Below are 113,024 nucleotides of genomic sequence, written 5' to 3' on the forward strand. Positions count from 1 at the left end.
CCCTGTCACCTTGTATCACCACTCCCCCCAGGCAGGCAGAGCTACAAAGAGGTGAGTGAAGCTTGCGCCGAGAAGCAGTCCTAGCCAGGTCTAATAGCAACAGGCTTGTGCCTCCATGGCTGTTAATACAACACTCTTCCACTAACTGCAGCCAACCAATTTCCTTCTTCAGGCTACGACCCACTGGGGGTGTGAGACGCTGAATTTGCAGGTCTGAGCCCTGGTGGCAAAGAGACATGCTAAGTGATGGCAGATGCCTGCTCTGAGTGTACATGTGCAGTGTGTGCAAAGGCTTATGAGGAGGGGGGGGAAAAAGAGCAGAAGAAACAGGCTCGGGTGCAGCGCCACAGCCTGCCCTTACTTTTGGTTCAAAGTTGGGAAAGCTATAGACCAAAACAGGTGGAAAACTTCAGGAGAATGGTGATTGAAGTATCAGACAGTCAGCAGCTATTTCTGGATCAGATGACTTGTAGGGGGACTGTAATTTGGGTTGAATTAGATTATACCTTACAGCCGAAAGAAGCTGATGGAGGACTTTTTTCTTCAATGTAAACACATTTCCCTTTGACAGCTTTTTAAATGCAATGTTTCCCCTTGGAAGCAGCAAAAATATGTTGATGTTTTCCAAATGAAAATTCCCCTTTTGAAAAGGAATATTTGGGTGAAATTGCATTTCAAATGAAATGTCTCTGGGGAAATAAAAAAAGAGCATTAAATTAACTGTGATACTGAACATGTAGGGCTGAAAGAGGAATGAAGCACAGAATGTTCATGTCCCTGGAACTTTCCTGTTTCATTTTGTCCATAATTAAACCTTTTTCTTTTTAGATTTGGGATGCAATGGGTGAAACCCCCTGATTTTTTATTTTTTTCACAGAGTACAGCACATAAGTATAGCAATACAGAATGTGGATCTCTACAGAGGTATGAAGGAAGAGTAGAGTAGAGTAGAGTAGAGTAGAATAGAATAGAATAGAATAGAATAGAATAGAATAGAATAGAATAGACCAAGTTGGAAGAGACCTTCAAGATCATCATGTCCAACCCATCATCCAACACCACCTAATCAACTAAACCATGGCACCAAGCACCCTATCAAGTCTCCTCCTGAACACCTCCAGTGATGGTGACTCCACCACCTCCTCAGGCAGCCCATTCCCATGGGCAATCACTCTCTCTGTGTACAACTTCCTCCTAACCTCCAGCCTAAACCTCCCCTGGTGCTGCTTGAGACTGTGTCCTCTTGTTCTGGTGCTTGTTGCCTAGGAGAAGAGACCAAACTCTGCCTGTCCACAACCTCCCTTCAGGTAGTTGTAGAGAGCAATAAGGTCAATCCTGAGTCTCCTCTTCTCCAGGCTAAGCAACCCCAGCTCCCTCAGCCTCTCCTCACAGGGCTGTGCTCCAAGCCCCTCACCAACTTTGTTGCCCTTCTCTGGACACCTTCCAGCATCTCAACATCCTTCCTAAACTGAGGGGCCCAGAACTGGACACAGTACTCAAGGGGTGGCCTAACCAGTGCAGAGTACAGGAGCAGAATGATCTCCCTGCTCCTGCTGGCCACACTGTTCCTGATGCAGGCCAGGATGCCATTGGCCCTCCTGGCTGCCTGGGCACACTGTAGGCTCATGTTCAGCCTACCATCGACCAGCACCCCCAGGTCCCTCTCTGCCTGGTTGCTCTCCAGCCACTCTGACCCCAGCCTGTAGCACTGCATGGGGTTGCTGTGGCCAATGTGCACGTTGCAGAACATGAGTGGAGGTTCAGCTCTGCAAAGGTTAGGCAGAGAGAGATGGCAGCAATAAACCCTTCCAGCAACTAATGCAAAAAACACATCCTTGGCACTCTTAGATCACTTTGTTTGAGGAAACCAAAGTAAAATGGCTTGGAGACATGGCCTCAGACTGCAGCACAGTAGGTTTAGACTGGACATTAGGAAGAAAATCTTCACAGCAAGAGTGGTCAGGCTTTGGAATGTGCTGCCCAGGGAGGTGGTTGAGTCACCAAGCCTGCATGTGTTTAAAGGTTGTTTAGATGTGCTGCTTGGGGATATGGTTTAGGGGTGAACTTTGTAGAGTAAGATTAGCTGTTGGCCTTGATGATCCTAAGGGTCTGAATGATTCTGTGGGATGATATCCTGTGTGCTCCTGGTGGTAGGAGCACACAGGAGGACATCAGCAATGGAAAATGCTCCTGCAGAAGATACTGTATCTGCTAAGGCCCTTTTCTCCTCACAAGCCAAGTCTTAATCAACACAAACAGCAGGAAAGGCTTGACTTCTGGGGTTTCACACAGCTGAAAAATTCACTGTAGTTAGTACCCGGGGAGAAGGGGGATGCAAAAACTTGCATGTTTGCAGCACTGGTTAGGCCACACCTTGAGTACTGTGTCCAGTTCTGGGACCCTCAATGCAAGAAAGATGTTGAGATGCTGGAGCTCCAGAGAAGGGCAACAAAGTTGGGGACGGGTCTGGAGCACAAGCCCTATGAGGAGAGGCTGAGGGAGCTGGGGTTGTTTAGCCTGGAGAAGAGGAGGCTCAGGGGATTGTTTAGCCTGGAGAAGAGGAGGCTCAGGGGAGACCTTATTGCTGTCTACAACTACCTGAAGGGAGGTTGTAGCCAGGTGGGGGTTGGTCTCTTCTCCCAGGCAAGCAGCACCAGAACAAGAGGACACAGTCTCAAGCTGCACCAGGGGAGGTTTAGGCTGGATGTTAGGAAGAAATCTTCACAGAAAGAGAGATTGGCCATTGGAATGTGCTGCCCAGGGAGGTGGTGGAGTCACCATCCCTGGAAGTATTTAAAAAGAGTTTGGATGAGACACTTGGTGCCATGGTTTAGTTGATTAGATGGTGTTGGGTGATGGGTTGGACTCAAAGATCTCAAAGGTCTTTTTCAATCTGTTTGATTCTGTATTCTGGTTTTAGACTTGTTAACAAAACACAAGCCTTCTCCAAGACTCAACTGTGTGCACAGATGGGTGGACCTAAGTAGACTCTGTCTTTTAATTAACCCTTGGTGGCAATAAAAAATATGAACAGAAAGCTGCTGGTGCTACTATATTATAGTATACTGCTTGCAAACTCACTGCACTAAGTACACACTAACTTACTACCTTTCATGTGGCCTTTCAGTATCTGAAAGGGGTCAACATGAATGCTAGGGAGGGACTTTTTAGGGTGCCAGGTACTGATAGGACTGAGGGGAATGGAACAAAACTAGAAATGGGTAGATTCAGATTGGATGTCAGGAAGAAATTCTTCTCCATGAGGGTGGTGAGACACTGGAACAGGTTGCCCAGGGAGGTGGTAGAAGCCTCATCCCTGGAGGTTATTAAGGCCAGGCTGGATGTGGCTGTGAACAACCTACTCTAGTGTGAGGTGTCCCTGCCCATGGCAGGGGTGTTGGAACTGGATGATCCTTGAGGTCCCTTCCAACCCTAACAATTCTGTGATTCTGTGTGAGTTCCCACACTGCAAATACTGAAAGCAAGTATGGGGCATGGTGTCTTTTTTGAGATCACTGAAGAAAGTAGAGGGACAGTTCTGGGCTGCCACATTGACACTTTCTGCATCTTAGCATATATACAATTGCACAAATACATTGCATTAGGCTACCATCTCCTATATCTCTCTGCATCCTTAGCACAACTGTAGGCCATGTTGCCACTATATAAAGCAGGCAGTTGATCCAAAACCCTTCATTCAAACACCAGGAGGAGTTTGTAGTGTCACTGAATGTGCCTCTCTCTGCATCACCTAGTGGCAAACATAACAGTTTACATCTCTTACCTAGACAAGCTCTTACACCTCTCAGAAGGCTCTCCCAGTCTCACAGAGCTCTCTTGTGATATCAGCTGAGGTACCTACACCACATCTGGCTGTGGAGTACAGCTGTGCTGAGACCTTTACGGACAAAGTGATCTACTTACTAGTTCTAAGGACTCAGAGAGCTATTTATCAATGCTAAATGGAGACCAGAAAGTCCCTTTCCTCCTTCATGGTTTTGACATCATTTTTGATGTGCTTGGCTTGTATTTTAGAACATAAAACACAGGGTGGTTTCTTCACACCCCAATTACTCAGCAGCTAAAAGGCCACACCACAACAGCATCTGGAAAACCAGTATCTCTTCTTCTACCTGTTATGAGGCAAAAAAGTCTCCTGTATGTACTGGATAACAATACTTTGGCATAGTAATTTTTAATGCAGCTGAGAAACACAATGCACAAGGAAGCCACAACAGCTCACTCAGCAAATCAGCCAGTATGGTGTTTTGAATACAAATAGAGGGGAATCATCCTGTGTCTGGAATGCACTGCATTTCTTTTCTGTGCAGCAATGTGAAAACAATTCTAGGACACCATGAAAACATCTCAGTTAGACGTCTGAAGGAATAGTGAAATGTGTCAGGACAGTGGTGGTTTTAATGGCAACCTGATAGAGCATTTTATAGGTTTGTAAGTGAAGAGACTGCATATATTGCTTGTGTGTCTGTGGACACTCACCTCTTTGACATATACCTAGTAGACAAGCAGTGCAGTAGGCTTTAATTTCTAACATCACTGCTGGCCTGGCAGGTTGATTTTGATTCATTTTCTTTCAATGCACATCCCTCAAGTACTTTTGATTAAGGCTGAACTTGATTGGGATTTAGATTACTGGCAGTGTTGTGGAGTTGTTGTGAATGCCTGATCTAACCAGTTCAGCATAAAACCTGGAGGATGTTTATGTCTATTTTTCTTTTGTTCCAGTAGAGGTCAGGTAGGGCCAGTTTTGTCATTTGACCCTCAATCAGCCTGATGTCCCAGACTCGGCTGTTTTCTGACGTGCAGCTTTGAGCTGGAGCACAAACCAGTTCAAGGCAGTGGAGAGGACCTGAGCATGGCCAGAGAAAGCACAGGATCACAGGATGTTAGGGGTTGGAAGGGACCTCTGGAGATCAAGTCTAACCCCCCTGCCAGAGCAGGACCATATAACCATATCATAGAATTGTAAGGTTTGGAAGGGACCTCAAGGATCATCTAGTTCCAACCCCCTTGCCATGGACAGGGACACTTCACACAAGAGGACACAGTCTCAAGCTATGCCAGGGGAGGTTTAGACTGGATGTTAGGAAGAAATTCTTCATAGAGAGAGTGATTGCCCATTGGAATGTGCTGCCCAGGGAGGTGGTGGAGTCGCCATCATTGGGGGTGTTTAGGAGGAGACTTGATGGGGTGCTTGGTGCCATGGGTTAGTTGATTAGATGGTGTTGGGTGATGGGTTGGACACGATGATCTGGAAGGTCTCTTCCAACCTGGTCTATTCTATTCTATTCTATGCTATGCTATGCTATGCTATGCTATGCCATGCCATGCCATGCCATGCTATGCTATGCTATGCTATGCTATTCTACTTTATCAGGTTGCTCAGAGCCACATCCAGCCTGGCCTTAAAACCCTCCAGGGATAAGGTTTCCACCACCACCTCCCTGGGCAACCTGTTCCAGTGTCTCACCACCTTCATGGGGAAGAACTTCCTAACATCCAATGTGAATCTACCCATTTCTAGTTTTTCCCTAGTCCTGTCATTACCTGACACCCTAAAAAGTCCCTCCCCAGCATTCTTGTAGGCGTCTTTCAGATACTGGAATGCCACAATTAGGTCTCCTGGAAGCCTTCTCTTCTCCAGTCTGGACCCAGCTCCCTCAGCCTGTCCTCACAGGAGAGGTGCTCCTAGTGCAGGTCACAGAAATCCATCTGAAGTCCATCAGCCTGGCCGTGCCCTAGCAGCTGGCTTGCTATACATGTCACATTTTGGGGAGAACAGAAGTAACAGGAAACCTGAGATGGGCCTATAATTAGTAGCTCGTGCTTAAAATGAAGCATTCAGCATGGCCAGTGTCTGTTATTCTAGGAATACAGGAGGTTCCAAATTCTTTTTTCTAAGCAAAGGAACTAAATCACAACGAGTTGAACAGTTTGTGGTTGCTTGACAGTGTGGCTTTCTCCAGCAGAAACCAAAGAACTCTCTTTTATGTCTTCCTTACAGGGAAGAGTGTGCTCTCTCCTGCCACTTGGATCACAGACAGGCCTGAACCAGACCACCAAGCAGCACAAAGTCTGGCTGGTGGCTGATGTAAAAGCAGACTCCAGTCCAGAGCTATAAATCCAGGAGTTGGTCCCACCTCTGTCATTTGTCAGATTCTAGCAATTTGGGAGTGCACAAGCTCCAAAGCTTGTCAAATCACATGATTTTCTCTGAAAGGCTTAATAGGAACCCAAGTTTAAACGTTGCTCCATCTACACTGATGATTGCAGGAACAAAACCTGGGTTTCAGAAAGGTTCCTTGGATTGATCTGTATTTCTCAACCCTTATGTTGATCTTCTTTGCAACTTATGTTCTGTAAGGGAGGAGAAAAAGAGGGAAAACCTGCCTTTTGTGACCTGAGAACCAGTTTGGAACATAAATGGGGATTAAAATGGGGAGATGGGCACAGGTCCATCCTAGCCTGGCTTCTGATATAAATAGTCTGTTCTGCAGATGCCCATCATCACACTCACTCTTCTGAAACACAATGTCTTCTTTACACCCCAAATTTCTATTTGGCAGTGGAAATGCAAGGCATTGTATTAGCAGTGGTAGCTCATGGTCACTGGATGGTACAGACAGTCCTTTCCAGCTCTCTCTGAATATGTGGCAAGCAGCTAGCAGTTTGAGCATAGCCACTGTCCCTGCAGATTTCCAGCTGTTTCATGAAATAGGCTATCAAAAGGCTGTGAAAAGGAGACTTCTGTCTGGGGTTCCTAAGTCACTGCTGGAAACCAACAGTTCCCAGACTTACTTTACAACCTGCCTCCAGCTTGAAAATGAGGGAAAAAACCCAGCTTTTTCTTCTTCATATACATATTCCCAGGATATTGCCTGGTTTAGAACAACACTGTATTACATTAGATGTTTAATATTAGCACAGCATTAAATCATAGATACTGAGCCGAACCCACAGAAAACATTTTCCAGCCTGGACAGTCAGGCCAGAGCTTCGCTGAGCCTGCAGCTTGCTCTGCAGCTCTCAGCAGTTCCCTGGCACGGAGGCAGCCACAGGAGGTGGGTGGGACTGGAAGGGAGCACCACGAATTCCATCAGCAGAGAGTGAAGGATAGGATAAAGGCAGCAGCAGAGGCAGCACAGAAGCAGCCCTTCAGAAATCAGGTCAATATCCTATGGGAAGTCGAATATTACTTGCTTTCAGCCTCTTGCTTAGGAATGTTATTGCCTTAGACAATTCTTCCCACAGCCCCCTCCCCCAACAAAAAAGGTAAATGAAACAGATCAGATGAGCTCTTCAGCTTTGATAACACAAACTCCCACCCTGAAGAGACCACATGGGAGCAGAACAATCCATGCAACTGTGGCCAGCACAGCACCCATGCACAAGCTGAATTTAGTTAGGCATTGGAATACGTGGCTGACTGAGATGGAGATGGATAAGTCATGCTTCTCAAGCTCTGTTTCTTCCTGGCAATGCTGGAGAAACACCCTATCAAGCACTCACTCGCTTCAGTGTTTCTACCTAGCTAGGGCTTGGAAGAGGGAACCCTCTCCATTATATTCAGGTTTTCTTTACAACACAAAAGGATGTGAATAATTACTTAGCCCAGACTCTTTGGAAGCTGATCAAGTCACTGGAGAACTGTTGGTAGGGCAGCATCACTTCAATGCAACATGCACACACTGTGAATGCAAATTGCCAGGCAAAAGTTTAAGCTCTATTTTAAGGGAATGCTCAGAGGAGAACATGAGAGGTATCAGCTTCAGAGCAGCTTTCACCAACCAGGCTGAATGGAATCGTCCTGCAACAAAGTTCTTCCTAATACCCTTCAACACCCAGAACCCAGGTGCTGTGTGCGCTTCCTATTCCACCTGCTCACCACTTATTCTCTTCCCTTTATTTAAAAACAATAGATCTTTTTCGAGTCCATTACCTCTTAGCTGTAGTTGCTTTTGTTCAGGCTTGGGGCCTCTTCTTAATTGGCCATGGTGATGTTCACTTTGAAGGAGGTGTGAACAGGTTGGTCCTCTGGGACACTCCTTGGCTGGGCTTTTTTTCCCCTCAAAACAAAGAAGGCAGAAAGTAATTGCCCAACACGTGCCTAATTAACACAAATATGTGTGGCTTATCAGGGTGTTTAGATGTAAGGAACAGTAAAGAGGAATAAGACCTGGCTTTTCAAAAGGATTTGAGTCAGCCTGTAATGATTCACAGACATAACCAGCAAATCTCCAGATAATTAGGCCTGTTCCTGGCATACCAAAGCAAATTGTTTACATCTTTCTCTCTTTAAAATCACATTATCCACATTGCCTTTATTGATAGCAGAGGGATGAAGCTCAGAGGCACAGAATATTTTATGCAAGAGAACATAGCTGTGATGGTCTTTTCCATTAATTTCCTTCAACTTCATTCTTGGACAGACTGCCACAAGACAATTGAGGAGAGGCTGAGGGACCTGGGGCTTTTTAGTCTGGAAAAGAGAAGGCTTAGAGGGGATTTAATACATGTTTATAAATATCTGAGGGATGGGGGTCAGGAGGGAGAGGACAGGCTCTTCTCACACGCTCCCTGTGATAGGACAAGGAGCAATGGATGGAAGCTGCAGCACAGGAGGTTCCACCTCAACACAAGGGGGAACTTCTTTACTGTAAGGGTCACAGACCACTGGAACAGGCTCCCCAGAGAGGTTGTGGAGTCTCCTTCCCTGGAGACTTTCAAAGCCTGTCTGGATGCATTCCTGTGTGACCTGAGCTAGATTCTATGGTCCTGCTTTGACAGGGGGGTTGGACTTGATGTCTTTGGGTCCCTTCCAACCCCTGACATCCTGTGAGCCTGTGATCCTGTAATCAAGCAGCTTTCAGAGCATGTACATTACATACTACTGCTGTACCTGAAACCTAGAGTAAGAAGGGGCAGCAGCATCTGAGCTGGGCACACAAATTGCAGCTGACAGATCTCCACTCTCTCCTTCTGCCTTCTCAAAGCCCTGCAATGTGTTGTCACTTCCATTACTACTGGAATAAAACTACAGAGGGCTTTCCTGCTTATGGAAAGTTAATGCACTCATCCACTGCATGCATGTGAAGCCAAGGCAAAATTACTAAGAACTTCCTTTAATACCACGCTGAGAGGGTTTTATTCACTGAATTTCCTTGCCTCAAGACATGCTTCTGCCCTAGAGTGGAACTCACACACATTCTGGTTTGTTACCAAAGCTCCAAGTTTATAGGCAGCTCTTAATCCTCATGTTACTTTGTTACTGGGACAAATGTATCTAAATCTATCTGCAAATGTTTGCAAATACAGACTGTGGTGTTTGAGGGTGAAGGAGTCTGGAACCAGCTGCATAAGGGTATACAAACATTGTGAATTTCAAGTGCTTAGAAGTTGCAAGCCAGGAAGCTCCTCCGGCCATTTGAAAACTCCCCTTCGCTGCGCTCACAGAGGCGAAGGATGGCAAACAAGGCTTAAGGACCCCACCCCAGCCTAATTCTTATGGCAGGGAATGTTCTAAACTTATAAAAAAGGACTCCTGGCCTCTCTCCCCAGCTGCCACTTTTTAATTCTACTGTGGGGAGGGGAAACCCTGCAAATTCTTTACAATTTGATTATATTATCTATAAAATGATCCCCAAGCATCTTTACCCTGTACACTGACCTCCTCAGGTAGAACACCACAGTGTATGACTTAGGTGTGTCCCTTTGATGTCAATAGAATAGAATAGAATAGAATAGAATAGAATAGAATAGAATAGAATTAACCAGGTTGGAAAAGACCTTTGAGATCATCAAGTCCAACCTATCATCCAACACCATCTAATCAACTAAACCATGGCACTAAGTGCTGCATCCAGTCTCTTTTTAAACACTTCCAGTGATGGTGACTCCACCACCTCCCTGGGCAGCACATTCCAAAGGGATATCACTCTATGAAGAATTTCATCCTAACATCCAGCCTAAACCTCCCTTGCTGCAGCTTGAGACTGTGTCCTCTTGTTCTGGTGCTGGTTGCCTGGAAGAAGAGACCAACCCCCTCCTGGCTACAGCCTTCCTTCAGGTAGTTGTAGACAGCAATAAGGTCTCCCCTGAGCTTCCTCTTCTCCAGGCTAAACACCCCCAGCTCCCTCAGCCTCTCCTCATAGGGCTTGTGATCCAAAGCCCTCAGCAGCTTTGCTGCTCTTCTCTGGACACCTTCCAGTACTGAATTCTAGCTGATTTTCTTAGTTTCCCACAGCAGAGGATCTGTCCCAATAGGTGTCAAAGTCTTTTCATAACAGCCTTTCCTTCACTAGCAATGCATAATTTCAGTCTGTCCCTCTGTGGTCCCTTTAAAAGGTGAAAAATCCTATGCTTCTTTGATTCATAAGGATGCAGGAAGGGGGGTTTTAAGAGATTTCTTAATGTGCATTTTAAAGCTACCTGGAATTTCTTTGGGGTCTATCAGAAAGGTTGAAAACTCTGTCAGAGCCTATATGAATACTTAAAGTGAAAGACTTCCCAACCTACAGCTAAACAAAACAAAATAGGCAGTGGGGAAAAGAGAACTAAGCTATTTTCTCTCTTTTTATTCCTTTCTCTTTTCTATTTGTAAAATGTTTGTTGGTTTTTTTTTTTTTCCAGTGGATGCACAGCTCCATTTATTTCAAATTGCAACAGACCCACATTAGGTCTGCCTTCAAAGAGCCCCACATGATGTTCCACCAAACAACAGGGATCCATGGGTCATTAGGTGGAAACAATTGATGTAGATGTCGAAATAGTTTGTTATATTGCTCACAGATATATGAATCAATTCCCCACACATCCTGTTGCAACATAAAGACATGGACCTGTTACATACCATGTTTCACACAGTGTGCATGCTATAATTCAGCATGGTAGAGAAGAGGGTGATTGGTAGGACAACTCAAGGCCTTGGGTATGTGCTAGTTGCCAGGAACACTGAGAAACAACCAGCTCCCCAGCCAAGTTCTGATCTCAGTCACTTCAATGTCAGCCTGAAGCAGCTGCTCTGAAATTAATGGATTTGCACCTGCGTGGTTGAGAACAGAATCTGATTCTCAATCTATAATTTAGAGGGAGATCACCCTGGTATCTTGCTATTTTCCACATTTTGGATTGCTCTAAAGTGCATTCTGAATCTTTAATGAGCATCATTGATTCATGGAAAAGGCATCATCATTAAACTAATTCGCTTTAGACAATTCTGTTCAACTTGAAGTTTCTCTTCTTTCTTCTGAAAGTGAAATGATTCTCCTGGTTTTGAGCCACAAGCTGCCCAGGGCAGCAGGACAGAAAAGATATTTCACCCCTTTCCCAAGGAGGAAAATAAAAATGCTCCACGGTGGATTAGAAGTTTCAATGGAAAATCTATTGACAAATACAGACAAAAAAGGTATTCAGGTAAAAGGATTACATTCACAGATTAGATAAGCAGCAGCTACAGTGAGAATTTGGCTCTCTATTGCAGATGCTGTCTTGTAAAGATGTTAAAAACCAGTGAAGTTGTGGGTTTGTGTATAAACCATTAAAAACTGCATGGGAGAATCTCAGTGCTAAGTAATTGACAGTGCTCTGGGCTCCCAAATGTCCTGGGAGGTATTGTTAGGCTTACATGAAAGTAAACTTCATTATCATTAATTTCCAAATGTGAGACACAGAGGTTAATCAAATGAGGCAGCTTTTAATTTCCCCCTTTTAAATCTCTGCACAGCACTTGTGATTTGATATTTCATCTCTAACAGCCTGCCAGCTGGGAATGCTGATGTATAACAGGAGGTTGCTTTCTCATTTTCAAACTTTGGAGTAACCAAACATGCACACAGTTTAGAGGGGGAAAAAAAAGCTGTAAAAGGAGAAATAGATCCATTTGGTGCTTCTGAAAGTTTTCCATTGAAAACCCTCCAGAGATGCAGCAAGAATAAAAATAGCATGTAATAAGTAGTCTGGACTTTTTAGTGGAAGAAAGGAGAAAAGTCATATGAGTGTTTGCACTTTTAAAGCCTTAGGCTGGATTGTGATAAACTAGGAGCATGCAACTTAACCAGCTTTAGCTGAAGTGTGATGGAGAGAGAGGCTGCTCTCCCTCTCCCTGTCTAGCTCTACTTGCTAGCTTGGCCATTTTGCTGTCATCTTTACAGATGCAATCACCACCTATGAATGCCACAAAAGGTAGTGTTTTCCTCAAGTAAATTTGTACATTTCTGTTAGGAAGAGTGATGTAGCAAAACCACAGAGGTTTAGGCTGGAGGTTAGGAGGAAGTTCTACACAGAGAGAGTGATTGCCCATGGGAATGGGCTGCCCGAGGACGTGGTGGAGTCACCATCCCTGGAGGTGTTCAGGAGGAGACTTGATGGGGTGTTTGGTTGCATGGTTTAGTTGATTAGGTGGTGTTGGATGATAGGTTGGACACAATGATCTCAAAGGTCTCTTCCAGTGTGGTCTATTCTATTCTACTCTACTCTACTCTACTCTACTCTACTCTACTCTACTCTACTCTTCCTTCATACCTCTGTAGAGATCCACATTCTGTATTGCTATACTTATGTGCTGTACTCCCTGGAGGTGTTCAGGAGGAGACTTGATAGGGTGCTTGGTTGCATGGTTTAGTTGATTAGGTGATGTTGGATGATAAGTTGGACACGATGATCTTGAAGGTCTCTTCCAACCTGGTTTATTGTATTCTATTCATCTAAGAGGTTGTTCCTTAATACTAGATTGTCCTGAAGTCTTTAATTTACTGCCCATTATTCATGACAACAACAGAGGGACTGGTCCTCTAGATGAGGTCTACCATCCACTAAAACACGTGGATGAAGAGCCAGGGAGCCCTGTTGTGGGCATGTGTTGGTTGCTCTGCCAAGAAAATGTAAGCTAATGCTGGAAAGTTACAGATGGCTTTAAGACAGAAAACCCATGGAGTGGGTCTGTCCCACTTCCAAAATGAATCTCAGTGTTAGCTCTTTTAACTGCTAATATTTTCAAATGCCACTCTAACATCCCACCTACATGGACCATCTGCCTGTTCTTGTCAGAGCCTTAGTGAGTGCTGGACAACCACCAGTGGCTGGGTACTACCCCACTGTCAGCTTTCAGCAATGGAGAGATAGGGGGAGAAAGTATTTTTATTAACAGGCAATAACAACCATAGTGAAGGATGCAGCTCTACAAATGAGCAGATCAGAAGAGCAAAGAAGCCTGGCACTGGTAATGAGTCATTCCCACTGTGTAAAGGACAGTGATTTCGTGGAGCAGCTATTTCACAGCTACTCTCCTGAAGATAAAATCTGCATTAGTTGTGTTTCTTTAGTTCCATGATTCAGGTGAAAAAGAGAAGGTGCAATGATAAAAGCAGGGGCTGGAAAGAAGATAAGAACTCCATTCTGAATTCTGTTAATTCTTTCTTTTTGGGATCCTTATTTTCTCTCTCTCTATCTCTCTACCTGATGAGTGTCCTCCTGAGACAGCTATAGCCATGATACAGCTGAAGTTTGATACAGTCAAAGCTTGAAGAGATATTTAAACACATATGAAAGATAGATCTGCATCTAAACTAAGATAAACCATCACTACTGCACTGGTTACTATTTGTATACAAGCCATTGGAATGGGCTGCCCAGGGAGGTGGTGGAGCCACCATCTCTGGAGGTGTTCAAGAGGGGATTGGATGTGGCACTTGGTGCCATGGTTTAGTCATGAGGTCTGTGGTGACAGGTTGGACTTGATGATCTTTGAGGTCTCCTCTAACCTCGGTGATTCTATGATTCTAACAATGCCATTGTGCTTAGTGAGGCAATTCAGGATCCTGATTATCCATGAAAGAGTTGGGCAGTCTAATTTTTGTTCACTTAGATGAGAGGTATAAAGATATGACTAGAGATTATGTATCACTTGCAGGAAACCTTTCAAATTCATGCTGCTGGGAGATTCAATCTCCCTTTGTAGTGCATGGTCTCATGCATGAAAGGTCCATAGAAACATTGCTGGTACTCTTGAGACTTGTAGGACTTAAGGTCAAGCCTTAAAGCTGGATTTAAGAAAGCCAACTTTCTCCAGTTCAGTTTCTATTCCTTTAGAAAGCTACCTTAGCTTATTTTTTCCTCCCAAGAAAAGTTTTTCAAGTTGAGATTTTTTGCTTGCCTGTTTGTTTCTTTTCTGCTTACCTCACTGATGTCAATAGAAATTTGAGAAGAAGTCATGACAAGTTCAGGAAAAGAGGTTAAATGTGTCTCTGGGGGCTGGAGAAGCACAGCTTCTTTAGAACTGCTAGGAAGAAGCCAGGGGAAGGGCAGTGATTTTAACTTTTCTAAGCGGCTCTGACTATTCCTGATAATCAGCACTGCCCTCAATCAGCTCGGGACAGAGAAGAGAGTGACAATTAAAGCTACCTTTTCCCATTCCATCCCAGGCGCCTCTCGAGTGGTAATGACCTGCAAATAAAGCGAGGATGTGATATTTCAAATGCTATGGGCAAGCAGCAAATAGGGCTTTGTAAAGTGCTGATATCATCAGATGAGAAAGAAAAGGGAACAAACTGACTGCATAAAAATGTCCCTGGTAATTCTAAACAATGCACTCTTAACTTGGATGTGAAGTGACTCTTCAAAAGGTGCATTGATAAATCTTCAAAACACACCATGCTGTTCAGTGCTTCAACTAAGATCTACCTGGAGGAAAACTACTTTAGTCTGTGGTAGATTTATAGAATCATAGAATTGTTAGGGTTGGAAGGGACCTCAAGGATCATCCAGTTCCAACCCCCCTGCCATGGGCAGGGACACCTCACACTACAGCAGGTTGCTCAGAGCCACATCCAGCCTGGCCTTAATAACCTCCAGGGATGAGGCTTCTACCACCTCCCTGGGCAACCTGTTCCAGTGTCTCACCACCCTCATGGAGAAGAATTTCTTCCTGACATCCAATCTGAATCTACCCATTTCTAATTTTGTGCCATTATCCCCAGTCCTATCCCTACCTGACACCCTAAAAAGTCCCTCCCCAGCTTTCTTGTAGGCCCCCTTAAGATACTGGAAGGCCACAATTAGATCTCCTTGGAGTCATCCTTTTTCCAGACCGAGCAGCCCCAGCTCTCTGTCCTCACAGGAGAGGAGCTCCAGCCCTCTGATCATCTTCATGGTCCTCCTCTGGATACATTCCAGCACCTCCAGATCCTTCTTGTAAGAAGGATTCCTATAGAACCAAGAAATGGAAATTCAGTAGATGCACTGTACAGGACTGTATGCTCTTGTAGCTTTCAAAATGCTTTCTTTAGCCTCATTTGAGCAAAGTGAATTTCCACATTACATTCGTTTCCATACACCTCAGAGACGAAATAATTTACATTTAGAAGTCTGCTCTGAGAGGCAAGGAGTGGAGGGGAAAGGATCTAGAAGTTTAATAGAAAATTGCCCCAGTCTCTAGAATATTTAAGTAAAATGGCTTAGAGAAGTCAGCTTTCCCTTGCTCCTCTATTGTAATGGAAAGTACACTTTAAGGCAGTAAAGAAGGAGGAGATTAAAGGCCCAGAGTGAAATAAAAAGCCAAGTAGTTATAAAAAAGAAATAAAATAATAAAAATAATCTATAACTGAGCTGGCAAAGCTGCATGCCAAGTTTCAGCTAAGGACACTGAATTTCAGCTGACAGGTTCATCTAATTTACTGCTTTGTTTTGGACATCAGGTTAAAACTCTTGAAAGAAAAGCTGGACCAACACAGCTATGTCCCGAGTTCTCCAAGCGTGATGAGCTCAGCTTGGAGAAGGAACTGAGTATTTGACCTCACAGTGCAGAACTTGGGTTCTCAGTTTTCTTTCTTTCTTTCTTATTACTTTTTAAAAGGTTATTAAATCATGTAGCTTATCAAGAGAGTATGTTTTCGGGGCAAGATTTAAAAGCTCCAGGAGGAGTTCAGGCAACACTGGAATAAGAGTTGTGCTTAAGGGTGAAATTCAGGCTGCTTACTCAGGTGGTGTCTAAGTCTAGTCTTGGAGAGTGATCAGATTGCTGGCACTACACCAGTGCCCAACCCCTGAAGAACCTAACCACAACCTCCATATTTGACTGCTGAAGTATCTGCATCTATGTTCTGAGAATCATAGAATCAACAAGGTTGGAAAAGACCTCAAAGATCATCATGTGTTTGGGAGGGCCACAGCAACCGAGGTGTCAGTGCTTCCCTTTCCCCTGGGACAGCAGCAGTGGCCCAGCAGCCACCTGCTTGAACACTCCTGCTCCATGGCAGGGCTCATGCTTGAGTCACAGCGAGCTGCAGAACCTTGCAGCTTCCACTGACTTCACAACAGGCATGCATCTAGCAGTGGTTTGTCATTGCATCCTAGGTGCAACTACAGGAGCAGACCTCTGAGTCAAGTGAAGTTACTCATGCAATCATATTTTTCATGGTCATGCATCCTTTTCTTTGAAAGTGACAAACAAGGAAGCAGATGAAACATTTTGGAATACTGCAGCATGACTGAAGCTCTCAACCCCAAGGATGTCTGGTAACCAAACAGCCAGAGATGCTGTGGATGATGGCTTAGATGAGCTGGCAGAACAGCCTAAGGTCTGGGCACTCTGTTGCCTAGCCACCTTTTTAAATCATTCTCTTTACCAAAATAGTCTAGAAAGTCTGCTCTGTCTTTCACATTCCCAACATAAATAAAGTCATGAGCATGCTGGCTGGATTGAACTTGTGTATCTTTGCTTTCTGCACATTCCTTCTGGTTTGGGCTAGAGAGGTATAGTCCTCTCATTCACAGAACAGGCCCAGTCCTGGCAGCAGTTATTCCAGATTAACCACATCTGGGGATGAAATGTGCTGCATAAAAATGGCTGTTGTTGTCTCTCTAGTATTGTGCCTTAGCTCAGTTCTGGAAGGACCTGACTCAAGGCATTTCTCTTTCCCACTTTTCTCAGTATTCTACTTTTCTGCAGCCAGCCTAATGCCAGTAAACTCTGATGATATATTCTCAGAGGCTGACTGCTTGACCACTGACATAATAGGTATTAAATAGGTATGAAATAGGCAATGCTTGTTTGCTTCCTACTTGGAAGTCTTCTAGCCAACAAAAGTTCCAGTTTCTCGCATGAATGACTGGGGTTTTTGTAGATGGATTGAAAATAAATGAACAAAGCCCACAATATTATAAGTCACTTGCACCTCCAGATATTCCATAATTCTAATATTCTAGGAGTGCTTTTGTCTTCCTTAACACTAGAATCACAGAATATTGAGGCTGGAAAAGACATCATCAAGTCCAGCCTATGACCTAACACCACCACATCAGCTAAACCATGCCACCCAGTGCCACATCCAATCTTTTCTTAAAGACCTCCAGTGATGGTGACTCCACCACCACTCTGGGCAGTCCACTTAAGTGCCTAATCAGTCTTCCTGTGAGGAAGTGCTTCCTGACATAAAACCTAAACCTCCCCCAGTGCAGCTTCATCCCCTGCCCTCTTATCCTGTCAACAGTTGCCTGGCAGAAGAGCCTGAACCCCACCTGACTACAACTTCCCTTTAAGTAGCTGGAGAGAGTGATAAGGTCCTCTCTAAGTCTCCTCTTCTCCAGGCTGAACACAAAATACAGAATTAACCAGGTTGGAAAAGACCTTTGAGATCATCAAGTCCAACCTGTCACCCAACACCATCTCATCAACTAAACCATGGCACCAAGTGCCTCATCCAGTGTCTCTTTAAACACCTCCAGTGATGGTGACTCCACCACCTCCCTGGGCAGCACATTCCAATGGCCAATCTCTCTTTCTGGGAAGAATTTCTTCCTACCATCCAGCCTAAACTTCCCCTGGTGCAGCTTGAGACTGTGTCCTCTTGTTCTGGTGCTGGTTGTCTGGGAGAAGAGACCAACACCCTCAGCTCCCTCTGTCTTTCCTCATACAACTTTCCCTCCAGCCCCCTCACCTGTCTGGTTGCTCTCCGCTGGACCTGCTCCAGCATTACAATATCCTTTCTGAATTGAGTGGCCCAGAACTGCACATAGTGCCAAGTAGAGCCTTCAGAAATCTTGGTGCTACTGTTCAATGATGTTGTTGCACACCTACTGCGTGCTCTTCTTCAAACTTTGCTTTACTTGGTCCTCCTCTCTGACTTTTAAAGCAACTTTACCAGGGAGCTGCAGCCTATGGAATTTGCAAACGCGGTGATTTAATCGACTCCAGAACCTCGCGCCCAGCTCCATACTTCATACAGTTTCAAAATAAGTCTTTCAGAGCTGGATGATTCATTTGCTTTCTTGTCTGATGTATAATTTTAGCAGTGTTATTTGGTGAGGAAGAAAAGCAGCAAAGGTCAAGCATTAGCTGGAAAGCAATACACACTTCTGCGGCGCTTGTCAACGTGAGCGGAAATAATGCGAGAAGAGGGAAGTGAAAATCATTTTGGGATTCCAAGGTTGTGGAAGCATTTAATAAGTATTTGCATTGTGCAAGGTTCTTAAAAGTGGCATTCTTCTAGCACTTCTTCTTCTTCTTCTTCCTTTTTTTTTTTTTTCTTGGAAAAAAGTCAAGCTGCTTAAAAATTCTTAGTAAGTTTGTATTGAATTTTCAATACCATTGAGGTGACTTTTCTTCCATTATTTGCTGCCACTCTGAAGGTGTAGTCTTCTAGTCCTCAGCAGCTGCAAAGTAATCAAAGTTATTGTGGCCTTCACCAGTGTGTAGAATAGAACAGAACAGAATAGAATAGAATAGAATTAACCAGGTTGGAAAAGACCTTCGAGATCATAGAGTCCAACCTATCACTCAACACCATCTAATCAACTAAACCATGGCACCAAGCGCCCCATCCAGTCTCCTCCTAAACACCTCCAGTGATGGGAGGGCTGGAGCACCTCTCCTGTGAGGACAGATTGAAAGAGTTGGGGCTGTTCAGTCTGGAGAAGAGAAGGCTCTGAGGTGACCTAATTGTGGCCTTCCAGTATCTGAAGGGGACCTACAAGAAGGCTGGGGAGGGACTTCTCAGGATATCAGGTAGTGATAGGACTAGGGGGAATGGAATGAAGCTGGAGGTGGGGAGATTCAGGCTGGATGTGAGGAGGAAGTTCTTCACCATGAGAGTGTTGAAGCCCTGGAATGGGTTGTCCAGGGAGGTGGTTGGGGCACCATCCCTGGAAGTGTTTAAGCCCAGGTCCCCCTCTACCTGGCCACTCTCCAGCCACTCTGACCCCAGCCTGCAGCACTGCATGGGGTTGTTGTGGCTGATGTGCAGAACCCGGCACCTGGATGCCGTTGGATTCTGCCCATCTGTCCAGCCTGTCGAGGTCCCTCTGCAAAATACAGAAGACCTCATGATGTGCAGCTGTTACAAATGGTTTGTGGTCAAACTAAACATATCAAAAATATCTTCCCCAGCTTGTTGTTGCCTCAGTTTATAGACACGAGAAGAAAACCAGGCTGCTGCTCAGAAAGAGTTGAACAGCCATCCTTTGAAAATGAAATCCTTTTGAGGAACATTAAGTGGGGAGTCTTAGAATTGAGTGCTTAAGTGCTTAAGGCACTTAAAACTACTCAGAACAGAGAGCTCATCTGAGAATCTGGGAACATTAAAGTGCTCCCAGGATTTGCAGAGTTGAAAAACTTTTAGGTTAGACCAGCACTGTGTTGCCAGATTCCTGCTTGGCACACAATTTAATTTTGAACTTAAAGCTGCTTAGATAATTTGATCTTTAATTTTGTTTAACTGTGTTTCTTGAAGTGAAAGTTTTTGTAGATGTTAAAAGCAAAAGAGAAGAGTTCTGAGAGATCACAGAGGAGAGCATGCTAACCCCTCGGATTAAGGAGGACAGAGCACTGCACTGTGAACAGCATCTTGCTTAAAGGATGGAGAATGTGTACCACTGAACTGGCACCCATAAACATTCTGACAAAGGATATTAACCACCTGGCCACAGCACTGAAGGAATCTGGTTTAAGAAGTTGTGTAAACACACTCTGAGAGTTTGTACAACAACATGTTCTTATCATCTCTGAGGCTGATGAATTCAAACAGCAGGACATGGGAGATTAGCACCATCAGCCATTCTTTGGAAGGGAGATTCAAATTCATCTGTACTTTGAACAGGCTGGAACATTTCATCTAAGTGCCAGGTTCTACACATTGGCCACAACAACCCCATGCAGTGCTACAGGCAAGGGTCAGAGTGGCTGGAGAGCAGCCAGGCAGAAAGGGACCTGGGGGTACTGGTTGATAGCAAGCTGAACATGAGCCTGCAGTGTGCCCAGGTGGCCAAGAAGGCCAATGGCATCCTGGCCTGTGTCAGGAGCAGTGTGGCCAGCAGGAGCAGGGAGGTAATTTTTCCCCCTCTACTCAGCACTGCTTAGGCCACACCTTGAGTCCTGTGTCCAGTTCTGGGTCCCTCAGTTTAGGAAAGATGTTGAGTTGCTGGAAGGTGTCCAGAGAAGGGCAACAAAGCTGGGGAGGGGTTTGCATTATAAGCCCTATGAGGAGAGGCTGAGGGAGCTGGGGTTGCTTAGCCTGGAGAAGAGGAGGCTCAGGGGAGAACTTCTTGCTCTCTACAACTACCTGAAGGGAGGCTGTAGCCAGGTGGGGGTTGGTCTCTTCTCCCAGGCAACCAGCACCAGAACAAGAGGACACAGTCTCAAGCTGTGCCAGGGGAGGCTTAGGCTGGAGGTGAGGAAGAAGTTCTTCCGAGAAAGAGAGATTGGCCATTGGAATGTGCTGCCCAGGGGGGTGGTGGAGTCACCATCACTGGAGGTGTTCAGGAAGACACTGGGTGGGGTGCTTGGTTTAGTTGATTAGATAGTGTTGGGTGATAGGTTGGACTCGATGATCTCGAAGGTCTTTCCCAGCCTGGTTAATTCTATTCTATTCTATTCTATTCTATTCTATTCTATTCTATTCTATTCTATTCTATTCTACTCTACTCTACTCTACTCTACTCTACTCTACTCTACTCTATTCTACTCTATTCTATTCTACTTTTTATCACCATGAGAAACTCTCACAGACATATTACAGATTTTATTTTTTCCTTCATTTTACATACTTATTTTGTATGGTAAATGTTGCCTCCAGGTTTAATTCTAGGCTTTTACCTCCTTTTCTCACACTGCAGAAAGATTTCATCAGGAATGCAGAAACTGTAATGTAACCTTTCAAATACCAGGCTAAGGGGTGGGGGTGGGGGGAGGGGAAGGTAAGGAAAGAAAACCAAACAATATAGGAAATGCTTTTTATGACAGGGCTATTTAAATATAATCACATATCTGTTGTCATACAGGCCTGCTTAGAAGAGGTTGTCAGCTCTGCTGGAGAGGGGGTGAGTTGCAGTCAAAGTCTTGAAATAAGTAAGAGTGTAGGATTTTATGAAGCCTATAATGGGCATCTAAGAAAGAAGCTCCATTTTTTAATCATTCACAGCTATTAAAGCAGCAGCTTTAATAGAAATGAGAAATCCCAAGCTAGGCCTACAGCCCCATGGTGCTAAGAACATGAAGAAATCAGTATGTGCTCATGTAGCTGAGGGTTTATTTACAGGCAAGTCTCTACTACAGTGAGTAAACTCTTTGCCATCAGCAGCAATGTGCCTGGATAATGAAGCATGGACATAGCTCTGAAAAACTAGGGGCCAACAAATAGATTCTACAGAGATCATAGTCTTCCAAAACAGCTAGGAGAAGGCTGAAAGAGTTAAAAAGGCAGCCTTTAGAGAAAAGCTAAGCTCAGGATCCCTTGCAGACTGGAATGAGGCTTTGTAAGTTAGTTCTAATAAAATATGAGAAAACAAGGTTAGAATATCAGACAGAAATTCTTCAGGATTAAAGGGAAAAATAAACCAGACCAGGACAAAAGATTTATACACAATGACAGAAGTTTCCCAGGAAAAGACTTCCTGGCCATCTATTGGTCTGGTTATGCACATTGCACCTGGAGCACTCAGGGATTCCTCACTGACACTGAGGTCTCATACAATTCATCTCAGAGCAAGACCTTCCCCCTTCTGTTGTTGACCAGGGGACATTGATCCTGGCAGAACACTTGCCTCAAATGGAGTTGCCTTTTATTACCTGTTGCCTGGACTGTAGCTGTGCAGATGAAATCATCACTGTTTCATGAACTACAGCAGCCACAGCACAGCAGTATGTCCCAACAGTAAATGAGAGAGAGAATGGAATGGAATGGAACAGAATGGAATGGAATGGAATGGAATAGAATAGAATAGAATAGACCAGGTTGGAAGAGACCTTCAAGGTCATTACATGTCTCTCTTCACTAGTGAGAAGATTGCCATCCTAGTGGCATTAACAGGACTTAGACCACCACCTTTCCTCAGCAGAAATGACATGGTCCAAACAGACAAAAGCCTGCCCCTGGTAGAGGGAACTGATAGCTTCTTAGGAGGATCCATTTCATCCTGTGCCACTCTGTGAAAGCAGCAAAAGATCCAGGAGTGATGGGAAGCAGCTTCTGATGTTGAGTGTGGAGAACTATGAAAAGAACAGCTTACACAGAAGAGTAGACCTGTGGCTGAGAAGATTGAATCCTGCTGCAAATCTCAAGTGAAATCCACAAAACTGTTCATGGTCTTCCCAATGCTCAGTGCCAAACACACAGAAGTCAGGTAGGTGCAAAAGAAATAATGGTGATCAGTCACTCAGTGCTCCATATAAGGGTAACAACCAGCAGTTCAGGAGGCTTCCTTGTGGTTTGTCCAAAGTCATGGAGTGAATTTCTATGGGAGTGAAACCAAGACACAAACCTCACCTCTTACAGATACTCCAAATACATCCTTTGCAACAGGCACACAGGATGTTGGAAGGGACCCAAAGACATCAAGTCCAACCCCCCCACCAGAGCAGGACCATAGAATCTAGCTCAGGTCACAGAGGAATGCATCCAGACAGGCCTTGAAAGTCTCCAGAGAAGGAGACTCCACAACCTCTCTGGGGAGCCTGTTCCAGTGCTCTGTGACCCTTACAGTAAAGAAGTTCCCCCTTGTGTTGAGGTGGAACCTCCTGTGCTGCAGCTTCCGTCCATTGCTCCTTGTCCTATCACAGGGAGCAAGTGAGAAGAGCCTGTCCCCTCTCTCCTGACCCCCAGCCCTCAGAGGCTTATAAACATTTATGAAATCCCCTCTAAGTCTTCTCTTCTCCAGACTAAAACTCCCCAGGTCCCTCAGCCTCTTCTCATAAGGCAGTGCTCCAGTCCCCTAATCATCCTCGTAACAGCTCATGATGGGAAAGCTCATCCCTTCCCCCATGGGTGAGTAGGATCTGTTGTTACTTCAGTGGAAGATAGATGTACCACAGTGCAGGGTCAAACTCTATATCTGATGCTCTCAGGTTCCAATCAATCATCTCTTTATCCCCTAAACAAACTAAAACAGCCAGTAAATATTCTGAAGACAGATGCATCTCTAGCCAGCTCCAACATTTTTGCAGGATGTGATCAAACATCCCTATATAAAAAACCCAACAAAACCAAAACATGATAAAATCTTTGGATCTTTAAGAACCTGGAGAGACATCCAGTTCAGCTGAACTCCACACACCCTTCTGGAATTCCTGCACTAAGGACATAATCCCCCCCAGTTAATTTGTTTGCTTGCAACATTCCTGCAGTGTGCCCAGGTGGCCAAGAGGGCCAAGGGCATCCTGGCCTAGATCAGGAACAGTGTGGCCAGCAGGAGCAGGGAGGTCATTCTGCCCCTGTACACTGCACTGATTAGGCCACACCTTGAGTCCTGTGTCCAGTTCTGGGCCCCTCAGTTTAGGAAAGATGTTGAGTTGCTGGAACGTGTCCAGAGAAGGGCAACAAAGCTGGGGAGTGGTCTGGAGCACAAGCCCTGTGAGGAGAGGCTGAGGGAGCTGGGTTGCTTAGCCTGGAGAAGAGGAGGCTCAGGGGAGACTTCCTTGCCCTCTACAACTACCTGAAGGGAGGTTGTAGCCAGGCAGGGGCTGGTCTCTTCTCCCAGGCACCAACACCAGAAGAAGAGGACACAGTCTCAAGCTGCACCAGGGGAGGTTTAGGCTGGATATTAAGAACAATTTCTTCATAGGAAGAGTGATTGGCCATTGGAATGGGCTGCCTGGGGAAGTGGTAGAGTTGCCATCATTGGAGGTGTTTAGAAGGAAACTTGATGGGGTGCTTGGTGCCATGGTTTAGTTGATTAGATAGTGTTGGATGATAGGTTGGACATGATGATCTTGAAGGTCTCTTCCAACCTGGTCTGGTCTATTCTATTCTATTCTATTCTATTCTATTCTATTCTATTCTATTCTATTCTATTCTATTCTATTCCTTTCCTAGTCTAGTCTAGTCTAGTCTAGTCTAGTCTACTCCTATTCTACTCCTATTCTATTGCTGAAGCTTCAGTGGGACAAGCAATGGGAGATGAGTCTACAAACAGGCAAGAGCAAGCCACTGGTATGACAGAATCAGACATTCAATTTCCATAGAAGTAATTTATTTTGAATTTTTCTGCCTTCTGAATCTGTTTTAAAAACCCTGCTTTGCTAAGATCAAGCACTGCTAGGGAAATAAACCTGTCATACCAACTGTTATTATCATTTATATTACCACAGTGTCTAGGAGTTCTCCTCAGGAACAGCTCGGCGGCATTAGGTGTTGTGTAAACACACAGGGAGAAGTCTCACATGCATGGAGAGGTTGCAACCAATGTACAACACCAGGCAAGAATTTCAGAGGGCAGCCAACAGACAAAGTCTGACAGTGAATAATGACTTATTGTTGGCTTAAGAGTAAGTGAGCTTAGTCCAGGAGAGCCTAAATGTTGGCATTATTTCAGGACTTTGCCAGCGTCGATGAGGGAATCCTTTGTGAAAGAAGTCTCAGAGGTAATTTTTGCAGTGTGTTCAACATTAATAGTGGATAATAATAATAATAATAATAAACCAAGTCAGAGGCAGGAGATGGCATCCTGAAAATTAATAAACCCTCACAGATAGGCTATGACTATGTGTGAATTGCCATGCTGAAACATGCGGAGGTGCAGCATATGCTTGATGCTAGCAAGCAGGCAGAGCTGGCAGTTGAATTCAAGCAACTAATGTTACAGTTGTCACCCCTCAGGCTACAAAACCAACACTTGACAAAGTTGCATGCTGGAGAGGTAAGAGCAGAACAAGACTCTGTTGCCTAACATGTCATGCTGTAGCAATTGAGACAGGAGGGAGAAAAACTTAAGCAAATCCTCAGAGTTGAGAGGGAGAAGGGAAAAGATGGGGGGAAAAAACCTGAACATTCATAGACTGTCATAGAATCACAGAAACAATAAGGGTGCAAAAAGACCTCAAAGATTATCAAGTCCAACCTGACACCACAGACTTTGTGACTATTAAACCATGGCACCAAGTGCCATGACCAATCCCCTCTTGAACACCTCCAGGGATGGTGATTCCACCACCTCCCTGGGCAGCACATTCAAATGGCTAACAACTCTCTCTGTGAAGAACTTTCTCCTCACCTGGAGCCTAAACCTCCCCTGGTGCAGTTTGAGACTTCAGGTAGTTGTAGACAGCAATAAGGTCTCCCCTGAGCCTCCTCTTCTCCAGGCTAAGCAACCCCAGCTCTCTCAGCCTCTCCTCATAGGGCTTGTGCTCCAGACCCCTCCCCAGCTTTGTTGCCCTTCTCTGGACATGTTCAAGAGTCTCAATGTCCTTCTTAAACTGAGGGGCCCAGAAACGGACACAAACTGTCCAAATGCAAGGACCTAGTGAGATGCTGAAATCTGAATGAATGCTGAAGTTCTAAGGCTTCCCTAATCTGCAGGATTGCTTGATAAAGGAGAAATACGAAGGAATAGTGAGATGATTCAGAGTTTTCAGCTATATTAAATTTTACAAAGTCAAAGGAATTAAAGGATGAGATATACTTACATTTGATAGAAAGAGATCATTCTGGAGAAGAGAGGAAGGACTCTCACTCATCAGCATAGGTGGCTGCTGAATTTTGTACCATCTGGAAACAAAGTGTGGGATGGGAAGACAGAAGGAAGAGTGGTAGTCCAGGGGAATCCCCACCAAAGTTGGAGCTGGGGAACACAAGGACTGTTTAGCCAAGGGTGTGATGAAGGAGCAGTTTCCAAAGCAGAGTTGGGACAGAGAAAAGTACAGAAGCACAGAAAGTGAAAATCTCAAAACTAAAAGACTGGTTGTACAGATTGAAGGCAACTGGCAGACCAAGCAGCTTAAAGATAGTTGACTAGAAACAGATCATTAGAAACCTTGCCAAGAGCAATTTCAGTAGCCAGTATGGGGACATCTCAATTAGTGGCATGCAATTCTGATGTGAAACAGAGGAAGCAGGAGCTCTTGTTAACAGCACATTTCATGAGCATAGAAAGAAGAGCAAAAGGAATATAGAAGTTAGGGATGGTTTGGTTTTTTCCAGTATGAGAGAAACTACTCTTCTTTCATGAGTGAAAACACCTACAAGCAGATAGTCAATGGGCTGTAAGCTTTGAGAACTATGATTAGAGAGACGAGGGTAGGATGAAAAGGATTGTGTGATAGTCATAGAGAAGAAACTCAACAGGGATTAAGGAGTGCAGCAATATAGGGATATGCTGGTGAGAGGCCTCAAGCACAAGCCCTATGAGGAGAGGCTGAGGGAGCTGGGGTTGCTTAGCCTGGAGAAGAGGAGGCTCAGGAGAGACCTTATTGCTGTCTACAACTACCTGAAGGGAGGTTGTAGCCAGGAGGGGGGTGGTCTCTTCTCCCAGGCAGCCAGCACCAGAACAAGAGGACACAGTCTCAAGCTGCACCAGGGGAAGTTTAGGCTCAAGGTGAGGAGAAAGTTCCTCACAGAAAGAGTTGTTAGGCATTGGAATGTGCTGCCCAGGGAGGTGGTGGAGTCACCATCCCTGGAGGTGTTCAAAAAGGGACTGTGTGTGGCACTTGGTGCCATGGTTTAGTAGTCACGAGGTCTGTGGTGACAGGTTGGACTGGATGATCTTTGAGGTCTTTTCCAACCCTATTGATTCTGTGATTCTATGATAAATACTTCTACCTGCTGCCTGAGAGAAGTGTATAAACACTGTCCAGCTACAAGCAGGAAAACGTATTCCACCTGAGGGTTCAGCCTCCACATAGCTTGTATCATACAGTCAAACCTACCACTGAATCTGAGACTCTTCCCCAACTGAGGAGAATTCAGAAGCCTTTAATGCTGAGATGTGCTATTGAAGAGCCATGCTGGAAGATAGTCCTAGTGGATTTTCCTTCACAAATTTCCTTGGCTGAGAAAAAAACCCCAACAATAGATAGGATATAGCACTGCTTAGAGTAGTCCTCATACTGTTAGAGCTGGCAGGTCAGGATTGTTTCAGCATAACCTGATCCCTTTTTGTTTCGGAACATTTCTTGCCTGCAAACATTTCTGAGTTAAAAAGAGATAATTCTTCTAGGTTACAACACAAACTTGTTAGGATTTCTTTGCATATAGCAAATTAGCTCTTTCCTGGGGGCATTTTAATTTAAAAATAAAAATGATTTCAAGCCTGTGAGAAGCTTTAGCACAGATTAAATCCAAAGGAATTCTGCTCAGTTCTTACTTGCTGCTGCACAAAGCACTCTGTAAGCTTTCTGCATTAGAGGAGAAGGCGGTAAACAATTTCCATGACAGGTTCATTTGAGGAAGACTGTTCTTGGAAAGCAGCCTGCAGAATACAGAATTAACCAGGTTGGAAAAGACCTTCAAGATCATCAAGTCCAACCTATCACCCAACACCATCTCATCAACTAAACCATGGCACTGAGTGCCTCATCCAGTCTCTTTTTAAACACCTCCAGTGATGGTGACTCCACCACCTCCCTGGGCAGCCCATTCCAATGGCCAATCTCTCTTTCTGGGAAGAATTTCTTCCTACCATCCAGCCTAAACTTCCCCTGGTGCAGCTTGAGACTGTGTCCTCTTGTTCTGGTGCTGGTTGCCTGGGAGAAAAGACCAACCCCCACCTGGCTACAACCTCCCTTCAGGTAATTGTAGCGAGCAATAAGGTCTCCCCTGAGCCTCCTCTTCTCCAGGCTAAGCAACCCCAGCTCCCTCAGCCTTTCATAGGGCTGTGCTCTAGACCCCTCACCAGCTTTGTTGCCCTTCTCTGCACATGTTCAAACAACTCAACATCTTTCTTAAACTGAGGAGCCCAGAACTTGACACAGTACTCAAGGTGTAACCTAATAAGGTAGTCTCTCCTACTGTCAAGACCAAAACTGTGATATGCAGAGTCCCAGAGGGTATCACAGCTTAGGCTTAGCACAGCATGCACAAGCAGGAGAGCCTCTGTACCCTGTAAGCAAAATAGACCATCTCATGATTGGGGGATGTATTCACATAGACCAGAATCAGGTCACAAAGTTGCTCAGACTCTCCATCCACAGACACTCAAAAATACAGATTTCCTAAACCCAACAAGCTTGCTGTAGTCTAGAAAAAAGATGCTTACACTTCTGTGTAAAATCTACCACCCATCCTGCTGCACTTCTCTGGGTAGTTTCATGCACTTCCACGTGATTTAATCCTACTGTGTAGAGCATCCTTCTGTTCAGCATCCTCAAAGAAATAAATTTTAATCCCCTGCTACTTTAAATTCAGAACCAATCCTGTTGAGATCCAGGAAATGTTTCGTTTTACACTTTACCAATGAATTTGTAAGGCAAATGTTGTCATTTTGTCACTCTTTACTAGAGCCTTTGAGTGTCCCAGCACCTCCTTTGCACCTTCCCCATGCAGTCTAAGAAGTTCTGCCACATGCACCTCCTTGATTCCAGCCTGTGATAACAACAGCACTTTATAGTACTTCCACTGCTAAGACCACGGCAGAAAAATGCGAATTCAATCCATCTTCTTCACTCAACTGCATAAAGGAAAGGAAGGTTTAAATGATGGCTTTCTCAGTAGCCCCCAGCAGATTTTCTTTGGATTTAACTGCCACTTAGGCACCGGTGCTCCTACGCACTGCCTGGTGCATTTCAATTTGGTATTCTCTCCTCCAATTCCACTTGCTGAATGCCTTAGGAGTGTGGAAAGCAGTTACACCTCCCATTCCTAGTGACCTCTGTATTTTAACACCAGCCCCAATAACGACCTGAAAGACAGCACAGCTTTATTCAAGCCCCGAGGGTGTGCATCAAGAAAGGGAGGGGAGGTGCAGAAGCCTTGATGCAAAGGCTGCTTATGCTTGATGCCAATGATTAAACTGCTTTGCTCCACCTTAAACACGTCACACTTACCTGCTGCCATCTGACACAGAGCTCAGACCCGTGCTAGGGAAGTGATGTGCTGTATAAGGAAGATAGTAAAGCTCATGTCCTGCCCTCTCTTCAGTAAATAAAAATGGTGTTGGAGCAACTTTCCAATTCTCAGGAACAAAAAAAAAAATGCAATGATAGCTTCAAAGACCAAACCCAGCATCGCAGTTTCAGGAAGGAGGGAATTCCTGAGCAAATGAACAGCACAAGGGTAAATTTGACTAAATACTTGCTTCTACTGAAGCAGCCTCTTCATTAGTATATACCCACTCCTTGACACTGCAGCGTTGTTTAGTGCTTGGAATACCTACTGCTTACAGCCCAAGCACCGCCAAGCCTACAGCCCCTGCTTAAAGGAATGTTTGAGATAGCAAAACTATGGTGAGATTTAACTAAGGGTTGCTAATGCTTTTCAAAAAAGAAAGAAAAAGGAAGGGAGGAAGGAAGGAAGGGAGGAAGGAAGGAAGGAAGGGAGGGAGGAAGGGAGGGAGGAAGGAAGGGAAGGAGGAAGGGAGGGAGGAAGGGAGGAAGGAAGAGAGGAAGGAGGGGAGGAAGGAGGGGAGGAAGGAGAAGGGAAGGAAGGAAGAAAGAAGGAAGGAAGGAAGAAAGAAGGAAGAAATAAGGAAAGAAGGAAAGAAAGGTAGAAGGAAAGGAAGAAAGGAAGAAAGGAAGAAAGGAAAGAAAGAAGGAAAGAAGGAAAGAAAGAAAGGAAAGAAAAAGAAAGAAAGAAAGAAAGAGAAAGAAAGAAAGAAAGAAAGAAAGAAAGAAAGAAAGAAAGAAAGAAAGAAAGAAAGAAAGAAAGAAAGAAAGAAAGAAAGAAAGAAAGAAAGAAAGAAAGAAAGAAAGAAAGAAGGAAGGAAAGAAAGAAAGAAGGAAGGAAGGAAGGAAGGAAGGAATCAATCTGTGCTGTTGTAGCAGTACTTTAAAGAGCTCTTCTTCTACTCCTGAAGGCTGAAATCCTCATCTCTGCTTTGATTGCTGTGCTTAAGGAAGAGGTCAAAGAGAACGAAGTGGCTCTAGAAAGGCTTCTTGCAGCAAGGGTAGAATTTAGCTACATACAGCAGCACATCAGATAGCCATCAGTTTCCAGTTTCTGGTGGGATTGTGTGCACAAAATACCAGGGTGAGAAGCAGGAGAGATAAAATTCACACGGGGCATCAGGGTCATGATTTTGAACAGCCACAGGAAACTACTTTAGATGGGAAGGACAGGGCAGGGAGAGGAGCCTTTTAAAGCTCCACCTACCCAATGTCTCTGGAAGTTCCCCTTGGCAGGATATTGCAGAATCCCCAGCAACAAGAAAATAACTTGGTCTTGTTAGTATCACATGAAAGGCTCCTTTCCCTTGCTTTTAGAAACAAGCTAATGAATTGTTTCCTAGAGCAGAAATCTCTTAACAGGCAGCACCTTCCTCAGCTCTAGCAAAGTGCAGAATCCAGCTCAGGCACACCAAGTGCCATTATATACATCATGGGCATCACAGATTTGCTGGCACATGGAATGTAGGAGACTCTGTAAGTAATCTTACTGCTTTAAGAATACTTAGATAAAAGTAGGGGGTGAAGGTCTCATTTCAGAGATGAGTGAAGCCAAGCAAACATTCAGCATTATGGTCTGAGGCAAACACTCACTAAGGTGCTGAGCGACAACATGAACCTGCCTGAGCAGGACACTGAGATACTTGAACGTGTTCAGAGAAGGGCAATGAGGCTGGTGAGAGGTCTGGAACACAAGCCCTACGAGGAGAGGCTGAGAGAGCTGGGGGTTGTGGCGAAATGTGGCTCAGTTGGTAGCACATAAGACCCTTAATGGGAAGGTTGTGAGTTCAAGCCTGCAGTGGCCAGTAGTGGCCTCCCTACTCTAGTCATGAGGTCTGTGGTGACAGGTTGGACTCGATGATCTTTGAGGTCTCTTCCAACCTTAGTAATACTGAATACTTGTGTTTAGCCTGGAGGAGGCTCAGGGGAGACCTTACTGCTCTCAACAACTTCCTGAAAGGACTTGTAGGCAGGCAGGGGCTGGTCTCTTCTCCCAGAAAACCAGCGGCAGAACAAGAGGACAGTCTCAAGCTGTGCCAGGGGAAGTTGAGGCTTGAGGTGAGGAGAAAGTTCTTCACAGAAAGAAAGATTGGCCATTGGAATGTGCTGCCCAGGGAGGTGGTGGAGTCACAGTCCCTGGAGGTGCTCAAAAAAGGATTGGACATGACACTTGAAGCCATGGTTTAGTTGTCATGAGGTCTTAGGTAATAGGTTGGACTTGATGATCACTGAGGTCTTTTCCAACTAGGTTGATTCTGTGAGCTAGTCAAGGATCATCTAGTTCTAACCCTGCTGCCATGGGCAGGGACCCCTCACACTAGATCAAGTTGCTCAGAGACACATCCAGCCTGGCTGTAAAAACCACCAGGGATGAGGCTTCCACCACCTCCCTGGGCAACCTGTGCCAGTGTCTCACCACCCTCATGGTGCAGAACTTCTTCCTAACATCCAATCTGAATCTATCTATTTTTTTTCCATTGCCCCTAGTCCTATCACTCCCTGACACCCTAAGAAGTCCCTCCCCAGCTTTCTTGTAGCCCCCTTCAGATACTGGAAGGCCACAAGAAGGCTCCTCAGAGCCTTCTCCTCTCCAGGCTGAACAACCTCAACTCTCTCAATCTGTCTCCACAGGAGAGGAATTCCAGCCCTCTGATCATCCTTGTGCCCCTTCTCTGGACATGTTCCAGCACATCCATATCTTTTTGGTAACAGGGGCTCCAGAACTGGACACAGTGCTCTGGGTGGGGGTCTCACAAGAGCATAGCTGCACCACCATTGCAGGGGCACATCTAGAGCAGGTATGTTGGGATCTTTGGCATAGAATGCCTTCATTTACAATAAATCATTGCATCAAGAAAAACCTGAAAAGCAGCATAAATTAGGGATTATCTTTGTAGAACTGTTGGCATCAGTCCTCAGATGCACTGCTGCACAAGAAGCCTCCATTGGCACTCTGTATCCCTATGTTTCTTACTCAAAGCTGCACAATTGTTATCTAAGTAAAACAATTATAACAAAACAACTGCCTTTTTCAGAAGCTGCTGTGCAAAATGATTCAACCACAATGGTTACACAGACACCTACATACTGTGATCTGTGGTAGAGTTTAGCCAGAGTAACAAGGCTGACAAGCAGTGCTTCAAAGTGGAGCACAATGCAGCAAGATCCAGGAGATAAGCTTGCTCTGGGGTCTCTGCAATAAATTGAAGGCTACAAAACTGCCTATGACTCATGCAGTACACCATTGCTCATCTCTCCTATAGGCAGAAACAGAGTAAAAACCAAATCTTGTTTCCAGACCACTGGTGTAACAATGAAAGTGGGGAGTCCTCACCACTGCACATTGTTTGTACCAACCCCCAGGTCACTGCCTGGCCAGCTGACACCCACAACTGCAGAGCCCTGAAGGCAAGGGACTGTAAGATGAATGGTACTTGTTAATTAAAGGAGAATGGAATAGAATGGAATGGAATGGAATGGAATGGAATGGGACTAGAATAGAATAGAATAGAATAGAATAGAATAGAATAGAATAGAATAGAATAGAATAGAATAGAATAAACCAGGTTGGAAAAGACCTTTGAGATCATCAAGTCCAACCTATCATCCACCACCATCTAATCAAATAACCATGGCACCAAGCACCCCATCCAGTCTCCTCCTAAACACCTCCAGTGATGGTGACTCCACCACCCCCCTGGGCAGCACATTCCAATGGGCAATCCCTCTGTGAAGAACTTTTTCCTAACATCCAGCCTAAACTTCCCCTGGTGCAGGTTGAGACTGTGTCCTCTTGTTCTGGTGCTGGGTGCCTGGGAGAAGAGACCAACCCCCACCTGGCTACAACTTCCCTTCAGGTAGTTGTAGAGAGCAAGAAGGTCTCCCTGGAGCCTCCTCTTCTCCAGGTTAAGCAACCCCAGCTCCCTCAGCCTCTCCTCACAGTGCTTGTGCTCCAAACCCCTCCCCAGCTTTGTTGCCCTTCTCTGGACACCTTCCAGAAACTCAACATCTTTCCTAAACTGAGGGGCCCAGAACTGGACACAGTACTCAAGGTGTGAACACAGTACTCAAGGTGTAACCCTGCTGTAATCAACTGTAACCCCATATGGCAGATGCATTTCATAGAACGTTGCTGTAAAGATTGAAAGACAAAGGCAGTCTTGAAAGAAAGGAGAAACTTTTATTTTCTTTTTCCATGAAAAACCTTTACAAGGAGGAGGAGGAGGAGGTTTTACAGGAGAGAGAGTACATTCTTGAATCATTGTTTATTTATTAGATTGCTATCCCAAGGCCGACATTTCTTCTACAGTGTATTTCTTTGTTCCCATAATATTACAGGACATTTACCTTTGAATTAAAAAGGATCATAATCCATTAATACTGTTTAAGAACACTATTAGGCAATGCTGTATGTGAAGAATTTAGAGTCTACATCAGCTGTAGATTAAGTGCCTACTACAGTTTTGACTCTTCACATGTTTTGCAGTAACAAATATAAAAGACATCTTGTGAGTGCTCAGATGTTTGAAAGGCTTTGCATCATGTGTAACAGAAAAACAGAGGTGTAGTATCTCAAAGAGCAGGCAAAAGTGTTCCAGTATCCACAAACAAGACTGAAGCTCTCAAGGAATAAAATCATTCTCCAGCTTTACCCTTAAACCAGGTGGAAACGTTTATTAAGGTGTGAAGTGCTCCAATGTGACTTTCTTCACTAGTATTATACCACTGTGATTTCCAGACATCCCAGCACCAGAATCTAAGTGAAGTTACATGGTTTCACAGTGAGAGAACCTGACCCTTCCCTGCTGCCTCCACACACCACTTTCTGCCATTTAAAGAATCTTTGCTCATCTGTGGAAGAGGGGAAAAGACCAACCCTCAACCCTCCACCCCTCAAATAACAAGAAGGATTAACCTCACCCTTTTAGATCAACGAGTGTTTTCCCTTCCATCTCACTCACACCTCAATGGCAGCAAGATTTTTGAACTTCTCCCTGCCAAGTTTGTTCTGAAGTGTACAAAAAGGTAAAAAGAGTTTCAGAAGATAAGAGGCTTGAGAAATCAAAACCATTTTAAAGTACTTGATAAGAAGAGTAGCTTGAAGAAGCACCTTAATTGAAGCTTAATTAAAAACCACGAGGGAGATGGAAAACTTCACAGTTCCAGAATTAGTGGAATTAGAAACCTCTGACACTTGCAAACCATGAAGGTCAGATACCTTATTTCAATCAGTACTCCAGCATTTCTGCAGGTACACTTTCAAAGTATTTTGATGCAAGGCACTCTTTTTCACCTCTTCAGCCATCACCAAGTAATGAAAGTGCAGAATTTCTGTCACACTAGGCTGAGCTATTGGCCTTAAAGATATCTGCCACTAAGCTCCAAGCACCTGGATTTCCCTCAGTAGCAGCTCTCCAACTACCTGATTTTTCTTCACTCATTGCTTTATAAAAACCACATGGATCCAGCACAGGTTTTAGAGATGCAGTGATTAATGGCACTTTAGTGTCTAAGACTTACAGATTGGGAAGTTCTACACAGAGGGAGTGATTGCCCATTGGAATGGGCTGCCCAAGGAGGTGGTGGAGTCACCATCACTGGAGGTGTTCAGGAGGAGACTTGATAGGGTGCTTGGTTGCATGGTTTAGTTGATTGGGTGGTGTTGGATGATGGGTTGGACACGATGATCTGAAAGGTCTCTTCCAACCTGGTCTGGTCTGGTCTGGTCTATTCTATTCTATTCTATTCTATTCTATTCTATTCTATTCTATTCTATTCTATTCTATATCCTTCTTTTAAAATGAAATCATATAAAGTTAAATATCCACAATATAAACCATTTTGCAATTCTGTTCCTCTATATATTCTGTTTTGTTTTGGTTCTTTACATCTGGAAGCCACTGTCGGACACAGGCAACTCTTTAGGACTCCTTGAATGCATGGTTCAAAAATCAAGTATTTAAGTCTAATCCAAAGTCTGAAAAACAAGCTCTTACACTAAAAAATAACTAAATCATGAATGCAAAATCAAATTTGGAATCATTGCCTTGCTTTCTGTGATGTCTGACGATGGACAGATGAGTTTCTAAACACTTAGTCCAGTGAGGAGATAGAGAGTCTGGAATATTGCTCTTCCAAGGCATGGTGAGTACAAAGCATTGAATGAACATAGACATATTAACAGATTTTTACAAGTGGGATCTCTTTAGCTCAAAATTGTTGATGTTTCAAAGGAACTAGGCAAGGCTGGAAAAAAAAGCTTGCAATTTTTTTGCTTAGACTGGGGCTTCTAGCCAGGTGGGGGTTGGTCTCTTCTCCCAGCCAACCATCAACAGAACAAGAGGATACAGTCTGAAGCTGCACCAGGGGAGGTTTAGGCTGGATGTTAGGAAGAAGTTCTTCACAGGAAGAGTGATTGGCCATTGGAATGTGCTGCCCAGGGAGGTGGTGGAGTCACCATCACTGGAGGTGCTTAGGAAGAGACTGGATGGGGTGCTTGGTGCCATGGTTTAGTTGATTAGATGGTGTTGGGTGATAGGTTGGACTTAGTTATCTCAAAGTTCTCTTCCAACCTGGTCAATTCAATTCAATTCAATTCAATTCAATTCAATTCAATTCTATTCTATTCTATTCTATTCTATTCTAATTGGACAAAAATTTCTCTGGTATACTTGAAAGCAATGGACCAACAAAGAGGTACATGAAGTGGAAAAGTAATTACAGCCATACAAACACTCCTCTGCTTATATCCAAGGTTTCTAGTTCTGCAACAAGAATGTGAAAAATCACTAATCAAACTGGAGTATCTTTCACAGAACCCAATAGCCAAAGTATTTATAGTGTCAAGGTGTACTGAAACAATGAGCCATCAAAATCCTTGCACAGGCTACTCCAGTTTGATGGAACACTCTAGGAGATCTAGAAACAACTGAAGGACCTCACTGGATAGGGCCAGAGGTAAAAATTTTGATGGTAGCTGCATCAGTCTAAAGGTTGATATAAAGTTGTCTGGAGGACATAATCTCATTCTAATGCGACTTAGAAGCATTGGGGAGAGTCCAGAGAAGTCCTAGGATCCAGGAATTATTACCAGGTTGTCTTCATAGTACTAATGAATCAACTGATTGAAGATTTTTGCAGGAGTAATAAGGGCCAAATTCTTCTGTTCTTATGGGGCAAGATTTTATAGGCTGTAAATAGAGGCCAGGAAGGAGGTAACCCCAGAAAGCCAGTACACACTAGCTCTACCCATCTGGAGAATCAGTGCCATGGTGCAACCCATCCTGAATCCCTCACCTCATTTGCAGCCTTTAGGAGTGAACTGCCAGGTATTGTTATTTTGATATGGGACACCCTATTGCACTTGCTCTTTACATCCCCATTCCTAAAGCAGGGGACAGGCAAGACACTGGTAGAGAGAATTACCTTACTTGGAGCCCTCCCTGGTAATAGGATACTGGCTGTATTTCTTTCTGGGGAAGCTACAGGAGGAAAAGATAGACCCAACCCTCCCCTAAAATGACAAAAAAGGCTAAGATAAACTTGGAAGCTCAACCATAGGTGTGTTGAATCCTGAACAGGAATGAATCCCAATCCTTAATGAGAGTACTGATTCTACACATGATAGTACAAAAACTATAAAATACAGACCAGCTGCTTCTGATGGAAGACAGGAGTTGCATTTGGTTCTGTGAGCATAATGGAATGCAAAATATTCAAGGTATCTCTTCTAAATTCATGATCTGTTGTAGACTACAGAGAAAGATGTGGTGCTTTAATTAAAAATCATGAGGCCTCACATTTTCAACAGCTGTCTCCAACTGTCACCTTTCTTATGCTTCCCCTGCCTCAGACAGAGAAGCTTCTCTAATCCATGACAAACTGATTTAAATTAAAATGATAATTATAATTATGACTAAGTCTAAATATTAAATATTTGCCAACATAAATCAGTAATTTTAATTCATTATATGAACAAGTGAGCTGGGAAAGCTGAGTGGAGAGTTACTGGGGGCGGCTGACAAGCTGCTGTGCGTGGTTAAGCTCTCCTCTGGTAGCACAACTGCAGCCCGGAGGACACGTGTACACAACGTGTCATGGCATCTCTCACACATTATGAAAGGAAGAAAACTTACCCTTGAGTTGCAGTACAAAGCTTATGAGCACACTTCTGTGGGAGTTTAGCTGCAGTGTGTCTTTGAGGTAAGTCTTAATGAGCAACAGTGATTTGGGAAAATGACGGATGTTTAGAATGTGCCTAAATCCTTGCTCTTGCCTGCTAAGCTGCAAGCCATTTTAAACTAGACCTATCTCTCCTAACTCTACAAAGTCAGACAGTTGAAAGTGTGTAGTAAACCTTCTTAAGAATCAAGAGCATTTGTGGTCAATAATACAACTCTCTCTGCTAAAATAAATAGTCAATACTTAAAGGAACAGAAGGACGCGTCCCTGCATGAGAAGGAAAGTCACTTCCATCTGACCATCCCCCTCTTCTGAGCAAGAGAGAAGGAATATCCATTTCTTGACACACTCACAAAAAAAAACCAACCTCAAAACAAACCCAAAGTTTCACCCATGATTTGAACTACAAGAACTGCCCACTGGAATCAAAAAAAGTGCATTAAGAATATATACAATGTGCTGGAAGCTGTGTGCGTAATTTCTCAGCCTAAGCAGATAAAGCATTTACATGCTGCTATAGAACTACTTTCCCATCTATTACTCATCTGGTCTGCATTTGCTTTCTATCACATCACCACAGCATTACACAAACATAATGCTCTACAAGTGGGAGACATGAGAAGCAAACCATCAACTATGAAGAAGTTCATCCAGGAGAAAATCCCAAAATGAGATGTGAGGAGCAAGCACAAAAAGGAATTGACTGAAAACTGTATGCATAAAGTATGTGCCCTTCAACAGGTTGAGACAGTCAGCTCCCCTCCCCTTCCTTCAACAGAAGGGAAGAAACTTGCAGAAAGATACTGCACAATTCAATCATGACAAAGCTATTAAAACACATTATGCTCCCTCTTGGAAACCACATTATCCTTTTTTTCCCCTAGTCTAATGAAGAATATTGTACTGTAATTCAATAAAGGTTCCACAAACCATCTCTTTAAACTATTAATATGTTCATTCAACACCAAAAAGCTGTTCCAGAAAAGCAAACACTGCAACTGAAAACTGCACATGCCACTGTACTTGCTTCCATTATACAACACAACCATGACCATGGATTCTTTAGAGGCTTGCTGTAGTAATTTACCACTTTAATAGATTTTGCATCAGGCCTGAATAAAGTCAGCAGAAAGATGTTCTTTGAAAGGGCTTTGAGTGACTACTTTTAATGTTAGGATATAAATCTGGGAGGGCCGAGCCCTATCAGCCTGCTCAACATTTTTGCATCAGAGAGCACTGAGAACCATACAAAGAGACAGCAGCCATCAATGTGTCTGATTTTTCAGTGTTCAGACAGAGCAGCAGCCTTTTCCACCTTTCTGAATTAACTCTGAAGATGCTTTTAAGGAGGATTTTCTGGTTTTCTCAATTATATTCTGCAGATGCCTTTAAAAACCCATTCTCTGGTTTTCTCTTGTTTTGAAGATGCATTTTTAAGATAGTTTCTATTTTTCTCAATTACATTTTGAAGGTCCTTTTTAAAACACATTTTCTGCTTTTTCTGAATTATAATTGAAGATGCTTTCTGGTACTTAGCTGAGACAAATTTCCTGGAGCTTGCCCATGCTATTCTGTTTGCATGTCTGGTTACATTTATGGCACTTGCTACTTCACTGTGAAAGCATCTTGTGAAGCCTGAAGGAAGTAAAGGAAATAGTATTCCCAAACATCTCAAGGTTTTTAGAAAGGCCATGTTTTTCTAATTACAGAACATTCAAGAGTCTCTGCACCAAAAATGAAATAGGAGTGACTCAGAATGTGGAGGCTATTCCTTGTACAAAAAACTCCAGAGCTTTTGGCTGCGTGATGAAAGGCTGACCGCAGTGATCACAGAGAGTGAGTGAGGTGCAGAGCCCCAGGACTGTCATCAGAGAGAACTGGAGCACACTGACAATCAGCTGCTTCTAAGATGACAAAGGAGAATGAATAGAGCAGTGTCCCTGTGTGAAACTCACCAAGATGAGTCAGGAAATCAGCTCTCCCTTGCAAACTGAAAGAGGTTATTGCCTAAAATGGTTTGGGAGCTAATGGATGTGAGGAGAAAGCCCTTTTGGCATATACAACTTTTCTTCCTAAGAGTGGGTTGTGTGTCTTTGAGATGGTATCACATCTTCTGCCTCTCCTTTACCATAAAGCCATGACAGTGCAGCAGCCAGGAGTGCTCTGAGGCTTTGTGGAAAGAGTAATAGTAGCACAGATATAACATACCACTCCCCATTCCTCTAGTTTAGATAAAATTCAGTTACCTGCCACAGGACATGAACTTAAAAGAAAAGCTGTAGGAAAAAATGACTCAAGGAGATATATTTCTGCTCTCCATCAGTAAAGCTGAAGCTGTTTCCCTGTAACCAAATTTTCAACAGTCCTATTTCAACTAAATATTTAAAGATTCTTTACAGTTTGATCCTGGACTTGAGCTTGATGTTTGTGCCACAGTTTTCCTACTACCTGCTATCACCCTTTGCCAATAAGCTTACAGTGGTTCTGAGTGTGTCTACATGCAGTGACTGAAGCAAAAACTTGAAAGCAAAAAGGCTATGCCACTTTAACACACATTTATATAGGCATCTTTAGATAGAAAAACATATCTACAATACTATGTTTAAACATTGCACACGCTAGTTAAATAAACTTAGGAATACACAGTCGTTCCTCCGCAGCAATTACAAAGTGTCAATAAGAAAATAGATTTGTGGACTTTTTGGGGGGGGGAATCCAGGCAGAATTTGAGAATCTCATCCAACTGAAAGAGACAAATCTAAACTCATTCTAGTTTAAAAAGGAGAGGAAAATAATTCCATCTGCTGAATTTTATCTTCAAAATGACCATAAATGTTTGGTTGGTTATTCTGAAGTTGTGAAACTCATGCCTGTTGGTTACCGTAAGCCACAAAAAACATTCCTGCCTACTATCCCAACTTAAACAAACAAACATAAAATTGTGAAGGAGTTGTGCTACTGTGTGAGAAATGATTAAATGCCCAAATCAGTTTCTTTACCTTCATCCTTCCAAAAGAATTTGCAATGTGTGAACAAAGGAGCTGAAGCACTATGGAAGTTGCTTTAAAAACAAACACAAGAAAAATAACACTTCAGCCCTTGCCTTGCTGACAGGTGAGATAAAAGCCATTTCGTCCTACAGAGAAGCTGCAGAGAGAATGGCATTTCAATGGAGGGAAAAACCACCCCACCCCAGATGGTTCCCTTAAAATAAAAGTCTCTCAGGTTCATGACCAAGATTTCAGTCAGCCTTTTAAGAAAGAAAGGGCAGCAACAAACCATACTGGCAATTTACTGACAGGTGTCAGGAACAATGGTGATTTAGAGAAGATTATATATAAATTCTTTCACTACTGTGCTTTGTAATGTATCTGAAAATATCATCTTCAAACTTAACCCAAAATCTCTGGCAGAGCTGATCCTCATGACCAGAGCACAGAGCCTAATTCAATGGAATGAAGCTGGAGGTGGGGAGATTCAGGCTGGATGTGAGAAGGAAGTTCTTCACCATCAGAGTGGTGAAGCCCTGGAATGGGTTGTCCAGGGAGGTGGTTGAGGCCCCATCCCTGGAGGTGTTTAAGACCAGGCTGGATGAGGCTCTGGGCAGCCTGATCTAGTGTGGGGTGTCCCTGCCCACGGCAGGGGGGTTGGAACTAGATGATCCTTGTGGTCCCTTCTACCCCTGACTGATTCTATGATTCTATTCTATGATTCTAATTACCACTTAAGTGCTGTGGAAACTCTTCCACTTCAAATAAAAAACTCACACTCCCTCCTGTATTCCTGCTACTTACTGTAGCCAAACTGAAGGACTTTTACTTGCAAAACACTTCACCACCAAAGGCAAAGTTTTGTAATATGGTTTTAAAGCAACTTACTCACAGATTAGGTTACCAATTTCTTAGTAAAAGCTCAGAGCTTCTAAACATGAATGCAAATAATCCATTATCAAATATACAGTTCTGTTTCAGTGGCCACTATTACAAATAAGGGCACTAACAGTGACTTCAAAAGAGTCTGAATCAGATTTCAGGAGTACAATATTCTTGTTAATATTACATACTTGCAAGACAGAAGCCTTCAGACAACTCTTTACAGAGAAAACAGAAACATAGGGAAATGATTCATGTTGCTTGAAATGGCTGACATTTAAAGTTTTGCAGTTTAGATATTCAACCATAATCTATCATTCAGTAGAAAATGTAAATTGCTATGTATCAGAAAAACTCCAGCATGGTTTTGTGTTTTTACTTTATACACACACACACACACACACACATTAGAGATAGGCACGTTCTTTGTTAGAAATCAGCATGACATTTTTCTGTAGGAACTTGAATACTTCCTTTCACACCAAATTTTCCATCAAACTATGCCCTTCATATAAGGCAGTTGTATGTAGCTAAGCTCAAATTTGCATCAAATTAGAGCTGCACCTAGCTTAAGAAGTATTTGCAAAATACATGTGTCAAAAATGCCATTAAATAAGCAAGGTATCTCTTGTACAGCCTGGAGAAAGAAACTCCTGGGTTTGACATTCTATTAAAATGTAATAAGGGCACAAAAGGAATTTGTAACTGTTAGTCCAAATGATCCAGCTATTCTAACAGCCTGTGCAGTGCAAAGAAGTTCTTACAGTAACATGACAAAGTAGCTCTTTCAAAAGGACTCTTAAGAACTGTTGCTCATTGCTCAGAATGGCATACATCCAAGATATTCACAACTGGCAACAGAGCCCAGAGTATTACAATATTATTGCTGCTACTGTAATAAAAGGAAATGAAGTTGTGATGATAAATGTAAGCTGTAGGGAACTCTGCTTCATTTTACCTAGTGTATTATTCCTTGGCTTTGTCATAAGTTCCATGAAAGTGAAAACCAGAGAAAAGTTATCTATTTGTATTTTCTCCTACAGAAGTGGTGGAGAGTAAAACACAACAGGAAATTAACAGGCTTTGGGTTAGTTGGTTAAAAACGTGTGTGTCAGTTCAACTTGAGTCAAGTTGCCTTGGTTTGTACTAGCAATCTGTAAAGGCTGATGGAATGAGATTCCTTTCATCATGCAGGCACTGCTACCTTTGCTGCAATAGTAGAGGCACACCTTGATAGCCAGGATTGCTTCAGCTGACAGACAGCTCTTAGGTAACTGAAAGGGGATAATATTTTGATGGGAAACATCATTTATTTCTCCAGACAGACACTGTCCTTGAAGCAACCAGGCATTATCTGTAAAAGAAGAACAAGTTTTATCATTAGGATATTTAACATAATGTCTGAAACCTTCAGAGGATACTTTTAGCTACAGGACAGCGTGGACTTCTTCACAGAGAGAGTTGTTAGCTGTTGGAATGTGCTGCCCAGGGAGGTGGTGGAGATGTTCAAGAGGGGACTGGATGTGACACTTGGTGCCATGGTTTAGTAGTCATGAGGTCTTGGGTGACAGGTTGGACTTGATGATCTTTGAGGTCTTTTCCAACCCTATTGATTCTATGATTCTATGACTTTCTTTTCATGTGCAACAGAAGGAGAAATTTCCTTCCTGATCTTTCCAGTCATGGACAAAACAGCTCAGGAAAAGGAATTTATAAATGTTTCTCCAGCAGTCATTTTAAGATGGAGAGATCCATAGCTGTGCTTCAAAACCACAAGTACAGATACAGTACATCTTACTTAAATGCAAAGGATCTGCAATCTGCCCTTTATGCTCTTAAAAGGATACTGAAATTTATTCTGAGAAGTGCAAGCAAAACTCCTTAAATGAATGGGCTGCTATACATCAGAGGTCTAGCACTCCAGGTAAGGTACCTGCCATAAATGCCATCACTTACCTACAGTTTTATGCATTTCCAAACAGAAGTGCTACTTTCACAAGTGGGTTGCTGCAATTTAGCAATGCTCAGGCTAACTGTTACAACAGAAATTGAGCTTCACATTTCAATGTTTAAGAGCATGTGAGCTGAAAAATCAACTGCACAGTAAACTGCATCAAGGGGAGTGTGGCTAGCAGGTCAAGAGAGGTGATTCTTCCTCTTTATTCTGCTCTTGTGAGGCTACAGCTTGAATACTGTGTCCCATTCTAGCATCCCCATCATAAGAAGGACACAGCTGTTGGAGTGAGTCCAGAGGAGGCCAGTCCAGAGGAGGCCACAAAGATGATCCAAGGTCTAGAACACCTCTGCTATGGGGATAGGCTGAGGGAGCTGCAGTTGTTCAACCTAGAGAAGAGAAGACGCTGGGGAGGACCTTATAAGCTGCCTTAAAATACCTGAAAGGATCCTACAGGAAGACTGGAGAGGGACTTTTCATAAGGGTGTCTAGTGATAGGTGAAGCAGGAAAGGTTTTAAGCTGAGGGAGAGTAGGTAAAACTAGATCTTAGGAAGTTCTTCACTACATGGGTGATGGGACTCTGGAATAGGCTGCCCAGGGAGGCTGTGGATGCCTCCTCCCTGGGGATGTTCAAAACCAGGCTAGATGAGGCCTTGCACAGCTGAGTCTAGTTGAGAGGCATTCCTGCCTACGGCAGGAAAGTTGGAGCAGATGATCTCTAAGTAGTCTCTTCCAAGCTAAGCCAATTTTATCATTTGATGATGGCAAACATACCTGGCTCATTGAACTGCATTCAGTAATTTACTGTGAGATGGTACCAAGGGGTTGGCTTTAGAATTCATACACTTGAAATGAGTTGTTGCATTTACATTGCTTACATTCTCCAATTTCACTAATCCCCGAAGCTATCATAGGTATCTTTACAGTATTTGGGGATTATTCAGGCCAAAATGTCTGCTGACTCCCTTGGAAATAGTCTATTTTTACTCCAAAAACACAAACTGCCATGAGAAATGACTTCAAATCGTGAGGTATGTAAACAAATTGCAGTGCCTGTACAGTATTTATTAGAATAGAATTAACCAGGTTGGAAAAGACCTTTGAGATCATCAAGTCCAACCTACCACCCAACACCATCTAATCAACTAGACCATGGCACCAAGCACCCCCTCCAGTCTCTTCCTAAACACCTCCAGTGATGGGGGCTCCACCACCTCCCTGGGCAGCACATTCCAATGGCCAATCTCTCTTCCTGTGAAGAATTTCTTCCTAACATCCAGACTAAACCTCCCCTGGTGCAGCTTGAGACTGTGTCCTCTTGTTCTGGTGCTGGGTGCCTGGGAGAAGAGACCAACCCCCACCTGGCTACAACCTCCCTTCAGGGAGTTGTAGAGAGCAATAAGGTCTCCCCTGAGCCTCCTCTTCTCCAGGATAAGCAACCCCAGCTCCCTCAGCCTCTCCTCACAGGGCTGTGCTCCAAACCCCTCCCCAGCTTTGTTGCCCTTATCTGGACACCTTCCAGCAACTCAACATCTTTCTTAAACCGAGGGGCCCAGAACTGGACACAGGACTCAAGGTGTGGCCTAAGCAGTGCTGAGTCCAGGGGCAGAATGACCTCCCTGCTCCTGCTGGCCACACTGTTCCTGATCCAGGCCAGGATGCTGTTGGTCTTCTTGGCCACCTGGGCACACTGCTGGCTCATGTTCAGCCTACTATCAACCGTTACCCCCAGGTCCCTTTCTGCCTGGTTGCTCTCCAGCCACTCTGACCCCTGCCTGTAGCACTGCTTGGGGTTGTTGTGGCCTATGTGTAGAACCCTGCACTTAGATGTGTTAAATCTCATTTTAAGAGCAGAAACTTGCAAACGTGAATTATAACAAAGTAGGCTGTTAGGTATAAATAAATATACCTCAAATACCTTTTGAAATAGACCGAAGCAAAAGAAAAGCAAAAGAACCAACACAAAAACCCCATCTCTTCCAGAAATATGCTTCAGCTTCACAGTAAGCCTTCTCCCAGAAACAAATGGGATAAGGGGTTGGAATAAGCAGGTCCTGACAGAGTGGAGAGGGCAAGCATCTAAGCAAACCCTGCACTGGCAGCTTGTTCCAAGGAGGTTGAAAAATAAGATAAGATGAAATAAAATAAAATAAAATAAAATAACAACACAAAATAAGATAAGATAAGATAAGGTAAGATATAACACAAAACAAAACAAAATACAATAAACTAAACTAAACTAAACTGCAGCATGTATTAATTCAAGTGAAAAGCAGCTTGTCAGGTGGTTTGGTATTTTCCTTATGCACTCCAGCTGTTAAGTGTATCAACTCCAAATAACATGTACTGCATCACAAGGTCAAATGGGAACACAGGACTGGGAAGGGCGTTTTGATTCATCAAACTGAGACAGATCCCTTGCACTGCAGGCAGGTCATGCCTGCATCTTGCTCACTCCTGTTCCAACTGATTAAACAACACAGGCACTTTACCTTCTGCTGTGATAAACCAGGCATTGGGTGCTTCTTCATTCAGTTTTGAATCTGGAGGTAGAATCAGCTTCAACAAAAACTGAAGTGTCTGGCCGGGAGCTACGGTCAGTGAAGGAAGCTGAACGTTTGGTGCAGATTTAGGCAGTTTTGGAAGGCTTGCTATTTGTTCTTTTTGCACAGGCAGGTTGTCTGGAACATCACATGCTTCTGGATTCAGGATAGGCAGCTATCAGTAGATACAAAAAAAAAAAAAAACCCACAATAATTTCTTTTCATTTGTACTGAAAGCAAATAGGCTTGCACAATACAGCCAAAGCTTCAAAGCTGACATGGACTAGGAAAACTAACATGTGATAATATGGCTGCTGGATGAAACAATTCCTGACAGACTGTAACCATTCTACAGCAGGAAAAAGGAAGGACAAAATCTACAACTAGAGTATCCTTAAATTTCAACTTCTAACCACTGTATTGTATTTTTCACTTCAAATTATGGGCATTTCCTTCAAGTATGGTGGCAAACTGCAGGCTTCAGTAATAAGATCCAAGATTTGAACAATAAGGATTGCACAGTGAAACAAAGGATCATTCCCCAGAAAGGCCACAGACATATGATAGGAAAATGAAAAACACACATGGTGTGTCTGCAAGAGGCATACAAGACAGCTGGACCATTATGTCATATATATGTACACACACATATGGAAACATGAAGACAGTGTCACTGTAAAATGGACAGAAGCATGAATCTGTTTTGTTTTCATGTATTTATTTCTAAGTGAATACAGCAGTGTTCAATTATAACAGTGATTTTGATCTGACAACTTGGATGTCTGCTATGTGTCCTGGAGGTGATTCTGCCCCTCTACTCTGCTCTGCTGAAAGCCCACCTGGACTATTGCATCCAGTTCTGGAGACCCTACTACAGGAAGGATCTGGAGGTGCTGGAATGTGTCCAGAGAAGGGCCAGGAGGATGATTAGAGGGCTGGAGCTCCTCTGCTATGAGGACAGACTGAGAGAGTTTGGGCTGTTCAGTCTGGAGAAGAGAAGGCTCTGAGGAGACCTAATTGTGGCCTTTCAGTATCTGAAGATGGCCTGCAAAAAGCTGGGGAGGGTTAAATTTTTAGGGTGTCAGGTAGTGATAGGACTAGGGGGCATGGAAAAAAAACAACAACCAACTAGAAATGGGTAGATTCAGATTGGATGTCAGAAAGAAATCCTTCCCCATGAGGGTGGTGAGACACTGGAACAGGTTGCCCAGGGAGGCAGTAGAAACCTCATCCATTGAAGACTTTAAGACCAGGCTGGATGGGGCTCTAAGCAACCTGCTCTGGTGTGAGGGGTCCCTGCCCATGGCAGGGGGGTTGGAACTAGATGATCCTTGAGGTCCCTTCCAACCCTAACAATTCTATGATTCTATGACTTCCCCAGACCATCACTTACAACTTAATTACAGAACCTGGAAATCAGTTTCAACTTCCACTTGCTAAAAAGTGCTCAAGAAATGCTTTTCATACTGAAAAATTGAGCTGTATCTTTTCAGTAATTCATGTTTCTGTGTTATTCTTTTCTAGAGGGCCACCACTTTGTGCTTTCATGCAAAAGTTGCCTTTCCAGAGACTAAAGCTTTCAAGAGCTGCACTAACATGCAGTGTTTGTTTGCCAGATCATCATAAATCATTCTGTGAATACAGCTACTGTACCCAAAAAGTTTGCTAGCTATAGGGTTTGTATACCACCTGCCAAAGTCTGTAATAGCAATTTACATCAAGAAACACCACTATGGGCCTGCTTAATTGTATTACTTGCCATGGAAAGAATTTTTGTTTCCAAATCCAGCACTTTAATCTGGTGATTATTTGTGTCTGCAACATACATCAAGCGGCCGTTTTCTTCAACACACAAACCTCCTGGCTCATTCAAAGTTGACTGTGTAAAGCTGGAGCCAATAACATTGCTTGCTTCTCCTGTGCCTGCCAGGGTAGCACAGTTCTTCATCTTAGGATCCACAACCTTAATCTAAGACAAAGACACAAAAAAACCCCTCTGAAAGAGAACCCACCAGGATTCAGAAGGTCTGCATTACCTTCTGCCCCATCTTTTCAGAAGTCAGCACTAATTTTTAGCACTTTAGCTACCAAGTGTGTGTCCTAAAAGCTAAGTTATCATACTCTACCAAATGGCATCTCCCATCTTCTCCTCCCCCAAACCTATGGACTTTATTTCCTTTTGTCTTCATTCAGTGTTCCCTTTCATAAGTTCAAAGCCACCAATGAATGCCTTGTTACTCCAATGCTTGTTATTTTTCTGGAGGCATTTGCAAAACACTTAGAGCACAACAAAACTGGCAGACTAACTTCTGTATCATGAGTCTATGCCATGGGTGTAGGTCTCTTCTCATCTTCCTAGTACCAAGTGATGACAAGAGCAAGCGGCCTCAAGTTGCACCAGGGGATGTTTAGATTAGATATTGGAAGTAACCTTTACACTGAAAGGGTTATCAAACACTGGAATTGGTTCTCCAGGGAAGTGATTGAATCCCCATCCCTGGAGGTGTTTAAAAGACAGAGATGTGGTGCTAAGGGACATGGTTTAGAATTAGAATTAATTAGAATTAATCAGGTTGTAAGATACCTTTGAGATCATCGAGTCCAACCTATCATCCAACACCATCTAATCAACTAAACCATGGCACCAAGCACCCCATCCAGTCTCTTCCTAAACACCTCCAGTGATGGTGACCCCACCACCTCCCTGGGCAGCACACTCCAAAGGCCAATCACTCTTTCTATGAAGAACTTCTTTCTAACATCCAGCCTAAACCTCCCCTGGCACAGTCCTTGTGTCCTCTTGTTCTGGTGCTGGTTTTTCAGGGACTAGACTTGGTAGAGGCAAGTTACAATTGGACTTGATAGTCTCTCCAAGCAAAATGATTCTATGAATCTATCATTTTCTTTCCTAAAAACTGATGGTTTGTGGTTTGTTTTTTTCTTTAACAGTAAAAAAAGTTTGGTTTATACAATACCTGAAACAAAATTTAATTTCCACCATAAATTTCAAGCAGCATTTAGTGTTACTATATCTGACTCAAATCAAAACAAAATGCTTTTCTTTTAATGCCTGTAATAAATGCACAAGAAACAACCTCCTAAACATGAAAGCTTACAGCAAAACAATCTGTCTTATCTCTGAGTTTCATGGAGGCAACCTACAACACTTCTCAAAACTTGTTGTTGTTTTGGTTTTAAGGAAAATGCAAGTCCTCTTGTTCTCCCAGTTTCATCAAACCTGCACTACTCCTGACTAAGCACTCCTACATCTTTTGCTCTAGTTTAGCATCTTTGGAAGATACACGGAAATAAGTCTTTAGTCTGAACTGTAACTTGGCACTTCAAATTTACCTTCCCCAAGGGACAATCCTATCAACACAGCACCATGTGACAGCCAAACAACATCTACATTGATGATCTGGATGAGGAGATTGAGTCAGTCATCAGCAAATTTGCAGAGGACACCAAGTTAGGAGCAGATGTTGGTCAGTTAGAGGGTGCAAAGGCTCTGCAGAGGGACCTTGACCGACTGGACAGATGGGCAGAGTCCAATGGGATGGCATTTAACAAGTCCAAGTGCCGGGTGCTGCACTTTGGCCACGGCAACCCCATGCAGAGCTACAGGCTGGGGTCAGAGTGGCTGGAGAGCTCCCAAACAGAGAGGGACCTGGGGGTGCTGATTGACACCCGCCTAAACATGAGCCAGCAGTGTGCCCAGGTGGCCAAGAGGGCCAATGGCATCCTGGCCTGTATTAGGAATAGTGTGGCCAGCAGGAGCAGGGAGGTCATTGTGCCCCTGTACTCTGCACTGGTTAGGCCACACCTTGAGTCCTGTGTCCGGTTCTGGGCCCCTCAGTTTAAGAAGGACATCGAGACACTTGAACGTGTCCAGAGCAGGGCACCAAGGCTGGGGAGAGGCCTTGAGCACAGCCCTGTGAGGAGAGGCTGAGGGAGCTGGGATTGTTTAGCCTGGAGAAGAGGAGGCTCAGGGGTGACCTCCTTGCCCTCTACAACTACCTGAAAGGTGGTTGTAGACAGGAAGGGGTTGGTCTCTTCTCCCAGACAACCAGCACCAGAACAAGGGGACACAGTCTTAAGCTGCACCAGGGGAGGTTTAGACTCGAGGTGAGGAGAAAGTTCTTCACCAAGTGAGTCATTCATCATTGGAATGGGCTGCCCAGGGAGGTGGTGGAGTCACCATCCCTGGAGGTGTTCAAGAGGGGATTGGACGTGGCACTTGGTGCCATGGTCTAGTTATGAGGTCTGTGGTGACAGGTTGGACTCGATGATCCTCAAAGTCTCTTTCAGTCTTTGTGATACTGTGATACAAAGAACCCACAAAGGAACTTGCATCAGTTTTTTCCTCAGCTTAACAGGAACAGGCACAATATCTGTATGTCCCTAAAATAATCCTCTGTAGCAGTAGAACTGCAAAGCCTGTACATTATAAGCTACTGTATGCTTACCTTGTGGTTATAGGAATCTGCCACATAGAGCAGTTTTCTTTTCTTGTCCCACGCCACTCCTAAAGGATGCTGCAACTTTGCATTTATGCCTGCTCCATCCACATCACCAAAGGCAAACAAATTCTGCAAAAGTATTTCATGAAATGAGTACATCTGATTATTCAATGCTGGCTTGACTTTCAATGATTTTAGTTCAATGGAGATCCACCAACTTAAAAAAACCCTAAGAAAAGAAGTAAAACTCAAGACAACTTCAAAACAAGGATACTGAAAAGTAGGAAGCATGAACACTAACCATGGAAATGGAAATTCTTGCATTTCAGTTATCAGTGGGAATCCAGCTGGCTTTACAGACTACATATTGCTGAATCCAGTTGGCTATTTTAAAAATGAGTTAATTAATTTGTTAGCTTGAGAAGCAACAATCTGCACTACCACTGAGGAGCATCACAACCACCACACATTTGAATTCCAAGTAGTGAAGTTAAGAAATTGATGGCCACGGAAACTGATTTACCCTCTCACCCCAAAAGTGGTTCCTCCAGGTCAGGCTTGAGAAATATTAGTAGGGCAGTGTGGGGAAGTTTGAAGTGATTACCAATGGATCTCTCTCTCCTCCTACAAGGTGTTTCACTGCTCCGTCTTTCAGGGAGATGGTTCGCACAGTGCTGCTCTCGCTGTCCGCCACAAAAAGGCAGTTCCATGGCTCTTCAGAAGCCAGAGAGAGACCTGAAGGCTGCGCAAAGCCTGCCTTATGTGGGTATGCATTGTTTCTGTTCTCTTCATTTCCACTCCCAGCAAAGCGAAGGCAGACTCCCTTCTTTAAATCACTACAGGAAAACAGTACTCAGGTTTCAGAATGAGTTTGAAATACTTCAGACACGAAGCATAAACTTAAGCTACGGGACAAGCACTTCTAAATTACAAACCCAACCGCTGCACAAGGAGTTGCCTGATACCTTTGTGCTAACTTTTATTTCTGCTTAGTATTAGTATCATTCATCACTAGGTAATTCAGCAAAGAAAAGTAACAGTCAATGATACAAATGTACCTTACCAAGCCATAGTTTTAGAGCAAAAGTAGCATCTTTCATTTCATCTAACAGGTGTGGGAAAAAGCAGGCAGACATTAAAAGGACACACACCTTTCAAGTCTGAACAGAAGCAGCAAGATTCAACCCAAGCATGGTTGAGAAAAAATATTTTTAGCTTAATTTGATTCTCTCTCTCTTTGGGATTTGAAAGCTGTTTACCAAGACAAACAGCAATTTCACAGGTCTCTTCTTATAGTTGCTTACCTTCCCTTTGGTAGTTTTCCACCTTCCAACATCAGTGCCCATATCTGATGAGTGCCTGCCATTGCTATCCATAGAACATCATCTTCCTGGTCCCCTGAAACTATTAAAATTAGATATATAAAAAAAGATGGGGAAAAAAAAAATCCCACTTTGGGAATGTTTTACAAAACAAAGAAATCAACAAATCAACTTTACTGCCTCCCCCCCGCCCCCCTTACTCCAGCTCACATTTGGCCTTGGGGAATTAAAATGAAAACTAACCCAAAAATGGAGGGAGAGAAGGGAAGAGGATGTCTTTCTTTCATCTACCAAGAACTCTGCTATTTTTCTGCCATTCTCTTCCCACAGACATACAAAAGCTGTGGTTTTAATATCCTTGCCTGATAAAAGCAACTCTTCGGATGGGATTTGCTTTTTGCAAGATTCTGCTATTTGGTTCATGCTTCACCTGTTATTTTTGCTATCTGCAATGGACAACCAATATGTAGGTACCTTTGTAAGCATGGTTTTGAAGAGGGGAGAAGAATGTGTGGTTTGTTGGGTTCTTTTCTACTATGCTAGTGATAAAAAAGCCCCACTATTGGCAGTTGCTTGGAAGTTTTGAAACCCATGGCAGTAGCACTGTATGTTATATACAGAGTACACAATGTTTTTAAGATAAGAGTAACTGACGTTTGCCTGTTGGAGAGCAACAACTGCTGCTCATTCAAACGTTAGGAGTGATGTGGGCAATTACTAACTTCCTCCCTCTCCACTAATCAAACAGTTTCCAAGTTGTTCTCTCCATGCCCATGCAAATATGCTATCACAAATGCAGGAGGCAGATGTGTGGAACAGTGACCTGGTCAAGGAATGTTCAAGGACGTGCCAAACATTTCGGTTTTTCAACTCCAAGCATAAAACTCCTATTCAACCAATCAAATGCTGTAAGTTCTGCAAAGCTTGCTCAGATAATACTTCACAAATAAAATGATGCAAATGGAAAGTGAAGAATTTTGAGTGCTTTGCAGCTTTAAGCAGATCATATCACAGTGTGAGAAGAACCATGAAGACACGTTGTGAAAGGCTATTAAAAAAAAAATCCCCAAACCAGAAGAAATTTACTCAGCTTTTTCTGAAAATCTTAAGGAATAGAGAAAAAAAATTCAGAAATCAGAAATGCTCTACTGGAACCTGGAGAATTTTACTGATTAAAACCAGCTAAAAATTTAGAATAGAATAGAATTAACCAGGTTGAAAAAGACCTTCGAGATCATTGAGTCCAACCTACCAACCAACACCATCTAATCAACTAAACCATGGCACTAAGTGCCTCATCCAGTCTCTTCCTAAACACCTCCAGTGATGGGGACTCCACCACCTCCCTCGGCAGACCATTCCAAAGGCAAATCACTCTTTCTGTGAAGAATTTCTTCCTAACATCCAACCTAAACCTCCCCTGGTGCAGCTTGAGATTGTGTCCTCCTGTTCTGGTGCTGCTTGCCTGGGAGAAGAGACCATCCCCCACCTGGTTACAGCCTCCCTTCAGGTAGTTGTAAACAGCAAGAAGGTCTCCCCTGAGCCTCCTCTTTTCCAGGCTAAACAATCCCAGCTCCCTCAGCCTCTCCTCACAGGGCTGTGCTCCCCTCCCCAGCTGTGTTGCCCTTCTCTGGACACGTTCCAGCAACTCAACATCTTTCCTAAACTGAGGGGCCCAGAACTGGACACAGGACTCAAGGTGTGGCCTAACCAGTGCTGAGTACAGGGGCACAATGAACTCCCTGCTCCTGCTGGCCACACTGTTCCTGACTGTTCCAGGATGCCATTGGCCTTCTTGGCCACCTGGGCACACCACTGGCTCATGTTCAGCCTACTATCGACCAGTACCCCAGTAAAGTTGATATTTAAAAGCTGCATTAAAATGGGGTCACTGTTATCTTTTTACCACCCTACTAGTCTCTGCACACTGTACAGAACTGCATAAATCTGGTCAGAGGCAACATTAAATTGTTTTTCTAAATGAATGCTACTAGGTATTGGAATAACTACTAGCCACAACAGAAAAATACCTTCAATTGTTTCCCACAGAAACTTTTTATTCACATGAACTTAACCAACATTAAGTATCTCAGAGCCGTTACTACAAACAATATAATGGATACCTCCCTCCCTATTTTGTGGTTTCAGAATAAAAGCAATTATATGTAAAATCCCTGAAAGCATTTTAAACCTGAGAATTTAGCCTAAATCAATCTACCTAAACTTCAATTACCACCCTTCTCCCAGATGAGATCCTGATGGTTTTGTTCTGATCTTAAACATTTCCTACATTACAAGCTGCAAGAAGGAAAGAGAAATGATTCTGAAGTCAGAAGAACTACTTCCTCATACTGTGAGCCCTCTTCAGAGTAGTACTGGTATGATTTTAACAGTTCATCTTCAGCCTTTTGCATTTCTTTGATCAAGACACAAGTTTCCAAAACTGATGAAAGAAAATCTCCTGCCCCTTTCCTGCACCTTCACCTGGGCTCCCTGTTTTTACATAAGATAGAGCTCCAAGAAAAGAAGTCAAACTTCCAAGGCACCTAAAAGGCTTTTTGTTGAGCAGAAAGGTTTTCAAAATGAGTTGGAAAATGCATGTTTTATGAGTCACCAAAGTACTGACAATGCCAAAAACACCCCCCCAAAAGCCCCCAATATAATAACACCCGCACTATGGAATCACCTTTGATTAAAGCTTGCTGCCAAGACATTTAAATGGAGAAAATGTCCTATGAAATCATTTCACTACTTCCTATTTAGCCAAAGTTCTGTTTCAGGGCTTTATCTTTCCATGATGCATATCCTGCGCTTTTCAGATGCTACTATTCTGAGTACCCCAGAATGAATAATGCTAAAATAAGTGTTGAGAAAGTGAGCTTTTTATCTTTCTGTGCTCGTGCAGTTCATTCTGAGGGATCTCCAAGAGTGCTTTGTTGATTTTTAATTTTCACTTCATCCACCAATGAAACTGAGTGAGATTTAGACTGGACCCTTCAAAAAACCTGTTCCATTCATCCCTCTTCAGTTCCATCCACTGAAAACTCCTCTGTGACAGGTGAAAAATTGAAGAGGTTTCTTTGTCTAATGCTGCACACTGCAAGGCTTATCAAATATGAGACACACACAAGAAATTATCAATATTAATTTCAAATGTTACTGAATATGTAAGACAGAAGATCCTTTCTTCAACTAGAGAACAAGACAGGAGAAAAATAAGACCTCCATAACCATCATACATTGTAAATGCAACTTACATGTTTTCTACTAGATGGCAATTAGAGCAAAGAGAATGGATGCAAGCATGGAAACAGCATGAGCACACTGAATCGTGAAAGATATGTCAACTTTGGTAAATAAATGTATACAAACCCAGAAAAGCAACAACAGTGACAATAGCTGCACAGCTAAGGTATTTTATCACTCAAGGGTCCTAATATTTAATGCTTTATGTTCTGAAACAAAAGAGAAAAACCTCTTCATTCAGCACAGAAGAGCTCGAAGACATGTCACTATTGTCATCCTCGCACTGCTCTCTCAGAATGGGCCAGGGAGAACCAGTATGCTAAAATTATGGTAATGCCATCATTATCATAACTCTTTATCATCCTTGGATGGAAAGAATTTATTTTTAAAGAACTTACTATACACCAACATAAAAGAATAAAGCAATTCTGCTACATTTATTCAATTAAGCACCACATTCCAACCTATCTTGAGCTGTTTTAAAAACCCAGTGCAGTTTCTCCTTATTAGGGTATGTGCTTTCTTATCTTTAGTGCTGCCTCTATCAAAGCAAAGTATGGCTTGCAAATGTGATATGTTATAAAGATTTACTAATAATGAACTAGAGCTCTGAATGTACTGCTTTTCCATATTATATGATGCTTCAGTTATTATATATACATTGACTAAGTTCTGGAATCTGCCTCTGCTACATCTCTTGTGTTTTAAGAGCTCACGGCCCCGTTTGTACACAGAGACAACTTTAAACAGTTCAGGAATGCTGCTGACCATTAGCTGTGAGTCAGTCTGAATCCACAGGAAAGCCTTTACTTTGTACCAGTCAACAGTCCTATCTGTTTGAAGAGTTTCCATTCCCAGGACTAGCCACACTTCCAGCTTCCCCGTCTGAAGACTGAATGCTTATTTCCAGCCTGGGAATTAAACGCCTGGGAATCGAAGCTAAATTTTGTGGCTGGCACTGCTGACATTTTCTAAATAGACTGAAGTTCAAAAATATTATTTTCTACTAATTTTATCTGTAAAAAAAAATAACAGGGAAGAGATCTGTTGGTACACTCATCCTCTGCAAAAGCACAAGGCAAAAAGGGCTATACAACACAGACGGGCACACTGCCTACGGACACATGTGAATGCAAGTCTTGCCTTCACTTCAATCAGTCAAAGTCTGTCAAATTTAACCCAAACCTGGCTGTCAGAAATCTAGAGAATTGCTGTTCAGTGACACAGAGATAGCAAAGTCTTAAAGGAATTCTTCAGTACAGCCAATCTGGACTGTTACAAGCACACATCGTCCTTTTTCTCCTTAAAACAGCAGAAGTAAAAACTTTAATGTCTTCCATTTCGCCTCTGTCTTTAATGAAGAAGTCACTTTTCTCTTTCAAATTTCAAACATTATAAATCAAAAATAATTATAATTGATAAGCAAATCTAGTGCATAGTTCAAAAAGAAAAATCAATGTGGTTTCATGTCAATGATGTCTCCAACGTGATTTTCTGTGGAACTGAACTTATACCATGGCAGAGGCATCCCAGAGCTGTACTCTGCACAGGAAGCTGCTAGAGATGAGATGGCTTTTTGCATTCCAAGTAAATCAATGTTGCTACACCATGCAGTATTTTACACATGCAATGCTATGAGTAAATCCAATTTTGAGTTGTCCAGAAAAATAACTCCTTGAGCACCTTGAGCACTGTGTACAGTTCTGGGCTCCTCAGTTTAGGAAAGATGTTGCTAGGAAAGATGTTTAGGAAAGAGTTGCTAGAATGTGTCCAGAGAAGGGCAATGAGGCTGGGGAGAGGCTGAGGGAGCTGGGGTTGCTTAGCCTGGAGGAGGGCTCAGAGGAGACCTTATCGCTCTCTACAACTACCTGAAGGGAGGTTGTAGCCAGGTGGGGGTTGGTCTCTTCTCCCAGGCAACCAGCATCAGAACAAGAGCACACAGTCTCAAGCTGTGCCAGAAGAGATTTAGGTTGGATGTTAGGAAGAAATTCTTCACAGAAGTAGTGATTTGCCATTGGAATGGGCTGCCCAAGGAGGTGATGGAGTCACTGTGTTTACAAAGAGCCTGGATGGGGTGCTTGGTTGCATGGTTTAGTTGATTAGATGGTGTTGGGTGATAGGTTGGACTCGATGATCCTGAAGGTCTTTTCCAACCTGGTTAATTCTATTCTATTCTATTCTATTCTATTCTATTCTATTCTATTCTATTCTATTCTATTCTATTCTATTCTATTCTATTTAATCCCTGATGATCACAAAAGTAGCTCTTTTCTTTTCAGCCAATACCAAGGAAAATTCCTTTTACAGGGCAGTGAAGACTAGAGCCTCAATGCTAGCATGAAGCCAGACTAGAAGGAAAGAGTGATGTGCAGAAAGCATACTTTCAAGATACTAACTTTAGACTTAAACAGTTCATTAAACACTCAGGAAGTGTTTATTGCTGAAGAGATTATTGTTTTATTTTTTAGTAAAATTAGGGAAGAATCACCATGAGTAGTTCAGGAAAAAACCCCAGTTTCCTCTGGAATGCAGTGGTACTAAATAACCCTTTACCAGAAACATGGAGAGGGGAAAAAAAAACCCAACCACAAAAAACTTACATATTTTTGCCTTTTAAGGGCTCTAAAAATGGTACCAGTACGATAAGGTACTGTACTTACATTTAAATAATATCTGTGTAACACCTAAATTGAGGCACACATTTCCAACTGGTTTACTAAAAGCATGGTTAATGCTGTATGTGGGAGTTCTATAAATAGATTACAATCATGCAATTTAAAACCAGATTTTGGAATGTGAAACACACAGTTATGTCACCAAGCACAGGTCATTGTCCTGTTCCTTCCAGCAAGAATGCAGCTATCAAGTACATTTCACGCTCAGATCAACTGTGCATTTAAGCACCACTTGCTTTCGACACCCACTGAGTAAAAATAGAAAGGTACAACACAGAAACACAGAGTAATTGAATATATATTTTTAAGCTGCTGCCCTTCCCCATGTATTTCCTGCACAATCTGTGTCAGTGCAAATTTCAGCACCATCTTCAAGGAAGTCAGAACTTAATCCATGGAGTTCATTCAAGAATTTCCAAGGAGGAGGGTAAAACACAAGCTCACTCACAACTAAAGAAACAAAGAAGATGGACAAGAATACTGTTTGCCTGAATCCTAGTGCATGTTCTGCCTCCATTTACTGCCCTACCTTAAAGAGAGACATTTGTGCCAACTTTTTTAGAATGATATTTCAGTCACTTCATCTCTTTGCCTCAGACTTCAGCATCTATATAAAATGAAAGCCTATTAGCTCACAAAAATACTAAGAGGATGCTTAAAAGCAAGCTACTTAATAGCATCTGTTCTGAATATTAACTTATTAACTCATAAACTTTTTTCCTCAATATTTTTAATTTCACAACAAAAAGTATACATTCAAATTTTAAACCACAATGACAGGTTGGACTTAATGATCTTTGAGGTCTCTTCCAACCTTGGTGATTCTGTGATTCTGTGAATGAAGACTTTTAATTGATGAATACATAATTTAAACTACGTTGGGACTAATGTGAAGGAATATAAATGATGCAGAAATACATTTTTCTCTTCACCTTTCACTGTGAAAAATGTCAGTATGAGTTTTTCAATGCTATATAATGACTACATATCCAGCTTAAAGACTTGTTTTTAATCTCCCTTTTGTGTCCTGGACAGCATAGCTTTGGACACTTCCAGGAAACCCATAGAGGCTTCACTTATTTAAAAATTATAAAATTCATAAATCTTTCTTCTGGAAAATAAAAACTGCCTCTTGTACACAGCCTAAGCTACTCAGATGTAAAGAAAATGGGAAAGGATGTTATTTTCCATATGCCATCCTAGCTAACACAGAAGTCAAACTCAGTTGTTGAAGCATACATTACCTTCTGACTTGCACAGAGATAAATGTAAGCATGCATAAAAAATCGGTACCACTGTGTGCATGTAAATAAAATTAATGCTGGAAACTCATAAATTATTTCACCCATCCAAAAGCTTGCACAGACACTGGCATGATAGTTTTATTATACTGACAATGGGGTATCTAGCAGTTTAGACAGCACAGTAAGGATCACCTACAGAAGGCTGGGTCTCTGCTCAGGACAGTGAAGATTTCCCACAAAACTGCTTCGCGTGCATCTGCTGAGTAACAAATGCATCCTGTGACACGCTGGATAGTGACAGAAGAGCCTACTAGGCTCAAGCAATTTGCAGTTAATAAAACTTTGACAAACTCTGCTGCAGTGTTGGCAACAAAGCTAGAGAAGTCACTGCAGCTCATGACAACATCTATGCTTTAAGACATATGCACTGCAGACTACAAGATACAGTCCTGGCTCCTTGTACTCTTGAGACAGACTCCTGTTAGCATTCTACTCAATATAATCCTCTGTTTTGACTACTCCTTCTGGTTATAGTTTTCTGAAGAGTTTTATATAGCTATTACAATAATTTACATTTTTCTTAGCTTACTCACACAAAAAAATCTTCAGAAGAAACTGAAAGCACACCCTCTCCCCCTCTATTTAATCCATTTGGCCTATTGCCTTCTCAAATAAGGCATTTAAATTGATTTAATCTCTTCTTATCTGACAGGTTATATTATATTTTGTAGAGATCTAAATAGACAACTGACTGGTAGAGTCTAATTGAATATGAAAAAGTCTGCACTGGTCTGAACAGAGTGCATTCAGCAGATCTGATTTTTATGTAAATGCTCATAAAAATTCATAAGTGTTGAGCACTGCAGATGACTAATCCTCTACAGGTGACTAATTCAGTGATTACTATGTTCATGCTGATAACAACCATATCAATTAACATTTAACAAGCAGAGCTCTCCCAAATAAAAAGTATCAACAGATATTCAACTACTGGCAGAAGCAGAGGAAAGAATAATGAAAAACTGAAAGTAAAATTAGAGGATATTTTGAATATTTCTATTAATCAGCTTAGACTTCTGGAGCACTGATGAGTTATTAGTCTCCTCCATCGCTGATCTGCGACACGGCTCTGCAGTAACATCCCATGGAGATCAGCTTTCTGGTTCAAGACACCTTGAAAACTATCTAGTCACACACAGTCTACTGGGTTCACAAAAGTTAAATCAGATGGGATAAAATTCAGCAAAACTCATGCCTTCACTAATAGCAACCCACGTCCAGTGAGAGTCTCTTTCATGCACTCCCCCTTCCTCTTGCAAGTAGGATTGAATATGCTTAGCACAGATTTGAAGGGTCATTGACAAAGCCTTTGAAAAAAGTGCCCTTTTCTTTGTTTCTCAGTAGAAGATATAGTACTACAAGTGTTAAATCTGAAAACTGATGCTGGTATTTAAGTAGTCAAGGCTGCTGCTGGTGATACACTGTCTATACCAACAATGGCTTTGTACCAGAAGACTTCTATACAATCAGCCTTTATGAATTAGCTCCATGCTCCCTTACAACTTAATTTGAATGTGCTTTCCTCCCTCATAACTGACCCAAGATTATAACAAATGCTTCCAGGAGAGTAAAATGTTCTAATTTACTAATCTTACAAACCACCTCTAATTGAAAGTTATTATACTGTGCTAATTCCCCACCTCATTCATCCGTAGATTAAAGCAAGCCTAACACTGGAAGTGAATTTTTATGCCTGAAATACAGATCTAAGAGTTTTACACCACATTAAAGCATTGTTCTGTTATTGCTCAGAAACTGGCATCTGCAACTTCTAAACTGTACTGGAATGGAAACATGAGAAAATAAGAGTATCAACTCACAGTAACAGCTGAAGACATGGCAGTTACGTGATGGTAAGATCAGGTGTGTGAGAAATGTATTAGGAAAGCAAGCTACTTTAATCCTCAGAAGCTGAGTCTTCCAAAGATTTAATTTTTACTCCCTGACACTTGCAAGTTTTTTTCAGAGGTATTCTCCTTCTATCTATCATGACCTTGAATCTAATGATTTTGTGCCACCTAAACAGGAATAAACAGAGGTCCCCCATTAAAATTATTTTTAATTCCTAAATTCAAATATTTACAAGGGGTTGGACATGTCTGTATAGTAAAGGAACTTCTAGACAATGCTTACTTCCTGTAAAATGTAGCTGCTTCTTAAGTGATCCTGGCATAAAGCACTGGCCTAACAAAGCAACAGAAATTCCTTCTGTATTTGGACCCAGTAACTACATGTCGTCCAACAAAAGAATTTGATTCCACTGAGGAACAGTTCACTTTTTTCTCTAGGATCCAAAGCAGACCTGCATTTTTCACTTGTGAGTAAAACCACTGTTTTTCAGAAAAGTAGATCCTGACTTTTTCACATCTCAGATTATTACCAAAAAGAAGAAGGTACTTAGCAAACAGTCGTGCATGTATAAATGTGATAAAAGCTCAAGTGATACACTACTTGAATTTCCAAAGACCACGTCCCATGGCGAACTGATAGGCTGCTCTTCTCCTTTTGCTCCACCTTCCTTATCAACACCTTGTATCCCAATGCCTGCTACAGTGGTCACCATCTCCAATTCCAGGTCAATCTGCAAAAAAATAATACACAGTGAATGTCCAACACTAACTTGATTGAATTCATGGAAAATTTGATGCTTTACCAACAGAGTAATAAAACCTGTTAGCCAACTACAATGAATGCAGTGAAGGAAGTTTGTGGACTGGTGCTTTGAAGTGAAATGCAGAATGAAACTATATGATAGTGCAAAGGCAGCTGAACAATACAAATGCACAGCAAAATGAGTAAGGATGTACCTCCTCTGACTACAAATCAGACATACTGGTGAGTATCTGAGTACAAGATCTACTGAGTTGCATAAAATACTTTTAATAACAACAAACTTAACTTTTGACTATTCTAAATTTGACCTAACCAAATGTTGTCCAATGACAACATCTATTAAGAGAAACACTGCAGTGCTGTAACACCTTTCAAGTGTTTCACATGCAGACAGTTCTGATAATAAAGCAGTTACCTGTACTTCAGAGATCCAAAGAGCTAGCAAAAGTTTACATAGTCACTGAACTGTAGCAGTATGATAACTTTAGATAAGAATCTGATACTACTGGAAGTGAAACAAAACCAATTTTTCTTTCCAGGACAAAGAATACTAAGAATAGAAATTTCTCATAACAGGAAAGCAAGACTCATTAGAGAGAGAGAACAAAATACTCATTTATACTAGAATGAGTAGAGTGTATCATCCTCATTTGAACAGAAGCACAAAAGTACAGACCCCTTTAAAAAAACCCAAGCTGCACAACAGCATTTTTTTCAGTAAGGTACTGGATCTTTCATGATGTTGAGGGTATTCAGAGAGCAATTCATCTGGTGTAAAGATTCGTTCATCTGTGTTACAGGAGAAGAAGGTAAAGGGATTCAAGTTCTTGAATATGGAGAATTTACCTTTCTAATTAGGTGGTTTTCTGTATCAGCTACATAAATAATGTTATCTTTTATAGCGATCCCTTGCGGCGAGTTGAAAGATGCCTCTGAGAATCTTCCATCTCTCTTTCCACTGTTTGGACCTAAAAAGAAAACACAGCAAACTCAAAATTTTAGAGGAAAAAAAAAGGTAACACCTTAAGGTGCTTACATTTAAACCTGTAAGAGATACACATTTTCTAAGAGATGCTTTCACAGCACCTTGTACAATTGACATTACTAATATCTTGTGTGGCCTCAATAGCCTGGTGCTATTAAGTTTTGAACTCACTGTCCACAAGTTCTCTGCTTTAAGCTCATCATCCAATGAGAAGTTTTAATAGGGGTCTAACTGGCTGTTGTCCCCTTGCAGTAAAGGACAGTAACAACAACAGAAGACAGAAATAAAAACTCTACATCTTTCCTTATTCCTGACAACACCGAAGAAAGCCAGCAGGAAAAGACTTCTATTTCCAAAAGTCATTTCAACTCCATTTCAATGGTTTAGATTTTGATGTAATCACAAATGAAACCAATATTGGCAGCATTGTCTCATTATTAGTAATAATAATTAGGGGGAAAAAATGACATGGAACTAATTACACAAAAGAACAGTGAGAATGATGGAGTGACAGTCTTCTGCACAGAACAATCAACAAAGGTGAGCATTGTATTGCAGAGGGATTAACATTTAAAGTGCATTAGTGGTATGTGTCAGCAGAAGACATTTAGGTATGACTTGTGTGCATCATGATTGATGATGCAAATATAGTAATTTCAACCTTTGTGCATGCCCACATTTCTATCAACTTGATTGCATTATTTTCTGCCCACTGAATCACTTAACTGAGTCACTGAAATACACAAACTTTTACAAGCTACTGTGAGAAGACAATTTAGACCTTAACAGACAGGAAGGACTGAGGTGAGGTGTGCCAGATTCCAGTAGTTCCCCTTGTAAGCATCAAAGTGCACATTCCCAGGGAAGGGAGTAACACAGTACCACAGGATAGGAGGGGTACTAGTTCAGAGGTTAGGACACTGCCCTCTGAATTGCTGTTTAATGATTATTCCAGAATGCTAATGGGTAGCTTCTTGGCAGAGAATTCATCTCATACATCACAGAGAAATCCAATTTTTTCACTTTAGTCTTAAGAAATCCTGTTTGTACTTCCCACAGAAGGGTGTTAAGACTGATGCCTTTATCAGATTAACTTGTGTAACTGGTCTGTCTATTCAATGCACTGATACTTCAAATTACAAGAGATGGTCTTCCTTTCTTTAAACATCAGTGCCACTGGTATTTCCATGATGTTTGTAGAATCCTGCCATGGGACAGGCATTAGCCAATTACAAAACTAAGTAATATAGGACACATCAGCTCACAGGTCCTGATTCTGAGACAAATGAACCATTGTTTTCAATAATTTAGGGATTCAAACACTGTCTATTATGGCTGGTTATAGATGGTCCATTCTAACAGCAATTGGTGCATTAAGATGGAACTTTGACTACTGTTAACAGATTACAAAAGAAGTCTGAATGTTTCATTAATGGAAGAGTAAAGCATACAGGGTGTGCATACTTTCTTGATCTGCATTCTTTACAGCACAGTAATTTTATAAAAAGTCAAAGAAATTATTTTTTTCAAAGCTGAAATGTTACTAATATAAACTTTGTGACAAATAATTTAAAATACTTCCCCAGTTTTCTTAACTGGTTTTTATGTTACACCTCAATTTTGGTGAGAACACAAGTGCAATGCTGCTGCAATGTTCTTCATAATTCTCCCTTCCTCTAAAAAAAAAACCAACTACACAAAAAAACACAACCCCAAAACCTCCTCACACAACACCATTACCATAATTAATACTCATTTCTTCCTTGGAAATGGAGGCATTACTGTCTCTTTTCCCTACCTTGCTGCTGGATGTGGATATATATCACTAAAATCTTAAACCATTTGCAACTCTATTCATAAGAACAGGAAAATCAGGTTTTGTAATTCACACTAGGCATCACATGGAAAGGCAAACTTTAGTCAATGGAATAAGGGGGGAGAAAAAATCAGACATTTGAATCAATTGTATTAACTGATGGTATTACACTACAGAATAGAATTAACCAGGTTGGAAAAGACCTTTGAGATCATTGAGTCCAACCTATCATCCAACACCATCTAATCAACTAAACCATGGCACCAAGCACCCCATCCAGTCTCTTCCTAAACACCTCCAGTGATGGTGACTCCACCACCTCCCTGGGCAGCACATTCCAAAGGCCAATCTCTCTTTCTATGAAGAACTTCTTCCTAACATCCAGCCTAAACCTCCCCCGGCACAGCTTGTATCCAGTAAAAATTACTTCATGACAAAGAATTTTGTCAATGTTCTTAAACTGTTAGGTTTAGTTGATTAGATGCTGGTGGGTGATAGGTTGGCCTTGATGATCTCAAAGGTCTTTTCCAACCTGGTTCATTCTGTATCCTGTGTACCCTTAAAAACAAATAAAAATAAATCAGTCTAGCAGACCCAGTGAACATACTCTACTCCTCAACTGACTTATAATAAACTCATATAGCCTTACCTCCAATAATGTGCAGAATCTGTCCATTTCTTCGAGTAACCAAAATCCTGTGATGTCCAGTATCTGCTATTACCAGCCTCTCTCCAGAATTATCTACAGTCACTTTGCCAGGAAACAGCAGGGGAGAAGGTGGGATGGAGTCTCTGTACAGCTTTATTCCAATTTTGTTATCTTTGATGTGTCCTCTTTCCTTGTAGAATTTCAGTGTTATAGAAGTAAATAAAAACAACTTCTCTCTGTGCCCCTCTCCGACGAGTGAAAAGAGCATATTGCCACGAGGCCCAAGAATGACCAGGGTAGGCCAGCAGGACACTTCCAGTTCATGCCACAGTGTAGCATCTGCATCGTTTACTACTGGGTGGACAATGTTGTACCTCAGAACAGCACTTTTAATGTTATCCAGAACTTTTTCATTTGGGAATTTTGCTGAGTGGACACCAACAATAACAAGACCATCTGAAAGAAAAAGAGAGTTGTCAATTGAAACATATTTGTGTGTGAATAAACAGAAGTAAAAACGAAGCACAGTTATGATGAAGTTCACATGGACAAGTGTGGAGTCTTGCACCTGGGAAGGAACAACTCCGTGCACCAGTATAGGTTGGGGGCAGACCTGCTGGAGAGCAGTGAAGGTGAAAGGGACCTGGGGGTCCTGGTGGATGGAAGGATGACTATAAGCCAGCAATGTGCCCGGAAGGCCAATGCCATTCTGGGGTGGATTAGAAGGGGTGTGACCAGTACGTCAAGAGAGGTTCTCCTCCCCCTCTACTCTGCATTGCTGAGGCTGCAACTAGCATACTGTGTCCAGTTCTGGGCCCCTCAGTTCAAGAAAGACACTGAGCTGCTTGAAAGAGTCGAGAGCAGACCCACAAGGATGAATGAGGAGAGCCTGAGGGAGCTGAGGGCTCTTTAGCTTAGAGAAGAAGAGACTGAAAAGTGACCTCATAAATGCTCATAAATATGAAAGGTGAGTCCTGAGAGGATGGAGCCAGGCTGTGCTTGGTGGTGCCCAGTGACAGCACAAGGGGCAATGGTGGAAGTTGAGGCATAGGAAGTTTCATGTAAATATGAAGAAAAATGTTTTCCCTGTGAGGGTGACAGAGCACTGGAACAGGCTGCCCAGGGGGGCTGTGGAGTCTCCCTCTCTGGAGATACTCAAAACCTGCCTGGATGCATTCCTGTGTGCTCTGGTGTAGGTGATCCTGCTCTGGCAGGGGGGTTGGACTGGATGATCTTTCGAGGTCCCTTCCATCCCCTGAAATTCTGTGGTTCTGTGTTATCTCACAATGTGACTGACTGCTTTCCAGACCAAAGGAGGATTTGAAGAAACAAAACCAACTCTACCTCAACAGGAATACAGATACTTATCTAGACAAAATGCTGAATCTCAAAAATAACATCTCACTAGAATTACAAATCCCTAGATAATTAAGTTCTGTTATTTGGTGCTTCCCCTAACATTGATATGCTTTATCCTCAAATATGAAAGCAGCCCTTCTGAAAGAGCACTCATCTAGAAAAGATGTTTTTTTAAATATATGTTGTCTCAGCAGATTTTTAAGAAGTCTTGAGAGTATCATTTTTCAACAGTCCTGGCTTAATGGAGAGGTCCCTGATGACTGGAAGCTGTCCAATGTGATGGCCATCCAAAGAAGGGCCAGTTGGATGAACCAGGGAATTACAGACCTGTCAGCCTGACCTCAGTGCCAGGCAAATTATGGAACAGGTCATCCTGAGTGCAGTCACACAGCACTTACAGGATAGCCAAGGGATCAGGCCCAGACAGCATGGATTTAGGAAGGGCAGGTCCTACCTGACTAACCTGATCTCCTTCTATGATCAGGTGACTGCCGAGTGGATGTGGGGCAGGCTGTGGATGTAGTCTACCTGGACTTCATCAAGGCCTTTGACACCAGCCCCCACAGCAAACTCCTGGCCAAGCTGGCAGCCCATGGCTTAGACAGCAGCACTCTGCTCTGGGTTAGGAACCGGCTGGAGGGCCAAGCCCAGAGAGTGGTAGTGAATGGTGCCACATCCAGCTGGCAGCCAGTCACTAGTGGTGTCCCGCAGGGATCAGTGCTGGGCCCCATGCTCTTTAACATCTGGATGAGGGCATTGAGTCCATTATCAGCAAATTTGCAGACAACACCAAGCTGGGGGCAGGAGTTGATCTGTTAGAGTGCAGGACAGCTCTGCAGAGGGACCTTGACAGGATGGGCAGATGGGTAGAGTCCAAGTGCATGAGATTTAACACATCTAAGTGCAGGGTTCTACACATTGGCCACAACAACCCCATGCAGTGCTACAGGCAGGGGTCAGAGTGGCTGGAGAGCAGCCAGGCAGAAAGGGACCTGGGGGTAATGGTTGATAGTAGGCTGAACATGAGCCAGCAGTGTGCCCAGGTGGCCAAGAAGGACAATGGCATCCTGGCCTGCATCAGGAATAGTGTGGCCAGCAGGAGCAGGGAAGTCATTCTGCCCCTGTACTCAGCACTGCTTAGGCCACACCTTGAGTCCTGTGTCCAGTTCTGGGCCCCTCAGTTTAGGAAAGATGTTGAGTTGCTGGAAGGTGTCCAGAGAAGGGCAACAAAGCTGGGGAGGGGTTTGGAGCACAAGCCCTGTGAGGAGAGGCTGAGGGAGCTGGGGTTGTTTAGCCTGGAGAAGAGAAGGTTCAGAGGAGACCTTATTGCTGTCTACAACTCCCTGCAGGGAGGTTGTAGCCAGGTGGGGGTTGGTCTTTTCTCCCAGGCAAGCAGCACCAGAACAAGAGGACACAGTCTCAAGCTGTGCCAGGGGAGGTTTAGGCTGGATGTTAGGAAGAAGCTCTTCATAGAAAGAGTGATTGGACACTGGAATGTGCTGCCCAGGGGGGTGGTGGGGTCACCATCACTGAAGGTGTTTAAGAAGAGACTGGATGAGGTGCTTGGTGCCATGGTTTAGTTGATTAGATGGTGTTGGGTGCTAGGTTGGACTCGATGATCTCAAAGGTCTTTTCCAACCTAGTTAATTCTATTCTATTCTATGAACTGTTTAGTCACTTGTAGAAGCAGATATTTAATTTTAAGGTGTGTTTTTTTTTATTCAAGTAATAACCATTTGTTACAACAAATACTTTATCAGTTTATAGCAAATATAATTAGAACATAACCTAAACATTTTTAGTCACCTTGCTAACAACTTTATTTCTCAACTTCTAGCTTCTTATAGTTGCTAGAACAGTACCCTTCTTTGCTTAAGTTTTTCTTTTTTCACTCTTCCACTTGCAACTGCAATTACCAAAATACAAGCTGGCTCTCTGAGAAGGAAAGCCACACACACAGTAACTTTTTGCATCTTGCATAATGTAACTTTCTCCCCTTCTCAAAGACAACAATCTTATTTATTTAGCACTCCAGCACTTCAGGATTTAATCCACAAGTAGTGCACTTTCCCTGCAATAACTCACCTATCTTATATATTACATTTCATTTAGCATCAACTGTTGTATGTCACACAAGCAGTCATTCTAAACTAGAAATGTACTTTATCAGATCATCACATTTACTACCTAATCCATTAAAGGACTTCACTATTTGTGACTTCAGGCAAATATGTAAAAATAAAATGCTTTTGTAAAGCAGTCCCTCAAAAGCCCTGCAGTTACAGTCAGCAGAGTTGACCATTTCAAGAATGGTGCAATGAGCTCTCTGATCAGAGAGGGACTGGACCAGGAGTCAAAACCAACTGTGAGAACAACTGCACCCAAGGACATGGTTCGGAATGGGATGTAGAATTCACTGCCATGCTTTTCTTTCCTTTTACAGGAGAGGTTCAATTTGGATAGCTGGAGATATTTATTGTACCCTCACTTGTGGTTTTGTGGTAGAAATGTAAGAAAGGCAATTATTTCAGGTCTTACACAGTTGTATTATTTGAGCTTGTTTCTTTCTAAAAAAAACTGATCTCAAGTGGGGTTTTTTATACAGATACAGAGAAACAGAAAACTAATTTCTTTCTTTTAGTCCCTGTCAACCATAAACCAGTGTTAATGGAGAAGAGCAGCATCTTCAATGTGACAACAGGTAGGAGTAAATAATTTAAAAATCAGTATAACTCTCAATCCTATAGATGCAGCATGCTGCAATATCAGACAGCTGAAGCTGTATCATCATTAAACTGCTGAACTCCAAAGAGCAGGTCAAATGTTTCAATTGTAACAGGGAGCAGCAGCAGTGCTTATGTTTGTCCTTCAAAAATTTCATTAAAGCTAGAGAGAATTCTATAGCTGAACACCTGAACAGCACAAGTAAATTCTAACAGTCTCTCATGAAGAAAACTCCTGTGGAAACTGATGGATGCTGTGCTGTAAGAATATGCACACCATTTGAAACACTTTATTTGAAGGATTGTAACAGAGCACAACGCTGGACTTATGCCAAGCTATTTCTGAATATTAAAAAGTACTCCCTCTCACAGAAGTAATTTCTGGACTGCTGATAGCATGAACTGAATATGCACTGAGGTTTAAAATAACTTTCTGAATGCCACTTGAAACACAGAAATAGCACCACTGGAGATAGCAGCAAGAACCTATCAGATAAAGATGCTAGGTGACATCTAATCCTATGGAAAGCAGCCTTCATTTTGAAACAGATCTGAGTTCCAGACAACAAAACTAGGTGCATATGTACAATGACACATACAATGGTTTTCAGGCTTCTCCTAAAAACTACAGCTTGTATTCAGATCTGATAATCACATTGCTGAACTATGAACATGCTCCATACAAGAGGGCATTTCAGCCACAATTTAAAAAGCAACTGCAGTATCAAAAATATATGTGGATAACCAAAATAAGACATCATAGCAATATTGAGGTTTGCTCTTAGAATAGAGTAGCATAGAATAAAATAGAATTAACCAGGTTAGCAAAGACCTTGGAGATCATTGAATCCAACCTATCATGCAACACCATCTAATCAACTAAACCATGGCACCAAGCACCCCATCCAGTCTCTTCCTAAACACCTCCAGTGACGGTGACTCCACCACCTCCCTGGGCAGCACATTCCAATGGCAAATCACTCCTGTGAAGAATTTCTTCCTAATATTCAGCCTAAACCTCCCCTGGTGCAGCTTGAGACTGTGACCTCTTGCAGAAAAACATGTTGCCTCTTCCACAGCAGTACAGAGATGTTCAAATATTTTAAAGAGACAGCTTGTGGGGAGAGGTTGTTAAAGTGAGTATTTTGTTATCAACCCATGTAACAACTTGGTCTTAAAAAAGAGATGAAGGATGTTACAGCTATATTAATACAGTAAGACTGCACTACAAAATGTTTATCATCTGAAGATGTTATTCATTGTATGATCAATGTAATCCTCTAAAATCTTAAACTAGACCTTGTTCCCAGCATGTCTGCTATCCACAGCAGTCCATTTAATCATTTGCTAATCATCTTCCCCTTAAAACTGCCTCCTTCCCAGAAGAAATCCATAGAATTACAGAATATAGCTGGTTGGAAGAGACCTCAAGGCTCATCAAGTCCAGCCCTCAACCTAGAAATGAAAGGTCAACACTAAACCACGTCCCTAAGTGCCAGGTCTACATGCCACTTGAACACCCCCAGGGACACTGACTCCACCACTGCCCTGGGCAGACCATTCCAATGCTTGAGTACCCTTTCAGTGAAGAAGTATTTCCTAATATCCAGCCTAAACCTCCCCCGGCACAGCTTGTAACCATTTCCTCTAGTCCTGTTGCTTGTCATCCAGAAGAGGCTGGCCCCCTCCTCACTCCAACCTCCCCTCAGGTATTGTAGAGAGAAGTAAGGTCTCTCCAGCCTCCTTTTCTCTAGACTGAACAACCCCAGCTCCCTCAAATGCTTCTCGTATGCCATGTACTCCAGCCCTTTCACCACCCACTGCCCTTCCCTGGACAAGCTCCAGCAGCTCAATATCCTTTGCATAGTGAAGGGCCCAAACTTGAACACAATACTTGAGGTGTGGCCTCACCAGTGCTGAATACAGGGGAATGATCACCTCCCTGTCCTGCTGGCCACTGTGTTTCTAATGCAAGCCAGGATGCCATTGGCTTTCTTGGCCACCTGGGCACACTGCTGACTTATGCTGAGTCCATGACAGTTTTTCCTTATTAGCTAAAGTTTCTCGTATCTGAAACATTATACAGGATCTCAAATTTCTCCAAAGTAAACAGCTAAGCCTTCCAAGGTAGAAAAATCAGTTTGAGTCTTCTGTAAAGTGCTACATAAATCTACAATAAATAAGTGAACTATGTAAGAACTTGAATTTTCAAAGATGTTTTAATCTCTTTTTCTAGAGAAAGAAAGTAACAGATGAAAATAAATGATGCCAAAATGAAAACCAATCAGAAAGGCCAATGAAGAACCAGAGACTTTAACAGTATAAGACAATTATTTACTACAGATATAGTATATTCAGTACAGTATTTTTAGGGCTGGAAGTAACACTGCTCTTCATCTCACTCTTCAGTCTATTAAAATATCCAAGATAAGTGAGTAGCTGATACGTTCTGTAAGACCACAGCTTATCTCTGACAAGTCATCACAATGACAAGAGACTGCATTCTAAATAGTCATTGCCCTGCGTTTTTATTCACACAGCGAGAGAAATTTCATCTCAGATGTGACTTTAAAAAGCTTAATTCCCTCTCCAGAATACAGGATTACTAATGTTATATAATGTGATACCAATAGCAAAATATGCTAAATCAAACCTTACATATTTTGGTATTTCAGTTGGAATGAAAAAAAAAACCCCAAAACCAACCAACCTAACACTAACCTTAACTATATCCATTCTATCACCTTTACTATGTTCTTCTCCAAGGTGGTTCCTAAGTCAAGTGCAGCTATGTAATTGTAATAACTTCAAGCCTGTATCTTGCATCCCTGCATGGCTTTTTGCAAACACCCTTACCTATGAGGGTATCAGATTTGGACTTTATGCACACATTGTGTCTCTTTAATTACACAGACACAACAGACACCTCATTTAACCCCATTAAAAAATGTGATGGGACTATACACAGTCACCTTTTTTAGGCTGCTTAAGAGATTAGAAGACATTTTTAGGCACCCCTGAAATTTTGCCAGCTGTTTAGTAACCAGCAACAAAGTGACTCAGCTACTGCAACAGCGCCAGGAAATTCTATTCCAAGCGAGCCAAAGTGCTTTTACCTTTATCAGAGTACTGGTGCTCTAAGGCGTGGAGATCAGGCAGCAGGTGTAAGCAATTGATGCAGCAGTAAGTAAAGAAATCCAACACCACAACTTTTCCACAAAGGTCTTTGTGAAGGGAAATAGGACCTTCAGTGTTTAACCATTGTAGATCTGGAATTCAGAGAACAGTGATACCCAGTTAGGGGAAGGGTAGGGAAAAGCAGACACTTGTCTCTGATCTGCATACCACACAATGCTCCTGGTATGTTCAGCATCCCCTTTTACGCAGCTAAAACAGCAAACCAAAATCCAACTCATCCTTATGTTCCACAACCCTTCATATTGTATAAGAGAGAAGAAATATTATTAACAAGTTTTAATGTAATATTGAAAGTGCAGTTTGTAATTTAGAATCATAGAGTCATAGAATTGTTAAGGTTGGAAGGGACCTCAAGGATCATCCAGTTCCAACCCCCCTGCCATGGGCAGGGACCCCTCACACATTTAAATAGGCATCTTTTAATCACAAAGAGCACACAAACCTCAAACCAGTTTTCCTACTTTTTCAGACATGAGCCACATTATTCAACCTCTACCAATGTCCCATAGGTAACAATTAATTATTTAAAACTCACATAAAGGCTACTAGACTAAAAAACTCTTAAAGTCCTAATGATTTTCCCAACAGTCTTGTAAATCACTGACTGCGAAGATGACTGAAATATTTTGGTGTTTACAGTTGTGATCTTGATTTTCACAAGTTTGAAATGACAGGTAAAAGTTAATGTTGTTATGTGGGAAGAAATACAACCTTTCCAGACACACACAGTGGAACTCCTGGTCTATACCTCCATGTATTTATAAATATAAATGGATGCACAGCCATTCAGATTTGATAACACTAATGAGAATAATTTATCAAGTACATGCATTCATTCTACAGTTTAAGGGCATTACTTTTTAAAAGAAAAGAGCAGGGGACTTTTTAGCACTCCTCCCCTGTTCACAAGAATTAAAATACTTTTCAGAAAACAATACTGGAAAAGAAAAACATTGGCTACCTATTGGAGCTCTTTTCAGAGGAGAAAAAAAGCTTTGACAACATACAGAAAGTGAAACACTTAAATGAAAAAAAGTTACAATTCAATGCAGGGGTCCAAATCTAGGCAGAAAGAGCACTCAGTTTGCTCTACTGGCTAAAAGTCAGAATTTATTACCATGACACACATGTGATTTTAACCTGAAGTTTACCTCCCGAGGTTTCTGTCCTGTAGTCAGATGCAAGCCTCACTGAGATTAAAAGGACCGTGATCCAGACTTAAAGGCTTAAAAGCCTTAACCTTGATTTTTACACTTAGTGCAAAAAGATCTATGAGAGCATGAAAGGGAAATAGGCACTCCACTAAAGGAGGATGACATCTCTAGCACTTTGTAATACCAGGGACATGAAAATTGACAAGCACAGGTAAGACGTGAGGAGAGCTGGGAAACATATTAGACGGCAGCTGTGAAACCAAGATTGGTCAGGAGAAAGCTGTGAGAGATGGGAATGTTCTTACTATGCCCAGAAGAGACATCAATCTATGATCCAGTAAGGAGAGGCTTTATTTTTTTTTTGAAAAAAGTAAATTAATGGTGATAGCAGAAAGTTAGAAGCTTTAAAGAAGGCGTTTTTGCAGCCACTACTATTTATAGAGGGCTTCTTTTTTCCCCGTCCTTCTCTCCTGGTACTTTCAGGAGTAACATTTCCTGTAACTAGAAGCGCCGCTTAAAGAAGCAGCTAGCGGGGCCGTAATTACACGGCCCTGTCAGGCAGCGGGATTTTAAAGCGAACGCCACACTCAGAACCAAACCTCGGTCACTTCCACCGAGGAAGACCCTGCAGCCGCCCGCCCGGCGGGCCCGAGACGCCGAACCGCGGTTCGCCGCGGGATCGAAGCTGCTCGGGCCCCACCACCCACCTCCGCCGAGCTCGGGCACCGTTAGGTCCCGCTCCCGGCTGTCCATCTTCTTCAGGTACTGGTAGACCAAGTTCTCCTTCTCCTGAGGAGTATCGGCATCGAGCAGGGCGTACTCCAGCTGGGTCTGGGCGGGCAGGAGCCCAGCTAGGCCCCCCGCAGCCATGACGCGACCTGGGCGAGCCCGTCCCCGCTACGGGCCGATGTTTACCGCACTGCTGCTTCACCGCCGCACTTTCGGCACCGTGACGATGCGGTGGGAGGAAACCTCATTAAAACCAAAACCAACCACCACCACCAAAAAAACCCTCACGAAGCGGAACCAAAGTACAATTAGGCAATAAACGATCTCTCAAAGGAGAAGCTTCTGATTCATTTCGCGATTTTACACAGCTTTAATATTCACAGAAGTATATTCGTGAAAACAACCCCCAGTGGTGATTCCAGGTCAGCAGATTCAACACAGCCTGATTTTCTTGCCCACTTACTTTTTCATTTGTAAATGGAACACATGTGAAAGTCGAGCAGCACTGGGGGAAAGTCCAAACAAAGAACCAGACATTTAAAGAATGAGATAGATGGGATTTTATTTCATTTTTTCGGGGGGTGGGGGAAGCTATGAGAAAAGCGGGAAACTGAGTGACAGTTGGTGACGAAGCTGCGGAAGCGAATGCGGTGCCACGGCGGTGAACGGCTGAGGAAAGGCGCCCGCCCGCCCCTTCGGTAGCAGCGGGAGACTCCAGACAGCCTGCGGCGGGAGCCTGCGGGGGCAGCTTGCCCACGGTGTCCGTGGCGAGAGCTGCGGGGAGGCGAGCCCGCGGCGGGAGGCTGTGGGGAGGCAGCCGCCCACGGTGGGGCATAAGCGCGGGGCGCCTCCTGGCAGCGCCAGGCCGGTTTCGGCCTTCGCTGTGTGGCGACTCCCGGCAGCGAGCCCGTGGCCGAACTCTTGTCATTTTCTTAAAATCTTCTTGCTTCGGGGCAGCAAGGTGGCAGCTGGGGGCGCGGGGCAAGCTGGGCTTCACCCTCCGAGGTCGGGTCGGGTGCTTATGAGAGGCAATGGCTCACTCGGCAAGTCGTTCTGCATCTTCCAGGCTCGCCTTGTCTTTGACAGGAGTAACGACGAATATTGAAAGAGACGCTCATTAGGTTACAGTTTTTAGGGTAGGATCCATCATGCTTCTGTCCCATCACGGACTGCTGTTTGGTGTGCGGCCCCGTGTTGCTCTTTTAAAATGGAATTCAAGTACTTCTCTTCAGGTAGTGAAGGGGGCAGGGAAGAGAAAACCTTTTAGTGGAAGAAAAGATAGGTTTGTGAACTGTTGGTTAAAAGAAAGACTATTTCATGTGTTACCATGTCTGAAGATGCTTTATTGGAAGAGGACATTTGGGAATACAAATCCATCAGGAAGCGAAAGCATCAGAATAGTTCTGAGAGCACCTCTACACCGGTGCAGAAAGTAAGTGAGAGCAAGAGCAGGCCAAAAAAAAAGAGAAGCAGAAGTAAGAAAAAATCTGTGGAAAAAGCTGATGGGCTTCAGAAAACTGAGCAGAGATCACGGGCAGATCAGGATGTAGATGAGTGCAAAGATGACAGTAGTGTGCACTCCCAGGAAAGCGTGAATAGCCTGACAGGACAGAGCTCGCAAAATGGGAAGCCCGTGCACGATGGATACTGTCCGAGCTGCCAGATGCCTTTCTCTTTGCTATTGGTCCAGACACCTCGCTGGCATGTTGCTGAATGTTTGGATACTCCAGGAGCCACTGAAAAAGGTATGACTAGAATAAGAACGTGGCCTTTGGAGAAAAGGGCTTCTCATAAGATGTTGCTGTAAACCTTGGTTTTCACATTTGGTAGTTGGTATGGTTTTTAGAGTGTTACTGTTGGTCATTTATCAGTATTATTTTCACATGAGGTTCTTTATGAAGAACATGGAAATCTGATGTGAATATTTCATACCAGAATCTAATAATTCTGTGAAATAGCTCTCAACAACAACAACAAAATGTACAGAACTGCCACAGCTTTTTTGCTGGCATCCGAATCCTGAATACTTTTTTTACCCTAACATTCTGTGATAAGTAAATACATAATTTTTTAATATTTTTTTTTAAATCTTAATATGTAACCCAGCAGAGAATTTGAAATGGAATTTCAAGTTGATTCAGAACTGATAGTTTATTTAGAAGCTTGTCTCCTGGCCTTTTCTGGTGCTTTTCTAGGTTCAGGCTAGATGTTAGGAAAAAGTTCTATACAGAAAGAGTGATTGCCCATTGGAATGGGCTTCCTGGGGAGGTGGTGGAGTCGCCATCATTGGAGGTTTTCAGGAGAAGACTTGATGGGGTGCTTGGTGCCATGGGTTAGTTGTTTAGGTCGTGTTGGATTGGTTGATGGGTTGGACGCGACGATCTTGAAGGTCTCTTCCAACCTGGTTTATTCTATGTATGTACTTCTCAGGTGCTACTTTTCAGAGCTCATTGGTTGTGTGTGAAACAATTCTAAACCAGAAGTTGTGTGATTACATCAGTGCAATATTGAAGCAGGACTAAGTAGTGGTGGTGTTAGAGGCCTGTAGTAATTTAGGCATAGTGCTGTATTAGCAGTAGCTGTTTGGTTTTAGGTTGGAAGCACTCTCATTTCTACCTGGCTCAGGGCAGGAGGTCTTGGTAGCTTGAAAATTACTTTTACTTATGCGTTCTGTCCTCCAATAGCTGTATTTTTAAGAAAAAGCTTTAAAATTGTGTGTCCTGTTTGAATTTTATTTTAGTAATTATGTCAACTGTCTTTGCAAAGATACTAACATCACTTTTCTGTTTAACTCTTGTCCTAGAGTGTCCTGATGGTTTGCTGTGCAATTCCACCATTCCATCCCACTACAAGCGTTACAGCCATTTTCTACTTGCAACAAGCAGGGCAGGAGATTATCTTGTAGACTCTTCAGCAGACACTTTGGAGAGGGCAATGACGTACTCTACTGTTACAAAGCCCAGCTACTCCCCAAGTCATGTAGAGGAAATCTCACAGAATGAGAAGCCATGCAGTGACATGAAAAATGTCCCAAATGATGACTGTACATTGATGGCACAGAGCTCACCACAAGGGAAGTCTTTCAACATAATCAGTGGAAGTACTTCCTCTTTTGCAGATAGTCAGAAGTCTCAACAGACCTTTCAGCTCACACAGGCTACAGATAACAGTTGTAAATTTGAATTTTATGACTTTGCATTCTCTCAGGAAAGTAGAACAGAAGAAGATCTGTCTACTCAGAAAGATACAAGTCAGCCAAGTCTACTACAGTCAAAAGTGGACTTCAGTGACTGTGAAATTTCTTATTCTCCCCTGAGTACTATTGAGGAAAGTGAAGAGGAAAGAGAGGAAGAGGGGGAGAAAGTAAAAATATTTGAGGTTTGTAACCCTGAAAATGATGAATCTAATTCTATGATGTTTAAAACATTTGATGGGCATCTCTTACAGCAGAAGGCTCAGGGTGATCATACCAAAACAAGACACATCTTAAGGAACTGTGAGGAAGTAAAGACATTGAACCATAGCATAAAAACAGCTTCTCAGGGTCATGTGAACAGCAAGCACTGTAATGCAACATGTGCAGATAATCAGCATCAAGAAGTGCTAGCCCCTGGATCCTCTTTTAACTGCAAGGTTGAGCAGCTAGAACTGATCTCTTCTGCTGCCACAGCAGGTAACACAGGGTCAGAAGATGCTGGTGCTGGTGCTTTGGATTCTGCATATGTGAGTTTTACTGATGCATCATCACTACTAGGCAAAGAAGATCCTGGCTCTCTTCTGACACAGAAAAGTAATGTTTTGAGAGACCCAAGTAATATTTTAATTAACACAGATAAAATGACTACCAATGTGACTGAAAAAACACCTTGCCAGGAGAATTTGCAATCAGTAGTGGAGAAAGAAGAAAATCTTGCTAGAGCTGCTGTGGGCTTTTCCAGCCCCATCTCTAAAACTGCACCACCTTTAGTAAGTATGAAGGCCAAATCCACTTCTGGCAAAGAACTCAAACAAATGGACATTGGTATTTTCTTTGGGTTAAAACCCAAAGTAAAAGAGGAAAGCAAAGGAGAGACATGTTTGAGTGAGGGAAAGCAGGTATCAGATTCATTAACTCCCAAGGGAAAGAGGCCCAGACGGCAAAAAAGGAAAGCCGAAGGGTCTGTGGAAGGTGCTGAAGCAGTTGCAGAAAGTCCAGATAAAATTGGAGGCTTTGCAGATGTAAGCTTTGGTGGCCAACGAAGGTGGAGAAAAAAAATTAAAGACTTACCTACTACAGATGAAGGAACAAGAAAAAAACACTGCCCTTTCTACAAGAAAATACCAGGTGAGAGAGAGCTTAGCTGTTGCTTTTTGTAGAAGCTAACTGATTTTGGCTTGACTGTTGTAATTTTTTTCCTAGTTTTAGGCTTCTGTATTCTTCACTCTTCATGACCATTTAGCCTGCAACTCATAATGAATTTTCTTTCCTTTGTCTCAGCTAGTAAAATCTTGAGTAGGTGCAGATCTCCAAAAGAAGGTGAATGCAGAACCAGAGTCAGTAATGGCTGAAAAAATAGTGAAATAGTTCTCTCAGGAAAATTGTTTGAAGGACTAACTTTTGGGTTTGACAGAGGAAAAAAACATAAGCAGTATTGAAAAATGGATCATCTTCCTTAAATTCTTTCTTGGTAATAGTTACTTCTATTCCTGAATGTAATCTTTTGTATCACTTATGCCTGAAAATAGGGCTGTAAATAGCAATTGTTTCCTTAGACTGAGTTAAAAGGATTGAGTTTAATTTTGCCTTTGAAATTCAGTAGTCTTAGAAATGTGATTTACTACAACTCTGAATACAAAGAAATGAAAACCAAGCAGGAAAGTAGAGTTAAGGAGAGAGCCAAGAATTTCTCAGCAAGCAAGACATCAGTGGCTTAAAAAGCTTCAGATCCTTGTAGTTTCATTTAGCACTAAAAGACTGCCTTAGCTTTAGGTAGCTATTGGGGGAAGCCAGATAGAAATACATTAGTGATCCTAAGGGCCAAACTGCTGCTTGTAGGCTGGCCTCTAAGTCTTTGTGGGTTTAAAGCATTTTCCATATATCATAAATTTGAAGGGCAGACCTCCTATGCCTACAATACAATTTTCAAGTTGCTTTGTTAATATCTGTATTGTTTGTTTTGTGAATTTCATTAGTACATTTGAAATACAACTGACTGTATTTTCTGTCTTGCTAATGATATGTATTTATCCTCATGGCCTGATATAATGCAGCCTCCCTGAAGTTTTAAGTCTGGTACCTCTCAAACACTTAAAAGATTTTTCAGTTAGTGATTTTTTTTTTTTTAATTAGCAGACTGCTGTGGGGTTTTTTTGGAGGTACAAATCCTTGAAATTCTGTCTTCAAATAAATGGAACTGTTTCTAGGTCTTGTAGAACAGCTGGGAAATTTGCATGCTGTAAAATGAAAGATAACTTGAGTGCCACCAGGTGAATTAGCTCTGTGGGCTATTTGGTGATTTTAAACAGCTGTAAGTGAATGTGAAAGGGCCATTTGTTGGTATGTTTGTATTTAAAACATTTAAAATTGTGTTTGCAGAGAAAAGGGCTATCTTCTCTACAGCTCTCTTTATCCACCATTTGTATACAAACAGCACCTCACTGAAAGCATACGGTGGTAAATGGATCATTTTTCACCCTGGATTGCTTGTTTGAAGATTGTATGGTAGCATGTTTTAAAAGGAATATTAGATGTGGAATAACTGAAAAATTGGAGTTGGATAGAATACTATTAACCAGGTTGGAAAAGACCTTTGAGATCATCAAGTCCAACCTATCACCCAACACCATCTAATCAACTAGACCACTGCACCAATGCATTTTGTTAAGCTGTGGTTATTTATTCTATTTTGTGTGAAGCTGTTGGTATCAGATTTTAATCTACATAAACTTTAAAAAAATACCAGCTGAATGCAGGTAAGCCTGGCTTATTTGCTTATGCAGCTGAACAACAGATACTTGGGAGGCATCTGGAGGTATTTGTGTGGGGATACTTTGTTAACATTTTAAGGTAAAGTCTGTTTTGTGGCTGTCAACTCGGGCACAAATCATGCTTCTCTTTAAAGAGCTCCTTCACTTGCATGCATTGTAACTGTATTCCCTTTTAATTTGGAATAAAGCAAAAAGAACAAAAAGAAAATTCAATTAGAAACCTGTTCAGACCTATGCATGTTTCCTGGCTGGAGTCAGTCAGTTACTGACTCTTCCCTCTTTTCTTATAGGAACTGGGTTTACAGTTGATGCCTTCCGTTATGGAGAAATTGAAGGCTGCACAGCTTATTTCCTTACTCATTTTCACTCTGATCACTATTGTGGGCTAACAAAAAACTTCATGTTTCCAATCTACTGTAATAAGGTAAGGTTTTCCAAAATGCTTAGATATTATCAAATCCATATGGAACTGTGATCAGTTTTACACTGATGAAAGTAAATGTTAAGATCAGGGGTTCCATTGTTGGGTCAGCTAGGCACAGTGATATATATATAGGGGAATCTGGGTTTCCCTTGTAAGACACTCAGATTTAAAAGGCTCTCTAGAGGTCACATAGATCTGCCTGCACAGCGAGGCTTTGGCTTTGATGTTAGTTCAGATTGCAGAGAGCCTTTATTGGTCAGATTTTGAAAATGGGACACATTCCACTACCTTTTCTTGCAACCTGTAGCAGGGCTTAACCACCGTGAGTTTTTTTTTCCCTAGTTTAAAATTGAAATGTCCTTCTTTTTTTGGAACTTGAGATTGTAGCTTGTTTCCACAGTCTCAGTAACTCTATTCAAGTGATGGAAGCCTGAAATGAGATGCTCCTTAAGCCAACTCTTCTGTGCATTAAGTAAATGAAGTTGGTTTAGTCTGGTCCTGTGTGTTCTGTGCTTTAGGCCAAGACTGCCATTAGCTATCATACCCCCAAACTAACTCTTTTTCACTTGTAACACAGTAGGGCACCTGCCTAATCAACCCACTCAGAACCTGCTTCAAAGCAACTATTTCTGATTTACTCTGGAAGTGCTGGAATGCTTGTGTCCTGTGTCACCCTTCCAGTAGGTGTTGGGGTGACTGCAGTCTCCCTGATAAGATCCAGGGCCTGTGATCTGAATAGAATAGAATAGAATTAACCAAGTTGGAAGAGACATTTGAGATCATCAAGTCCAGCTCGTCAGTTGTTTAAAGCAGCTTTTATCCACTTCCTCTTCTTGATTTGGCAGCCTGTAACAGATGTCATTCCCCCATGTTTGCCTCCTCTCTGATGCCAATCCATAGCCTGTTAACAGGCTTTTAAAAGTAGGCTTTTAAAAGTAGGCTTTTAAAAGTAGGCTTTTAAAAGTTGACTTTTTGTTCAGTTTGCATTTTGAGAGGTAAAATGCTCCTGGAAGGCTTGATTACACCCAGAATCTCATCATTCCTCATAGTTTCTCTCTAAGCCAGACAGTCTGGCTTTGAGAGCCTTTGTTTCTAGAATAAACAAAGGCTTTTTTTAGATTCTGTTCCTATCCCATATTAAATCCTTTTCCTGTTACAGATAACTGGCAATCTGGTGAAGAGCAAACTTCGAGTCCAAGAGCAGTACGTCCATGTGCTGCCGATGGACACCGAGTGTGTAGTGAATGGGATCAGAGTGGTGTTGCTCGATGCCAATCAGTATGTATCATTGCATTTGTTGGGGAATATTAAAGATAAATAGTTGTACAGACTCAGTTCATAGTCTCATGATTTTTCAGTGGATCTGAAAAAAAATAAGGATGAAAGTACTTCATGTGCCTGAGTTGGCTGAGTGGTGTGTATTTTCACTTCTGAATTGAATTAGGCATGTAGCTAAGGGCAAGGAGTTATCTTTTCAACTAAGTAAGGTATTTTTTGGAATAAAACTTAGACTTTTCCATCATTTTAGTTTAACTTTTATTTGGTTTACTTTGAACGTGTATATAGTATCTGAAGGGGGCCTACAAGAAGGCTGGAGAGGGACTTCTCAGGATATCAGGTAGTGATAGGACTAGGGGGAATGGAATGAAGCTGGAGGTGGGGAGATTCAAGCTGGATGTGAGGAGGAAATTCTTCTCCATGAGAGTGGGGAAGCTCTGGAATGGGTTGTCCAGGGAGGTGGTTGAGGCCCCTTCCCAGGAGGTGTTCCAAGACCAGGCTGGATGAGGCTCTGGCCAGCCTGATCTAGTGTGAGGTGTCCCTGCCCATGGCAGGGGGGTTGGAACTGAATGATCCTTGTGGTCCCTTCCAACCCTGACTGATAGTATGATACTTTGATAGTGTTAGCCACACATGGCTTCATAGTTTTTAAGTTGTAAACAGTTGGATTTTTTTTCCTAGTGGTCTGGACACTTTAGTTTTTGGTGTCTAGTTGGGAGCATCCTAGATTTGATTATCAGACATGTTAGGTTTCTATAGCTGCAACTGAAATAGTGAAGTCTTCAGCTAATGAAAAATGTGGAACTTTGGATCGTAGGAGAGACAAAACCTACTCAACATTTTGAAAACTGAACTTTCAATAAAAGCCTGCTGGAATCTGAAACAAGGCTTCTACTGAACTCAATGATAAAGGGTGAGATTTTTGTCCAAGGTTACACTGGTGCTATGTGGTAACACTGGATTTAATGTTCAGCAGCACCTAACTTCCAGCCCTGTGCTCTTTCTCTCCTGCCTCTTGGTACCTTCTTTGGCTGTGGGCTGGAAGAAAAGTACTTTCCCTGAAGTATATATTGAAACACAGCTCTCTGTCACAGCTGGTTCATATATTACTTATCGTAGGATTTGTTTATATTTGGATGGATAAATTCCATGAAGTCCTTTGAGAACCCTTTCTGGGAATGAAGGAAGCCTTGTTGCTTATGTAATTTGGACACTTCTCATTTTTCCTGTTCAACAATTCTGTCATTTTAGCTCTGATTCATGCCAGTTTTTCCTTTTTTTGAGATTTCATTTACTCTTTACAGATGATTCATATCCAAAGTAGTCCTACTCTGGTCCTGTCTCAGCTCTCACCCTTCAGACAGCTTTGGTGAGGAACTGCAGAAAGTGCAATCAATTTGCTGTGGCCAGTAAAAGAATTGTTACTTATAATCAGGAAATTCTCGTTAGAGGATAATTTTTAAGTGCTGCAAATAGAATTTAAAAGGAGATGCTTCAGTAAGACCTGCAGGAATGAAGGTGCATTTGCAATAATATGATTATAATTCTCCTGAATAAGAGTGCTGCTTCTTTGGTGTGCTCTTTGCCCTTTCAATCAAGTAACAGAACCTTGGATTGCAACTGCAGCAGCATCTTTGTCGTGCCTAGAAGACAGAGGCACTTAATGCTTGGTTGCTTTACTGCTGGTGTGTTTTTGTTGTTGTTTTTTTCTTTCCACCTCAGCTGAGAATTCAAGTGTGTCTTGTCTGTGGCTGTAAGATTGGCTTCAGAATTCCTTTGGAAATCAGGAATTCCTAGCTAAATTGGGCTGGATAGCAGCTGTGATTTTAAAACGCTGTTCTGCAGGCCTTCCTGCCACTGAAGGGTGGTATATCTCATAAGGCAATGTACTAGTATAGAGAGCTAACATAATTTGTGTGGGGTTTTCTGTTTGTTTGTTTCAGTTGTCCAGGTGCAACAATGATCCTTTTCTATCTGCCTAGTGGAACTGTTATTCTGCACACAGGAGACTTCAGGGCAGATCCTTCTATGGAGCGCTACCCTGCTTTGATGGGTCAACAAGTCCACACCCTTTACCTTGATACCACGTGAGTCATGCCTGATTGTGTGGGGTTTTTTCATTATAACTCTTTTTTCAGTTTAGTAAGACTTTATATGAACCAAATAAATATGTGAGATCACTATTTTAACACTTTAGCTTCTATTTAGTGTTGAGTAAATCAGATATTGAAAGGCCATGTGTGTCTAGCTCGTTCATCCGTTATGCTGTTATGTGAGAGAATAAAAGTGGGTAGTGGGAAAAAGAAAGTGGTATTAAAATTTGGGTGTCAAAATTCATACATTGGATGCTCAGCTCTGAAATGAGGTTCATGGCACCCTGGGGTTGTGTGGATTCAACCCCATAACAAACAGAATTGTGAGGGAATTCAAAAAATGAAAGAATGCCAAATGGTTAAGTCCATTGGCCAGGTTTTCATCAGATCTCTCTCTGAGTCATGGATATAAAATAGTTTTGCTGTGTCTGATGACTAATGCTCAGCTGCAGTCTTTTTTTTTTTCTGTTCCATATGTTTTTGCAAATGTTATGGTTTGTGTGCACGACAGAAAATAGCAATAAGGATGTTATTAGGACATGCTACAAATGTCTAGCTTCAAAGAGCTCTTGATATTTATAGAGAACAAAACTGCAGGATTGAGTGTCAGACAAATGAATAGCTGTAGAGAATAGACTGATAGCTTCAATGTCAATGTTATTGCAACTATTTTGTCTGGGCACCTCAGTGTTTCTAATACAGTAGGTTACAAGTAGACTGAATTTACATAGAAGGATAACATTTTGGTTATCCTATTGTATGCATGCATGCAGGTTTGAGTGCCACCATGGTAAATTCAGATGTCTTGTGTAACAAAGTCATTTTGTTTCCATGCCCCAGATACTGTAGTCCTGAATACACTTTTCCTTCTCAACAAGAGGTTATCCAGTTTGCTGTCAATACTGCCTTTGAGACAGTGACTTTAAATCCACGTACTCTGGTTGTCTGTGGCACCTATTCCATTGGGAAAGAGAAAGTATTTTTAGGTATGTGAAACAAATAACTAAATAATGACACTGGTATTAAAAGATCTTTTAAGCTATACTTAGTCTTGATGGTCAGATACTGTGTAAAGAAGTGAAATATATTAACACTCCTACTGCTAGATTTTAGTTTTCTAATCAGTAAGTTTTAACTTTCTGAAAGAAATCTTTTCCTGCCAAACTTACAGCCCCTCTGGATATGCAGAAGGCCAATTTGGATTCTAAATGAACCTAATTAATTGATTATGGTGAGAAAATCAGTAATCACAGTTTAAAAATAAATAAATAAATGAATGAGATCTTTATAATGTTGTTGGTGTTAACAATTTCATCTTGTCAAGAAACAGCAAAGGGATACAGCAGTTCTTAACCTTGTATTTTGCTATGAGTTTTCTTTTGGAGTTTAGATTATGTATTTTCCTTAATATTTATAGTAGAATAGAATAGAATAGACCAGGTTGGAAGAGACCTTCGAGATCATTGTGTCCAACCTATCATCCAATGTTATGAAATCCATTTTAAGAAAGCATCTTTTCTGGCTTAGTGAAAATCTGTCATGCTGTGGTTCACTCAGTTACAGCATTAGGAGCCAAGATCACCAAAGGCCTGTGGTGATAGGACAAGGGGCAATGGCTTCAAACTAGCAAAGAGCAGATTTAGACTGGATGTTAGGAACAAGTTCTTTAGCATGAGGGTGGTGGAACACTGGAACTGGTTGCCCAGGGAGGTGGTTGGGGCCCCATCCGTGGAGATACTCACAGTGAGACTCAACAGGGCTCTGGGCAACCTGATCTAATTGAGGATGCCCCTGCTGACTGCAGAGGGGGTTGGACTAGATGACCTGTGGAGGTCTCTTCCAACCCAGACCGTTCTATGATAGCCCAAATGTACGCTCTGGAGCAGGCAGTTGGGTACCATTTGTGCTTTTGAGGGTGTTTAAAGTTGCCAATACATGACTGACTTTCACTGATACTTAGTCTGTCTTTAACGTGGGCTGCTGGTTGCATATTCCAAAAACAACATGTTTCTGGCATCTTTGGGATAAATGCCACTTCAACTCAGTAACATTCTACCAAAGAAATATGACTTAAAACTTATCAAAGTGCTTCTGTTCTAATTATCCTACGCAATGTTGGAGGCAGAGGTTTTTAACAGCCATTACAGATTTCTCTTCTTAATATTAGAATATGAAATAACTGTATCCTGCTGAATATGGATTTTTATTTTTCAACAGTACAAATTATCCAGTGCAATACTTAGGAGTATCTCCAAAACAAGCCAAAAAATAAATAAATATCAACTGACTCTTAGAATTTTCTTTATCTGATTTCTTCCCAACTTATATTAAAGCAATTGCTGAAGTTTTGGGCTCGAAAGCAAGCATGTCCCGTGATAAGTACAAAACACTGCAGTGCTTGGAGTCAGCAGCTGTTAATTCCCTCATCAGTGTGGAATGGGCTGGTACTCTGCTTCATGTTCTTCCCATGATGCAAGTTAATTTTAAGGTAAGTCTAGAAACTGCCCTCTGTTGATTAACCCGCTGGCTGATCTTACTGTTGCATTGGGTGCTTTGTAACCTCTTGTCAGGTCATATTTGTTTGGTGAAGTTTTGACATGTAGCAATACTTTGCAAATGAAATGCAATTAAACAGCAATATCTGTCTCCAAATGTGATGCACAGAAAGTGTAATTTGACTTCAGTGCTGCGGCTCCACAAGATGAGGTTTGTTCAAAGGCTTGCTCTTTGCGGGCCTTTTTGAAGTAGGTTTATGTAAGGACTGCAGGATCTGTCCTATTAGCAACTAATACATTGTGACATGGAGTCCCTGTTTTTCAGCCTTTTGCCTGGTGTGATGCAGGAAAAGGCTGAAAGGACTTTCTGCTTGTGAGTCTCTCTGATTTGAGGTAGCCTGTGAACGTGGCCAGCTTCAAGTCTGGTGTTTGATTGAAAAGAAACAGGGGTTTCCATGTTCCTCCCAGTTCAGTTTCTATGTATTTCTAATTGTATTACCATCTTCTAAGAGAATATTCTCTCTTCTTCTGTGCTGTAGATTTATATGGGGATATGAATACTTAAAACTCAGTGAAAATTCATACATGCAGATACACACTGTGAGTTAAATTGAAGGACACCTCACATGTACACCTAGTTCCGTTTTCCCCCCACAATCAGTTTATCTGGAGACATTGTTTCACCTAAGTTGACTTCAAATAGACATTTCAGGTGAGATGAGGATTCAGTTGGTATTGAGTTGGTATTGGGAATTTCTTAGTTGGGAAAGGTGACAGACTCCTAGGGAGAAAAGATGTTTTCCTAAATAGACTGAAGATGGCATTAAGGCAAAGCAGCAGACTCTAGATTAAAGGTAGACTAGGAGAAAAACAGTGGTCGCTTACGTCTTATGCACTTGGATTCTTTTTCCTGCTTTGCTTCAGCCCTGCTGTGCCATCTCAAGCAAATCCTTTAGAACAAGATGATATTTAGCTGCAGGGGCAGTCAAGGTCAGAGTTGACCTAAAAAGGAGAGAAAGAGGCTGTACGATTCGGGTGGGAGCTGCAGGAGATGGAACTTAATACCTTCATGTTTTAATGTTGTTCTTTTTCCATGGTGAGGCAGCAAATGAGTAATGAGAATGTGTGTGGATTTATTTTTAATGTGTTGTGTTGTCTTAAACAGTAATGTATTTGAGTTTCTTCTGCAGATTTCTGAGTTGTTATGTGATTCTGCTGTCATGTCCCAGTGTGTATGGAGTGCTTACATAGTTGGGCTTTTTCAGGCAGAGTTTCTAGCACAGGGATGTCTAGACAGCCTTACTTCAGGGAGTCAGGCAGATGTATCCTGTGCAGGGTCTCATCTCTCAGAACAGGAGGTTCTAAACCAATCTACAGCATGCTGAAAGTGATGCCTGGACTCTGCAAAGGCCCAGGAAGGGTTAAAGACACAGTGACAAATGTATTGGTGTACAAGAGTGTTGGTGTAACAACCAAGTCCTTCCATGCTGGGGCTTCGACTTGACGTGAAGCTATTGGAGTGTGGTCTCACACTGCCATTAGTAACCTTATGTCCACATAAATGAGGCACGCTGGATAGAATTCCTTAGTGTTAAACATCTGATGATGCCAGTAGCTAGCTGAATGCCCAGGTGGAATGTTAAATGCTTAAAGATGAGTTCATATGACCATCTATGTTACTTCTGGAACAGGTTGCCCTGGGAGGTGGTGGAAGCCCCATCCCTGGAGGTTTTTAAGGCCAGGCTGGATGTGGCTCTGTGCAACCTGGTCTGGTGTGAGGTGTCCCTGGCCATGGCAGGGGTGTTGGAACTAGGTGATCCTTGAGGTCCCTTCCAACTCTAACAATTCTATGATTCTGCTCTAGCAGCAGTAACAAACAGAAATTTCAGAAAAGACAGAATTGTTAAGAATAAATTACCTGTTCACTTGTAATCTCATTCTGGTTAAAGAATGATGAATGTTTTCATCCTGGTTTTGCAAGCCATGGAAATGTTGATAAAATCTGTTGCTTGGTTTTGTCTTGTGCTGAATTACTGTCTTATTACTGGGAAAGATGGAATTTTTTTAGTGGTCCTCAGCACTGAATGCCAGTGCCTTCATTATCTTCTGGGTCTCTCCTACTTCTTCTGTTTAATTTGCTCCTTAGCCCTACTCAAAAACACAATCCTACTTCTTAGTTTGGGCTCATTCCCTGCTCATGTAGTTTCAGCTGTGAGCCCTAAATTATTCAGCTCCTTGTGGGTCTCTAGTCTGTTTCTAGATAAAGAACTAAAAAAACACTGCATAAGCTGCATGTCCCCACCACAGCTGAAGCCTGCTTTGCAGTAACTGTTGAAGAAATTACACCTGCCCAAGGAAATCGTCCACATTTATGTAGTTGACTGCTCCCAAGGCTAAATCTGGATGTCCACAGCTTTCCATTATCCCCCCCATGGAAAGGCAATGATGGTCCTGCATCTTTGTTCACAGGCTTTCTGCTGTGAGCAAGGGCATTTTATTTTCCTGATCATTGAGTCTCCAGATTGCTGGAAAATGTTACTATTTTTATTTGAATAAAGCTGATATTTTTGGAGTCCATATTCAGGAATTTCAGGAGTATTTTTGTACTCTGTTGTCTATTTTTTTTTTCTTTCCTTTTGGTGGTATTGTTCAGCTTTTTAATTCCAGCCTTGGTGCTGTTTGGTGCTTTTCTCCATGTTGATTTTTCAGGAGAAATATCAAGGGTGGATTTTTTCATTTTTGAAGTCAGCTGGTTTATTAGTTGTGAACAGCTAGCTTAGTTCTTCATCTATGAGTTATAAACACTATAGTGATTCAGCAGAAAGCATTGTTCACCTGAAAGCCACAGGTGCTTAGAAGATTGCAGAGTCCTCTCTGTCTTTCTCTCCTGGTTACCAGGGTTTAAAAGACAAATGTTGGTACCTTCTGCCTAGAACTGAAGCAAACGAAAATGAAGTGAATGTAATTGTGTTAAATCCACTTGGAAAAACAGGTGGAGCAGCGTATGGTGTTTTAGACAGGTTGAAAGATGACTTTTGTAAACCCACAGCATCCTCAGAATGTATGCCACAACAACCCCATGCAGTCCTACAGGCTGGGGTCAGAGTGGCTGGGGAGCGGCCAGGCAGAGAGGGACCTGGGGGTACTGGTCGATGGTAGGCTGAACATGAGCCTGCAGTGTGCCCAGGCAGCCAGGAGGGCCAATGGCATCCTGGCCTGCATCAGGAACAGTGTGGCCAGCAGGAGCAGGGTGGTCATTCTGCCCCTGTATACTGCACTGGTTAGGCCACACCTTGAGTGCTGTGTCCAGTTCTGGGCTCCTCAGTCCTGTCAGGACAAGGCTTGACAGGATGCTTGGTTGCATGGTTTAGTTGATTAGGTGGTGTTGGATGATAGGTTGGACACGATGATCTTGAAGGTCTCTTCCAACCTGGTTTATTCTATTCTATTCTATTCTCTACCCTAGGCGTTCACTTGGCCAGAGACTTGGAGACAGTAACCTAGGGTGCATTGCCCTTTTCCGCTTGAGCTGTCTCCTGGCAAGGTGTGCATGTTTCTATACATCTGCAGCCACACTATGGGAAACTGTGCTACTTGCCTTGAATGTTTCACTTGCTATCTTCAAGTGTGTATTTACATACTGATTTCTGGGTAGTGATCCCTGCATCAGGACTCATGTCACCATCCCGAGAATCTGTTGAAGGAGCAAGTTAACATTTGAGAAGAAAGCCTGTCCTTCCTGCTTTGTAAATTCATGCAGAATGTCTTTCTCTGTAGCTAGGATAAAACCTGGACAGTGAATACCTGGCCAGCTGTCTCTAGGCTTGATGTATTTTAGGGAGGCCTTATGACTGGCTCTTTGAAAAGAACTAGAACTTGAAATGAGTATGTGGCTAAAATGTGTGAAATTGATTAGATGGTGTTGGGTGATAGGTTGGACTCGATGATCTCAAAGGTCTTTTCTGACCTGGTCTATTCTAGTCTTATTCTAGTCTTATTCTATTCCTATTTCTTTCTTTTGTTTCCTATTCCTATTTCTTTCTTTTGTTGCCTATTCCTATTCTCTGCAGGACAAAACTAGAAAGAGCAAGCCATAGAGGATCAGAGGCAGAGTATAGATAGTAGCAGAGGAGGAAAGTTTTTGTGTTTCCCATAGCCTCTTGTTGTTTGTTTGTCTTATATGTTTCTATACATATGCACAGATGACCATCTGTGGCTTTCTTGACTTTATGTATTGGGACCTGATACGAAATTTTCTTCAGGTGCTGCCTGGGTCAAGAGCGAGGTGACATGCTGTAGATTCATGTTCCTGGGGATTCTTAATGGATGATATTTACCTACATATTTTAAAAGTGTATACATTTTATATCTGTGATTTATTTCAAGTGTTTAATTAAAATGTTTAATAATTAATTGTTGCAGAATTGCAAGTGGATTTGATAGATGAAAAGGAAAGGTTTAAAAAGAAGTAACTGAGATGTGGAACATCAGTACTGGACTTACTGCAGTAAAATGCAGGGGTTGCTGTATGTGCTGATAAATAGATGTTCTTGAGCAAGCCAAGTAAGTTTGATTGGTGTTAGGGCTGACTGTAAATTAACTGCTTAATCATGTTGGAGCCTTCTCCTATCTTTTGGAATCTGTTTGCGTGTGCTGCTGACTTCAGTGACACTGTAGATAACAGGGCTGGCATGGTAATTGAAGGAGGCTGATTTAGCAATGACATACATTTTCCATTTTCAAAGGCTGAAGGTTTAGAACAGTGTTGGCTAGAGCAATCAAAGAAGAAATTGGAAGGTGTATTTAAAGTGGACTTGTTGTGAATAAAGGCTGTAGTAGTTTGGTTTTGGTGGAACAAGGCCATCTTTTCAAATATGCCTGCCTGGTTCTTTTGGAACAAACAATTCTTTGTGACAACCAAAAACGGAGGCTTCTGCTTCTTGAACATGCAGTGGAAGATTTCCAGAGAACTGAGGCCTTCAGGCCTGTGTACCTCTTTGATGGAGCTTAGCTCGATCATGTCTTGTACTAGCACTGAGGTGAGATTTCCAAAAGTGCCTGTGAGTGAAGTAATGGTTTTTTTTATGACACTGAAATTGCATTCTTAATGTGCCTATTGTGCCCTTGATTCATGACAAAAATTGAGAGCAGATTAGCATGTGTTAATATAATACTAATAATTGTATTTGAAGTATCATATTTAGGCTTCATTAGAGTAAGGGGAGCAAATACATGAATTACTACCTTAAATTATGTTAGTCTTCCCAAAATGAAGTGTGAAGGAGATTTCCACTGCTACATTTACATCTTTCATTTGGTGAGGACTGAAGATTTGCAGTGTTTCAAGAGTCAAAGCAGCTAACCATAATTCCTGTTGCTGGTTGAACTGTGTATTATGGTAGGTTGTTTTTTTCCCCCCTTCTTTTATAAGCATAGCTTGATGGACTCTGTATGTTGCTACTGAACATTGTACTGAAGGTGTTATTAAATATGGCAGTGTCACAGGCTGATGGTTAATGATTCTTCCCTCCTCTGCTTAGTAATTGGCAAGTGTCTGACAGGTTAGTTACTGCTCTGTCACAGCCTATGTGTTCCCCTTCACTCATCTGTTTTTAATCAGTCTTTCTTTTCTATTCCTCTTCCGGCTTCTGATACAGGTAATGATTTTGAGTTCTGTAGGGCTTTCAAATGGAGAATGTGCCTTTAAGATTTTATACAGGACACTTTGGAATTGGTTTTATGTTTTTGGCTTGAAGTCATGCTGGCTTCATTTCATCCAAAAGTAGGATTGTACATTCCTTCCGCTTCGCTCTCATCCTTTTTCCAAGCCTATCTTAAATGACACTGAAGGCTAATTCAGCCAACTTGGAAACTCTTTCAAGTTAATTTTTGTTTTTAGAGTGGAGAGATGAAGGATGATTTCCTTCCTGTCATGAATGGAGATGTTGTAAAACATAGTTTAGTGCTCAGAGCAATATTCTTCTCGTGCACTGGCTTGCTGGGTAATTAACTCTGAGTGCTTCTGGGTGTAAGAAGATGTCAGGATCGCAGTGGCACTTTAACCAGGTGATTTTGCACTGAAGGAGGCTTTCACCATCTTTTATCACCACTCAGCTGAGAGGAGGAAATGAATAAATGGGGAGCAAGATCTGTAAGAAGGTGTAGTTATGTCTTACCTGTTCTGTGGAGCTGTTACTATTGAGATCCCAAGGCGCAAATCAATAATTTCAAGGCAGACGCTAAAACCAAAACAAGAAAATGAAGTTTAGTCTGAAGTCTCTCCATCATGAAATCTCCAACCTTTAGACTACTAGCCTGTTTAATAGGAGTAAGTGTGTGCTGTATTCTTTTCACAGGGCTTGCAAGATCACTTGAATAAGTTTTCTGAGAATTTTGATCAAGTGCTGGCTTTCAGACCTACCGGGTGGACCTACTCTGATTCATGCTTTTCCCTGGCAGATATCAAGCCTCAGACAAGAGGAAAGATCACCATATATGGTATAAGAGTGCTAAAGATTCAGTACCTTTCCTTTTGTGTGGATGCTTTTCATATTTTTATTCTGGAAATTCCTACAGTTCCTTGTAAGCAATGCTTTTTCTGGTAACTCATTAAGAAGCTGCACAGATGGTCTCGCCAGGAGAGATCTGTGAGCTGAGTAATTGAGAGCACTGTAAATGCAGATTTTTACAAACATTTTGCTGCTGTCCTCATGCAAATAAAGGCTTTTATCTGAGATTGCTAGACACTTCAGGGATGAAGTCTGCCACCTGACTGATACAGGTGGCAGTGCAGTGCCAGGGCCAAGATATGGATGTGCTGGAGCATGTCCAGAGAAGGGCCATGAGGATGATCAGAGGGCTGGAGCACCTCTCCTATGAGGACAGACTGAAGGAGTTGTGGCTGTTCAGTCTGGAGAAGAGAAGGCTCTGAGGTGACCTAATTGTGGCCTTCCAGTATCTGAAGGGGGCCTACAAGAAGGCTGGGGAGGGAATTCTCAGGATATCAGGTTAGTTGATTAGGTGGTGTTGGATGATAGGTTGGACTCAATGATCTTGAAGGTCTCTTCCACCCTGGTTTATTCTATTCTATTCTATTTCCTCTCATCCTATCACTTGATACTAGGTAGTTTTCAGTGAGTGGAGTTGAATCTCTTCACATTCCTTTCATCGAATAGAATAGAATTAACCTGGTTGGAAAAGGCCTTCGAGATAGAGTCCAACCTATCACCCAACACCATCTAATCAACTAAATCATGGCACCAAGCACCCCATTCAGTGCCTTCCTAAACACCTCCAGTGATGGTGACTCCACCACCTCCCTGGGCACCACATTCCAATGGCCAATCACTCTTTCTGTAAAGAATTTCTTCCTAACATCCAGCCTAAACCTCCCCTGGCACAGCTTGAGACTGTGTCCTCTTGTTCTGGTGCTGGTTGCCTGGGAGAAGAGACCAACCCCCACCTGCCTACAACCTCCTTTCAGGGAGTTGGAGAGAGCAATGAGGTCTCCCCTGAGCCTCCTCTTCTCCAGGCTGAGCACCCTCAGCTCCCTCAGCCTCTCCTCACAGGGCTGTGCTCCAGACCCCTCCCCAGCTTTGTTGCCCTTCTCTGGACACCTGCCAGCAAGTCAACATCTTTCCTCAACTGAGGGGTTCAGAATTGGACACAGTACTCAAGGTGTGGCCTGACCAGTGCTGACTACAGGGGCAGAATGCTTGATGTTGCTCAGTTTGCACTGTTGAATGTCTTGGTAACTTACCACAAGGCAAATTTGTCCAGAAGGAAGACCTTAAGCTTTCATTTTACCTTAGCTGTGCACTTCAGATCTCAAATACACATCTTAAAAAAGTGTTATCTAAAGTATTTCTTAGCTGGGAAGCTTGCAAAGGTATTTTGGCATGAGGCTAAGCAGGCCTGACAGCTTGCTGTGATTTGTTTCATTGCAGGGATTCCTTACAGTGAACACAGCAGTTACCTGGAGATGAAGCGTTTCGTCCAGTGGCTGAAGCCACAGAAGATCATCCCCACTGTAAACGTCGGTGACTGGCGAGCTCGGAGCTTGATGGAGAAGCAGTTTAGAGACTGGCTGACTGAGGGCAGTAGCATAAATAAAGATAAGGAAGAATGTGTATTTGAAAGGAGGTAGGCTGGAGGTGGGGAGCTGTGAGTTTTATTTAACTCCTTTTTCCATGGAGCTCTCTTCAGGCAGCTCTAAGCTGCCATACTCCTGAGAAAGCTGAATTGGGGAGAAAAAAGGAGAAGGGGGGAAAAAAAGAAAAGAAAAAGCACCTTGCTTCCTCAGGTACTTATTTCTCCCATAACTTCTGTGCAAATGCAAAATGTGGGTTATTTTTATCTTACTCCCTTTTCCCCTTTCTTAATTGTTCCTCGGATTCTGGAGGTGCCCAGATGTATAATGCCAGGGGAGGAGCTGCCTCTAGGGTAATCTTTTCTGAGAAGCAGTTGTTATAATCAACAAGATGATACTAGGCCTGTGGCACATGCTGATGATTGAGGCTTCAGAGAAGCTCCTTTTGGGAGGCAGAACTGGGCACCGTGATTTAAATCCTGTAACCAAAATTTACCTTGTGAGAGAGGACTGGGCTCAGGCTCTTGCACCATGGAGAATGATTTTTGTAGAAGGTGTTGCTGCCTGCATTCCACTCCAGGGTTTTGGACATTTTTTATTTTTTTTTGTAATAAAGAACTTGCATGAAACCTATCTGTTCTTCCTGAGCAAAATGCATTTCTTTCCAGTTCTGGAGCTGCTGATGTGAGAAGGCTCTCTGCAGTATTGTCTCGATCCAAAGGAGGGGAAGGAGATGCAGTTCTTTTTTGAGTGTTCCTGTGAGTGAAATTAAGACACAAATGAGGTCATATATCACAATGAGACTATTTAGTAAACAGAGAGAATGGAGAAAACAAAACAGAGGAAGAAAGAAAAGGGAGAGAGAGGGAGAGGGAATGGAGAAAACAAAACAGAGGAAGAAAGAAAAGGGAGAGAGAGGGAGAGGGAATGGAGAAAACAAAACAGAAAGAAAGAAGAGGGAGAGAGGGAATGGAGAAAACAAAACAGAGAAAGAAAGAAAAGGGAGATGGGGAGAGAATGGAGAAAACAAAACAGAGAAAGAAAGAAAAGGGAGAGAGAGGGAGAATAGAGAAAGAAAGAGCAGGAGAGATAGTTAGCACCCCCTGGTCCTTTGGTGATGAGGGGGAGGCATAAATGTTCCTGTGCTGCTGCTTCTAGCTTCAGATGTCCCCAGTGATGTTTGCCCCAGTAAGCGGCCCAAGACCTCATCCAGTCTGTGACCTTAAACGCCTCCAGGGACTGGGCATCCACAACCATTCTGGGCAACCTATTCCAGAGTACAGCCCTTGTACTGAAGAACTTCTTCCTAAGGTCCAGACTAAACCCAGCAGATGCTGTTGCAGGTGTGTGATTCCATTAGTTAGCTTGCCTGCAGCTGGTAACATGGAACCACAGTCATCCAGCTGGCAGGGCAGCTGCTGAGTGTAAGGCACCTGCTGCCTCTCTGTGGCTCTTCCAGCTATTGGTTTCACAGTACCACAGTATATTAGAGGTTGGAAGGGACCTCAAGAGATCATCCAGTCCAACTCCCCTGCCAAGCAGGATCACATGGGATAGTCCATACAGGAATGCATCCAGTTGGGGTTTGAAAGTCTCCAGAGAAGGAGACTCCACAACCTCCCTGGGCAGCCTGCTCCAGGGCTTTGTCACCCTCACTGTAAAGAAGTTTCTCCTCATGGTGAGGTGCAATCTTCTATGTTCAAGCTTGTACCTGTTGCTTGGCCCCCTCTACTTGACACCCACCCCTCAGATGTTTATGCACATTGATGAGATTCCCCTCTGAGTCTTCTCTTCTCGGTACTAAACACCCCCAGGGCTCTCAGTCTCCCTTCATAGGGGAGATGCTCAAGTCCCCTAATCATCCTCATGGCTCTCTGTTGGATTCTCTCCAGCAGCTGTCTTTCTTCCACTGGGAAGCCCAAAACTGGACAGAGTATTCCAGGTTTGTAGCCTGCTGGCCAGAATGAAGGATCAGGTGTTTAGTTGTTTGTTTTTCTTTCAAAAGCAATCTTACTTCTGAAACTAACCACCACAATGACTTATCTTGGAGAATACTGACACTGGTGTGTGTTGGACTGGCCCAATTAATACTGCCTGTGTCTGGAACAGATTGTGATAGGCTCAATTCAGTCAGCAAAGCAAAATAGCTTTGTGCTGGATTCCTTTTCTGTTTTTCTCTCTGTGCTGGGATCTGTTTCCAGTTGCTTGCTCTGCTGTAGAACTCCTGCATCAGCCTGCTGGTTGCTTTCATTCCTCCCTCTTTCTGGTTTGTATTTGCACTTTACAAGTTCTCTTTTATGTGAGTGCAATGTTTCATCCACCTTCATGTCAGGAGAGCTCCATGTCGCCCAGTTACTTGGTTTTTTCCTCTATGGAAAAAAGACCTCAGAATCCATATTCAGCAGCAAATTACCTATTTTTGTTCTCCTTACTGCAATGGAAGAAGTTTATTAACAGGATTAACTTGCTTGGGTTGACAAGGAGGACATAGAAGATGATGTAGAAAGCCATTTCATTCAACAAGTATTTTGTGGGAAGGTTTACAGCAGGGCCTTTTCCCTTGTGGAGGTGGTTCTTAAGGGGCAGTGCTCTGATCACAGCAGGTTGAGTCAGCTGGGGAGCACAGACCTGTGCTAAACCTGATTTCAGCAGCATTGTGTGGGTGTAAGTAACCAGGGAGAGGCTCCTCTTTTCCTAACCAAGCAGTGAGTGGTTTGTTTTTTTCCCCCAGTGTTGGCATTCAGTCTGGAGAAGAGAAGGCTCTGGGGAGAGCCAGTTGTGGCCTTCCAGTATCTGAAGGGGGCCTACAAGAAAGCTGGGGAGGGACTTTTTGGGGTGTTAGGTAGGGATAGGACTAGGGGGAATGAAAATAGAAATGAGTAGATTCAGATTGGATATTAGGAAGAAGCTCTTCCCCATGAGGGTGGTGAGACACTGGCACAGGTTGCCCAGGGAGGTGGTAGAAGCCTCATCCCTGGAGGTTTTGAAGACCAGGCTGGATGTGGCTCTGAGCAACTTGATGTAGTGTGAGGCTGCAGGGGGATTGGAACTAGATGATCCCTGAGGTCCCTTCCAACCCTAACAATTCTATGATTCTAGGTGCAGGAGTGCAAGCATTTGCTCTCTTCCCTCAGAGTGGTGGCTCTAACTGTGGTGAAGGCCACTTCTTCACAGTTAATAGGCTGGGATTTTTGGTCTCTGTTAAAGACTAGAGCAGAGTCCCCTGGACAGTGGGATGTGTCAGTCTGTGTCCTTAACCTCCACATCAAAGCAGTGTCATGTGTTGATATAAATAATAGCAGGTTTCACTGAAGCAAGATGTGCCTGTGAACATCCAGGAGGCTTTTCAGCTTGGCCGCTGCCGGCAGGCTGCAGGCGGAAGGCAAAGCAAATGTGAGAGGCAGCTGTAACGCTCGCTTGATCAGCTCCCAGAATGGTTTTCAAAGCCAGCCACTCTGAAGAATCACTTTGTATTGCCCATCAGGACTCCTGCTCTGATTACATATCGCCCCAATAGGCAGATAAATGAGCTAAAAGCAACACTGTTTGAAAAGGGGAGAGGGAGGGGAAAGGGGAGAGGAGGAAAGCAGCGCGCTCACTGAACTGACTCCGGCAAGAGGTTTCGGGCCAGCTGCGATAACTGAAAGCAGCTGCCTGCACCCGTGGTGGCTGCTGAGGAGGCTTCTGGGAAGGCAAGTCCAAAGACACTGCAAAATAAAAGCATATGGACAATTAAAAGGAACATGAAGTGCTGGGTATCCTTTTAAATGATGTGAAAATGATTGATAGTCACTTGGAGTGGAGAAAGGAACTGATGTCACTGGCATGGCTAAAAGCATTTCTCTTACCTGATCTAACCTCTCCACTCATATGTGCTTAGTAAAGGCCATTAACATAAACTGCCATTTCACTTAGGGATTTTTAAGACAGCATGGCTTAGGCATATCCTTTAAGTGATTTGGGATTGATTTTTCCAAGGCTTATTTTGAATTTGATGATTGCTTGTGGGAATTGCATGGGAGACTTGTTACCATGTCAAGCTAAAGGTGCAGTTATTACCTCAGGGTGATTTCTGTGTCTGTCTGAGTGATTTTGTTGGGGTTTTCTTTGGAGAGTTTTCTTTGATAAGGGACAAAAAGGAGGTGAGTTTTGAGAGGAAGAGAATGCAGCCCAAACTGTTTCATCTCCCCTTAGCTACAGAAACCCAGTTGCTTCTCATTCCAGAATCAGAACAAATCATAGGTGTTCAAGAGGGGATTGGACGTGGCACTTGGTGCCATGGTCTAGTCATGAGGTCTATGGTGACAGGTTGGACTTGGTGATCTTTGAGGTCTCTTCCAACCTTGGTGATACTGTGATAGAATTGTTAGGGTTGGAAGGGACCTCAAGGATCATCTAGTTCTGCCATGGGCTGGGACCCTTCACACTAGATCAAGTTGCTCAGAGGCAGGAGGAGCTGTAACCCAGCAAAGGCAGAGCGCTGCACTGCCTGGGTGCCTCCTGTTGCCCCTTTCTACCTTTGACCCTTTACCCACTGATGTATGGTGGCACCTTGTTATCAAATCTCCAGCAAATACTTTGGCAGGGGAGAGGCTTTTCCACTATGACACATCTGCTCTGGTATCTGAGAGCAGATAGTGACTTGTTTGTGGCAGTTTCCAATGAGCACTTACATAAAACAAAGAGTTTTTGAAACCTAAGCTTTCCCACTGATGTTTGAATGTAACTTTAATCACCTTTCCCTCTGTACATTGTGTTGGTTGTCAAAAGGTGGAAGAGGGAAAAAACATTCTCCATCTCAGGGGAAAAGGTGCCACCAGGGCCCCCAAGGAAAAGGTGACACAAGGACACAGATGTGAACAAGGGTGACTTTGCAGCTGAGTTCAGCAAGATCAGGGCTGGCTGTGAGGCTCTGCATCTGTCAACTCCTACTGCCTCCCAGCTGCCCAGCATCTTCCTCCACGCAGAGAGACAATAATCTCAGTGAACTCTGTTGTGAGAAGCAAATGGGTTTTGTTTTGGACCACTCTAGTCATTTGTCACTTCCTAGCAGAGACCTCTTCAAACGCAGCCCTGCAGGTAGCAGCCTCTAACCCACTTTTCAGCTCTTGTCTTACAGAAGATGTGCATTGTGGCATTTATCCCAGCAGGGCTTCCTCAGGCCAAGAAAGACAGGCTGGGTTTCACTGGATGCTGAAGCTCTGTTATTTGCTTGGCTCTCTGCCTTGCTCTTGGTCGGATCTGCTGCCCGAACGAGGAAGGTAAGCTGAAATTCGGTTCTCTGTGCTGCTACCCAGCGACGGCTTGAGGAATTGAGCTCTGCGGCACAGCAGGAAGCTGCTTTTTTTCTCTTAACACCTTATAGCACAGTTCATACCTCCCAGCTCTTCTGCGGGGGGAGTGGCAGTGGGTCCCACAGCTGAGCAGGGGAGAGCAGCAGTATTGCCATGGGGGGGCAGAATAATGGGATCCTGGGCCATGGGGGACACCCCGGGGGGAGGCTGAGCAAGGCCATTAGGGACTATGGGTGTGCTCAAGGCCCTGACAAACGTTGCCAGCATCATCTGAAGGGGCCTAGTTTTCTGCCTTGTAACAAAATATGCTCACCCTGGAGCCCTCTGTGACAAAGGGAGAGGGACGTGGCAGGACAGTGGTAGGCTTAGTGATGGCTTGGTTCATTGGATAACAAACTACCAACTGCCCTAAGGGATTCATGGTGTGGTGGGAGCAGGAATGCTGTGCCCTGCGCTCCTTTGGCAAAGGATGGCTTGCAGTGCTGGAAAAGCCCAGCTGAGGACAGGAGGATGGGAGGCGAGCAGGACAATGCTCATTGGAGCCACTGTCAGGGGGTGCTGGAGGTCCACAGCTGATCTGTGGCTGTGCTCACATCAGCACCACCTCCATACCCACCCCTACCCCCCGAGTTACTTTAGAGCAGGTTTGTCCTATCTCTCAGATCACGCCTCCGGGTACACCTTGAAGCTTCTTTACCCTTCTTGGATGTTACAACACAGTACCACAGTCCCTGGGTGTGCAGCAGTGTGTAAGGGTCCCAAGAGGGGACAAAAGTGACCAGAACCTGCTGCAGGCTGGGTGTGTTTTGTGACATTCTCCTCCCATCTCCTTGCTGCAAGGCTAAAACACACCTGGGCTGCTCTCAGCCTCAGCAGCAGCCAGTAGTGTTTGCTGGTCTTAAAGACAAACGGATGGAAGCTCCCAGGGTGCCAGGACCACAAAGTCACAGTGACAAAGAAGCAGACACATACTTACTCTGAGTTCTTTATTTCAGTGCTAACCTTGGAGAGCAGGTGCCACTGCCACTTGTCAGGTGCTAGGGAATAACCTTCCACTCTGGCACAGAACTCCACTTCTTTTTGTCTTTGACTTCATTTTTCATCCTACCCCCAGTCCCTCTTGCTGTTCACAGCTCTTCCTCCTGACTCAGTTTTCCTTCCTCTCTGTTCTCCCCTCTGCCCCCAGCTACCTTTACACTACTGGGGATTTCTCAGAAACATGGTGCTGCCAGCATTCACCTTTACTCTTAGGAGCACAAGGGCATTGGCTTGGGAGGGAAATGACAGTTGTGAGGAACGACATGGGGATTTGACATCAAGTAGAAGAGGGGTAAATTGGAGGGCAGAAGGCCAGAATTTCTGGGAGGCATTTAATTAGTTCAATGGCAATTAGCCTGCAAATGAGGTTATCCTGGCAGGATGAGTCGTGGTGTGGAATGCATGACTGATCATCAGAGCCACTGAGGAGCAAGCTGGTGAAAATATGGGTGAGAGAATTGTGCCACCTTCATGGCTGGTGATGACAGTACCCTTCTAGGAGCCCTTGGAGGAGCACAAGCCATGGCTTCAAGCTGTGTGTTACAAACACAGACAGAAACAAATTTCATGGGAGATCTTAGACAGAAAGAAGCAGAAATAGATGCAGCTCAGTGATGACCATGACCACCATGGTCAGATGGGTTTCAGAAGGATGTTGTGTGGCATTTTGTTGCTGCTGTGCAAACCCAGAGCTCTCTGTCCTGCAGCACCGGTGTGAGCAGTCACAGCTGCACTCAGCCAGCCTGGCTGCAGGAGGTCTGGTGTCCTCTCCAGCCCTGTACACTCCACCTGCACCACTGCTTCAGATACAGCCCTGTCCAGTCCATCAGATCATCACTTCACCAGATTTACCTCCCACATCACTGGCTCAAGAGCTGGAAATGTCAGATGGGGGTGCTCCAGCCAGGGCTGTTTGCACAGGAGCTTAGTGGATGTGCCCCTGTGCTCACACCCTGTGGCTGCTGTGCTTCGCTGGTTTTCATGTGTCTCCACAGACCCTCTCTGCAGCACAGGCACACCAGGACTGATGCTTCACAGAGCACTGGAGCTGGTCCATGCACAGATTTAGGGTGGTCAAGTGCCCAGAAATCCTGGGCAAGCATACAAGCTCCTTTCAGTCTCCCAGAACAACATTTCCAGGTGGTTTCCCGCACGGAAAGCAACATGTCTGGGAAATACAAATACGTGGTGAGCCTTTCCAACTAACAGCTCAGTGCTTTTCCACAGAAAACTAGGGGCAGATGATGCATGTTCTCAACCTCTTCCAAACTTCTCCTCCCCTTGTCTCAGTTTTCTTTTGGCATTACAAGAGATGAAGACTTGGATTGGTTTGGTTTTTAGTCTTGTAGAGCAAGGGCTTGGGGATTTCACTGTTACAAGGAACTTCTGCCTGTGGTAAGAAGTCAGGATCCTTTTTACCTGGTGGGGGTTTCTTGTTGTTTTGGGGTGAGGGTTTTTTGTTGTTGTGTGCTGTTTCTCAGTTCCCAGTAGCAGGGCCATTGGAGACAGGCCTGTACCACACTGTGGTGGTTCCAGGCAGATGCTGGGTAGAGCTGAGCTTAGACCGAAGAGGGCTCCAAGCAAAGATAGTCTCTATCTCTAGCTAATTGGCTGATCCAACTCTTAACACTGTTGGAAGAGGTGGCAGCATCAATGGCACCAGCCCTGTGTCGGGTTTCCAGCCTCCAATTACAAGTGATGTGATTACAGAACTACCTGGGACTATGGGTGCTTGAAATGGTATTATGTAGCAGCAGTTTGTCTGCCACTGTCAGCACTTTGGTCCTCTCCTGCTAGAAGTGTCAGGGCCAAAGGTGGCACAGGTTTGCAGGTGGTTCATCTGCTCTCTGGCCATCTGGGAACTGCTGGCTGGGCTGTTTCACATTCGTGGCAAGAGCCAGCATGACATCACTTCTTGAATTTCACTGAGTGTGTGCAAGGAAATGGCTCTCCTGAGGTCACCAGAAAATTTCAGGCAAAACATGGTGTCCCCAGCTCACCACTGATCAGCTCTCTCCCCATGTGCATCACTTTCCTCCTCCTCCTCAATTGTAGCCACTCCTCTATTGACTCCACTTGCTAAAAGTCAGGGCACACCAAAACCTGTCTGGTTGGGTACCCCAGGTTGGAGGCACTCTGCACAGTACATTGCAGCCAGGCCCTGCACTATGCAGAGCTTGTCTCTGGCTGTTCAGGATGGACACAGCACAGGTAACCTTCCCTGGCTGGGCTTGTTCTCCTGCAGGACTGTATGACTCTAACCCCAGTTCTCAGTAGTGTTGCCCTTGAGAGGAAGTGTGAGGGTTGTGTGGTCTGGTTTGTGCTTGCTGTACAATGGTGGTTTGTGGTTGTGGGGTTTTTTTCCTCAACTTCAATGACTTCACACTAATTTGGAGACTTCTTTTACCATTTGCTGATGCACCATTGCTGGGGCACATCAAGAAAAGTGTGTCCAGCAGGTCTAGGGAGGTTCTTCTCTACTCTGCCCTGGTGAGACCACACCTGGAATACTGCATCCAGGCTTGGGCTCCCCAGTTCAAGACGGACAGGGATCTATTTGAGAGGGTCCAGCAGAGAGCTACCAGGCTGATGGAGCACTGCCCTATGAGGAAAGACTGAGAGACCTGGGGCTTTTTAGTCTGCAGAACAGAAGACTGAGAAGGGATCTCATCAATGTGCATCAATATCTGAGGGGTGGGTGTCAGGTAGAGGAGACCAATCTCTTTTCAGTGGTGCACAATAATAAGACAAGAAGCAACAGGTACAAGCTTCAACATAGAAGGTTTCACCTCAACATGAGGAGAAACTTCTTTACAGTGAGGGTGACAGAGCCCTGGAACAGGCTGCCCAGAGAGGTTGTGGAGTCTCCTTGTCTGGAGGCTTTCCAAACCCACCTGGATGCATTCCTGTGTGGACTACCCTAAGTGACCCTGCTTTGGCAGAGGGTAGGACTTGATGATCTCTGGAGGTCCTTTCCAACCTCTAATGTACTGTGAGACTGTGAGACTGTGTGATATTTTCTCTCTTCTCCAGAACTTGCTTTTCTCCTGGGCAATTGCCATTTTCCTGCTGGAGAAGGATACTAGAGTGGTAGAAAGAGCATGATTCGTATCTGGGAATTCAGGGGGGAAAATTAGCAGCCACTAATGATTGAGTGCAGCAGGGGAATTAATGCCAGGGAAACAACCTAAAGGCACCGGCTGTGTTCAATGAAAGGAAGTAAAATAGTCAGTGAGGAGCATGTTAATCGTTAGCTAATCACATCATCTGTGTGGCAGGCAGTTGAGTTGTGTCTCTCTTGTACAGCCAGTTGGCAGAAGCTTGGCAATTCAAAGTGCAGCACGTTGCAGCTGGCAACAGCCCCTGCTTCCAAGCAGGTTGCTTCCAAGAGGGTCAGTAGTGCAAGAACATTTCAGTCCTGCCAGCTGCGTTGTACATAAATCTGCCAGAGTGTGGACTCGGGGAACCTTGCCTCATGGCAATTTAAACATCCATGTCAGGAATTCTCCATCATCCAGCACTCACCTGGAGACTGGCACCACAGAGCAGGCTGCAACAAGAAGCTACACCACCACCTGTTCCTTTAAGTCTGTAGCTGATCTAAAAGATTACCCAGTTACCCTGCTCTGGCAGGGCGGCTGGACTTGAAGATCTCCAGTGGTCACAGGATCACAGGATGTTAGGGGTTGAAAGGGACCTCCTATTGATGATCTCAAAGGTCTTTTCCATCCTGGTCTATTCCATTCTATTCCATTCTATTCTATTCTATTCTATTGCTGTGTACAACTACCTGAAGGGAGGTTGTAGCCAGGAGGAGGTTGGTCTCTTCTCCCAGGCAACCGGCACCAGAACAAGAGGACACAGTCTCAAACTGCACCAGGGAAGGTTTAGGCTCAAGGTGAGGAGAAAGTTCTTCACAGAGAGAGTTGTTAGCCATTGGAATGTGCTGCCCAGGGAGGTGGTGGAGTCACCATCCCCAGGGGTGTTCAAGAGGGGATTGGATGTGGCACTTGGTGCCATGGTCTAGTCATGAGGTCTGTGGTGACAGGTTGGACTCAACGATCTTTGAGGTCTCTTCCAACCTTAGTGATACTGTGATACTTGGTGCCATGGCCTAGTAGTCATGAGGTCTTGGGTGACTTGATGATCTTTGAGGTCTTTTCCAGCCTTATTGATTCTATTATTCTATTCTGTTCTGTTCTAAAGTCCAACCCTCCTGCCAGAGCAGGACCATAGAATCTAGCACAGGTCAGGAAGAGATGAGTCTTGGAAGCCTCCAGAGAAGGAGACTCAACAACCCCTCTGGGGACATTCCTTCCAACACGTGACATCCTGTGAGCCCTCAGATGGCATGGCTTTAAAAGCATTCTCCTGAGGCCTTCCAGGACCAGAAGTGATTAGGTCATACCACATGTGCAGGCATTTCCCTTTGCTGTTACTTCTGGAAGCAGTCCACAGACTTAGCAGAATTTGCTCATTTGAAGGAAGGCAGAATTGTCACCTTGGGAAATATGTCACAGAATGGGGTTTCTGTTGGGGTTTTTTTTAAGGTAGGGTGGTTTTTTGAAAGGGCTGTTTGGTGGCTCAGTTGCAGGTCACTGGGAAGTTCCAGGCAGTCTTTGGAGAATGAGGAGGGGAGGAAGTGAAGCATTCACAGAACACAATGTGTTGTAAAATGATAACAGATTTATTAATCATCATCATAAATGCTCTGGGAAGACCTAGTAGCAGCCTTCCAGTACCTGAAGGGGGCCTACAAGAAGGATTGAGACAGGCTGCTTACAGAAGCCTGCAGTGACAGGGTGAGGGGCAATGGCTTCACACTAGAGAGCAGCAGATTTAGATTGGATGTTAGGGACAGGTTCTTTACTCTGAGGGTGGTGGAAGGGCTTAGGCCAGTCTTGGGTAGGAAAAGTCGAGGGTGACATTCCCAGTGGATACTCTTGACCTAGATGATCTGTTGAGTTTAGGATTCAGGTCTAGAAAACTATCACAGTATATTAGAGGTTGGAAGGGACCTCAAGAGATTATCAAGTCCAACCCTAGCAGGCTGGCACGATTACAGATCTGGAAGAAGTCCTGTATGGTGATAGCCCAGCCCAGCCCTCAGAGATTCCTTAGGCAGAAGTGGATTTGTTGTGCTCAAAGAGGCAGTGCAGAGCAAAAGAGTCTCACAGCAGCTTTGGAGATGAGTTCTCAAGGAATGTCTTTTGTTCCATTTTCAGCCTCTGTAGTTCCAGAACTGGGGTTTCTCTCTGTCTTTATGCAGAATCCAGCACAACCAGGCCTTTGAAGACCACTGAAACACAAGTACCAAGAAGTGATCCTTCCTCACCTTGACAAATGAGCATGTCCCACCCATTCTTATCTCCAAAGCAGAAGACACAGGCTGTGGAAAGATTCAGTTTGGAAATGAATCTTGTGAACAGGAGCTGAGTCTGAACAGATTGTACAAATCTTTGTGTGTATTTACATTGAGTTGCTGATGCTGGTCTCATCTTTGGCTACATAAATCTTTGCAACTCCTTTTTTAACCCTTTAATTACAGACTGGATAGGAAAGGAAGCATACAAAGGACATTTGTCACAATTGCTACAGGAGTAAGCTGCACCAACGCTGACTTTAGTGAGTGTAGTTTTTACTGTAGTAGCTGACTCGGCCTAATTCAATTGGAAGATGCCCAAATACCTCTTTTGGGCCAAATCCACTCTTTTGGACTAAATCCACCAGCTGAGCATGAGCCAGAAGTGTGCCCAGGCGGCACAGAAGTCCAATGGCATCTTGGCCTGTGTGGGGAATAGTGTGGCCAGCAGGACTAGGGATGGAATTCTGCCCCTGTACATGGCACTGCTGAGGCCTCACCTTGACTACTGTCTGCAGTTCTGGGCCCCTCACTGCAAGAAAGATCTTGAGGTGCTGGAGCAAGTCCTGCAAGACTGGGGAAGGGACTGGAGGGAAAGTGTGATGAGGTGAGGCTGAGGGAGCTGGGGTTGTGTAGCCTGGAGAAAAGGAGACTCTGGCGGGATCTTATCACTCTCTACAACTATCTGAAGGGAAGCTGCAGTCAGGTGGGGGTCAGGGTCTTCTCCCAGGCAACTTGTGGCAAGGCGAGAGGGCATGGCCTGAAGCTGCATCAGAGGAGGTTTAGGTTAGATATTAGGAAGCACTTCCTCACAGAAAGGGAAATTGGACACTGGCATGGGCTGCCCAGGGAGGTGGTGGAGTCACCATCACTGGAGGTGTCTAGGGAAAGGTTGGATGTGGCACTTGGTGACATGGCCTGGCCGATGTGGAGGTGCTAGGTCACAGGCTGGACTCGATGATCTCAGAGGTCTCTTCCAGCCTCAATAATTCTGTGATTCTGTGCTCAAGGCTTATATAAATCCCTTAATATCAATAATCCTATGACTGCTAAACCCAGTAGTTATTTTGGCTGTGTCTGGCAAGATAAAATTATCTGTACTCAAACGCCAGTGATTCAGCTTGTTGCCACATCACTGTATATTAACACAACCTCACAGCAATATCTATGGACAATATGTATCTGTTCTGCAGTATATTTAGGCATGTTCTGGCAGTTCTGTTCCAGTGGTGTTCAAAGGGCTGTCTGTGCAGACAGACACCTATATACAAATGCATATATATCCAGATAGGGACCAGATAGGAGTTCTGCACACACACCTTGTGACACCATGTGTCTGTAAGCAAGAGGTCACTACAGCACAGGACAAAGCTCCCTTCTAAGCATCTACTAAAAGTCACCCCTGCAGGCAGTTCCCTATCAAGCAGCAGCAGCTTTTGGTCTGATCCTAGCTGCAAATCAGTTTTTATGACAGCAATAGGAGCAAGCCTCATTTACACATACATATTTACAGGAAATGTCCATGTTTGGGAAACAAATCAGCACTTGCCCTGGAAATGCTGTAGTTCCACTGACATCCCTACGGTAGCACTTGGTAGTACCAACACTCTTTCAGTGACCTGTTTGCAGTGGGCTAAGTGCACATGCCTTTGTTACACCATTTCTCTCTCTGATTTCCCCAGGTTTTTCCAGTAGCACTTTCACAGAGCAGACCAGCCCTCCTCTCACCCAAATCCATTGGTTCTTCCTTCCCTTAGGGCTTATTTTGGAATAGACTAGAATTAACCAGGTTGGAAAAGACCTTCGAGATCATTGAGTCAAACCTATCATCCAACACCATCTAATCAACTAAACCATGGCACCAAGCACCCCATCCAGTCTCTTCCTAAACACCTCCAGTGATGGGGACTCCACCACCTCCCTGGGCAGCACATTCCAATGGCAAATCTCCCTATGAAGAACTTCTTCCTAACATCCAGCCTAAACCTCCCCTGGTGCAGCTTGAGACTGTGTCCTCTTGTTCTGGTGCTGGTGCCTGGGAGAAGAGACCAACCCCCACCTGGCTACAACCTCCCTTCAGGGAGTTGTAGACAGCAATAAGGTCTCCCCTGAGCCTCCTCTTCTCCAGGCTAAGCAACCCCAGCTCCCTCAGCCTCTCCTCCCAGGGCTGTGCTCCAAACCCCTCCCCAGCTTTGTTGCTCTTCTCTGGACTCGTTCCAGCAACTCAACATCTTTCCTAAACTGAGGGGCCCAGAACTGGACACAGTACTCAAGGTGTGGCCTAACCAGTGCTGAGTACAGGGGCACAATGACTTCCTTGCTCCTGCTGGCCACACTGTTTGTGACACAGGCCAGGATGTCATTTGCCTTCTTGGCCACCTGGGCACACTGCTGGCTCATGTTCAGCCTACTATCAACTAGCACCCCCAGCTTCCTCTCCACCTGGCTGCTCTCCAGCCACTCTGACCCCAGCCTGTGGCACTGCCTGGGGTTGCTGTGGCCAGTGTGCAGAACCCAGCACTTAGATGTGTTAAATCTCATGCCCTTGGATTCTGCCCATCCAAGGGCAGTGACTGCCAGTGAGCCCAAAGGTGCTCCAGAAAGATTCCTTTACTCCAACCATCTCTTTTTCCTGGCATGCCTTGAATGTATTTTTGTGGCTGTAACATAAAAGGGCCATAGCAAATAGAGGGAGACCCCTCTCAATCAGTACACAACAGTTTATTTACTACCCTTTCTTCCAGCACAGCAGCTCTCGGCTTGCCTTTGCCTTTCTGTAGTGAAGGGAAAATCACAGAATCATAGAATCAATAAGGTTGGAAAAGACCTCAAAGATCATCAGGTCCAACCTGTCACCCAAGACCTCATGACTACTAAACTAGAAGAAATACAAGTCCTTGACACAGCTGCCACAAGCAGACTCCCTGCCTCTCCCTCCAGCAACACTTTTTGACCTACCTGAGACATGAGGACCTCAAGGTTGCCTTGGCTTTGCCAGTTCTCAGCCACACAGGCTGGACAGCCTCCATCAGCTTGGAGAAATCAGGCCCAGCACACGTGGCAAGTGGTCTGCAGGTTGTTTTCCAGCCCTCCCAAGCCCTCAGTCACCAACCAGCCTGATCCTGTCTCTTCATGCCACCAGCACCCTGGTGTGCCTCTGCCTACTCAGACCTCTCAGTAGTCTCTCAGGCAGGTTTAGCAGGTGATGCCAACCACACAGAACTGGCTAAGCTCAGGTGGCTCAGGGTTTTTAAAGCACCACGGCACTGAGAACAGAAAAGCAAGCTGAGGAGCACTGCATGTAGACTTCCAGCAGAAGTCAACAAGAAAAAACAAGTCAGGGATTTTGTTCTGAGATCTTTCACAGGACTCAATGAAGAGCAACTGTCAAACACAGAATGTTGCTGTTCTTCTCCTCATCCTTGGCTCCACATGGATTTACTTGACTGGAAGACACACAGGCTGCTGAAGCAGGTTTACTATTGACCCTCCAGGTCCAACCTCTCTCTTGGGGAAGGCATTCAGTCAGTGAGGCATGTTCCCTGCCCTGCACAGCACCACATGGCTTTCTTCCAAATGTAGGGGGTTTCCATACCACTAACTGGTCAGGAGTTCAGTATAAATCTGTGTAACTCACTGCAAAGAGGCCAATGAATCAATACTTCCTGCTGCAGTACACAGCATGCAGAGGGCAAAGGTTTGGTTTGACCCTCAGGTTTGGGTTTTTTTCATGTAACATGCCAAGATGAAACAGAAGCCAAGCATATACTGTTCATGTCCACAAAACAAGCCAGTGGGACATCAAATGAAAATGAAATCCACATTCTCTGTTCTTTGTGCTTGAGCAAAAGATGTCTGGCAGCTCTAGAGGGTGAACTTTACTTCTATACTCTATGCATCACATTCTTGTCCCTCATCATTTCCCTTAGACTTTGGCACTTACTGAATCATTGAGGTTTGTTTGTCGTGTTGGTTGTTTTGTTCAGGAGCATGAGCAGCCTTTCACGTGGAAGATCTCTGAATGTGGAATCCTGCATATAGTAAGTTTCACCTTGAAGGAAAGCAGACAGAAAAAGAGAGCCATTTTTATACCAGCAGTTGTGCTATTATCTGACTTGTAGTTTAACTACCTACTAAAAATGCCCTATTAATAACAAGGAGTATTTTTTTCCTTGCTGAGACTGGCTTGCTTTTCTTCAGGTGCCAACAGCCTCTCACAACATCATTTTTCTCAGCAAAATTCAAATATGGATGTCTTCAGGTATTGCTCAGAGAACCTGGACACTGACATGTGAATCCTTCTGAGAGAAAAATGTGCTCTTGTGGCCAAGAAGGCCAGTGCCATTCTGGGGTGGATTAGTGGGTCAAGGGAGGCTCTCCTCCCCCTCTACCCCACCCTGGTGAGGCTGCATATGGAATATTGTGTCCAGTTCTGGGCCCCTCAGTTCAAGAAGAACCTCAGGGAACTGCTTGAGAGAGTCAAGCACAGAGCCACAAAGATGATTAAGGGAGTGGAACATCTTCCTTACGAGGAGAGACTGAGGGAGCTTGGGCTCTTCAGCTTGGAGAGGAGACTGAGGGCTGACCTCATTCATGTCTATAAAGATGTAAAGGGTGAGTGCCCAGAGGATGGAGCCAGGCTCTGCTGGGTGATGCCCAACAACAGGACAAGGGGCAATGATGGAAGCTGAGGCATAGGAAGTTCCATGGAAACATGAGGAAAAATGTTTTCCCTGTGAGGGTGACAGAGCACTGGAACAGGCTGCCCAGGGGGGTTGTGGAGTCTCCCTCTCTGGAGATATTCAAAACCTGCCTGGATGCATTCCTGTGTGATCTGGTGTAGGTGATCCTGCTCTGGCAGGGGGGTTGGACTGGATGATCTTTTCAGGTCCCTTCCAATCCCTAACATCCTGTGATTCTGTGTGACTCTGTGAAAAACACTATAAACCTGTACTAGATCACAGTGCTATTAATGCTCCACTTAGAAACTTCCCACAGAAAAAGTGGTATCACACCAGGAGATGGTGGTGCTTGAGAACCAGTTGCAAGCAAGAACCTAGGGCTCTGTCCTCAATACCCAAATACTAGAAGCAACTACACATTCACTAGAGGCAATAATTTCTTTCCCAAAGCTTGCAACTGTGACAGTTTGACACTGTGCCTTTAAGAACAAGCAGTGCTGAGACATTGGCTAAATGTTTTCGGTACTAGAACCAAAACATTCTGATATTCTAAACGAATTTCATTGGTGGATAGACAAAATTGTGGAGCAGTTGGAATTTTTTTTTTCCCTCAGTTCAGTTTGGTTTGGGAGTTGGGGGAGTTTGGGTGATCAGCCTGTTCTCCCTGCCTGCTTCTCTGTGAACTGCTGGAGTTGGCCTTCAGATAAGCAAACACTAATCCTGCATGGGCTTTTGAAGCTTACTAACAACTCTTTTCCTTAGTAACTTGCCTTTCTCTCTCTCTAACCCCTTTTTGGGGAAAAAGGGAGGTAGGGGGGGGAGAGAGGGGGTTCCAAGGAGGGGATCCCTCCCTGAGGGAGGGATTTTTGTTGTGTTATTTCTCTTTGCTGTATATTTCTGTGCATATATTGCAAATACCTGTATATATTGTGTTATATATAACCTGCTTTCCATATATGCTTGTAAATATATAGCTTGCTCTTCGACTGGGCTAGTTGTGGTTTCTTACTCTGTGGAGGAGGGAGAGCTAAGCCCTCTCTCAACCTACCACAGCAACTCATGGATCTTAGCCAAAAAATACCAAATAACTCTCATTTAGCAGCACCCAGCAGTAGCTCCTGGGGTTGCTGTGACTCAATGTCAAGTCCTCAAAACCAGCACTGCTGACCTTGCATTCCCCAAATAGCCCAGGAATAGAGTAGGATAGGATAGGGTAGGATAGGATAGAATTAGAATAGAATAGAATAGAAATAGAATAGAATAGAATAGAATAGAATAGACCAGACCAGGTTGGAAAAGACCTTTGAGATCATCAAGTCCAACCTATCAGCCAACACCATCTAATCAACTAAACCATGGCACTGAGTGCCTCATCCAGTCTCTTCTTAAACACCTCCAGTGATGGTGACTCCACCACCTCCCTGGGCAGCACATTCCAATGGCCAATCTCTCTTTCTGTGAAGAACTTCTTCCTAACTTCCAGCCTCAACCTCCCCTGGCACAGCTTGAGGCTATGTCCTCATAAGAGATGCTACATCAGAATGATGCTGGGGAGCTATTCAGCACTGAAGATATTCATGCCCAACTTAAACCAGAGTAAAGTGGCTTGAGTGGAGCCATCTGAAATGCAAATAGCAGCTTGCTTTTTCATTTGGCTTGATTCATTTAACCATCAGGTTCATGTTAGTCTTACCTCCTTTCTTGTGGACCTGCTGATGAAGAAGTAAGCTTCCTCCACACCCTGGGGTTGCAGATCATTCACAGCCACAATATGGTCTCCATGATTAAACAAGCATCCCAGATGGCAAGGACCAGTCCAGTGTGAGACACTTGGGTAGGTAGAGGGCAGACAACAAAGGAAACACACAGGATATGCACTTGCTGCTAGCAGAGTGGCACTAGATGAAGAGGACTGCCCTATGAGAGGCTGAGAGCCCTGGGGCTGTTCAGTCTGGAGAAGAGAAGACTGAGAGGGGATTTAATCAATGTTTATAAATAGCTGAGGGCTGGGGGTCAAGAGGCAGGGGACAGGCTCTGCTCACTTGCACCCTGTGATAGGACAAGGAGTAATGGATATAAACTACAACACAGGATAGAATAGAATAGAATAGAATAGAATAGAATAGAATAGAATAGACCAGGTTGGAAGAGACCTTCAAGATCATCAAGTCCAACCTATCATCCAACACCACCTAATCAAC

General features: G+C 43.4%; 3 protein-coding genes across 3 annotated transcripts in view; 1 reads left to right on the forward strand and 2 right to left on the reverse strand.

Moving 5' to 3' along the window:
- Positions 1-42,303: 42,303 nt before the first annotated feature.
- On the reverse strand, positions 42,304-74,275 carry NHLRC2 (NHL repeat containing 2). The gene is made up of 11 exons (XM_009908162.2): positions 74,080-74,275; positions 72,137-72,289; positions 64,939-65,394; positions 62,335-62,456; positions 61,327-61,456; positions 51,633-51,732; positions 50,933-51,164; positions 50,335-50,457; positions 47,628-47,837; positions 45,818-46,043; positions 42,304-42,724 (listed from the first exon to the last, which is right to left on the reverse strand). Exons 1-11 carry the CDS (start codon positions 74,240-74,242, stop codon positions 42,459-42,461), a joined length of 2,181 nt encoding a protein of 726 aa, XP_009906464.2. The 5' UTR covers positions 74,243-74,275; the 3' UTR covers positions 42,304-42,458.
- Positions 74,276-75,049: 774 nt separating this feature from the next.
- On the forward strand, positions 75,050-94,616 carry DCLRE1A (DNA cross-link repair 1A). The gene is made up of 9 exons (XM_009908161.2): positions 75,050-75,846; positions 76,905-78,425; positions 80,359-80,492; positions 81,652-81,770; positions 83,714-83,857; positions 84,704-84,849; positions 86,197-86,351; positions 92,715-92,856; positions 94,305-94,616. The coding sequence occupies exons 1-9, from the start codon at positions 75,429-75,431 to the stop codon at positions 94,502-94,504; spliced, it is 2,979 nt and encodes a 992-aa protein (XP_009906463.2). The 5' UTR covers positions 75,050-75,428; the 3' UTR covers positions 94,505-94,616.
- A 15,494-nt stretch (positions 94,617-110,110) lies between these two features.
- Positions 110,111-113,024, reverse strand: part of PLEKHS1 (pleckstrin homology domain containing S1) — a 25,307-nt gene continuing 22,393 nt past the window's right edge. Inside the window, exons 12-13 of the mRNA XM_054163579.1 lie at positions 112,517-112,652; positions 110,111-110,192 (exon numbers count right to left, since the gene is read on the reverse strand). Of these exons, the coding sequence (XP_054019554.1) occupies positions 110,124-110,192; positions 112,517-112,652 (205 nt within the window). The 3' untranslated portion in view covers positions 110,111-110,123. The remainder of the gene's footprint in view (positions 110,193-112,516; positions 112,653-113,024) is intronic.

This window comes from Dryobates pubescens, chromosome 8, assembly GCF_014839835.1.
Source record: "Dryobates pubescens isolate bDryPub1 chromosome 8, bDryPub1.pri, whole genome shotgun sequence".
Classification (NCBI taxonomy): domain Eukaryota; kingdom Metazoa; phylum Chordata; class Aves; order Piciformes; family Picidae; genus Dryobates; species Dryobates pubescens.

Coding starts and splice junctions, on each gene's coding strand:
- DCLRE1A (XM_009908161.2), top strand. CDS start 75,429: ATGTCTGAAGATGCTTTATTGGAAGAGGACATTTGGGAATACAAATCC. Junction 84,850..86,196: donor GAAAGAGAAAGTATTTTTAG/GTATGTGAAACA, acceptor CTTATATTAAAG/CAATTGCTGAAGTTTTGGGC. Junction 86,352..92,714: donor TGATGCAAGTTAATTTTAAG/GTAAGTCTAGAA, acceptor TTCTTTTCACAG/GGCTTGCAAGATCACTTGAA.
- NHLRC2 (XM_009908162.2), bottom strand. CDS start 74,242: ATGGCTGCGGGGGGCCTAGCTGGGCTCCTGCCCGCCCAGACCCAGCTG. Junction 65,395..72,136: donor GCACCAGTACTCTGATAAAG/GTAAAAGCACTT, acceptor TTTTTCTTTCAG/ATGGTCTTGTTATTGTTGGT. Junction 46,044..47,627: donor AAACAAAAATTCTTTCCATG/GCAAGTAATACA, acceptor ATCTACTGATAG/CTGCCTATCCTGAATCCAGA.